The following is a 142,649-nucleotide window of genomic DNA, read 5'->3' on the forward strand; positions in this document are numbered from 1 at the left end:
ATTATTCGGTCAAAACAAATCAATTTCCAAGAGAATATATATACGCTTAAAGGCTAAAGTGATAGCAATCAAATCAAATCCACAATTGAATTGAGTTATTAAATATTTTTACAAACTTGCAAGAAAAGTGATGATTCTAGGTGGAGACATGTAATTGAGCATTCAAACCCTCACAGGATGTGTTTACACTCTAGTCGCTCAGTGTTTAGGGTTGATTCACTCAATTCCCCCCTAATCATGCTTTCCAAGATTTGTTTTTCATCTAACAATCAACAATTATTTCATGCATGCATACATATATCACGAGGTCTTTTCATAAGGTTGTAATGGGGCTAGGGTCAAGGTAGGATTGTATATGGTCAAGTGGACTTGAAATTTGAATCTTTGATCAACTTAAGCTTCCCACCTAACCTATGACAACCTATACAATTTAAGCACTAACCTAACTACTCATTCTTCACTTTTCGCATACTTATGCATTTTTTTTTTCACTTCACAATACATATGCATTGGTCTTTATTGAGCTTTACTTTGGTGCATTTTATTCCCTTTTTATTTCTTTCTTTTCTTTTTTTTTCTTTTCTTTCAATTATTTTTTTCTTTTTATTCATATATATATTTTTTTTCTTTTTCTTTATCATTTTTTTTCTTTTTCTTTTGTTTTTCACAATAAAGTGTATAAAAACGTATCAATGCATATGGTTTACATATAATTAATACGTGAGCTTGTACCCAATTCCCTGATTTCCCGATAGAGATACAAAACACCATTTTATCCCAACCAATGTCCCAAGTTCCCCACACTTGAATGATACTCACACTCACTAGCCTAAGCTAATCAAAGATCCAAATTAAGGACATTTATTATTTTTTGCTTTAAGTCTTGTAATGTGATAAATTAAAGAACAAAGTGGGTTAATCGTAGGCTCAAAGTTGGCTAACAAAGGTTGATAAAAGGTAAGGTTATTTGGGTAAGTGAGCTCAATAAAATGATGGTCTCAATCATATAAATGCATGAATACACAAAACAATGGACATAGAGAATCAAACAAATCAAAGATTACAATCATAGAAAGAGAATAATGCACACAAGAAGGAAAATAAGTGGTTATAAGATGTAACCACGCAATTGGGCTCAAATCTCACAAGCTTGTATTCTTAGCTCAAAACATGTTCCACAATGTATATATAATTCAAGCAAGTTCTATGAAAAGTTTTTACTTAAATCAATTGGGATGTCGATGCCTGATAAACCACTATTTTACAATTTATCTTGTGCTTAATTTAGTGGATTCTATCCACTAAACTCATAGTTATTCATAGAATTCGCATGTTTTACATTTTCCTTCACAAATTGATGCTATGATTGAAAACATGCTTCTTTGGCCTCAATTTCACTATTTTTAATCATCTCTTATTATCATTCGATGCCGTGATATGTTTACTGAGTGTTTTCAGGGTTTATAGGGCATGAATAACTTAGAGGATGGAAAGGAAGCATGAAAAAGTGGAAGGAATACAAGAAATTGAAGGAATTGCTGAGCTGTCAAGCCTGACCTCTCCGTACGAAATCGATCATAACTTAAGCTACAGACGTCCAAATGAGGCGGTTCCAGTTGCATTGGAAAGCTAACATCCGAGAATTCGAAATAATATACAATTTTCTATAGTTGCCTTGATGTTAGGTGATGCGTACACGTAGATAGAGTGGCAGACAAATGACACGTACGCGTGACGGGGCCACGTGCTGTACGTAAACACAGATTAGAGGCTGGAAGTGGAGCAGAATCAGTCGTACACTTCTCATTCATTCACTTTTCATAATTTTAGGTATTAGATGTAGTTCTAGAGAGAGAGGCTTTCTCCTCTCTCTAGGTTCTTAGGTTTTTAGGTTTGTTTCTTCTCAAATCCAGGTTCAATGTTCCTTTAATTTAGTTTTCTTCTACTTTTATTTATTCTATTACAAAGTTTATCTTCTTCTCTTGTTAATTTCCCTTTTCCACCATTTTTATGTTTATGATCTCTTGTTACGTTTAGTTTCATATTAATGCAATTTGTGCTTTCTATGGTTATTGTTGCTTTCTTCAATTCGTGTTATTGATGCTTGCAATTGGTTGTTTAGATTTAATATTCTCTTATTAATTTTCTATGCTTTTATTTTGTACCTACCAAGTGTTTGATAAAATACTTGGTTGGATTCTAGATTAGACTTTTTTCCTCTTAGCTTTGGTTGAGTAATTGGTGACACTTGAGTTATCAAACTCCTTTGTTGATTGATAATTGAAAGTTGCTAATTGATTTGAATTCCCCTAAAGTTAGTCTTTCCTTAGGAGTTAACTAGGACTTGAGGAATCAAATTGATTCATCCACTTGACTTTCCTCCATGGTTAGAGGTTAACTAAGTGGGAGCAATGAACAATTCTCATCACTATTGAGGACGATAATAAGGATAGGACTTCCAATTCTCATTCCTTGCCAAGAGCTTTTATTGTTGTTAGTTTGTTTCCTTTGCAATTTACTTTTCTTGTTTCTTAATCCAAAACCCCAAAAATATACAACTCATAACAAATAACAAGAACAATTTCCTACAATTCCTTTGAGAGAAGACCCAAGGTTTGAATACTTCGGTTATTATTTTTAGGGGTTTGTTTCTTGTGATAACCAAATTTTTGTATAAAAGGATTCTTTGTTGGTTTAGAAACTATACTTGCAACGAGAATTTATTGTGAAATTCTAGACCACATAAAAATTCGATCATAAATGCCCTATTAAGAATGTTTTTCTTGGAGGATTTCATTATTTTGACTAAGTTTATTATATATGTGTATGCAACAAAAAAAATCCTAAAAAGACCTAAAAATGAAATGTAAAAGTGTTGAGATTAGAAACTTGTCGCCCAAAAATGCCGACCGGTCATTGTTGGAATGAGGTAATGATCACTAGAATGAGGTGAGTGAATTAGTGTGACATTAACAAAAAATAGGTGTGTGGGTCCTAAATTGCACGTGGTAAAGAACACACGCACACTAGCATAAAGACCTTTATCACAATTTACACAAAAGAAGAATGCACTTCACTCATTCTAGTGTACTTGAAGTACTTTTAAACTCGTAGGTTAAAACAACAAACAAGTGATAAAGAGGCGTGAAAGCATTCAAGCCAAAATTCATATGGATGCATATGATCGAGAAACACAATGCATTAAGATAAACGCACAACATCCAATATCAAGAAATTGCCTAATCAAAGAAAAGGATTCAAATCACATAGTGGCCAAATCATGCAATTCAAACAGATTTAAAAAGCACGAGGGAAATTCCCATGCACTTGGTATTTACAAAATTAAGAATGAAGAGCTCAAAGCCAAGTAAAAATTTATAACCTCAATCAAAGAATCCAACAATGAAAATTAACAATAATGATGTTAAGATAACATCCTGTTAGTAATCAGCAGCAATACACAGTAAACAAGATTAATAATCCAACACCTATAAAGAGAAACAGAAAACAAAATGAAAATTTAACTAATTAAACAACTAACTAAAAGAAATGGTTATAGATGGTGTTTGGTAGTGTTGGATGATGATTGAAGGGCGGAAAGAAAGGAAGAGAAGAGAGAAGAAGGAAAGAAATAAAGAGAGGAGAAGAAAAGAAGGTGTATAGAATAGGGTGATCCACGCGTATGCGTCGATCGACGCGTAAGCGTGGATGGGTGAAATGACATCGACGCGTACGCGTATGTCGCGCGTACGCGTAGTGTGTTATTAAGAGGTGCGATGTGTACGCGTGAGTGTCGCGTACGCGTGGGTGGACTTGCGCGAAATGCACAGTGCCAACCCAAAACTCGCACAACTCTCGGGTAAAATGTATGGAGTGTGAAATCTTGTATCCACGCGTACGCGTGGGTGACGTGTGCGCTTGGATTGGCCGAAAAGCTTGGGGTACGTGTACGCGTGGGTTGGTGCTCTTTTTTTCAAAATTTTTCCATGTTTTTGCAGTAAACCAAGCATTCCAAACCTCTAAACAGCTTCCAAAACACCTTAAAAGCTTATTCAACATGCTACACTACCAAATAAACTCAACAAACTAAAGTAAACATGGAACCAAACTAAGTGTTACCAATATTTACAAAAGAGAAAAATGAAAAGATGTTACCAAGGTGGGGTGTCTCCCACCTAGCACTTTTATTAATTGTCCTTAAGTTGGACTTATAGGGAGCTCCTCTCAAGGTGGCTTATGCTTGAGACCATCCTTGAACATCCACCAATGCTTGAATCTCCAATAAGCTCCATTCTTCAAAATCAATATCATCAAGCGTTGATGGAATTCTTCACAAGTTAAGGGCTCCCAAAATTGATCCTCATGTATTCCTGAATCCCATATCTTGTTTCTACACCCATATTCAAATTGATTATCATTATTCCACTCGGGTGGTAGACAAGATAAATTCTCAATGAAGCGACCAAACATCACCCTAGACTCATGCAATCTAGTTCTACACCAACCCTTGCTATTAAGATTTGAACATGTCACCATAATGAACCTTGATTTACAATGCCAACCACTAACCATCTCCCTTTTGCTCTTAAAGCCACAAAGATGTCTAAGTTGACCATCCGTTTCAAGCAAACCATATTCAAGGGGAACAATAAAGTTTAAGTATAAGAAATTTACCCACTTGAATGAATGAATGGATGGTGACGGCTTGGGGAATGGTATTTCTACTCCCTTGTGTTCTTCCTTGACCACTGCCACCTCTTCAAAAACTTCTTCATTTTTAATCCTTTGTTCATCAATTTCATCTAACTCTTCTCCATCACTCAAGTCATAAATGGGAGGATGAGAGAAATCTACCTCCGCATTGCTCTCTATCTCATCGGGAGAAGGTTCTTCCAACTCAAAGGATTCGCCACCAAGGAGGTTTGATGCATGATCTTCATCTCCAACAGAACTCAATCCTTGCTTCATTCCTTCCAAGTCTTCATTCAAGAATTGTTGTGGAGGTTTTATACTCTCCTCTTCAACATCAAATTCAATCTTCTTGGAGGAACTTTTCATGATTTTATCTTTCCATGGAGGTTCCGCATCTCCTAGGTCTTCAATCACTTCTTCCTTTTCTTCAATGATCATAGGCTCTTCCAATTGTTCTAAAACAAAGCAACACCCTTCATTTTCCACAGAAGTTTCCAATCTCTTCTTCATGCTATGCACTTCAATTGAATCTCCACATGCGACCATGGGAGTGCTTTAAGTCTTCAAGCATTGGGAGGCTAGTCGGCTTACTACGTCGGTCAAGGTAGCCACAAATTATAGTGTCTCCCTTTGCATTTCCCTTTGCCCTTGAAGTAACAAAGTGAGAGAATCATCCATTGGGGCTTGGGGTGGATAGGAGGGTTCATTATTTTGGAGAGAGGGTTCATGGTAGGAAGGTAGTTCATTATGATAAGGATGTGGTAGTGTATATTGAGGTGGTTCTTGGGAGTATTGATATTGGAATGGTGGTTCCATATATACCTCATATGGTTCAAAAGGTGGTTGGTATGGTGGATATGGACTAGAGTCATATGGAGGTGTTTGGTGAAAAGAGGCTTGTGAGTATGGTAGATGGCTATGTTGAAGATATGGCTGGTAGGCATATGGTGGTGGTTCTTGAAAATCACAAGGAGATTTACCATAGCCATTGGATTGCTATGCATCATGGAATGGCTCGTGTTTATAGTCCATCGGTGGGGGTTGTTGCTAAGAGGATTGATCATATACATATGGCTCCTCCCACCTTTGAGTATCCTATCCTTGATACACATCCTCCTTGAAGCTTCCAATTCCAACAACATAGGTAGAACCAAACTCATAATCAAAGTGAGAATTCATGATGAAAAAGAGAAAATAAGAAACAAAAGCTAGCAAACAAAGACTAGCAAAACTAACAAGCAATCCAAAAATCAAGCTATTCACAATATTCACATATATACAATAACCAATAACATAACACCATTGTAATTCCCTGGCAACGGGGTCATTTTGATGAACGATTTATTGATGGTAAAGAATTTCACAAATAAGATCTCGTTCCAAGTATAGTTTCTAAACCAACAATAATCCTTTCATACAAAAATTTGATTGTCACAAGTACAAACCCCTAATAAAACTAATCACCGAAGTATTTAAACCTCGGGTCGTCTCTCAAAGGAATTTCAGGGAAGTGTTCTTGTTATTGGTTATGGACATGTATATTTTGGGGTTTTGAGTAAGAAACAAGAAAAGTAAATGGCAATGAAATTCAAATGATAAAAAGATTTTGGCAAGGTTTGGTGGTCAAGGATCTCTATCCTTATCACTAACCACAACATGATAATTGCAAGGATCAATCCCATTAAATCATCCTCTAACAAGTAAAGGAAAGTCAAATGATCTATATCAATCCAAGTCCATAAGTCCTAGCTATTCACTAATTGAATTAATGAGAGCTAGAGTCAATGACTACCAACTATCAATCACTTGGACATTAGTAACTCAAGAATTCCTAAGTTACCTTCCCAAGCCAAGAACATAACATTCTACTCTAACATCCTTCCAAGCATTTTGTCAAACATTTGGAAGGCATAAAAGGAAAGCATAGTAAATTGACAACAAGAATAAAATCTAACAACTACTAATTGCAAAGAATTAACAACAACAATCAAAGAAAGAACAATTAACATGAATTACCTCAAATTGTATTGAAAGAAAATAAAAGGAACAAGAGTGCATCTACAACAAGGTATGCAAATTAAAGGAGATCACAACAAGAGAATGAAAGAACAAGATGTAACAACAAGGAATTGAAAAGAAAAGTAGATGAATACAAGAATTAAAGCCTAGATCTAAGAAATTCTAATCTAACCCTAATCCTAATTCTAGAGAGAAGAGAAAGCTTCTTTCTCTAGAACACTCTTTTTACTTTGGATCACGACTTTAACTACTCAGTCTCAAACTTTTCACTTGACACCTTCACACCACAAGCACATGGTTAGGGACAGCTTGGTTGAGCCGCTTAGGCCAGGGTTTTGTTTCCTTTAGGCCCTCCTAACCATTGATGATCAAAGCCTTGGATCCTTTTACCCTTGACTTTTGGTTTAAAGTGTTATTGGCTTTTTATGCTTTGAATTTTTTTTTTCGCATGCATGTACATATATCTTTTTTTTTCTTTTGCAACATGCTTTTTCTTTTTCTTTTTGCTGCTTTTTCTTGCTTCAAGAATCAATTTTAGGATTTTTCATATTACCAATAATACTTCTCTTTTTTCATCATTCTTTCAAGAGCCACATTCATGATTCCAATTTCAAATATGCACTGTTCATTCATACATTCAGAAAACAAAAGTAGTGCCACCACATCAAAATAATTGACTATTCTTATTATAAAACTCGAAGTTCATGTATCTCTCAATTCTTTTCAAATAAAATTTTGTTTTAAGTTTGGTGAGATATATATGGATTATTTTATAACTTTAAGACATAAATGCAAATCATCATGCAATATGAACAAGAGAACAGACAGCAAAACATAATAGAAAAAAAAATAACATAAAGAGTGGATTAAGAAAATGAATCCACCTTAATGGTGGTGAATGGTACTCCTCCTTGAGGATCCAATGTAGTGTTTGATCTCTTCAATGTCACGCCCTTGTCTTTGTTGTTCTTCCCTCATAACTCTTTGTTCTTCCCTCATGGCTTTTTGATCTTCTCTTATTTGATGGAGGCTGGTGGAATGTTCCTGATGTTCCATCCTCAACTAATCCATGTTAGTGCTTAGTTCTCCAAAAGAAGTGTGCCATCGATCCCAATAGCTTTAAGGAGGAAAATACATCCCTTAAGGCATCTCTGGGATCTCATGTTGAGGCGGCTCCACATGCTTATATTATGGTTCATGTGCCGGCTCTCTAGTGTGCTCCATAGTAATGGGCTTGTCCTCCTTAATAGGAATGTCACCTTCTATGACAATTCCAACTGAATTGCATAGGTGACATATAAGATGAGGGAAAGCTAACGTTGCCTTGGTGGAGGGTTTGTCCGCCACTTTGTACAATTCTTGAGGTATCACCTCATGTAATTCCACCTCCTCTCTGAGCATGATGCAATGGATCATGATGGCTCGGTATATGGTCACTTTGGACTGGTTGCTAGTAAGGATGATAGAGCGTTGGATGAATTCAAACCATCCTCTAGCTATGGGCTTGAGGTCAGGCCTTCTCAGTTGAATAGGCTTGCCTTGAGAATCCCTTTTCCACTGTGCTCCTTCCACAAGATGTCTGAGAGCACTTAATCCAGTCTTTGATCAAAGCTGACCCTTCTAGTGTAAGGATGCGGGTCTCCTTACATCAAAGGCAAGTTGAACGCCAACCTCACACTTTCTGGACTGAAGTCCAAGATTCTTCCTCGGACCATGGTGCTCCAATTCTTAGGATTTGGGTTCACACTAATGTCATGGTTTTTCGTGACCCATGCATTAGCATAGAACTCTTACACTATTAAGATACCTACCTCTTGGATGGGATTGGTTAGGACTTCCCAACCTCTTCTCTGGATCTCTCTTCGGATTTCCAGGCACTCATTCTTCTTAAGCCTGAAAGGGACCTCAGGGATCACCTTCTTCTCTACCACTACTTCATAGAAGTGGTCTTGGTGGGCTTTAGTGATGAATCTCTCCATCTCCCAAGATTTGGAGGTGGTGGCTATGGCCTATCTTTTCCTCTTTCTAGAGGATTCTCCAATCTTGGGTGCCATAAGTGGTAATAAAAAGCAAAAAGCAACGCTTTTTCCACACCAAACTTAAAAGCTTTGATTGTCCTCGTGCAAAAATACAGAAAATAGAAGAATGGAGTAGAAGAAGAAGAAAAAATATGGTGATGGAGGGAGAGAGTGATTTTGGCCAAGGGGGATTTTATGTGTATGAAGGGTTAGAATGGGGAGAATTTATAGGGGTGGGCTAGGGTTTATAGGGAAGAGTGTATGGAAAAGAAGAGAGATTAAGTGGTTTAGGTAGAGTGTGGGACCCACTGGTCCTAAGAGACTAGGGAATTCAGATTCCTTGCCCTCTGCATTGGCGTTTGAATGCCCAAGGCCTGCTCTCTGGCTGGCGTTCAATGCTAGCAACACTCCATCCAGAGTGTTCTATGTTCACTGCTGAACATTTCTGTCTCTGTTCTGACTACTGTATATGATCATGAACCTAAAGAAATAACTTAAAGAAAAAGAAATTAAAAGAAATAAAAATAACTAATTAGGGTTGGGTTGCCTCCCAACAAGCACTTCTTTAACGTCATTAACTTGACGGTTAGCTCCACCGGAGTTTCCAATCTCTTCTTCATGCTTTACTCTTCAATTGAATCTCCACATGCGACCTTGGGAGTGCTTTAAGTCTTCAAGCATTAGGAGGCTAGTCGGCTTACTACGTCGGTCAAGGTAGCCACAAATTATAGTGTCTCCCTTTGCATTTTCCTTTGCCCTTGAAGTAACAAAGTGAGAGAATCATCCATTGGGGCTTAGGGTGGATAGGAGGGTTCATTATTTTGGAGAGAGGGTTCATGGTAGGAAGGTAGTTCATTATGATAAGGATGTGGTAGTGTATATTGAGGTGGTTCTTGGGAGTATTGATATTGGAATGGTGGTTCCATATATACCTCATATGGTTCAAAAGGTGGTTGGTATGGTGGATATGGACTAGAGTCATATGGAGGTGTTTGGTGAAAAGAGGCTTGTGAGTATGGTAGATGGCTATGTTGAAGATATGGCTGGTAGGCATATGGTGGTGGTTCTTGAAAATCACAAGGAGATTTACCATAGACATTGGATTGCTATGCATCATGGAATGGCTCTTATTTATAGTCCATCGGTGGGGGTTGTTGCTAAGAGGATAGATCATATACATATGGCTTCTCCCACCTTTGAGTATCCTATCCATGATACACATCCTCCTTGAAGCTTCCATTTCCTACAACATAGGTAGAACCAAACTCATAATCAAAGTGAGAATTCATGATGAAAAAGAGAAAATAAGAAACAAAAGCTAGCAAGCAAAGACTAGCAAAACTAACAAGCAATCCAAAAATCAAGCTATTCACAATATTCACATATATACAATAACCAATAACATAACACCATTGCAATTTCCTGGCAACGGGGTCATTTTGATGAACGATTTATTGATGGTAAATAATTTCACAAATAAGATCTCGTTCTAAGTATAGTTTCTAAACCAACAATAATGCTTTCATACAAAAATTTGATTGTCACAAGTACAAACCCCTAATAAAACTAATCACCGAAGTATTTAAACCTCAGGTCGTCTCTCAAAGGAATTTCAGGGAAGTGTTCTTGTTATTGGTTTTGGACATGTATATTTTGGGGTTTTGAGTAAGAAACAAGAAAAGTAAATGGCAATGAAATTCAAATGATAAAAAGATTTTGGCAAGGTTTGGTGGTCAAAGATCTCTATCCTTATCACTAACCACAACATGATAATTGCAAGGATCAATCCCATTAAATCATCCTCTAACAAGTAAAGGAAAGTTAAATGAGCTATATCAATCCAAGTCCATAAGTCCTAGCTATTCACTAATTGAATTAATGAGAGCTAGAGTCAATGGCTACCAACTATCAATCTCTTGGACATTAGTAACTCAAGAATTCCTAAGTTACCTTCCCAAGCCAAGAACATAACATTCTACTCTAACATCCTTCCAAGCATTTTGTCAAACACTTGGAAGGCATAAAAGGAAAGCATAGTAAATTGACAACAAGAATAAAATCTAACAACTACTAATTGCAAAGAATTAACAACAACAATCAAAGAAAGAACAATTAACATGAATTACCTCAAATTGTATTGAAAGAAAATAAAAGGAACAAGAGTGCATCTACAACAAGGTATGCAAATTAAAGGAGATCACAATAAGAGAATGAAAGAACAAGATGTAACAACAAGGAATTGAAAAGAAAAGTAGATGAATACAAGAATTATAGCCTAGATCTAAGAAATTCTAATCTAACCCTAATCCTAATTCTAGAGAGAAGAGAAAGCTTCTTTCTCTAGAACACTCTTTTTGCTTTGGATCACGACTTTAACTACTCAGTCTCAAGCTTTTCACTTGACACCTTCACACCACAAGCACATGGTTAGGGACAGCTTGGTTGAGCCGCTTAGGCCAGGGTTTTGTTTCCTTTAGGCCCTCCTAACCATTGATGCTCAAAGCCTTGGATCCTTTTACCCTTGACTTTTGGTTTAAAGTGTTATTGGCTTTTTATGCTTTGTATTTTTTTTTTGCATGCATGTACATATATCTTTTTTTTTTCTTTTGCAACATGCTTTTTCTTTTTCTTTTTGCTGCTTTTTCTTGCTTCAATAATCAATTTTAGGATTTTTCATATTACCAATAATACTTCTCTTTTTTCATCATTCTTTCAAGAGCCACATTCATAATTCCAATTTCAAATATGCACTATTCATTCATACATTCAGAAAACAAAAGTAGTGCCACCACATCAAAATAATTGACTTTTCTTATTATAAAACTCAAAATTCATGTATCTCTCAATTCTTTTCAAATAAAATTTTCTTTTAAGTTTGGTGAGATATATATGGATTATTTTATAACTTTAAGACATAAATGAAAATCATCATGCAATACGAATAAGAGAACAGACAGTAAAACATAATAGAAAACAAAAAAAATAACATAGAAAGGGGATTAAGAGAACGAATCCACCTTAATGGTGGCGACTGGTACTCCTCCTTGAGGATCCAATGTAGTGTTTGATCTCTTCAATGTCATGCCCTTGTCTTTGTTGTTCTTCCCTCATAACTCTTTGTTCTTCCCTCATGGCTTTTTGATCTTCTCTTATTTGATGGAGGCTAGTGGAATGTTCCTGATGTTCCATCCTCAACTAATCCATGTTAGTGCTTAGTTCTCCAAGAGAAGTGTGCCATCGATCCCAATAGCTTTAAGGAGGAAAATACATCCCTTAAGGCATCTCAGGGATCTCATGTTGAGGTGGCTCCACATGCTCATATTAAGGTTCATGTGTTGGCTCTCTAGTGTGCTCCATAGTAATGGGCTTGTCCTCCTTAATAGGAATGTCACCATCTATGACAATTCCAACTAAATTGCATAGGTGACATATAAGATGAGGGAAAGCTAACCTTGCCTTGGTGGAGGGTTTGTTCGCCACTTTTTACAATTCTTGAGGTATCACCTCATGTAATTCTACCTCCTCTCTGAGCATGATGCAATGGATCATGATGGCTCGGTATATGGTCACTTTGCACTGGTTGCTAGTGGGGATGATAAAGCGTTGGATGAATTCAAACCATCCTCTAGCTATGGGCTTCAGGTCAGGCCTTCTCAATTGAATAGGCTTGCCTTGAGAATCCCTTTTCCACTATGCTCCTTCCACACAGATGTCTGAGAGCACTTAATCCAGTCTTTGATCAAAGCTGACCCTTCTAGTGTAAGGATGCGGGTCTCCTTACATCAAAGGCAAGTTGAACGCCAACCTCACACTTTTTGGACTGAAGTCCAAGATTCTTCCTCGGACCATGGTGCTCCAATTCTTAGGATTTGGGTTCAGACTAATGTCATGGTTTTTTGTGACCCATGCATTAGCATAGAACTCTTGCACTATTAAGATCCTAACCTCTTGGATGGGATTGGTTAGGACTTTCCAACCTCTTCTCTGGATCTCTCTTCGGATTTCTAGACACTCATAGAAGTGGTCTTGGTGGGCTTTAGTGATAAATCTCTCCATCTCCCAAGATTTAGAGGTGGTGGCTATGGCCTATCCTTTCCTCTTTCTAGAGGATTCTCCAACCTTGGGTGCTACAAGTGGTAATGAAAAGCAAAAAGCAACGCTTTTCCCACACCAAACTTAAAAGCTTTGCTTGTCCTCGAGCAAAAATACAGAAAAGAGATGAATGGAGTAGAAGAAGAAGAAAAAATATGGTGATGGAGGGAGAGAGTGATTTCGGCCAAGGGGAATTTTATGTGTATGAATGGTGTATGTATGAAGGGTTAGAATGAGGGGAATTTATAGGGGTGCGCTAGGGTTTATAGGGAAGAGTGTATGGAAAAGAAGAGAGAATAAGTGGTTTAGGTAGAGTGTGGGACCTACTGGTCCTGAGAGACTAGGGAATTCAGATTCCTTGCCCTCTGCATTGGCGTTTGAATGCCCAAGGCTTGCTCCCTGGCTGGCGTTCAATGCTAGCAACACTCCATCCAGAGTGTTCTGTTTTTACTGCTGAACATTTCTGTCTCTGTTCTGACTGTTGTATATGATCATGAACCTAAAGAAATAACTCAAAGAAAAAGAAATTAAAAGAAATAAAAATAACTAATTAGGGTTGGGTTGCCTCCTAACAAGCGCTTCTTTAACGTCATTAACTTGACGGTTAGCTCCTTACGGAGGTGAGTATGAGCTCAGAATTTCGCCCTTTATAGTGAACTTTCTACCCGTCTTCTCATGAATGAGCTCCACATGCTTTAGAGACAGGACACGACTCACTTTTTGTGGTATGACTGGTTTCTTGGTGAAGACAACTCTCATGCCAGGTGGGAGGCCTTCAGTGGGGACTTTCTTGTCCCTCTTGCCTTTTGGTACTTTCTTTCCAGTACCTTTGTTCTCAATGCTTGTAAATGGCTGCCCAACACGAAACTTAGAATTGATATTTGGGGGCTTAATATAGCTCTGCACTGAAAGAGGTGGTTGGAACACTAAGTGTTACACAGTTATCTCTCTTTTTTCAGAGGGAGAGTTGAGATGAGGCATCTTGAATAAGATGTGATCTTCCCCTAGTAGTAGAGTCAGTTCTCCCTTAGCTACATCAATGATAGCATTGGCAATGGTTAGGAAAGGTCTTCCAAGGATGACAGAGTCATCCTCTTCTTCCCCAGTATCCAAGACTATTAAGTTTGCAGGGATGTAGTGGTCTTCAACCTTCACCAAGACATCCTTTACTAAGCCATATGGCTTCTTCATTGACTTGTCTCCCATCTCTAATGAGATGTTTGTAGCTCATAACTCAAAGATTCCCAGCTTATCCATTACAGAGAGTGGCATGAGGTTTATGCTTGACCCTAGGTTACACAGAGCCTTCTCAAAGGTCATGGTGCCTATGGTGCAAGCAATTAGGAATCGTCCGGGATCCGGAAGCTTCTGAGGCAGCTTTTGCAGAACCAAATTATTTAGCTCCTTGGTAATCAGCGGAGGTTCTTCCTCCAAAGGCTTTGTACCAAATAACTTGGCATTCAGCTTCATGAGAGCTCCTAGGACCGAGCAACTTGCTCTTCCCTAGTGTCCTCATCCACATCAGAGGATGAGTATTCATCAAAACTTATGCACTGTAAGAGTGCTTGCAAAGGAACCTCTATGGTGTCTACATGAGCCTTGGCTTCCTTTAGTTCTTGGATGTGGATAACTTCAGTAGGTAAGGAACAATTGGGAGGTGTGCCATTACTCGCATTCAACACCAGCTCTGGTGGCTCTTTGAGTGTTGAACGCCCATCATGTGTGCCTTTACTGGCGTTAAACGCCAGTTTCCTTACTTTTTTGGGCATTGAACGCCCAGTAGGGGTGTCATTGCTGGCGTTCAACGCCAGCTTACCTGTCTGTTTGGGCGTTCAATGCCTAGTGAAGGCTTCTTTACTGGCGTTCAGCGCTAGCTCTGGTCCCAGAATGGGCGTTGAACGCCCAATGAGGAAGGCGTTCAGCGGCAGGCTCTTAGCCATTTTGGGCATTGAATGCCCAGTGAGTTCTTCCTCACTGGTGTTCAATGCCTTCTCAGTCTCTTTAGATTTGGCCTCAGCCTCTGTGGTGATGGCCTTGCACTCTTCTCTTGGGTTCACTTCAATGTTACTAGGAAGAGTGTCAGGATAAGTCTTAGGGATCCTCTTGCTCAGCTAACCAACTTGTACCTCCAAATTTCTGATGGAGGCTCTTGTTTCAATAATGAAACTATGAGTGGTCTTAAAGAGGTTGGAGACTATAGTGACTAAGTCAGAAAAGCTCTACTTAGGAGTCTCCATATTCCCTTGAGAATATGGGAATAGTGGTTTGTTGTTGAACCTATTATGGTTCCTTCCACCTTAATTTTTGTTGAAGCATTGCTGAGGCTTCTGTTGATCCGTCCATGAAAGGTTAGGATGATTCCTCCATAAGGGATTGTAGGTGTCTCCATAGGGTTCTCCCGTGTAATTCACCTCTTCCACGTTGGGTTGGTCAGGATCATAAGCTTCTACTTTAGAAGAAGCTTCTTGAGTGCTACCAGCTGCAGCTTGCATTCCAGTCAAATGCTGAGAGATAATATTGACTTGCTGGGTCAAGATCTTGTTCTGAAGTACCCCATTACTTACAGGGTTTCTTTCAGAAGTGTATATAAATTGGTTGTTTGCAACCATGTCAATGAGTTCTCTTGCTTCTTCAGGCATTTTCTTCTAGTAGAATGATCCACCAGTAGAGTTCTCTAGTGACATCTTGGATATCTTAGAAAGGCCATCATAGAAGATGTCTAATGTGGTCCAGTCTGAGATCATGTTGGGAGGACATCTTCTGATAAGTTGCTTGTACCTCTCCTAAGCTTCATAGAGGGATTCACCTACTTTTTGTTTGAAGGTTTGAACTTCCACCCTAAGACTGCTCAACTTTTGAGGTGGTAAGAACTTGGTCAAGAATGCATTGACTACCTTCTCCCATGTGTCAAGACTCTCTTTAGGTTGAGAATCTAACCACAATCTAGCTCTGTCTCTTACAGCAAAAAGAAAGAGCGTAAGTTTATAGACCTCAGGACTCACTCCATTGGTCTTGACTGTATCACATATCTGCAAGAAGTTAGATAAGAATTTGTTTGGATCTTCCTGTGGAAGTCCATGGTACTGGCAGTTCTGTTGAACTAAGGTCACCAGTTGAGGTTTCAGCTCAAAGTTGTTAACTCCAATGGCATTTATAGAGATACTTCTGCCATAGAAGTCAAAGGTTGGCTTAGTGTAAGCACCAAGAACATTTCTTGCTTCTCCTTCATGATTAGGTTTGGCTACCATGTTGTCTGCTTCCTGTTCAAAATTTTCTGAGAGGTTTCTTCCGGAGTGTTGGGCTTTAACTTGTTGTAAGCTCCTCCTTAAAGTCCTCTCAGGTTCAGGATCAAGATTAAAGAGAGGCTCTTTATTCCTGTTCCTAGTCATAAACAAGAAACCACCGATACACCAAGAAAAGAAGCTTCTATGCCAGAGGGCAGAGAACTCCCAGTGAGATGTGAAGAAGGAGAGAAAGAAGAATGAAGATAGAAGAAGGAGAAGAAGAATTCGAATAAAAAGATGAGGAATTTCGAAAATCAAAAGTAAAAAGAGAAACAAGAGTTAAAATATTTTTTTATTTTATTTATTAATTAAATTAAAAAATTAAGGTCAATTAAAAAATGAATTGAAAATTAATTGATGAATTTTTGAAAAAGAAGAAAGAGAAATAAGTAACTAATTAAGAAAAGATTTTAAAACAAGATAAGATAGAAGATTAGAAAAGATTTGAATTTAAAATTTAAAATTAGAAAAGATAAGATAAGAAATTGAAAGATTTGAAAAAGATTTGATTTTAAAATTTGAAATTAGAAAAGATGATTTGAGAATTTGAAAAGATTTGAAAAAGATTTTGAAAAAGATAAGATTTGAAATTTAATTTTTGAAAAAGATTTGTTTCTGAAATTTGAAATAAGATAATATAAGATTTTGAAAATTTGAATTTTAAATTTTTAAATTTTAAATTTTGAATTTTGAAACAAGATAAGATAAATATTTGAAAAGATATGATTTTTGAAATTTAATTTTGAAAAGATTTGAATTTTAAAATTTAAAACTAAGATAAGATAAAATAATGATTTTGAAATTAAAATTTGAAAAATATGTTTGAATTTTTGAAAATAGTTTTTAAAATGAAGATAGAAAAGATATTTTTTTGAATTTAATGAAGAGGGAGAAAAACAACAAAAAGACACCAAACTTAAAATTTTTAGATCTAAGACACTAAATTTTTTAAAATTGCAAAGAAAAACACAAAGAGACACCAAACTAAAAAAATTTTAAGATCAAAACAAAAAGAAAAATAAGAAAACTTTGAAGATCAAGAAGAACACCAAGAACAAAACTCAAAGAATTCAATGAAAACAAGAACATGCAAAAGATACCAAATTTAAAAATTTTGAAAACCAAAGACACAATTTTCGAAGATTATAAAGAAAAGACTCAAGAAGACACCAAACTTAAAGATTGACACAAGACTCAAACAAAAGACACAAATTTTGAAAATTTTTAGAAAGACTCAAAGAAATTCAAAAATTCAACCAAGAACACAAATAAAAGACTCAAACCAAAAATAAAGATTAAATAAAGAAAAGAAAAGGTTTTTGAAATTTTTTTTTGAATTTTTTCCGAAAAAAAAAGAAGAGAATAAAAGACTCAACCAAAATTAAAAACAATACCTAATCTAACCAACAAGATAATCTGTCAGTTGTCCAAACTCGAACAATCCTCGGCAACGGCGCCAAAAGCTTAGTGCACGAATTCCCACACTTCGTATAACTGAACCAGCAATTGCACTGGGTCATCTAAGTAATACCTGAGCGAGTCAGGGTCGATCCCACGAGGATTGTAGTTTGAAGCAAGCTATGGTTATCTTGTAGATCTTAGTCAGGCGGATAGAAGAGTTGTTGGATTTGTTCAAATGCATAAAAGAGAATAAAGAGATCTAAACTAGGTTGACCTATTTGCAATGATAAGAAGGTGGTTAAGGCTTGGAGATGCTTTGTTCTTCTGGATTAATCCGGTCTTACTGTCTTCTTCAACCATGAAAGGTTTATTCTATGGCAGGCTGTTGATAAACCCCGTTTTTAGGGTTTATCATGCATAGAATCTAAGGGTTTTATCAATGATCTTCCACACTTATCCATATAAAATTGCATGATTTTGTGTCTCTTTCCCATTTTACCTCATAGATGAAAATATGATTCTTTTGCATCAAAATTGAGATATTGTAATCTTCCTCTATTACCATTAGATGTCTTGATCCGTTTGTTAAGTGATTTCAGAAGTTATAGGGCAAAAATGGCTAAGAGGAATGAAGGAAGCATGCATGAATGGAAGGAGCATGGAACAAATCAAAGAATTGGAGTTTGGACATGCACGCGCATGCGCACCATACGCGTACGCGTGGATGTGCTCATCCAGAGCCAGCGCAGTGGAGCCGAGCGAGGAGCCGGCGCACCTATATGGCTGGACCATACCCCTTATGACGCTCATGCGCACCTTACGCCTGCGCGCAGATCGCAGAAGACCCCAGGGACGCGTACGTGTGCAGTGCGCGTAAGCGTCGATGTACGCACATGATTTTTTTAAATGGAACACGTGCCCAGCGATTTCAAGGGGTTCCCAGGCCCTGTTTTGGAGCAGATTTTGGAGGGAAAAGCTTAAAAAGACCAAGGATTAGGAGTGTTGGGACAATTTAGTCATAATTCTAGATATTTTAGGAAGTTAGTTACATTTTGTTTTTAGAGAGAGAAACTCCAACTTCCCTCTAGGTTTTCACTTCCTCCATTGCAAGTTCCTTTGATTTCTTGGTGAGATCCATTGCTAATTCACTTTTGTTTTGGTACAAGTTGTAGATCTACTCTTCTTCTACTCTTAATTGATGCTCTTTTGATTCAATTTCTTAGATCTAGATTTGGTTGACTTTGTTACTTTGAATTTGGATTAATGAATTGAGGTTTCATTCAATTGTTTGATTGATTGATGATTGTTTAGATTAGATAGCTTTAATTCAATTCTCTTCTCTCAATTACATCATGTTTTCTATGATTACCTACCAATTGTTTGTGATAATGACAACCCTAGCTATGGAGTAGAATTCTCTTACTTGGCTTAGGGGTTGGGTTATTGGAGACACTTGAATAGCGGATATCAATTGTAGATTATGAATTAAGAAGTTGCTAATTGACTTGGAGTGCACTAAAGCTAGACTTCCCTAGGGTGAGGCTAGGACTTGTGACTCAAGTTAGTTACTCTCACTTTACTTTCCTCCATTGTTAGGGGGTTAACTAAGTGAAGTAATAATCAACTCTTATCATAATTGAGGAAAACTATAATGATGGAACTTCCAACGCTTACCCTTAGCCAAGGCTTTTATCTCAATTAATTGTTGTTTGCTTTGCTAGCTTGAATTCTTGCACCAACTCTCAAAACCATAAAAGTTTTCCTAATCAATGATGTACATTCTAAAGCAATTTCTAGGGAGAACGACCTGGGATTAATACTCTCGGTCGTAGATTTTAGGATTGTTTGATGCGGTATTCGCGTGTTGGTTAGACTATACTCACGATCGGATTCATTACTAGTCTCTAACCGGCATAAGAATATTTCCGTTCATCAAAATGGCGCCGTTGCGGGGGAATTGCTTATGTGTGCCATTCTATTGGTTAGTGTGAATATGTTAATATGTGAATATTTGCATTTCTCTCTTGATTGATTGTTTGTTTGATTGTTACATAGGATTAGACTTTGCTTAGATACCAATTGATGTCATGAGCTTTTTATCTCCTTCATTGTATGACGCGTTCACTACCAAATCCGAGCTTAGCACCACTTGATTCGGAAATTGAGAGAACTTTGCTTCATATTTGGCAAGCTCGGAGGCGGTTAGTCTTTGAGGAAGGTGAAAAAGTTTTTACTAATTCACCAAACATATCATCGTCATCCAACGAAGGTACTAATTACTCTTCCGTTGATACTACTAATAGTTCTTCTTTTGATCTAGGTTTTGACAACATGGCTGCTCCAAGGAGAGTTACTCTCAAGGAAAGGGGTGCACCAGATTTTGTTCTCCAACCTCTACATGTGTTTCATCCCAACTTGAATGCAAACTCTGAACTCAGGACCGCTCTCATCAATCTCTTACCAAAGTTCCATGGTCTTCCCGCACAAGATCCAATTAGACACCTCAAGGACTTTTGGTATGGCGAAATTGTGATCATCAATGGCGCCATCAACATGGTACGCTCAATTGTAATCTCAACTCTTTATCACACCTTCGCACAACTAACCAGCAAGTGCACTGGGTCGTCCAAGTAATAAACCTTACGTGAGTAAGGGTCGATCCCACGGAGATTGTTGGTATGAAGCAAGCTATGGTCATCTTGTAAATCTAAGTCAGGCGGATTCAAATGGTTATGGAGGATGAATGATTAAAAGATAAATAAAACATAAAATAAAGATAGAGATACTTATGTAATTCATTGGTGAGAATTTCAGATAAGCGTATGAAGATGCTTTGTCCCTTCCGTCTCTCTGCTTTCCTACTGTCTTCATCCAATCCTTCTTACTCCTTTCCATGGCAAGCTGTATGTTGGGCATCACCATTGTCAGTGGCTACAATCCCGTCCTCTCAGTGAAAATGTTCAACGTACCCTGTCACGGCACGGCTATTCATTTGTCGGTTCTCGATGATGTCAGAATAGAATCCAGTGATTCTTTTGCGTCTGTCACTAACGCCCCACAATCATGAGTTTGAAGCTCGTCACAGTCATTCAATCCTTGAATCCTACTCAGAATACCACAGACAAGGTTTAGACCTTCCGGATTCTCAAGAATGCCGCCATTAATTCTAGCTTATACCACGAAGATTCTGATTAAGGAATCCAAGAGATAAACACTCAATCGAAGGTAGAACGGAGGTGGTTGTCAGGCACACGTTCATAGGTGAGAATAATGATGAGTGTCACGGATCATCACATTCATCAAGTTGAAGAACAAGTGATATCTTAGAACAAGAACAAGCTGAATTGAATAGAAGAACAATAATAATTGCATTAATACTCGAGGTACAGCAGAGCTCCACACCTTAATCTATGGTGTGTAGAGACTCCACCGTTGAAAATACATAAGAACATGGTCTAGGCATGGCCATGAGGCCAGCCCCAAAACGTGAAAAGAACTATGAAAGTATATGAAAGGTGTTTGTGTGTGTGTAATAGCAAAAGGTCCTATTTATAGAGAACTAGTAGCTTAGGGTTTACAAAAAATGAGTAAATGACGTAAATATCCACTTTCAGGCCAACTTGGTGTGTGCTTGGGCTGAGCATTGAAGCATTTTCGTGTAGAGACTTTTCCTGGAGTTAAACGCCAGCTTTTGTGCCAGTTTGGGCATTTAACTCCCACTTTGGTGCCAGTTCCGGCGTTTAACGCTGGGAATTCTTGAGCTGACTTTGAAAGCCGGTTTGGGCCATCAAATCTCGGGCAAAGTATGGATTATTAGACATTTCTGAAAAGCCTAGGATGTCTACTTCCCAACGCAATTGAGAGCGCGCCAATTGGGCTTCTGTAGCTCCAGAAAATCCACTTCGAGTGCAGGGAGGTCAGAATCCAACAGCATCTGCAGTCCTTTTTCAGCCTCTGAATCAGATTTTTGCTCAGGTCCCTCAATTTCAGCCAGAAAATACCTGAAATCACAGAAAAACACACAAACTCATAGTAAAGTCCAGAAAAGTGAATTTTAAATAAAAACTAATAAAAATATAATAAAAACTAACTAAAACATGCTAAAAACATACTAAAAACAATGCCAAAAAGCGTATAAATTATCCGCTCATCACAACACCAAACTTAAATTGTTGCTTGTCCCCAAGCAACTGAAAATAACATAGGATAAAAAGAAGAGAAAATACAATGAATTCCAAAAACATCTATGAAGATCAGTATTAATTAGATGAGCGGGGCCTTTAGCTTTTTGCTTCTGAATAGTTTTGGCATCTCACTTTATCCTTTGAAGTTTAGAATGATTGGCATCTATAGGAACTCAGAATCCAGATAGTGTTACTGACTCTCCTAGTTAAGTATGTTGATTCTTGAACACAGCTACTTTATGAGTCTTAGCCGTGGCCCTAAGCACTTTGTTTTCCAGTATTACCATCGGATACATAAATGCCACAGACACATAACTGGGTGAACCTTTTCAGATTGTGACTCAGCTTTGCTAGAGTCCTCAATTAGAGGTGTCCAGGGTTCTTAAGCACACTTTTCTTTTTGCTTTTGACCTCGACTTTAATCGCTCAGTCTCAAGTTTTCACTTGACACCTTCACGCCACAAGCACATGGTTAGGGACAGCTTGGTTTAGCCGCTTAGGCCAGAATTTTATTCCTGTGGGCCCTCCTATCCACTGATGCTCAAAGCCTTGGATCCTTTTTATCACCCTTGCCTTTTGGTTTAAAGGGGTATTGGCTTTTTCTGCTTGCTTTTTTTTTCTGCAAGCTTTTCATTGCTTTTTCTTGCTTCAAGAATCAATTTTATGATTTTTCAGATCATCAGATAACATTTCTCCTTTTCCCATCATTCTTTCAAAAGCCAACAATTTTAACATTCATAAACAATCAAATTAAAAAATATGCACTGTTCAAGCATTCATTCAGAAAAACAATAGCATTGCCACCACATCAAAATAATTAAACTATTTTAAAATTCAAAATTCATGTACTTCTTTTTTCTTTTTCAATTAAAAACATTTTTCATTTAAGAAAGGTGATGTATTCATTTTCATAGCTTTAAGGCATAGACACTTAGACACTAATGATCGTGTAATAAAGACACAAACATAAATAGACATAAAGCACAATTTTCGAAAAACAAGAAAATAAAGAACAAGGAAGTTAAAGAACGGGTCCACCTTAGTGATAACGGCTTGTTCTTCCTCTTGAAGATCTTATGGAGTGCTTGAGCTCCTCAATGTCTCTTTCTTGCCTTTGTTGCTCCTCTTTCATGGTTCTTTGGTCTTCTCTTATTTCATGGAGGAGGATGGAATGCTCTTGGTGCTCCACCCTTAGTTGTCCTATGTTGGAACTCAATTCTCCTAGGGAGGTGTTGATTTGCTCCCAATAGTTTTGTGGAGGAAGATGTATCCCTTGAGGTATCTCAGGGATTTCATGATGAGGAATTTCCTCATGCTCTTGATGAGGTTCTCTTGTTTTCTCCATCCTTTTCTTAGTGATGGGCTTGAGGTCATGCCTTTTTAGTTGAACCGGCTTCCCTTTTGAAAGGGACCTCAGGGATCACTTTCTTCTTGGCCACAACTTCATAGAAGTGGTCTTGATGCACCCTTGAGAGGAATCTCTCCATCTCCCATGACTCGGAGGTGGAAGCTTTTGCCTTCCCTTTCCTCTTTCTAGAGGTTTCTCCGGCCTTAGGTGCCATAAATAGTTATGGAAAAACAAAAAGCAAATGATTTTACCACACCAAACTTAGAAGGTTTGCTCGTCCTCGAGCAAAAGAAGAAAGAAAAGAGCAGAAGAAGAAGAAAAATGGAGGAGATGGAGGAGGCTTTGTGGTTCGGCCAAGGGGGAGAAATGGTGTTGAGGTTGTGTGAAAATGAAGAAGTGAAGATGGATTTATATAGGAGTTGAGAGGGGTGTAGGGTTCGGCTAGTATGGATGGGTTTGGGAGGAAAAGTGGTTTGAATTTGGATGGTGAGGTAGGTGGGGTTTTATGAAGGATGGATGTGAGTGGTGAAGAGAATGGTGGGATTTGATAGGTGAGGGGTTTTTTTGGGGAAGATGTATTGAGGTGATTGGTGAATGGGTAAAGAAGAGAGAGAGTGGTGGGGTAGGTGGGGATCCTGTGGGGTCCACAGATCCTGAGGTGTCAAGGATAGCTCATCCTTGCACCGAGTGGCGTGCAAAAATGCCCTTTTTGCCAATTCTGGCGTTAAACGCCGGGCTGCTGCCCTTTTCTGGCATTTAACACCAGCTCCTTGCCCATTCCTGGCATTAAACGCCAGTCTGGTGCCCCTTTCTAGCGTTAAACGCCTAGAATGGTGCCATACTGGGCGTTAAACGCCCATTTGCTGCCCTTACTGGCATTTAAACGCCAGCAAGCTTTTCCTCCAGGGTGTGCTGTTTTTTTCTCTGTTTTTCATGCTGTTTTTGCTTTTTCAATTATTTTTGTGACTTCACATGATCATCAACCTACAGAAAACATAAAATAACAATGGAAAATAGATAGATATAACATTGGGTTGCCTCCCAACAAGTGCTTCTTTAATGTCAGTAGCTTGACAGTGGGCTCTCATGGAGCCTCACAGATGTTCAGAGCAATGTTGGAACCTCCCAACACCAAACTTAGAGTTTGAATGTGGGGGTTCAACACCAAACTTAGAGCTTGGTTGTGGCCTCCCAACACCAAACTTAGAGTTTGACTGTGGGGGCTCTGTTTGACTCTATTTTGAGAGAAGCTCTTCATGCTTCCTCTCCATGTTTACAGAGGGATATCCTTGAGCCTTAAACACAAGGGAGTCTTCATTCACTTGAATGATCAATTCTCCTCTGTCAACATCAATCACAGCCTTTGCTGTGGCTAGGAAGGTTCTGCCAAGGATGAGGGATTTATCCATGCACTTCCCAGTCTCTAGGACTATGAAATCAGCAGGGATGTAGTGGTTTCCAACCTTTACCAAAACATCCTCTACAAGTCCATAAGCTTGTTTTCTTGAATTGTCTGCCATCTCTAGTGAGATTCTTGCAGCTTGTACCTCAATAATCCCTAGCTTCTCCATTACAGAGAGAGGCATAAGGTTTATGCTTGACCCTAAGTCACATAGAGCCTTCTCAAAGGTCATGGTGCCTATGGTACAGGGTATTGAGAACTTCCCAGGATCCTGTCTCTTTTGAGGTAATTTCTGCCTAGTCAAGTCATCCAGTTCTTTGGTGAGCAAAGGGGGTTCATCCTTCCAAGTCTCATTACCAAATAACTTGTCATTTAGCTTCATGATTGCTCCAAGGTACTTAGCAACTTGCTCTTCAGTAACATCTTCATCCTTTTCAGAGGAAGAATACTCATCAGAGCTCATGAATGGCAGAAGTAAATCCAATGGAATCTATATGGTCTCATTATGAGCCTCAGATTCCCATGGTTCCTTATTAGGGAACTCATTGGAGGCCAGTGGACGTCCATTGAGGTCTTCCTCAGTGGCGATCACTGCCTCTTCCTCCTCTCCAAATTCGGCCATGTTGATTGTGTTTATGGCCTTGCACTCTCCTTTTGGGTTCTCTTCTGTATTGCTTGGAAGAGTACTAGGAGGGAGTTCAGTAACTTTCTTGCTCAGCTGACCCACTTGTGCCTCCAAATTTCTAATGGAGGACCTTGTTTCAGTCATGAAACTCTGAGTGGTTTTAATTAGATCAGAGACCATGGTTGCTAAGTCAGAGTGGCTCTGCTTAGAATTCTCTGTCTGCTGCTGAGAAGATGATGGAAAAGGTTTGCCATTGCTAAACCTGTTTCTTCCACCATTATTGTTATTGAAGCCTTGTTGAGGCCTCTGTTAATCCTTCCATGAGAGATTAGGATGATTTCTCCATGAAGGATTATAGGTGTTTCCATAGGGTTCACCCATGTAATTCACCTCTTCCATTGAAGGGTTCTCAGGATCATAAGCTTCTTCTTCAGATGAAGCGTCCTTAGTACTGCCCGGTGCAGCTTGTATTCCAGACAGACTTTGAGAAATCATATTGACTTGCTGAGTCAATATCTTGTTCTAAGGCAATATGGCATTCAGAGTATCAATCTCAAGAACTCCTTTCTTCTGATTGTCCCATTATTCACAGGATTCCTTTCAGAAGTGTACATGAATTGGTTATTTGCAACCATTTCAATGAGTTCTTGAGCTTCTGCAGGCATCTTCTTCAGATGAAGAAATCCTCCAGCAGAGCTGTCCAATGACATCTTGGACAGTTCAGACAGACCATCATAGAAGATACCTATGATGCTCCATTCAGAAAGCATGTCAGAAGGACACTTTTCTGATCAGTTGTTTGTATCTTTCCCAAGCTTCATAGAGGGATTCACTTTCCTTCTGTCTGAAGGTTTGGACTTCCACTCTAAGCTTACTCAATTTTTGAGGTGGAAAGAACTTTGCCAAGAAGGCATTGACTAGCTTTTCCCAAGAGTTCAGGATTTCTTTAGGTTGTGAGTCCAACCATGTCCTAGCTCTATCTCTCACAGCAAAAGGGAATAGCATAAGTCTATAGACTTCAAGGTCAACCCCATTGGTCTTGACAGTGTCACAGATTTGCAAGAATTCAGCTAAAAACTGATGAGGATCTTCTAATGGAAGTCCATGAAACTTGCAATTTTGTTGCATTAGAGAAACTAATTGAGGCTTAAGCTCAAAGTTGTTTGCTCCAATGGCAGGGATTGAGATGCTTCTCCCATAGAAATCAGGAGTAGGTGTAGTAAAGTCACCAAGCACCTTCCTTGCATTGTTGGCATTGTTGATTGTTTTCGGCTGCCATGTCTTCTTCTAGTTTGAAGATTTCTGTTAGGTCCTCTACAAAGAGTTGTGCCTTAGCTTCTCTTAGCTTTCGCTTTAAGGTCCTTTCAGGTTCAGGATCAGCCTCAACAAGAATGCCTTTGTCTTTGCTCCTGCTCATATGAAAGAAAATAGAGCAAGAAAATATGGAATCCTCTATGTCACAGTATAGAGATTCCTTGAGGTGTCAGAGGAAAAGAAGAATAGAAGGAGGAGGTAGAAGAATTCGAACTTATCAAGAGAGATAAAATTCGAATTATTGATAATGGAGGAGTGTTAGTCCTTAAATAGAAGGATGTGAGAAGAGGGGAAGAATTTTCGAAAATAAATTAAAAAGATTTTGAAATAATTAAAAGAAAATTTTGAAAACTTGATGAATGATTTTCAAAATTTGAAGTTGGGAAAGAAATAAAGTGATTTTTTTGAAAAATATTTTGAATTTATAATTCAAAAAGATATGATTGAAAATTAAATTTTGAAAAAGATGTGATTAAGAAGATATGATTGAAAAGTTATGGTTTTAAAAAGATATGATTGAAAAACAATTTTAAAAAGATTTGATTTTTAAAATTAATTACTTGGCTAACAAGAAAAGATATGATTCAAACATTAAACCTTTCTCAACAGAAAAGGCAACATACTTGAAATTCTTGAATCAAATCATTAATTGTTATCAATTATTTTTTTGAAAATGGAAAGAAATTGATTTTGAAAATATATGATTGAAAAGATATGATTTGAAAAAGATTTGATTTTGAAAAATTTTGAAGACCTAAAAAAATGTGCATTAAAAACAAAATCTTCCCTCTTGTGTCATCCTGGCGTTAAACGCCCAGAATGGTATCCATTCTGGCGTTTAACACCCAAAATGCTACCCTTTTGGGCGTTAAACGCCCAGCTAGGTACCCTGGCTGGCATTTAAACGCCAGTTTTCCTTCTTCACTAGGCGTTTTGAATGCCCAGCTTTTTCTGTTTGATTCCTCTGCTGACTGTTCTGAATCTTCAATTCTCTGTGTTATTGACTTGAAAAGACATAGTTTTAAGAATATTTTTGAATTTTTTTGATGATGAGAAACAATAAAAATGCAACTAAGATCAAATAAACAATGCATGCAGGACACCAAGCTTAAAAATTTTCATATAAGAGACACTAACAAATTGAGAATGCATATGAGAAACAACAAAACATACAAAACAAGAGAATTTGAAGATCAAAGCAATGAAGTCATCAAGAACAACTTGAAGATCAATGAAGAACATGCATGAATTTGAAAAATGCAAGAAGAACAGAAACATGCAATTGACACCAAACTTAAAAATTAATACTAGACTCAGAAATTATTTTTGGTTTTTTATGGTTTTATACATTTTTTTTGTGACTTTTGAAACATATATGAAAAAGAAAATAAAGAGAATCAAAACTTTTAATAAGAATTCCAGGAATCATGCAATGTTAGTCTAAAGCTTCAGTCTAAAAAGATTATACATGTTTGACCAAGCTTCAGCAGGACATTACATTCAATAGCTAAATTAATGAGAATCAATCAGCTTGTATGATGGTGGGAACATCACCTTGAAACTCTAGAATTCATTCTTAAAAATTCTGAAAAATACCTAATCTAAGCAACAAGATGAACCGTCAGTTGTCCAAACTCGAACAATCCCCGGCAACGGCGCCAAAAACTTGGTGCACGAAATTATGATCATCAATGACGCCATCAACATGGTACGCTCAATTGTAATCTCAACTCTTTATCACAACTTCGCTTAACTAACCAGCAAATGCACTGGGTCATCCAAGTAATAAACCTTACGTGAGTAATTGTCGATCCCACGGAGATTGTTGGTATGAAGCAAGCTATGGTCATCTTGTAAATCTCAGTCAGGCGGATTCAAATGGTTATGGAGGATGAATGATTAAAAGATAAATAAAACATAAAATAAAGATAGAGATACTTATGTAATTCATTGGTGAGAATTTCAGATAAGCGTATGAAGATGCTTTGTCCCTTCCGTCTCTCTGCTTTCCTACTGTCTTCATCCAATCCTTCTTACTCCTTTCCATGGCAAGCTGTATGTTGGGCATCACCGTTGTCAGTGGCTACAATCTCGTCCTCTCAGTGAAAATGTTCAACGCACCCTGTCACGGCACGGCTATTCATCTGTCGGTTCTCGATCATGTCAGAATAGAATCCAGTGATTCTTTTGCGTCTGTCACTAACGCCCTACAATCACGAGTTTGAAGCTCGTCACAGTCATTCAATCCTTGAATCCTACTCAGAATACCATAGACAAGGTTTAGACCTTCCGGATTCTCAAGAATGCCGCCATCAATTCTAGCTTATACCACGAAGATTCTGATTAAGGAATCCAAGAGATAAACACTCAATCGAAGGTAGAACGGAGGTGGTTGTCAGGCACACGTTCATAGGTGAGAATGATGATGAGTGTCACGGATCATCACATTCATCAAGTTGAAGAACAAGTGATATCTTAGAACAAGAACAAGCTGAATTGAATAGAAGAACAATAGTAATTGCATTAATACTCGAGGTACAGCAGAGCTCCACACCTTAATCTATGGTGTGTAGAGACTCCACCGTTGAAAATACATAAGAACATGGTCTAGGCATGGCCAGGAGGCTAGCCACAAAACGTGAAAAGAACTATGAAAGTATATGAAAGGTGTCTGTGTGTGTGTAATAGCAAGAGGTCCTATTTATAGAGAACTAGTAGCTTAGGGTTTACAAAAAATGAGTAAATGACGTAAATATCCACTTCTGGGCCCACTTGGTGTGTGCTTGGGCTGAGCATTGAAGCATTTTCGTGTAGAGACTTTTCCTGGAGTTAAACGCCAGCTTTTGTGCCAGTTTGGGCGTTTAACTCCCACTTTGGTGCCAGTTCCGGCGTTTAACGCTCGGAATTCTTGAGCTGACTTTGAACGCCGGTTTGGGCCATCAAATCTCAGACAAAGTATGGACTATTATACATTGCTGGAAAGCCCAGGATGTCGACTTTCCAACGCAATTGAGAGTGCACCAATTGGGCTTCTGTAGCTCCAGAAAATCCACTTCGAGTGCAGGGAGGTCAGAGTCCAACAGCATCTGCAGTCCTTTTTCAGCCTCTGAATCAGATTTTTGCTCAGGTCCCTCAATTTCAGCCAGAAAATACCTGAAATCACAGAAAAACACACAAAATCATAGTAAAGTCCAGAAAAGTGAATTTTAAATAAAAAATAATAAAAATATAATAAAAACTAACTAAAACATGCTAAAAACATACTAAAAACAATGCCAAAAAGCATATAAATTATCCGCTCATCAACTTTCATGGTGTATGGTCGACTACTAGGCGGGTAGGATCCGATGAAGTGGCTATATGGTTGTTTACTTTCCCTTTCTCTCTTGAGGGAAGAGCCAAGGAGTGGTTCTATACCTTACCTAGTGATGTTGTATCCGATTGGGACTTGCTTAGAAGAGAATTCCTTGATAAATTCATGCCCGTGAAAATGACGGACAAGCTAAGCAAGGAGATCTCATGTATTGTACAAGGCGAGATGGAAACCTTATATGAATATTGGGAACGGTTTCGTAAACTCCTTGATTCATGTCCCAACCACATGATTGACACTCAAGTCTTGCTTAGCTATGTGTGCCAAGGCATGATGGAGCAAGATAAAAATTTGTTGGATGCTTCAAGCAACAGTTCTTTGTCAAAGTATAGAATAGCGGAGGAGGCATGGCAACTCATTACCGACTTGGCCGAGTCCACTCAACATGCTAGACAGAGAGTCAACCGTCCAAAGGCCGTGAATGAAGTTTCTTCTAGTGGTGTGACCGCTACCCTTACTAAGACCTTGTGTGAGATAACAAGCCTTCTAAAGAAACTCCAAGTGAATCAACAACAACCTTCATCCCAACAACCACTACCTCCTCAAAACCAACAATGTCAACAATTGGTCCCCCAAAAAGTTTGTGGCATTTGCTCATGCTACTCCCACTACACGGACGAATGTCCAAGTCTCCAAGAAGATAACACTCTAGCGGCTACCCACAACGTTTTATGATCGCTCCTTGGTGCACGAAATCATGATCGTTCATTCCTTGGTAACGGCGCTAAAAACTTAATACGCACGTTCATAATCTTAGTTCTTTATCACAACTTCGCACAACTAACCAGCAAGTGCACTGGGTCGTCCAAGTAATAAACCTTACGTGAGTAAGGGTCGATCCCACAGAGATTGTCGGCTTGAAGCAAGCTATGGTCACCTTGTAAATCTCAGTCAGGCGGATTCAAATGGTCATAGAGTTTTAATAATTAAAAGATAAATAAAACATGAAATAAAGATAGAGATACTTATGTAATTCATTGGTGAGAATTTCAGATAAGCGTATAGAGATGCTTTGTTCTCTGATTCTCTACTTTCCTATCGCCTTCATTCAACCCTTCTTACTCCTTTCTATGGCAAGCTTTATGTAGGGCATCACCGTTGTCAATGGCTACTTCCTATCCTCTCGGTGAAAATGGTCCAAGATGCGCTGTCACCGCATGGCTAATCATCTGTCGGTTCTCGATCATACTGGAATAGGATTCAGTATTCCTTTTGCGTCTGTCACTACGCCCAGCACTCGCGAGTTTGAAGCTCGTCACAGCCATCCCTTCCCAGATCCTACTCGGAATACCACAGACAAGGTTTACACTTTCCAGATCTCAAGAATGGCCGCCAATAATTCTAGCCTATACCACGAAGACTCTGATCGTAGATCAGAAGGCTAAGAGATATGCATTCAAGCTTGTTTGCATGTAGAACAGAAGTGTTTGTTAGGCACGCGTTCATAAGTGAGAATGATGATGAGCATCACATAATCATCACATTCATCATGTTCTTGTGTGCGAATGAATATCTTAGAGAAGAAATAGGCTTGAATTGAATAGAAAAACAATAGTACTTTGCATTAATTCATGAGGAACAGCAGAGCTCCACACCTTAATCTATGGTGTGTAGAAACTCTACCGTTGAAAATACATAAGTGAAAATAGGGTAGACATGGCCGAGTGGCCAGCCTTCCATGGAGGTCTAGAGATCTCAAAATGATCCAAAGATAAAAGATCCTATTTAACATGATAGTAAAAAGTTCTATTTATACTAAACTAGTTACTAGGGTTACATAAATGAGTAAATGATGCAGAAATCCTGGTGTGTGCTTGGGCTGAGCATTGAAGCTTTCACATGTAGAGGTCTTCCTTGGAGTTAAACGCCAGTTTGTAACCTGTTTCTGGCGTTTAACTCTGCTTTGCAATCTGTTTCTGGCGTTTAACTCCAGAATAGGGCAGAGAGCTGGCGTTGAACGCCAGTTTGCGTCATCTAAACTCGAGCAAAGTATGGACTGTTATATATTTCTGGAAAGCCCTGGATGTCTACTTTCCAACGCAATTGAGAGCGCACCATTTGGACTCTGGTAGCTCCAAAAAATCCACTTTGAATGCAAGGAGGTCAGAATCCAACAGCATCTGCAGTCCTTCTTCAACCTCTGAATCTGATTTTTGCTCAAGTCCCTCAATTTCAGCCAGAAAGTACCTAAAATCACAAAAAAGTACACAAACTCATAGTAAATTCCAGAAATGTGATTTTTATTTAAAAACTAATAAAAATATACTAAAAACTAACTAAATCATACGAAAAAACTATGTAAAAACAATGGCAAGAAGCGTATAAATTATCCGCTCATCACAACACCAAAATTAATTTGTTGCTTGTCCCCAAGCAACTGAAAATCAAATAGGATAAAAAGAAGAGAATATACTATAAATTCCAAAATATCAATGAAGCTTAGCTCCAATCAGATGAGCGGGACTAGCAGCTTTTTGCCTCTTGAATAGTTTTGGCATCTCACTTTATCTATTGAAGTTCAGAATGATTGGCATCTTTAGGAACTTAGAATTTAGGTAGTGTTATTGATTCTCCTAGTTCAGTATGTTGATTCTTGAACACAGCTACTTTATGAGTCTTGGCCGTGGCCCTAAGCACTTTGTTTTCCAGTATTATCACCGGATACATAAATGCCATAGACACATAATTGGGTGAACCTTTTCAGATTGTGATTCAGCTTTGCTAAAGTCCCCAATTAGAGGTATCCAGGGTTCTTAAGCACACTCTTTTTTTTTTGTTTTGGACCTTGACTTTAACCGCTCAGTCTCAAGTTTTTACCTGACACCTTCATGCCACAAGCACATGGTTAGGGATAGCTTGGTTTAGCCGCTTAGACCAGGATTTTATTCCTTTAGGCCCTCCTATCCACTGATGCTCAAAGCCTTGGATCCTTTTTATTACCCTTGCCTTTTGGTTTTAAGGGCTATTGGCTTTTTGCTCTTGCCTTTTGGTTTAAAGAGGTTTTGGCTTTTTTGCTTGCTTTTTCTTTTTTTTTTTCTTTTTTTCGCCATTTTTCTTTTCTTTTTTTCTTTTTTTTTCATAAGCTTTTGTATTCACTGCTTTTTCTTGCTTCAAGAATCAATTTTATGATTTTTCAGATTATCAATAACATTTATCCTTTTTCATCATTCTTTCAAGAGCCAACATATTTAACATTCATAAACCACAATATCAAAAGACATATGCACTATTCAAGCATTCATTCAGAAAACAAAAAGTATTGTCACCACATCAAAATAATTAAACTAGTTTCAAGGATGAATTCGAAACCATGTGCTTCTTGTTCTTTTGTAATTAAAACATTTTTCATTTAAGAGAGGTGATGGATTCATAGGACATTCATAGCTTTAAGGCAGAAACATTTAAACACTAATGATCATATAGTAAAGATACAAACATAAATAAAACATAAGGCTCAAAAACCGAAAAACAGGAAAATAAGAACAAGGAGATTAAGGAACGGGTCCACCTTAGTGAGGGTGGCGTCTTCCTCTTCTTGAGGAACCAATGGTTCTCTTGAGCTCCTCTATGTCTCTTCCTTGTCTTTGTTGCTCCTCCCTCATAGCTCTTTGATCTTCTCTAATCTCATGGAGGATGATGAAGTGCTCTTGGTGCTCCATCCTTAGTTGTCCCATGTTGGAGCTTAATTCTCCTAGGGAAGTGTTGATTTGCTCCCAATAGTTCTATAGAGGAAAGTGCATCCCCTGAGGTATCTCAGGGATTTCATGGTGAGGAATTTCCTCATGCTCTTGTTGAGGTCCATGATCTCTTGTTTGCTCCATCCTTTTCTTAGTGATGGGCTTATCCTCATCAATGAGGATGTCTTCCTCTATGTCAATTCCAGCCGAATTGCAGAGGTGACAAATGAGGTGAGGAAAGGCTAACCTTGTCAAAGTGGAAGACTTGTTAGCCACCTTATAGAGTTCTTGAGGTATAATCTCATGAACTTCCACTTCCTCCCCAATCAAGATACTATGGATCATGATGGCCCGGTCTATAGTAACTTCAGACCGGTTGCTAGTAGGAATGATTGAGCGTTGAATAAACTCCAACCATCCTCTAGCTACAGGCTTAAGGTCCAGTCTTTTCAATTGAACCGGCTTGTCTCTTGAGTCAACTTTCCATTGAGCTCATTCCACACATATGTCCATGAGGACTTGGTCCAACCTTTGATCAAAGTTGACCTTTCTAGTGTAGGAGCGTGCGTTTTCTTGCATCATTGGCAAGTTGAACGCCAACCTTACATTTTCCGGACTGAAATCTAAGTAATTCCCCAGAACCATTGTAAGCCAATTCTTTGGATTCGGGTTAACACTTTGATCATGGTTCCTAGTGATCCATGAATTTGCATAGAACTCTTGAACCATTAAGATCCCGACTTGTTGAATAGGATTAGAGAGAATGAAAGAGCTGAAGATTGATGGTTTAGAGGTTATAGTAAACTCTCGTTGCAAGTATAGTTACTAAACCAAGCAATCAACCTTTCTTACAAACGTTTTGGTTGTCATAAGTAACAAACTCCTTTAAAATTGATAACCGAGTATTTAAACCTCGGGTCGTCTTCTCAAGGAATTGCAAGGAGGTATGTTCTTATTATTGGCTATGAGTTTTGTAAATTGGGGGTTTAAAGTAAGGAACAAGTAATTTAAATGACAAGTAAAATAAATAAATAACTGTAAAATAAACTCTTGGCAAGGTATAAGAACTGGAAGTCATATCCTAGTTATCCTTATCAATTGTGATGAGAATTGGATTTTTCTCCCACTTTGTTAACCTCTAACTATGAAGGTAAGTTAAGTGGATGAATTAATTCTGATTTCTCAAGTCCTAGTCTCTCCTTGGGAAAAGTCAGAGTTATTGGATCTCGAATTAATTCTTGAAGAATTCCAATTTTCAGTCAACAATGAGTTTGATAACTCAAGTGTCTCTAATAACTCAACCAAAGCCAAAAGGGAAAAATCTAAATTATTTATATAAATAAAAGAAAGCAATCATAATTCTGAAATACCTCAAATTATATCAAATAAAAAGAATCCTTAACATGGATGGTTCATAAGAAAATTAGGCAACATAACTAATACAAGCATTAAAGCATCTGAAAGTAAAAGAGAAATATAAAATAAAAGGAATATTGAACTTGTGACTGAAGATGAGTTGAACTAAACTAATAGAAATCCTAAAATCCTAATCCTAAGAGAGAGGAGAGAACCTCTCTCTCTAAAAACTACATCTAAATCCTAAAATTGTGAATTATGAGCTTGTTTTTATGAATGGATGTATTTTCCCACTTTATAGCCTCTAATCTGTGTGTTCTGGGCCGAGAACTGGGTCAGAAACAGCCCAGAATTTGCCGGAGAAGAAATCTGCCACGCTGGTTTTTCGTCACTGCGACGCATCCGCATGAAGCACGCGATCGCGTCACCTAGCGTCAAGGCAACTATGGCATATTATATATCAAATCAAAGCCCCGGACGTTAGCTTTCCAACGCAACTGGAACCGCATCGTTTGGATCTTTGTAGCTCAAGTTATGACTGTTTGAATGCGAAGAGGTCAGGCTGACAGCTTTGGAGTTCCTTCAACTTCTTGTATTCCTTCCGCCTTTGCATGCTTCCTTTCCATCCTCCAAGATATTCCTGCCCTATAATCTCTGAAAATACTTAACACATATATCAAGGTATCTAATGGTAATAAGAGAGGATTAATATTAGCAATTGTAAGATCAAAGAAGCATGTTTTCAATCATAGCACATAATTAGGAAGGCAAATGTAAAACCATGTAAATAATATGAATAAGTGGGTAAAGGCTTGATAAAAACCAACCAAATGAGCACAAGATAAACCATAAAATAGTGGTTTATCAACCTCCCCACACTTAAAGAATAGCATGTCCTCATGCTAAGCTCAAGAGAAGCTATAAAGGAATGAAGAGGAAAGTAAGAATGTATGAAATGCAACCTATCTATATGAATCTAACTACATGAAGAATGCTTTTTCCTACTTGGTTTAAAAGTAAATAAATTTTCCAAGAATAAATATGAACTGGATTTCACTAATTCAAATCATAAAAATAAAGTACAAATAGACTTGTAGAAGAAAATAGCTCATGAAAGCCGGGAACAAGGAATCGAGCATCGAACTCTCACTGGAAGTGTATGCACTCTAATCACTTAAGTGTTTAAGGTTCGATTCTCTCAATTCTCTACTAACCTTGATTTCTAAGGCTTGCTCTTCATCTAACAATCAACAAAAATTTAATGCACAGATACACATATCAAGAGGTCTTTTAAGGGTTATAATGGGGTTAGGTTCAAGGTAGGATTGTATTTGGCCAAGTGGACTAGAATCTGAATCCTTAATTAACTTAAACTTTCCACCTAACTTTAGACAATCGATGTAATCATAATACCACATCTAACTATCCATTAACCATGTTTTCCACATATTCATGCATTCTAATTTCAAGTACAGTACATATGCATTGCTTTCACCATTTACTTTGGGGCATTTTGTCCCCTTTTTTATTATTTGCTCCTTTTCTTTTCTTTTTCTCCTTTATTTTTTTCTTTTTCTTTTTCTCTTTTTTTTTATTTATTTTTCTCAATGCATATGATTAAATTATTGAATGCATGAACACGTCCTAAACATTTTTTTTTCACATTTTAATAAAGATATATAACACCTAATTCTTAAACCAAATGTTTCCAAACCCACTTTTCCCCACACTTAATTCATGAGCACTTTCACTAGTCTAAGCTAACCAAGGATTCAAATTAAGGACATTATTGTTTTCCGCTTAGAGTTAATGATGTGCTAAAGTAAAGAACAAAGGGGTAAAATAGGCTCAAATTGGTTTGCAAAGGATAATGAAAGGTAAGGCCATATGGGTATGTAAGCTCAGTGAAACAAATGCCTCAATCATGTAAGTGTATGCATACATCAAATAATGGAAATATAGAATTAAGCAAGACAAAGATCACAATTTTAGAGAGAAAAACACACTAAAACAGAATTTTGGTTGATAAAATGCAACCAATCAAATAGGCTCAAAAATCTCACCGGTTCTTGTATGTTCGAGCTCTAAACCATGTTCCAGTATAATATTTCTTCAAACAAGTTTAACATTAAATTTTATTCAAATTAGTGAAATGCTCTAAAAGGTTTCTTGAAAAAGAAAATATTACTTCAACCAAGTGATAAAATATGCACAAAATCAAATAATCATGCAATCAAACTTGCAAATACAACAATGAACTAATGAAGAAAATTTAAACATTGGTGTTGAGATAGGAAGGTACTAACCCACGGAGATCGGTATCGACCTCCCCACACTTAAAGATTGCACCATCCTCGGTGCATGCTGAGATGTGCAGGTGGACGGGTTGTTCCAACTGATGCTTTTCTTCAAGGATTGTGCAGATGGACTTGTTTGTTTTCCCTTTTAGAAGTTTCTCCCTTTTTGTGTCTTCGGTGGCCAGCCTGAAAGAAGAGAAAAAGAAGAACAGTAACCCAGAAATAAAGATAAGAAGACAAATAAAATATGGTTGGGTTAATACCAAGTAATGAGGGTCTCATTTACATGGAAGCTTCAACATGCACGTGAGAAAATAATAGAAGCACATGGCATACTAGTGGTGCAGAATTTGCAACAAAGGAGAGGGGAGTGTGGGTAATGGAAGTATCAATACAAGCTGATGTCAATGCAAATGGAGTGTAAGTATCATAAAATATTGGCATTGGCAGATAATGAACATCATCCCACAGTGTAAAACAAGTTACTAAGCACCGAAGTAAATTCAAGAAAAGATGCAACAGTTGAATAATAAAAAAATTTTTTTAACACCAATGGAAAAAAATAAAAAGAAAATAAAAATATGCACAAAATTAAGATGCATTGAATGAAAATAAGCAAATAAATTAAATAAAATAGAATGAAAGTGAAAAAGGATGAGAAGTTAAAAATATGAAGAAAAAGAAAGTAAGAAAGGAGAGAGAAAGAAGAGAAGATAGAAGAAATTAGGAGTAGAGAAGAAAAGATAGGATAATTGGCACTAATCTGGATGAGTTGTGCGACGCAGGCGACGCGGACGCGTGGGTGACACGGTCACGTGGTGCGCGATAAGGTCAGGTGACGCGGACGCGTAGGTCACGCGATCGCGTGGCCTGATCTGTACGATTGGCGCGAGTGCAGCCTCGCGTTCGCACAACTCTCTGTTCGAAACTCTTTTCGCCAAATTTTTGGGTGACGCGGTCGCGTGGTTGACGCAATTGCGCGGGTGGCCTTATTTCCAATATGACGCGGACGCGTGGGGCACTCCGCGTGGTAGGACTTGGGCTTCTAGCGCGAGTCCAGCCCTACTCCAGCACAACTTTCGGCCATGCACCATTTTCACGTCAATTATCAGGTCACGCGGCCGCGTGGGTGACGCGGTCGCGTGTGGGGCAAATTTTCCACCTGATGCGGACGCGTGGGTCACGCGGTCGCGTGGAGCGATTTGTGCCAAAGGCACGCCTCCAGCCATGCTTTCGCGTGACTCTCTATTCACTTTCCTTTTCTTCCAAACGCACATGTGACGCGGACGCGTCAGCGACGCTGCCGCATCGCGTGCGTGCTTTTTTTTTTTTAATAATGCAGTATGCAGAATGCAATGCTAATATGAATGTTATGCAAAATTCCTGGTTCAATACAATAAAATAAAATAAAACTTGAAAACAAATAAAACTAAATAAAAATAAAAAAGGGACGATCATATCATGGTGGGTTGTCTCCCACCTAGCACTTTTAGTTAAAGTCCTTAAGTTGGACATTTGATGAGCTTCCTGTTATGGTGGCTTGTGCTTGAACTCATCCAGGAATCTCCACCAATGTTTGTGATTCCAATGGCCTCTGGGGTCCCAAACTAGGCACATAAAGCCCTTGAGCAGTTTTAAACAGGTTCTCAAGCTTCCAGTATCCTGAATGTCAGAACAGACTCCAGGATCCCAAACTTTGCTTTTACCCCCGTCTTTGTGTTGATCATCATGATTCCATCCGGGTAGCAAGCAACCTGAATTCTCACTAAAGCGGCCAAACAACTTCCTAGACCCATTCAGTTGTGCTTTACACCAACCTTTGTATTTAAACTTTGAACACACAACCATGTTAAACCTTGCTTGACAACTCCAACCACTAACCATCTTCCTCTTACTCTTAATGCCACAAAGAGCTCTAAGTTGACCATCCGTCTCCAGTAGCCCATATTCAAGTGGAAATAGAAAGATAAGGGATATGAATTTTACCCACTTGAATATTGTGAAGGATGATGGCAACTTAGGGGGAGGGGTTTTCAATAACTTTGGCAAAGTGATTTCAAGCTCCACTCCCTTGTGCTCTTTGAAAACTTCCACCTCTTTGTAAACTTCTTTAATTTCAACCTCTTTATCTTGGTACCTTTCTTCCAATTCAATCTCTTCTTCATTACTTACCAAGGGCATGGGAGGTAGTGCTTTTTCTTCTTTAATTTCCATCTCTTGATCAACCTCTTCAAAGTCTTTAGCCATGATATGCCTTGGAGGTTGTACACCCTCCTCAACATCAATTTCAAACGTCTTTGAAGGAGGTTCTATGGCTAGACTTTCCCATGGAGGTTCTGCATCTCCTAAGTCTGCAACTACTTCTTCTTCTTTTTCAATAACTCCGGCTTCCTCCACTTGTTTCAGTACAAATTCATGCTCCTTACTGTCCACCGGAGTTTCTAATGTCTCCTTCATGCTATGTTCTTCATTAGATTGTGCACATGAAGCCACGGGGATTCCTTGAGTGTCCGAACATCGGGAAGCTAATTGATTTATTGCTTGATTCAATTGATGAAGTGTGGCATTAAATTTTTCAAATGTTTCCTTGAGTTGCTCCGTTGATTCTTGAGGTGATGGATATGGACATGAAGCATAGGGAGGTGGTGGTTCTTGGGAGTAATTGGGTTGGAATTGGGGTGGTTCTATATATGGTTCATATGGTTCATAAGGTGGTTAGTATGGTGGATAAGGGTTAGGATCATATGGAGGTGAATGGTAGTAGTTGGCTTGTGAGTGTGGTGGTTCAAAGTTGTGTTGAGGAGGTTCATAGGCATATGATGGGGCTTGCTGGTAACTACAAGGGGGTCCACCATATCTATTGTCTTGGTATGCATCGTGGAATGGTCTTTGTCTGTGGTACTGTGGAAGGTGTTGTTGCCGGAAGGGTTGATCAGATCCTCGTGACTCCTTCCATCTCTGATTGTTTTGACCTTGATGCATGTTCCTGTTATAATTTCCATTCCTTGCAACAACATTGGAACCAAACTCAAAGCGAGAGGGGTGAGAACTCATAATAGTAGAAAAAATGAAAATAAAAACAAATTTTAAATTAAAAGGTTATTTAAATTTTGAATTTGAAAATTAAATTTTGAAATTTGAATTTTAAATTTTGAAATTTGAAATTTGAAATTTGAAATTTAAATATTGAATTTTGAAATTTGATTTTTGAAATAAGATAAGATAAGATTTTGAAAAAAAAGATATGATGATTTTTTTTTTTTGAAAAAGATTTGAATTTTGAATTTTGAAATTTGAATTTGAAATTTTTAAATTTGAAATTTGAGTTTTAAATTTTGAATTTTTGAATTTAATGAGGAAAGAGAAAAACAATAAAATGATACCAAACTTAAAATTTTTAGATCAAAATGAAGAAAACAACTAAGAACAACTTGAAGGTCAAGATGAACACGAAGAACAACTTGAAGATCAAGATGAACACCAAGAACAAATTTTTTTGAAAAAATTTTTTAATAACTAAATAAAAAACCAATAACCTCTTAATTTATGAAAAATCAAAAATAAAAACAAAAATAAAAACAAATAAACAAGCAGAAGAAAATATTTACAATAATGAATAATAAGGCACACGTTTGCAATTCCCCGGCAACGGCGCCATTTTGAAAGAGCTGAATATTGATGGTTTAGAGGTTATAGTAAACTCTCGTTGCAAGTATAGTTACTAAACCAAGCAATCAACCTTCTTACAAACGTTTTGGTTGTCACAAGTAACAAACCCCTTTAAAATTGATAACCGAGTATTTAAACTTCGGGTCGTCTTCTCAAAGAACTGCAGGAAGGTATGTTCTTATTATTGGCTATGAGTTTTGTAAATTGGGGGTTTTGAAGTAAGGAACAAGTAATTTAAATGACAAGTAAAATAAATAAATAACTGTAAAATAAACTCTTGGCAAGGTATAAGAACTGGAAGTCCTATCCTAGTTATCCTTATTAATTGTGATGAGAATTGGATTTTTCTCCCACTTTGTTAACCTCTAACTATGAAGGTAAGTTAAGTGGATGAATTATTTCTGATTCCTCAAGTCCTAGTCTCTCCTTGGGAAAAGTCAGAGTTATTGGATCTCGAATTAATTCTTGAAGAATTCAAATTTTCAGTCAACAATGAGTTTGATAACTCAAGTGTCTCCAATGACTCAACCAAAGCCAAAAGGGAAAAATCTAAATTATTTATATAAATAAAAGAAAGCAATCATAATTCTGAAATACCTCAAATTATATCAAATAAAAAGAATCCTTAACGTGGATGGTTCATAAGCAAATTAGGCAACATAACTAATACAAGCATTCAAGCATCTGAAAGTAAAAGAGAAATATAAAATAAAAGGAATATTGAACCTGTGACTGAAGATGAGTTGAACTAAACTAATAAAAATTCTAAAATCTTAATCCTAAGAGAGAGGAGAGAACCTCTCTCACTAAAAACTACATCTAAATCCTAAAATTGTGAATTATGAGCTTGTTTTTATGAATGGATGTATTTTCCCACTTTATAGCCTCTAATCTGTGTGTTCTAAGCCGAGAACTGGGTCAGAAACAGCCCAGAATTCGCCGGAGAAGAAATCTGCCACGCTGGTTTTTCGTCACTGCGATGCATCCGCATGGAGCACGCGATCGCGTCACCTAGAGTCAAGGCAACTATGGCATATTATATACCAAATTGAAGCCCCGGACGTTAGCTTTCCAGCGCAACTGGAACCGCGTCGTTTGGACATCTGTAGCTCAAGTTATGACTGTTTGAATGCGAAGAGGTCAGGCTGACAGCTTTGCAGTTCCTTCAACTTCTTGTATTCCTTCCGCTTTTGCATGCTTCCTTTCCATCCTCCAAGCCATTCCTGCCCTATAATCACTAAAAACACTTAACACAGATATCAAGGTATCTAATGGTAATAAGAGAGGATTAATATTAGCAATTGTAAGATCAAAGAAGCATGTTTTCAATCATAGCACATAATTAGGAAGGCAAATGTAAAACCATGCAAATAGTATGAATAAGTGGGTAAAGACTTGATAAAAACCACTCAAATGAGCACAAGATAAACCCTAAAATAGTGGTTTATCAGAGAACTTCTCATCCTCTTCTTCTAATCTCTTGTCGGATCTCTGGATATTCGCTCTTTTTGAATTTGAAAGGAACCTCAGGGATCACTTTCTTCTTGGCCACAACTTTATAGAAGTGGTCTTGATGGACCTTTGAGATGAATCTCTCCATCTCCCATGACTTAGAGGTGGAAGCAATTGCCTTCCCTTTCCTCTTTGTTGAGGTTTCTCTGGCCTTAGGTGCCATTAATGGTTATGGAAAAACAAAAAGCAATGCTTTTACCACACCAAACTTAAAATGTTTTCTCGTCCCTGAGCAAAAGAAGAAAGAAGGAAGGAGAAGAAGAAGAAAAATGGAGGAGAGGGAGATAGGTGTGTATTCGTCCAAGGGGAAGAAGAAAAGGTTGTGTTGGGTGAAAAAGAAGAAGGAATGAGGGGTTTATATAGGAGTGGGCGAAGGTTTAGGGGTCGGCCATTAGGGTTGGGTTTGGGAGGAAAAAGAGTTTAAATTTTGGAGGTAGGTGGGGTTTTTGGGGAAGAGAAGATGGATATGAGTGGTGAAGAGGTGATGGGGAAGAGTGATTGAGGTGATTGGTGAAGGGTATTTGGGGAAGAGAGTTATGAAAAGGTATGAAGAGGAGAGAAGAAAAGATGGGGATCCTGTGGGGTCCATAGATCCAGTGGGGTCAAGGACTTAACATCCCTGCTCCAATTAGGTGTGTAAAACGCCCTTAGTATGCATGTCTGGCATTAAACGCCAGCTTGCTGCTTGTTTCTGGCATTTATCGCCACTTCCATGCTCTGTTCTGCCATTGAATGCCAGTTGGTGCTTGTTTCTGGCATTTAACGCCACTTCCATGCTCTGTTCTGGCATTAAACGCCAGTCTGGTGCTTGTTTCTGGCGTTTAACGCTAGCTTGATGCTTCTTTCTGGCGTTAAATGCCAGTTTGATGCTTCTTACTGGCGTTTAAACGCCAGTAAGTTCTTCCTCCAGGGTGAGCTATTTTTAATGCTGTTTTTCATTATGTTTTTGATTTTTCATTAGTTTTTTTGTGACTTCACATGATCATCAACCTAAAAAAACATAAAATAGAAATGGAAAATAATTAAATATAGTTAAATAACATTAGGTTGCCTCCCAACAAGCACTTCTTTAATGTCAATAGCTTGATAGTGAGTTCTCATGGAGCCTCATAGATGTTCAGAGCATTGTTGGGACCTCCCAACACCAAACTTAGAGTTTGAATGTGGGGGTTCAACACTAAACTTAGAGTTTGGCCGTGGCCTCCCAATACCAAACTTAGAGTTTGACTGTGGGGGCTTTGGTTGACTCTACAGTGAGAGAAGCTTTTCATGCTTCCTCTCCATGGTTACAGAAGGAGATCCTTGAGTTTTAAACACAAGGTTGTCCTTATTCAGTTGAAGGACTAACTCTCCTCTGTCCACATCAATCACAGCCTTTGCTGTGGCTAGGAAGGGTCATCCAAGGATGCTGGATTCATCTTCATCCTTTCCAATGTCTAAGACTATGAAATCAGCAGGGATGTAAAGGCCTTCAACCTTTACTAACACGTCCTCTACTAGTCCATAAGCTTGTTTCATGGATTTGTCTGCCATCTCTAATGAGAATTTACCAGCCTGTACCTCAAAGATTCCTAATTTCTCCATTACCGAGAGTGGCATTAAGTTTATTCCTGACCCCAGGTCACACAGAGCCTTCTCAAAGGTCATGGTGCCTATGTTACAGGGAATTAGGAATTTACCAGGATCCTGTTTCTTTTGAGGTAATTTATGCCTATCCAATGCATTCAGTTTATTGGTGAGCAAGGGAGGTTCATCTTCCCAAGTCTCATTACCAAATAATTTGGCATTCAGCTTCATGATTGCTCCAAGGTATTTAGCAACTTGCTCCTCAGTAATGTCTTCATCCTCTTCAGAGGATGAATACTCATCAGAGCTCATGAAGGGCAAAAGGAGGTTCAATGGAATCTCTATGGTCTCTAGATGAGCCTCAGATTCCTTTGGTTCCTCAAAGGGAAACTCCTTATTGGTCACTGAGCGTCCCAGGAGGTCTTCCTCACTAGGATTCACGTCCTCCTCCTCCTCTCTGGGTTCGGCCACACCAAGGAAGGTAATGGCCTTGCACTCTCTTTTTGGATTCTCTTCTATATTTCTTGGGAGAGTACTAGGAGGAGTTTCAGTGACCCTTTTACTCAGCTGGCCCACTTGTGCCTCCAAATTTCTGATGGAGGACCTTGTTTCATTCATGAAACTTAGAGTGGCCTTAGATAGATCAGAGACTATATTTGCTAAGCTAGATGGATTCTGCTCAGAATTCTCTGTCTGTTGCTGAGAGGATGATGGAAAAGGCTTGCTATTGCTAAACCTGTTTCTTCCACCATTATTAAAGCCTTGTTGAGGCTTTTGTTGATCCTTCCATGAGAAATTTGGATGATTTCTCCATGAGGGATTATAGGTGTTTCCATAGGGTTCATCCATGTAATTCACCTCTGCTATTGTAGGGTTCTCAGGATCATAAACTTCTTCTTCAGAAGATGCCTCTTGAGTACTGTTGGATGCAGCTTGCAATCCATTCAGACTCTGAGAAATCATATTGACTTACTGAGTTAATATTTTATTCTGAGCCAATATGGCATTCAGAGTATCAATTTCAAGAACTCCCTTCCTCTGAGGCTTCCCATTACTCACAGGATTCCTTTCAGAAGTGTACATGAACTAGTTATTTGCAACCATGTCAATGAGTTCCTGAGCTTCTGCAGGCGTTTTTTTTAGGTGAATAGATCCACCTGCAAAATGGTCCAATGACATCTTTGAGAACTCAGACAGACCATCATAGAATATATCTAGGATGGTCCATTCTGAAAGCATGTCAGAAGGACACTTTTTGGTCAGTTGCTTGTATCTCTCCCAAGCTTCATAGAGGGATTCACCTTCTTTTTGTTTGAAGGTTTGAACATCCACTCTAAGTTTGCTAAGCTTTTGAGGAGGAAAGAACTTGGCTAAGAAAGCTGTGACCAGCTTATCCCAAGAGTTCAGGCTATCTTTAGGTTGAGAGTCCAACCATATTCTAGCTCAGTCTCTTACAGCAAACGGGAAAAGCATAAGCCTGTAGACCTCGGAGTCAACCCTATTGGTCTTAACAGTATCATAGATCTGCAAGAATTCAGTTAAGAACTGAAAAGGATCTTCTGATGGAAGTCCATGAAACTTGCAGTTCTGTTGCATCAGAGAAACTAATTGAGGGTTTAGCTCAAAATTGTTTGCTCCAATGGCAGGGATTGAGATGCTTCTTCCATGTAAATTGGAATTGGGTGCAGTAAAGTCACCAAGCATCTTCCTTGCATTATTATTATTTTCGGCCATCTCTCCTTCTTTTTCAAAAATTTCTGTCAGATTTTCTCCAGAGAGTTGTGCTTTAGCTTCCCTTAGCTTCCTTTTCAGAGTCCTTTCAGGTTCAGGATCAGCTTCAACAAGAATGTTCTTATCCTTGTTCCTGCTCATATGAAAAAGAAGAAAACAGAAAAGAAGAGGAATCCTCTATGTCACAGTATAGAGATTCCTTTATGTGAGTAGAAGAAGAAAATAAATTTGAACACAGAAAGAGGGAGAGGGTTCGAATTTTTAAGATGAAGAGAAGTGTTAGTAGATAAATAAATAATTAGGAGGAGGTGAGAGAGAAGAATTTTTGAAAATAATTGAAAAGAAAAGAAAAATATTTTTGTTTTTAATTTAAAATTAAAATTAAAATTCAAAAATTTTAAAAAAAGAAAAATTAAATTAAATTAAAAGTTAAAACAATTAGTTAATTAAAAAGGAATTTTGAAAAAGAGGAAGGTAATTTTCAAAAATTAGAGAGAGAATTAGTTAGGTAGTTTTGAAAAAGATATGATTGAAATAGTAAACTTTTAAAATCAAACATAAAGTCAAGTAGTTAATTGAAAAAGATTTGAAAATCAATTTTTGAAAAGATAAGAAGTTAGAAAAGAAGTTAGAAAAGATTTTGAAATTGATTTTGAAAACGATGTGATTGAAACTTGTTTTGAAAGAGATTTGAAAAAGAAATTTAAAAAGATTTGATTTTGAAAATTAAAGTTGATTACTTGACTAACAAGAAACAAAAAGATATGATTTTAAAATTTAAAGATTGAACCTTTCTTAATAGGCAAGTAACAAACTTAAAAATTTTTTGAATCAATCACATTAATTGTTAGTGAGATTTTCTAAAATATGAAACAAAATAAGAAAAATGTTTTTGAAAATCAATTTGAAATTTTCGAAAATATGAAAGAAAAATTGAAAAAGATTTGATTTTTGAAAAAGATTTGAGAAAGATAGAATTTTTAAATTAAAAATTTGATTTGACTCATAAGAAACAACTAAATTTTGAAAAAGTCAACTCAAATATTCGAAATTTATGAGAAAGAGAAAAACAACAAAAATACTCAAAACATGAAAATTATGAATCAAAACACACAATGCATGCAAGAACACTTTAAATGTCAAGATGAACACCAAGAACACTTTGAATGTCAAGATGAACACCAAGAACTTCTTTTTGAAATTTTTTTTTTGAAAAGAAAAACATGCAAGACACCAAACTTAAAAATTTTTAATGTTTAGACACTAACAAATTGAAAATGCATATGAAAAATAAGAAAAGACACAAAAGAAGAAAATATGAAGATCAAACAAGAAGACTTGTCAAGAACAACTTGAAGATCATGAAGAACACGAAAGAGACTCAATGCATGTGTTCTTCGAAAATTTTAAGAAAAATAAAAAATATGCAATTGACACCAAACTTAAATATTGACACAAGACTCAAACAAGAAACACAATATTTTTGGTTTTCATGATTTTATTAAATTTTTTGGATTTTTCGAAAATTATTTGGAAAAAGAAAAATAGGGAATTCAAAATTTCTAATGAGAATTCCAGGAATCATGCAATGTTAGTCTAAAGCTCCAGTCCAGGAATTAGACATGGCTCACTAGTCAGCCAAGCTTTCAGTGAAAGCTCCGGTCCAAAACAATAGACATGGCCAATGGCCAGCCAAGCTTCAGCAGATACAAATCAGGCATATAACAGTTGATTGGATGAGAGTCAAAGGACTCTTGCCATGATAAGTGGAAGCCTCAGTCCAAAAATTTAGACATGGCTTGACAGCCAGCCAGGCTTCAACAGATCATGAAGAAACTCTAGAATTCATTCTTAAAAATTCTGAAGCCATAGAATAATTTATTTTTTTTTTTTTGAAAATTTTTCAAAAATAAAAATAAAAATGATAAAAATAAAAAGCTTAAAATTAAAATAAAATTACCTAATCTGAGGAACAAGATGAACCGTCAGTTGTCCAAACTCGAACAATCCCCGGCAACGGCGCCAAAAACTTGGTGCACAAAATCGTGATCGTTCATTCCATGGTAACAGCGCTAAAAACTTAATACGCACGTTCATAATCTTAGTTCTTTGTCACAACTTCGCACAACTAACCAGCAAGTGCACTGGGTCGTCCAAGTAATAAACCTTACGTGAGTAAGGTCGATCCCACGGAGATTGTCGGCTTGAAGCAAGCTATGGTCACCTTGTAAATCTCAGTCAGGCGGATTCAAATGGTTATAGAGTTTTAATAATTAAAAGATAAATAAAACGTGAAATAAAGATAGAGATACTTATGTAATTCATTGGTGAGAATTTCAGATAAGCGTATAGAGATGCTTTATTCCTTCTGATTCTCTGCTTTTCTATCGCCTTCATTCAACCCTTCTTACTCCTTTCTATGGCAAGCTTTATGTAGGGCATCACCATTGTCAATGGCTACTTCCTGTCCTCTCAGTGAAAATGGTCCAAGATGTGCTGTCACCGCACGGCTAATCATCTGTCGGTTCTCGATCATACTGGAATAGGATTCAGTAATCCTTTTGCGTCTGTCACTACGCCCAGCACTCGCGAGTTTGAAGCTCGTCATAGCCATCCCTTCCCAGATCCTACTCGGAATATCACAGACAAGGTTTAGACTTTCCGGATCTCAAGAATGGCCGCCAATAATTCTAGCCTATACCACAAAGACTCTGATCGTAGATCAGGAGGCTAAGAGATATGCATTCAAGCTTGTTTGCATGTAGAACGGAAGTGTTTGTCAGGCACGCGTTCATAAGTGAGAATGATGATGAGCGTCACATAATCATCACATTCATCATGTTCTTGTGTGCGAATGAATATCTTAGAGAAGAAATAGGCTTGAATTGAATAGAAAAATAATAGTACTTTGCATTAATTCATGAGGAACAGCAAAGCTCCACACCTTAATCTATGGTGTGTAGAAACTCTACCGTTGAAAATACATAAGTGAAAATAGGGTAGACATGGCCGAGTGGCCAGCCTCCCATGGAGGTCTAGAGATCTCAAAATGATCCAAAGATAAAAGATCCTATTTAACATGATAGTAAAAAGTTCTATTTATACTAAACTAGTTACTAGGGTTACAGAAATGAGTAAATGATGCAGAAATCCACTTCCGGGGCCACTTGGGGTGTGCTTGGGCTGAGCATTGAAGCTTTAATGTGTAGAGGTCTTCCTTGGAGTTAAACGCCAGTTTGTAACCTGTTTCTGGCATTTAACTCTGCTTTGCAACCTGTTTCTGGCATTTAACTCCATAATAGGGCAGAGAGCTGGCGTTGAATGCCAGTTTGCGTCATCTAAACTCAGGCAAAGTATGGACAATTATATATTGAGGGAAAGCCCTGGATGTCTAATTTCCAATGCAATTGAGAATGTGCCATTTGGACTCCTGTAGCTCCAGAAAATCCATTTTGAGTGCAGGGAGGTCAGAATCCAACAGCATCTGCAGTCCTTCTTCAACCTCTGAATCTGATTTTTGCTCAAGTCCCTCAATTTCAGCCAGAAAATACCTGAAATCACAGAAAAACACACAAACTCATAGTAAAGTCTAGAAATGTGATTTTTATTTAAAAAATAATAAAAATATACTAAAAACAATGCCAAAAAGCGTATAAATTATCCGCTCATCACTCCTACTATGAGCGTGCTAATCAAGGATACCATAACCAAGGGAGCAATTATAACCAAGGGTACCCCCAAAAAGGAGGCAACTATAACCAAGGGAGTAACAACTCTAATCAAGGATGGAGGGATAACTCCAACCAAAATTGGCGGGACAATTATCAACAAGGAGGAAGGGACAATGGAGGCAACCAAAGGTGGAACAACAACACTCCACAAAACCGCTATTCACAAAACCCTCCAAACCAACAACCAAATCAAGGAAGGAACTATCAAACCTACATACCACCTCATAGACAACCACTTCCACCCAACCAACCCCAAGCACCACAAATCACCTATCCTTCCACATCTCCAAATCAAGATGACACACTCCGGTCCATACTCCAAGGACAAAAAAAACTCCAAAACACACTCAACTCAAGTCTCAATGGTCTTACTTCCACCCTCCAAGCTCTCATTGCTCGCATGGACCCACCCTCTACTCCCATTTCTCAAGCCTCAACATCTAGTGACATACCTTCTCAACCTCTACCCAACCCCAAGGGTGGCATTAACGCCGTAACCTTGAGGTCTGGAACTCAATTGAAGGAGAGGAATTCAAAGGCACCTAGTCCAATGAAAGTCACTCAAGAGGAAGATGGAGTTGAGATAGAAGAAATTGAAGAAGAGGAGGAGTCACATGTAATAGTTGAAGATGAGGACCCTCTACCATGGAGTGAAGTCCCCAGAAAGGAACAAATCTTGGAGGAAGTGGCTCAACCAATTCCATTTCCTACATTGGCAAGAAAGGCTAAAAAGCGTGTGGAACTTGATATGCTATACATCAAGTGCCTAAATATGTGAAACTTTTTAAGGACTTGTGTATGACAAAGATAGAATTCATGAGTTGGAAACCATTCCATTGGGTAGTTCCATTTCGGCTTTGATGGGATCCATTCCAAAAAAGTGTGTTGATCCAGGTCCTTGTTTAGTTTCTTGTGTCATTGATGGAGTCCAATTCATTGATTGTATATGCGACCATGGTGCATGCGTTAGCATTATGCCTCTTTCCGTTTATCATCTATTGAAGCTCCCACCATTGAAGCGGTCGGCGGCTCGGTTTGTCTTGGCGGACAAGAGCATAATAACCGTGTCGGGTGTTGCGGAAGATGTGTTGGTCGACATAAAGGGTTTGATATTTCCAATTGATTTTCATATCATTGAGATGCCACCAAGTGAATCCGAGAGGGCATCATCTATCCTACTTGGAAGGCCGTTTTTGAGGACCTCTAGGTTCAAGTTGGATGCCCATTCGGAAACCTATTCGTTTGAAATAGATGGGAGAGTTGTAAGTTTTAGCTTAGAAGAAGCAATGAGGCACCCACCGGAGAACCATTCCATATTCCGGTGTGATCTAATTGACAACATTGTGGCCAAAGTGTATTGTGCAAGGCTAGAAGAGAAACATATAATTGAAGAAAATGGTGACAATCCAAGTAAAGAAGTTCAAATGACAAGCCAAGAGCAAAAGCTAGAATTGAAGCCATTGACACCCCACCTAAAGTACTCATACCTTGATGAAGCCCACAAGTTCCCGGTGATCATAGCAAGGGAACTAAATCCTCAACAAGAAGAAAAGTTACTATGTGTTTTGAGGAAGAACAAAAGGGCAATAGGGTGGAGTTTGGCAGATCTAGTGGGGATAAGTCCCCAAGTGTGTGAGCACCGGATCTTTTTGGAAGAAGAAGCTAGACCCGTGAGACAACCTCAAAGGCAATTAAATCCTACTATTTTGGAGGTTGTCAAGAAAGAGGTGACACGGTTACTCGAGGCAAACATCATCTACCCCATTTCGGATAGTGAATGGGTAAGTCTTGTTCAAGTTGTGCCTAAGAAGTCTGGGGTAACCACAATCAAGAATTAAAGCGGGGAGCTCATAGCAACACGGGTGCAAAACTCTTGGCGAGTATGCATAGACTATCGAAGGTTGAACTCGGCCACTAGAAAAGATCATTTTCCACTTCTGTTTATCGATCAAATGCTCGATGGATTATTCGGTAAATCCCATTATTGCTTTCTAGATGGCTATTCAGGGTACTTCCAAATACACATTGCTCTAGAGGACAAAGAAAAAACAACATTTACTTGCCCTTTTGGAACTTATGCCAACAAGTGTATGCCATTCGGCTTATGCAATGCACCGGCAACTTTCCAAAGGTGCATGATGAGCATCTTTGTGGATTTTCTAGAGCAATGCATGGAGGTATTCATGGATGACTTCACGGTATATGGTGATTCTTTTGATCATTGCTTGGATAATCTTGAAAAAATTTTGGAAAGATGTACTAAAACCAACCTTGTCTTAAATTTTGAGAAGTGTGATTTCATGGTTAGGCAAGGGATTGTTTTAGGACATATTATTTCCAAAGATGGTATTTCCGTAGATCCGGCCAAGATTAATGTCATATCTAGTTAGCCTTACCCCTCTTCCGAGAGGGAGGTCCGCTATTTCCTTGGACATGCAGGATTTTATCGGAGATTCATAAAGGATTTTAGCAAGATAGCATTGCCTCTCTCAAAGTTGTTACAAAAACATGTTGTGTTTGATTTAAGCAAGGAATGCATGGAGGCTTTTGACAAGCTCAAGGTAGCATTGACCCAAGCTCCCATTGTGCGAGGGCCGGATTGGAGTCGGCCATTTGAAATAAAGTGTGATGCTTTAAATTTTGCCGTGGGAGCCGCGTTAGCACAACGCGAGGGTAAGATTCCATATGTCATAGCCTATGCATCAAAAATACTAGATGGAGCCCAATCCAACTACAGTACTACCGAAAAAGAACTTTTGGCCATTGTTTTTGCCTTGGACAAGTTCCGAGCATATCTTCTCGGTTCAAAGGTGGTAGTGTATTCGGATCATGCGGCGTTAAAGTATTTGTTGGCTAAGAAGGAATCTAAACCAAGATTGATTAGATGGGTTTTGTTATTGCAAGAATTTGACTTGGAAATCAAGGATAGGAGTGGTACACAAAACCTAGTGGCAGACCATTTAAGTCGCCTTCAACACACAAAAGGTGATACTACTCTTATCAATGATTATTTTCCCTTTGAGGGCTTGCATACAATCTCGGAAACCATTCCTTAGTATGCACCAATCGCCAATTACTTAATATCTCGCTCCTTCCCTCCTAATCTCTCCAAACATCAAAGGGATAAGCTAAAAAGCGAATCCAAATACTATGTGTGGGATGACCCATACCTTTGGAGATGTGGGGCGGATCAAGTAATTCGAAGGTGCATTCCACAAACCAAATTCTACTCAATCTTGGAAGCTTGCCACTCCTCCGAAGGAGGAGGCCATTTTTGACCTCAAAGAATGGCACGGAAAATCCTAGATTGTGGCTTTTGGTGGCCAACTCTTTTCAAGGACTCTTCTCATTTTTGTAAATCTTGTTCTCAATACATTAGATTTGGTAACATCTCCAGAAAGGATGAAATCCCCCAAAAAACCATGCTATTTTGTGAGATTTTTGATGTGTGGGTGACGATCGGGTTTTTCTATCGGTAAAGAAATATAAAAATATGATCGCGTTGTCAGTATAGCTTCTAAACCAACAGAAAATCCTTTCGTACAAACGTTTTGGTAGTCACAAGTAACAAACCCCTTTAAAATTGATAACAGAAGTATTTAAACCTCGGGTCATCTTCTCAAGGAACTGCAGGGAGGTATGTTCTTATTATTGGTTATGAGTTTTGTAAATTGGGGGTTTTGAAAGTAAGGGACAAGTAATTTAAATGACAAGTAAAATAAATAAATAACTGTAAAATAAATTCTTGGAAAGGTATGAAAATTCGGAAGTCCTATCCTAGTTACTCCTATGAGAATGGAAGTTAATCCCACTTAGTTAACCCTTATGAAGGCAAGGGAAAGTCAAGTGAACTAATTAGTTAGATTTCCAAGTCCTAGCCAACTCATAAGAAAAGACTAGAGTTAGTGGAATACCAGTCAATTTAGCCGACATAACAACCAATCACGTATAGTTGATAACTCAAGAGCTTCCAGTTAATCAATTAAAGCCAATAATATAAAAAGCTAAATAAGAATCTTAGATATGAAATACCTCAATATCATTAATAAGAGAAAATCAATCTAAACATAAAGAGTTTATAAGCCAATCTGGCAACATAAGTAATTAAAGGATAGCATTAAAGTATCTGAAAGTAAAAGAGAAATATAAAGTAAAAGAAATATTGAACCTGATGAAGAGTTGAAATTCTAAATCCTTAAGAGGAATCCTAATCCTAAAATCTAAGAGAAAGGAGAGAACCTCTCTCTCTAAAAACTACATCTAAACCATGAAGAGTAAATAAATGAAGGCCTTTTTTGAATGGATGCATTCCCCCACTTTATAACCTCTAATCTGTGCTTTCTGAACTTGGATCATGGCCAAAAAGGGCTTCAGAAATCGCTGGGAGAATTTTCTGCAATTTCTGGTGCATGGCGTCTATCACGCGTCCGCGTGGGTCACGCGGTCGCGTCATCTGGGAGTTTTCCTTGTCACGCGTTCGCTTTGGTCATGCGTACGCGTCATCTGCGTCCTGCTTAAGGCACGCGTCCGCATCAGTCACGCGTTCGCGTCGCTGCCTTTTCGCGCTGGGCATGCGGCCGCATCATCCATGCGTTCGCGTCGCTGCCAGTTTCTTCAAAAACTCCATTTTGTGCTTTCCTTCCATTTTTGTATGTCTCCTTTCCATTCTTTAAGTCATTCTTTCCTTAGAAGATCTAAAACTACTCAACACACAAATCACGACATCAAATGGTAATAAAAGGTAATTAAAATAATTATTTTTTAAAGACTAGGAAACACGTTTTTCACATATATCACATAATAAGGAAGGGAAAGTAAAACCATGCAATTTACATGAATAAGTGGGTGAAGGGTTGAATAAATCACTTAAATTGAGCACAATATATATCATAAAATATGGGTTTATCAACCTCTCCACACTTAAACAATAGCATGTCCTCATGCTAAATCCAAGATAAAGAGTAAGGTAAGGTTAAAGTGGTGGAATCTCATGCAATGCAATCTATTCTAAATGCAACTACCTAAATGAATCATGCAATTCTAATTGTTATTTACTTGTATATAAAACTTACATGTAATTAAATTAATTCATATCCTCAAGGAATCATATATGCATAGCCAAACCCTAGATAATGTAAAAGGACTTTTACAATTGAGATGGGTAAAAAATATTTTACAAACTTGCAAGACAATTAACAATTTAAGCAGAGATATGTATGGTGATGAGCTATTGAACCCTCACTGGATTTTGTGTTTACTCTCTAGTCACTTAGTGTTTATTGGGTTAATCACTCTATTGTTCTTTTTATCCTTACTTTCTATAACTTTGTTTTTCACCTAACCAATCAACAATTATAGAATACAGACATACAAAAATCATGAGGTCTTATTCAAGGTTGTAATGGGGCCAAGGTAAGGGTAAGGATATATGTATAAGGCTAAGTGAGTTAATAAGTGAATCCTTGATTAGTCTAAGATCTCACCTAACATACATACTCTATAAATCAAAATTTCTTTAACCCATTTGCCCAAATTTTCCCTTTGTATTGCACACTCATGCATTAAATTTAACTTTGTCCCATGTGCATTGATTCTTTTTATTTTGCAATTGGTGAATTTTTGTATACTCTTTATTTAAATATAAATAAAAAATATTTTTTTAATGCACATGGTAATTCAATTGTTTTGATTTCACATGAGCATGCATCCCTTTTGTAACGTATTTCTGGCGTTCAACTCTGGCTTGTAACGTGTTTCTGGCGTTTAACTCCAGACTGCAGCATAAAACTGGCGTTCAACGCCCTTTTGCGTCATCTAAACTCGGCTAAAGTATGGACTATTATATATTGCTGGAAAGCCCTGGATGTCTACTTTCCATCGCAATTAAGAGCGCGCCATTTGGACTCTTGTAGCTCCAGAAAATCCATTTCGAATGCAGGGAGGTCAGAATCCAACAGCATCTGCAGTCCTTTTTAAGCCTGAATCAGATTTTTGCTCAGCTCCCTCAATTTCAGCCATAAAATACCTAAAATTATAGAAAAACACACAAACTCATAGTAAAGTCCAGAAATATGATTTTTATTTAAAAACTAATAAAAATATAATAAAAACTAACTAAATCATACTAAAAACATACTAAAAACAATGCCAAAAAGCGTATAAATTATCCGCTCATCACAACACCAAACTTAAATTGTTGCTTGTCCCCAAGCAACTGAAAAGCAAATAGGATAAAAAGAAGAGAATATACAATAAATTCCAAAACATCTGTGAAGATCAGTATTAATTAGATGAGCGGGGCTATTAGCTTTTTGCTTCTGAACAGTTTTGGCATCTCACTTCATCCTTTGAAGTTCAGAATGATTGGCATCTATAGGAACTTAGAATTCAGATAATGTTATTGACTTTCCTAGTTTATTATGTTGATTCTTGAACACAGGTACTTTATGAGTCTTGGCCGGGGCCCTAAGCACTTTGTTTTCCAGTATTACCACCGGATATATAAATGCCACAAACACATGACTGGGTGAACCTTTTCAGATTGTGACTTAGCTTTGCTAGAGTCCCCAATTAGAAGTGTCCAGGGTTCTTAAGCACACTCTTCTTTTTGCTTTGGATCTCGACTTTAACCGCTCAGTCTCAAGTTTTCACTTGACACCTTCACGCCACAAGCACATGGTTAGGGACAGCTTGGTTTAGCCGCTTAGGCCAGGATTTTATTCCTTTAGGCCCTCCTATCCACTGATGCTCAAAGCCTTGGATCCTTTTTATTACCCTTGCCTTTTGGTTTTAAGGGCTATTGGCTTTTTCTGCTTGCTTTTTCTCTTTTTTTTTTTCTTTCATTTTCGCTATTTTTTTTCTGCAAGCTTTTGTATTCACTGCTTTTTCTTGCTTCAAGAATTATTTTTATGATTTTTCAGATTATCAAATAATATTCTTCCTTTTTCATCATTTTTCAAGAGCCAACAATTTTAACATTCATGAATCAAAAATATCAAAAATATGCACTGTTCAAGCATTCATTCAGAAAGACAGAAGTATTGCCACCACATCAAAATAATTAAACTGTTTTAAAATTCGAAATTCATGCACTTTTTTTTCTTTTTCAATTAAAAACATTTTTCATTTAAGAAAGGTGATGGATTCATATTCATAACTTTAAGGCATAGACACTTAGACACTAATGATCATGTAACAAGATACAAACATAAACATAAAGCACAGTAAATGAAAAACAGAAAAATAAGAACAAGGAGATTAAGGAATGAGTCCACCTTAGTGAGGGTGGCGTCTTCCTCTTCTTGAAGAACCAATGGTGCTCTTGAGCTCCTCTATGTCTCTTCCTTGTCTTTGTTGCTCCTCCCTCATAGCTCTTTGATCTTCTCTAGTTTCATGGAGGATGATGGAGTGCTCTTGGTGCTCCACCCTTAGTTGTCCCATGTTGGAACTTAATTCTCCTAGGGAAGTGTTGATTTGCTCCCAATAATTTTGTGGAGGGAAGTGCATCCCTCGAGGCATTAGTGGTTATGGAAAAACAAAAAAAAGCACTGCTTTTTCCACACCAAACTTAAAATGTTTGCTCATCCTCGAGCAAAAGAAAGAAAGTAGTAGAAGAAAAAGAAAATAGATGAGATGGAGAGGTGTGAGTGGTTTGAATTTGAGTGGGTGGGTGTAGGTGGGTTGTATGATGGTTTTGGAGGAGTAATGGAGGTGATTGGTGGAGGTTAATTTGGGGAAGAGTGTTATGGAAAGGTGTAATAAGGAGAGAAGAAGAGGTGGGGATCATGTGGGGTCCACAGATCCAGTGGGGTTAAGGACTTAACATCCCTGCTCCAATTAGGCATGTAAAACGCCCTTGCTCTGCAATCCTGGCGTTTAACGCCAGACTGCTGCCTGTTTCTGGCATTAAACGCCCAAATGTAGCTTGTTTCTGGCATTTAACGCCAGGTAGATGCTTGCTTCTGGCGTTAAACGCCAGCTTGGTGCCTGTTTCTGGCGTTAAACGCCAGACAGATGCTTGTTTCTGGCGTTTAAACGCCAGACTATTCCTCCTCCAGGGTGTGCTGTTTTTAATGCTGTTTTTCATTCTGTTTTTGATTTTTCAGTTGTTTTTGTGACTTCACATGATCATCAACCTAAGGAAAACATAAAATAGCAATAGAAAATAAAGAGATATAGTTAAATAACATTGGGTTGCCTCCCAATAAGCGCTTCTTTATTTGTCTTTAGCTGGACCTTGCTGAGCTTTTAATCTAGCCTCAGCCTTGAGCACTCTTGCTCAACATTGCCTTCAAGATAATGCTTGATTCTCTGTCCATTAACAATGAACTTCTTATCAGAATCAATGTCTTGAAGCTCCACATAGCCATATGGTGACACACTTGTAATCACATATGGTCCCCTCCACCGAGATTTCAGTTTCCCGGGGAATAGCCTGAGCCTAGAGTTAAATAACAGAACTTTCTGTCCTGGTTCAAAGACTCTAGATGACAACTTTCTGTCATGCCATCTTTTTGCTTTCTCTTTGTAAAGCTTGGCATTTTCGAAAGCAGTGAATCTGAATTCCTCTAGCTCATTCAGCTGGAGCAATCTTTTTTCTCCAGCTAATTTGGCATCAAAGTTTAGGAATCTGGTTGCCCAGTAGGCCTTATATTCCAGTTGCACGGGCAGATGACAGGCCTTACCATACACAAGCTGGTATAGAGAGGTCCCTATAGGAGTCTTGAATGCTGTTCTGTAAGCCCACAGAGCATCATCCAAGCTTCTTGCCCAATCCTTTCTACGGGTACTTACAGTCCGTTCCAAGATTCTTTTTAGTTCTCTATTAGAGACTTCAGCTTGCCCATTTGTCTGTGGATGATATAGAGTCGCCACCTTGTGGCAAATCCCAAACCGGACCATGGTAGAGTAAAGCTGTTTGTTGTAGAAGTGAGTGCCCCTATCACTGATTAGTACTCTAGGGACACCAAACCTGCTGAAGATATGTTTTTGGAGGAACTTCAGCACTGTTTTAGTATCATTGGTGGGTGTGGCAACGGCCTCTACCCTTTTTGATACATAGTCGACTGCCACCAGAATATAAATGTTTGAGTATGATGGTGGGAAAGGTCCCATGAAGTCAATTCCCCATACATCAAACAACTCAATCTCCAAGATTCCCTGTTGAGGCATGGCGTAACCATGAGGCAGATTACCAGCTCTTTGGCAACTGTCATAGTTACGTACAAACTCTCGGGAATCCCTATAGAGTGTAGGCCAGTAGAAGCCACATTGGAGGACCTTGGTGGCTGTTCGCTCACCTCCGAAATGGCCTCCATATTGTGATCCATGGCAATGCCATAAGATCCTCTGTGCTTCTTCTCTAGGCACACACCTACGGATTATTCCGTCTGCACATCTCTTAAAGAGATAGGGTTCATCCCACAAGTAGTACTTTGCATCAGTAATTTATTTTTTCTTTTGTTGCCTGCTGTACTCCTTGGGTATGAACCTTGCAGCTTTATAGTTTTCAATGTCTGCAAACCATGGTGTTTCCTGAATGGCAAATAAATGCTCATCCGGAAAGGTCTCAGAGATCTCAATAGAGGGGGGAAACTCCCCTTCTACTGGTTCTATCCGGGATAGATGATCAGCCACTTGGTTCTCTGTCCCTTTTCTGTCTCTTATTTCTATATCAAACTCTTGCAGAAGCAACACCCATCTTATGAGCCTGGGTTTTGAATCCTGCTTTGTGAGTAGATATTTAAGAGCAGCATGGTCAGTGTACACAATCACTTTTGATCCTACTAAGTATGATCTAAACTTGTCAATGGCATAAACCACTGCAAGCAATTATTTTTCTGTGGTTGTGTAATTTTTCTGGGCATCATTTAAAACACGGCTAGCATAATAAATGACATGCAGAAGCTTGTTATGCCTCTGCCCCAATACTGCACCAATGGCATGATCACTGGCATCACACATTAATTCGAATGGTAATGTCCAGTCTGGTTCATAAATAACTAGTGCTGTGACCAGCTTAGCTTTTAGAGTTTCAAACGCCTGCAGACACTCTGTGTCAAACACAAATGGCGTGTCAGCAACTAGCAGATTGCTCAGAGATTTTGCAATTTTTGAAAAATCCTTTATAAACCTCCTATAGAATCCTACATGCCCCAGAAAGCTTCTGATTGCCTTAACATTGGCAGGTGGTGGTAATTTTTCAATTACCTCTACTTTAGCTTGATCCACCTCTATTCCTTTGTTCGAAATCTTATGCCCAAGGACAATCCCTTCAGTCACCATAAAGTGACATTTCTCCCAGTTTAAAACCAGGTTAGTCTCTTGGCATCTTTTCAGAACCAGTGTCAGGTGATCAAGACAGGAGCTGAATGAGTCTCCATATACTGAGAAGTCATCCATGAAAACTTCCAAAAATTTTTCCACCATATCAGAGAAAATAGAGAGCATGCATCTCTGAAAGGTTGCAGGCGCATTATACAGCCCAAATGGCATCCTTCTGTAAGCAAACACTCCAGATGGACATGTGAATACTGTTTTCTCTTGATCCTGGGGATCTACTGCAATTTGGTTGTAGCCTGAATAGCCATCCAAAAAGCAGTAATAATCATGACCTGCTAGTCTTTCTAGCATCTGGTCTATGAATAGTAAAGGAAAATGATCCTTTCTTGTGGCAGTATTGAGCCTTCTATAGTCAATACACATGCGCCACCCTGTAACTGTTCTTGTGGGAACCAGTTCATTTTTTTCATTATGAACCACTGTCATGCCTCCCTTCTTGGGAACAACTTGAACAGGGCTCACCCAGGGGCTATCAGAAATAGGATAAATAATCCCAGCCTCCAGTAATTTGGTGACCTCTTTCTGCACCACTTCCTTCATGGCTGGATTTAGCCGTCTCTGTGGTTGAACCACTGGCTTAGCATCATCCTCCAATAGGATTTTATGCATGCATCTAGCTGGGCTTATGCCCTTAAGGTCACTTATGGACCACCCAAGAGCTGTCTTGTGTGTCCTTAGCACTTGAATTAGTGCTTCCTCTTCCAGTGGATTTAAAGCAGAGCTTATGATCACTGGAAAAGTGTCACCTTCTCCCAGAAATGCATATTTCAGGGATGGTGGTAATGGCTTGAGCTCGGGTTTAGGAGGTTTCTCCTCTTCCTGAGGAAGTCTCAGAGGCTCTTTCAATTCCTCTGAACCCTCCAAATTAGGCTGAACATCTTTAAAGATGTCTTCCAGCTCTGATTCGAGACTCTCAGCCATGTTGACCTCCTCTACCAAAGAGTCAATGAGATCAACTTTCATGCAGTCTTTTGGTGTGTCTGGATGCTGCATGGCTTTGACAGCATTCAACTTAAACTCATCCTCATTGACTCTCAGGGTTACTTCCCCCTTTTGGACATCAATGAGAGTTTGTCCAGTTGCTAGGAAAGGTCTTCCTAGAATGAGAGTAGCACTTTTGTGTTCCTCCATTTCCAGCACTACAAAGTCAGTGGGAAAGGCGAATGGCCCAACCCTGACAATCATGTCCTCAATCACGCCTGATGGGTATTTAATGGAGCCATCAGCAAGTTGGAAACATATCCAGGTTGGTTTAACTTCTTCAGTTAAACCAAGCTTTCTGATAGTGGATGCAGGTATTAGGTTGATACTTGCCCCAAGATCACATAAAGCTGTCTTGGTTCAATTACCCTCTAGTATGCATGGTATTAGAAAGCTTCCGGGATCTTTAAGCTTTTCTGGAAAGCTTTTCAGAATCACTGCACTGCATTCTTCAATGAGGAGAACTCTTTCAGTTTCTCTCCAATCCTTCTTATGACTCAAGATCTCCTTCATGAACTTGGCATAAGAAGGTATTTACTCAAGTGCCGCTGCAAATGGAATCTTTATTTCAAGAGTCCTGAGATAATCTGCAAAGCGAGCAAATTGCTTATCCTGCTCCTCTTGGCGGAGTTTCTGAGGATAAGGTATCTTGGCTTTATATTCCTCAATCTTATTTGCTGCAGGTTTATTTCCTACAGAGGTGGTTGGAGAAGCCTTTTTAGAGGGGTTGTTATCACCACTTGTGTGTGTCTGATCCCTCATTGGCATTTGAATGCCAGGGTTAGAAGCTGGAGTGGCGTTGGACGCCAACTCCTTACTTGTTCCTGGCGTTTGAACGCCAGAACTGAGCTTCCATTGGGCGTTTGACGCCAACTCCTTACTTGTTTCTAGCATTTGAACGCTAGAGTTATTCCTCTCTGGGTTCTTACTATCCTTAGATGGATTTTGAATAACAGTTTGTTCATTTTTTGGCTTCCTGCTACCTTGAAGTGAGGTATTTAATGTTTTCCCACTTCTTAATTGAACTGCTTGGCACTCTTTTATTATTTGTTTTGATAACTGTTGTTCTGTTTGCTTCAACTGTACCTCCATATTTATATTAGCCATTCTTGTGTCTTGTAGTATCTCCTTGAATTCGGCCAACTGTTTTGTTAGAAAGTCTAATTGCTGATTGAATTCAGTAATTTGTTCTGCAGGACTGAGTTCAACAGTTACTGTTTTAGCCTCTTCTTTCATGGAAGATTCACTATTTAGGTACAGATGCTGATTTCTGGCAACTGTATCAATAAGCTCTTGAGCCTCTTCAATTGTCTTTCTCATGTGTATAGATCCACCAGCTGAGTGATCTAGAGAAATTTGAGCTCTCTCTGTAAGCCCATAATAGAAAATGTCTAACTGCACCCATTCTGAAAATATTTCAGAGGGGCATTTTCTTAGCATCTCTCTGTATCACTCCCAGGCATCATAAAGAGATTCATTATCTCCGTGTTTAAAGCCTTGGATGTCCAGCCTTAGCTGTGTCATCCGTTTTGGAGGGAAGTATTGATTCAGGAATTTTTCTGACAGTTGTTTCCATGTCCTTATGCTAGCCTTAGGTTGGTTATTTAACCACCTCTTAGCTTGGTCTTTTACAGCAAATGGAAACAGTAATAATCTGTAGACATCCTGATCTACTTCTTTCTCATGTACTGTGTTAGCAATTTGTAAAAATTGTGCCAGAAACTCTGCAGGTTCTTCCTGTGAAAGACCAGAATACTGGCAACTTTGCTGCACCATGATAATGAGCTGAGGATTCAACTCAAAGCTACTGACTCCAATGGAGGGTATACAGATACTACTCCCATATGAAGCAGTAGTGGGGTTAGCATAGGACCCCAGAGTCCTTCTGGACTGTTCATTTCCACTTAGGTCCATGATGGAGAAAGGGAGATGATGCGGATTGCAAATATATATTTTTTTTTTTGAAAACCGAAATTAAAATAAAATAAAATAAAATAAAATAACTAAAAAATTTACTATATTTTCGAAAATTAGAAGAAAAAGAAATAAAAGAAAATTGAAAACTAAATTAATTAAAAAGATTTGAAAAAAATGTGGGTGAGGATTTTCAAAAAAAAATGAAGAGAGAGAAATTAGTTAGGAAGTTTTGAAAAAGATATGTCTTAAAGTTAAAGATACTTGTAAGAAAATAAAATAAAATAAAAAAAAGAAAAGATATGAAAAAGATTTGATTTTAAGATTTGAGATTAGAAAAGATAAGATAAGCTAGGTAAGAGAAGATAAGGAATTTAAATTAAAAAGTGTTGAAATTTAAATTTTAAATTTGAAAATTAATTTTGAAATTTGAAATTTGAAATTTGAAATTTGAAATTTGAAATTTGAAATTTGAAATTTGATAATTGAAATTTGAAAATTGAAATTTGAAATTTGAAATAAGATAAGATAAGATTTTGAAAAAGATATGATTTTTTTTTGAAAAAGATTGGAATTTTGAAATTTTAAATCTAAGATAAGATAAAATAAAAAATTTTTAAAATAAAATCTGAATTTTTAAAAGAAAAATTCGAAAAATCAATTAAAATAAAGGAAAAAGATATTTTTGAATTCAATGAGGAAAGAGAAAAACAATAAAAAGACACAAAACTTAAAATTTTTAGATCTAATGCTCCTTATTTTCGAAAATTTTGGAGGGAAACACCAAGGAACACCAAACTTAAAAATTTTAAGATCAAAACACAAGGAAGACTCAAGAACACTTTGAAGACTCACAAGAACAACAAGAATATGAAGATAGAACACCAAACTTAAAATATTTGGAAAACCAAAATAAAACTTTCGAAAACTAAAGAAAAATAAACAAGAAAACACCAAACTTATAGTTTGGCACAAGATTTATTCAAAGAAAAATTATTTTTGAAAAAGTTTTTAAAAAGAGGATAACCAATTACCAAGAACATAAGCACCACGCTCTAGCCAATTGAGCTATAAATTTAAAGTGTTTTAACAAGGTATAAATAAATCCTTTTTTTAGATGCTAATAATTCGAAAATGCACAAGAAAAATAAGAAAAATCACAAAACAAGAAAAACTAAAGATCAAACAAGGAAAATAAACAAGAACAACTTGAAGATTAAGAAAGAACAATGAACACAATTTCGAAAATTTAAAAGAAAATAAAAACATGCAATTGACACCAAACTTAAAACATGAAACTAAACTCAAACAGAAAAGCTCAATTATCAGTTTATAAAATTTTCGAAAAATTTTAAAAAGAGAAAATAAGGATTAAAAAAAATTTCAACCAAAAACAATAATAAAAGACTCTAAACCAAAAAGAAAAATTTTTCCTAATCTAAGCAACAAAATGAACCGTCAGTTGTTCAAACTCGAACAATCCCCGGCAACGGCGCCAAAAACTTGGTGCACAAAAATGTGTATGTCAATGTCAATATTACTATTTCTCACAAATTTGCACAACTAACCAGCAAGTGCACTGGGTCGTCCAAGTAATACCTTACGTGAGTAAGGGTCGAATCCCACGGAGATTGTTGGCTTGAAGCAAGCTATGGTTATCTTATTATTCTTAGTCAGGATACCAACAACAGTGTTTTTTAAGTTCAATTGTGAAAAGTAAAAAGGCATAAAATAAATACTTATTGTGCAATAATGGAGAATAAGTTAGAGTTTTGGAGATGCTTTGTCATCTGAATTTCAGCTTTTCTCTTGTACTCCTCTTCATACACGCAAGGCTCTTTCCATGGCAAGCTGTATGTAGGGTGTCACCGTTGTCAATGGCTACTTCCCATCCTCTCAGTGAAAATGGTCCAAATGCTCTGTCACAGCATGGCTAATCATCTGTTGGTTCTCGATCATGTCGGAATAAGATCCATTGATCCTTTTGCGTCTGTCACTACGCTCAACAATCACGAGTTTGAAGCTCGTCACAGCCATTCAATCCTTGAATCCTACTCGGAATAGCACAGACAGGGTTTAGACTTTCCGGATTCTCATGAATGCCGCCATTAATCCTAGCTTATACCACGAAGATTCTGATTAAGAAATCTAAGAGATACCCATTCAATCTTCTTCATAGTGAAGCGCAAATGAACATCTTAGATAGGAACAAGCGTGTTTGAATGGAAAACAGAAATAATTGCATTAATTCATCGAGACGTTGCAGAGCTCCTCACCCCCAAAAATGGAGTTTAGAGACTCATGCCGTCAAAGAGTACAAAGTTCAGATCTAAAATGTCATGAGGTACAAAATAAATCTCTAAAAGTTGTTTAAATACTAAACTAGTAACCTAGGTTTACAGAAAATAAGTAAACTAAGATAGATAGTGCTGAAATCCACTTCTGGGGCCCACTTGGTGTGTGCTGGGGCTGAGACTTAAGCTTTACACATGCCTAGGCTGTTTCTGGAGTTAAACGCCAGGTTGTAACCTGTTTTGGGCGTTTAACTCCAACTTGTAACTTGTTTCTAGCGTTTAACGCCAGACTGCAACATGGAGCTGGCGTTGAATGCCAGTTTACGTCGTCTATCCTTGAGCAAAGTATGAACTATTATATATTTCTGAAAAGCCCTGGATGTCTACTTTCCAACGCAATTAAGAGCGCTCCATTTGAACTCCTGTAGCTCCAGAAAATCCATTTTGAGTGCAGGGAGGTCAGAATCCAACAGCATATGCAGTCCTTTTTCAGCCTGAATCAGATTTTTGCTCAGCTCCTTCAATTTCAGCCAGAAAATACCTGAAATTACAGAAAAACACACAAACTCATAGTAAAGTCCAGAAATATGATTTTTATTTAAAAACTAATAAAAATATAATAAAAACTAACTAAATCATACTAAAAACATACTAAAAACAATGCCAAAAAGCGTATAAATTATCCGCTCATTAGTCCCAAACTAGGCATGTAAAGCTTTTGAGCAGCTTCAGACAGGTTCTCAGGCTCCCAGGGTGACGAATGTCGGAATAGATTTCCGGACCCCAAACTTTGCCTTTAAATCCGCCTTTGTCTTGATCTATATTCTTCAATCCGGGCAGTTTAGAAATTGTATTCTCACCAAGATGACCAAACGTCTTCCAAGACCCATTCAATTGCACTCGGTACCAATCTGTGCACTGCGAATTGAAGTACGGAACCTTATTGAACCTTGTACACCAGCTCTGAGTACGAGCCATTTCCTTCTTACTCTTAAAGCCGCAGAGAGCTCTAAGCTGGCCATCTGTTTCGAACAAACCATATTCAAGTGGAAAAGTAAAGATAAAGGTTAAGGATTGTACCCACTTGAAGCTTGTATTAGGTGGTAATGGCCTTGGGATAGGTATTTCCAGTGGTTCTGTAAGCTCTACTCCCTTGTATTTTTCTGTGAATTCCTCCACTTCTTTGCAAAACTCTTCAACTACAACTGCGTCCTGATCAAAGTCTATGTCTTCCTCATCACTTAAGTCATACGTTGGAAGTTGAGAGAAAATCTACCTCGACGTCATCTTCGTATTCACTTGGATAAGGTTCTTCAGGTTCAAGGAGTTCAGTTGCGTATGTGAATTCATGACTAGGAGAGCTTGATTCATGATCATCACTGCCCATGGAATCAACTTCTTGGTCTGTTCCGTCCAATTTTTCACAAGGTATATGCATTGGAGGTTGTGCACTGTCCTCTTTGGCATCAATTTCGGACTTCTCAGCGGAATCTTTTACAGTTCTTGATTCCCATGGAGGTTCAGCATCTCCTAAATCTTCAACCACTTCTTCCTCTACAGCTTTCATGGCTTCCTCTACTTGTTCCAATACAAAGCCATGTTCCTCATTGTCCACTGGAGTTTCTAGTGTTTCCTTCATGCTACGCTCTTTTTTTGATTCTCCACATGCAGCCATGGGAGTACCTTGAGTTTTTAGATGTCGGGAAGCTATTATGTTCACTACCTCGGTTAAGGCAGTAGTGAGTTCCAGTACGCCCTTTTGTATCCTTGCTTGCCCTTGAAGAAGAACACGAAGTTTGTCATTCATTGGAGGTTGGGGTGGGTATGAGGGTTCATAATAATAATGTGGTGGTTCTTGGGAGTAATTGGATTGGGATTGTGGTGGATAAGGGTCATACGGTGATGAATAGTAAAAAGAAACTTGTGAGTGTGATGGTTCAAAACTACGTTGAGAGGATGGTCTATAAGCACAGGGTGGGGCTTGTCGGTAATTACAAGGGGGTCCACCATGTCTATTAGCTTGGTATGCATTGTATAGTGGTCCTCGTCCATGATATCTTGGAGGGTGATGTTGCTTGCCTAAAGGGTTGATCAGATCCTCTTGGCTCCATCCATCTTTGATTGCTCTGACCTTGATGCATGTTCCTGCTATAACTTTTGTTCCCTTCAACAATATTAGAACCAAACTCAAAGCGAGAGGGGTGAGAATACATAGTAGCTAATGAAAATAAAAGGAGAAAACAAAAACAGATAAACAAGTAAAAGAAAAAATATTTACAATAACCAATAATAAGGCACACGTTTGCAGTTCCCCGGCAATGGCGCCATTTTGACGATCGGGTTTTTCTATCGGTAAAGAAATATAAAAATATGATCGCGGTGTAAGTATAGCTTCTAAACCAACAGAAAATCCTTTCGTACAAACGTTTTGGTTGTCACAAGTAACAAACCCCTTTAAAATTGATAACCGAAGTATTTAAACCTCGGGTCGTCTTCTCAAGGAACTGCAGGGAGGTATGTTCTTATTATTGGTTATGAGTTTTGTAAATTGGGGGTTTTAAAAGTAAGGGACAAGTAATTTAAATGACAAGTAAAATAAATAAATAACTGTAAAATAAACTCTTGGCAAGGTATGAAAATTCGGAAGTCCTATCCTAGTTACTCCTATGAGAATGGAAGTTAATCCCACTTAGTTAACCCTTATGAAGGAAAGGGAAAGTCAATTGAACTAATTAGTTAGATTCCCAAGTCCTAGCCAACTTCTAAGGAAAAACTAGAGTTAGTGGAATACCATTCAATTTAGCCGACATAACAACCAATCACGGATAGTTGATAACTCAAGAGCTTCCAGTTAATCAATTAAAGCCAATAATATAAAAAGCTAAATAAGAATCTTAGATCTGAAATACCTCAATTGCATTAATAAGAGAAAATCAATCTAAACATAAAGAGTTCATAAGCCAATCTGGCAACATAAGTAATTAAAGGATAGCATTAAAGTATCCGAAAGTAAAAGAGAAATATAAAGTAAAAGAAATATTGAACCTGATGAAGAGTTGAAATTCTAAATCCTTAAGAGGAATCCTAATCCTAAAACCTAAGAAAGATGAGAGAACCTCTCTCTCTAAAAACTACATCTAAACTATGAAAAGTAAATAAATGAAGGCCTTTTTTGAATGGATGCATTCCCCCACTTTATAACCTCTAATATGCGCTTTCTGAACTTGGATCTGGGCTAAAATGGGCTTCAGAAATCGCTGGGAGCGTTTTCTGCAGTTTTTAGAGCGTGGCGTCTGTCACGCGTCCGCGTGGGACACGCGGTCGCGTCATCTGGGAGTTTTCCTTGTCACGCGTTCGCTTCGGTCACGCATACGCGTCATCTACATTCTACTTAAGGCGCGCGTCCGCGTCAGTCATGCGTTCGCGTCACTGCCTTTTCGCACTGGGCATGCGGCCGCGTCGTCCATGCGTTCGCATCGCTGCCAGTTTCTCAAAAACTCCATTTTGTGCTTTCCTTTCATTTTTGTATGTGTCCTTTCCATCCTTTAAGTCATTTCTGCCTTAGAAGATCTGAAACTACTCAACACACAAATCACGGCATTAAATGGTAATAAAAGGTAATTAAAATAATTATTTTTTAAAGCATAGGAAACATGTTTTTCACATATATCACATAATAAGGAAGGGAAAGTAAAACCATGCAATTTACATGAATAAGTGGATGAAGGGTTGAATAAATCACTTAAATTGAGCACAATATATATCATAAAATTTGGGTTTATCAGTGGGGAATTGACTTCATGGGGCCATTCCCAAACTCTAATGGTTTCCTCTACATTCTACTTGCCGTTGATTATGTGTCCAAATGGGTGGAAGCGATACCCACCTAGACGGATGATGCTAATGTGGTCCTTTCTTTTGTGAGAAATAATATCATTTATAGATTTGGGTCACCACGAGCAATTGTGAGCGACCAAGGTTCAAATTTTTACAACAAAAGAATGGAAGGACTCATGAAGAAATATAGCATCATACATAAAGTAGCCACGGCCTACAACACACAAACAAACGGCCAAGCCGAGGTTTCCAATCGGGAGATTAAACGCATCTTGGAAAGGATTGTGAAACCCAATAAGAAAGATTGGAGTGCCAAGCTCACCGATGCATTATGGGCCTACCGAACGGCATACAAAATGCCAATTGGCAAGAGCCCCTTTCGGTTGGTGTATGGCAAAGCTTGCCATTTACCAGTGGAGATAGAGCACAAGGCATATTGGGCATCAAAGAGTGTAATCCAAGTTTGGGTGGAGTCGGAATTGAGAGAAAGCTACAACTAGTGGAGTTAGAATGTTTGAGGCTTGAACCTTATGAGAACTCTAGACTTTACAAGGAGAAAATGAAAGCCGTGCATGATAGGAGCATAAGAGGCAAAAAATTTAAAGCCGGTGATCTAGTCCTTCTTTACAATTCTAGATTGAGATTGTTGCCCGATAAACTAAGGTCAAAATGGGAAGGCCCATATCAAGTAGTGAAAGCGGAATCCTATGGGGTTTATCATTTGTGCCATCCCTCAATTTTGGATATTTTATAGGTCAATGGGCACCGTGTCAAGTTGTATCACGGTGAGCAAATGAAGAGTAACAAAGAGATTGAGATATTCCTTTTGGAAGACGCACCTCTTGGCAAAGAGCAATGAACTAGTGGAAGTCCAACTTAAGGACATTAAACAAAAGTGCTAGGTGGGAGACACCCCACCATGGTGAGATCTATCCTTTTTACCCTTTTGTATATAGTCTTTAAACTCTTGATTGGGTTGCGATTGCTTCGCTATAGCCCTATTTGATTAGAGTTAATTGTAAATACCTAGGATATTTCACTCATGAAGCGTTGCATTCATTTTTCCATGAATGATTTGATTGTGTGTTAGAAGAACACCCCTCTTTAGGTCTTACATTGATTTTGGATGTTTTTGGTCTCTTTGGCTGAATTGGCCATTTAATTCATGACAATTAGGCATTTTTCATATTCATTCAAAAAAAAAGGGGGGGGGGGGCACGCGTGCGCGCACTGTAGTTGTACGCGTCCATAGGTCTTCGCAGCTCCTGGGCCATTCTTCCAAAGAGTTGTGCAAATTCTGGGCCAATTCTGGGCCCTAGGCATAACCAGCATTACGCGTGCGCACAATGCACGCGCACGCGTACATGGCCATTTGCGCAAAAACCACGCGTACGCGCACTAGCCGCGTACGCGTCACTACTGCAATTTGCGATCCTGGGCCAACCCTCCCGAGAGTTATGCCCTGATTGGGCCAATTTCATGCTACTGGCCCAGCTCAACTCACCCGCATGCGCACGAGGCGCGCACGCGTACTTCGACCATCATGACGATCGATGAGTCAGTGCACCGTGCGCGTCCGCGTCGATCTCCAAATTTCATTCTCTGTTACTTTTTTCCGAGAGTTGAGCTAGAGTTGTGCCCAACTTGTGCTGAGGGCACAACTCCTATGCACGCGCATGCGCACCTGGCGCTCGCGCGCACACCCACATTTCACAACTTCACGCACATGCGCACTGTGCGCATCCGCGCCTTTACTGATTTTCGCCCATGCACGCGTGCGCGTGCATGGCGCGCGCGCGTCGGTTCAGCGAACCAATTGAATTAAAGCGCGCCTTCCTCCTTCACTTTTCTTTCTTTCTTCTTACCTCTATTCTTCTTCACTTCTACCTTCCTCTACCATCTCTAACAGTCTTCTCCGCCACCACTAGCAGCAACCACCACCTCCGGCGATTCTACACCCCCCTTTTCCCTCTTCCTTCTCTCACTCTTCCCTACCTTTTCTCCCACCTCCATACCCCACTTTTCTTCCTCCTCCTTTCAAGGTACTTCTCTTTCTATTTTTGTTTAGTTTTCTTTGTTTCCTTTTCCCTTTCCTTAGTTACATTCCCTTACAATCCCTCTTCATAGTTGCATTCATATTTTCTTTGTTTGTTGCATCTTCTTTCCTTCTTTCTTTTCACTTTCTCATGGGTGTTCCAAGTGGAGTTTACTCTTGCCTTGATGAGCTTGTTTGATTTACTTGCTTTCTTTTGCAATTTGTGGTATGATATTATAATTGATAATGCTTTATGGGATGTTACATTGTCACTCTCCTCTCAATTTTTGTCATAGATGGGATGCACACCAAGTGTTTGTTGAAAGACCTACATGACTTCTTGGAGTTATTTTGACTAAGTGTTTTCTATTTTGGTGTTCTTTCTCTTTCACTTGCTTGTTCATATGTGCATTGAGCTTATTACATATCTTATCTCATTTCTACATGCTCACCCCCTAATTCTCACTTCTTGTTATTGATGTCAAGAGTGTGTGCTTCTCATGCGTCTTGTTTGTATGCCTATACCACTCATGCATCACATGCTAGTGATTAGCCAAGATTTTCATCATGGACTTAGTCTCATGTTGCAGCTGTCATGTGTCTAAGCTACTTATCTTTTACGCCCTATCACTAGTGTGCTTATTCTTTCTTGATGCCTCTTTAAGCTTAATTTCACCACTTCTCCTTCTTTTCTAGGATGGTGATCAAAAGAGACAATGGAAAGGCACCGAAGAAGGCACCCTCACAGTCCACTAGCAAAGCACAACAAGGACCTAAAGCCAAGCCCCTCTCCAATAAGACAAGGGGCGTTGCTAACATTGATGTTTCGGAAAAGGACAATCCGGCAAGGGATCCGAACAAGTTCCCCAATCGCTATTGCGAACTTGTCTACCCCTTGATCAAACCAAGGAACTATCATGCGGAGCCCCTACTATCCCCTCTGACTCATGTCATTCCGCTCATCATACCCCGCATCGAACGGCGGCAATGGGAGTTCCTATTGAGGAAGCCAAGGGAGGCAAACTTGTCTTGGGTGGTTGAATTTTACACCAACTACCACACCCCCTCCCTTACATCGATATTTGTGCGTCGAAGGCAAGTTCCCGTCACAGAGGAGGCCATCTAAAATGTGCTTAAGACCGGACCATTAACGGAAGGGATTGATGCTTATCAAGGGATTTTGTCGGCACGGTGCCAACGTGCGTTTGATTGGGATGCTATCCTCAAGGTCATTGCTATACCTGAATCATTCTGGATTCGAGGAAGGATGAGACCCCGGCCAAAGGGCATCACCGCCCATTTTCTCACTAGAGAGTCTCAGGCATGGGCCCAAATTCTAGCCCACTATGTGCTCCCAAGCACCCATGGCTCATCTATCACTGCCGAGTTAGCCTTGTTGGTCTGGTATGTCCTCACCGAGAGACCGGTGCATATTCCCCGTCTCATTCACCAATCCATGGATCGCATCCACGCTAAGAGGAATCTACCCTTTCCCGCTCTAGTGACCGACTTAGTCTCCTCAGCCGGTGTTCCCCGAGAGACCAAGGATAGAAGGGCCATGATCCCGGTGGATGGAGATATTGTTCCAAACGGGAGATACCTTTACCCTTCGGCGGACACCGAAGAGCCACACCTATCCGTCCCCATGAGCATCCCCTCTACCACATCCGCACCAGCAAAGTCATCCATGCAACGCATAGAGGAGCTCCACAAGAAGCTTGACCGTTATGAGCAGCGTAACCAACGCCGTTACGCTTTTGTCAAGAAGCTTCTAGGTTGCCTAGCCCCACCTAAGGAAGAACCGGAAATTTCCATGTCCACCGATACCAATAATGAGGAAAGCGATAATGACAAAGAGGATGGACACTCGGAAGTCGATCAACTACTGCGTCTCACTCAAGGCACGGAGGACCGTGCCAACTTCTAAGTGTGGGGAGGTCGGTCAGTCGACCGGTCTTCGTAGGTAACACCCGAATAAATTTTGAATCACCTTTGCTAATTAGGATAGATTGCATGTTAGGTTCTCATTTTTGGCATCCTTTGCATGTTAGTTATCTCTTAATAAATCCACTTGGTTAGAGTAATGACTTCTCTCCTAGAATACTAGAATTTTAGGGCGACCCTACCAATTTTGAAATTTAAAAATTTGAAAATATTTTGATTCTTAGCATGTTTGAAGGATGTATTTTGGAACATGAAATTAGAATTTGAGCCAAGAACACAAGCAAGCGAGTTTTGAGCCTAATGGTGTGGTTACATTTTATAACCACTTGTTTTTTCCTTCTTGTGTGCAATTGTTCTCTTCCTACGATTGTGATCTTTGATTTGTTTAATTCTATATGTCCGTTATTCCTTGTATTCATACGTTTATATGATTGAGGCCATCGTTTTATTTAGCTCACTTACCCAAATAGCCTTGCCTTTTATCTTCCATTGTTAGCCAATTGAGCCTATGCTTAACCCACTTTGTTCATAATTCTAGCACATTACAAGCCTTAAAGCGGAAAATAATAAAAGTCCTTAATTTGGATCTTTGATTAGCTTAGGCTAGTGTGTGTGTGTGTCATTTAAAGTGTGGGAAATCTTGGGACATTGGGTGAATAAAAGGGTAGTTTTGTATTTTTGTTGTAAATATTGGGAATCGGGTACATGCCCATGTGTAATGAATGTAAAACCTTATGCATTGATGATCTTGTATATAGAAAGAAGAATGAGAAAAATACAAGAAAAAGAAAAAGAAACAAAAAGAAGAGCACGGAAAAGAAAAGAAAAGAAAAAAATAGAAAAGAAAAAAAAGAAAAGAAAAAGAAAGAAATAAAAAGGGGACAAAGTGCCCCAAAGTAAAGTCAATAAGAATCAATGCACAAGTGTTGTGAAATGACAAGAAAATGCATGAGTATGTTGAAAAGTGAAAGAATGGATAGTTAGGTTAGCTTTAAAATTGTATAAGAGGTCATAGGTTAGGTGAGAAGTTTAAGCTCATCAAAGATTCAAATTTCAAGCTTACTTGACCAAATATGCATCCCTACCTTGACCCTAGCCCTATTACAACCTAAAGAAAAGACCTCAAGATACTTGTATGCATGCATGGAAAAGCATGAAGTAGGGGAGGATTGAGTGATCAACCCTATACACCGAGCGAATAGAGTGCAAATACTTCTGGTGAGGGGTTTGAAGCTCAACTCCTTGTTCCCGGCTCTCGCGAGCGTTCTTCATACAAATTGTGCATACTTCACTTTGATGACTAGAATTGGTAGAGTTCATACATTGCCCATCATCTTGCCCTATGTGCATATACATATGTGTATTCTAGGAAGATTGAACTGCTCTTGGCCAAGTAGATAGTAGCATACACCATAGTGCATTTATGTAGGTAGATTGCATCACAAGAACCCTATGCCCCTATAGTCCTTTGATCTTTTGCTTTCCCTTAGCATGATGACATGCTATACTTTAAGTGTGGGGAGGTTGATAAACCCCATTTTCAGGGTTTATCATGCATAAAATCTAAGGATTTTTGGTGCACGAAATTGTGATCTCAGGCAACGGCGCCACAAACTCTGTACGTACGTCTTAATAAATTGTTTTTCATTCACAACTTCGATACAACTAACCAGCAAGTGCACTGGGTCATCCAAGTAATAAAACCTTACGTGAGTAAGGGTCGATCCCACGGAGATTGTTGGTATGAAGCAAGCTATGGTCATCTTGTAGATCTCAGTCAGGCGGATAATAATTCATTATGGAGTTTTCGAAATTTATAATAAATAAACAGAGAATAAAGATAGAAATACTTATGTATATTATTGGTGAGAATTTTAGATAAAGGTATAGAGATGCTTTCGTCCCTCTGAACTTCTACTTTCCTGTTGTCTTCATCCAATCAATCCTACACCTTTCCATGGCTGGCTTTATGTAAGGATATCACCAATGTCAATGGCTACTTTTCATCTTCTCTGTGAAAATGGTCTGATGCACTGTCACTGCAGGGCTAATCATCTGGAGGCATCACCGTGGTCAATGGCTGCATCCTATCCTCTTGTGAAAATGGTCCAAATGCTCTGTCACAGCACAGCTAATCATCTGAGGTTCTCGATCATACTGGAATAGGATTCACCCTCCTTTTGTGTCTGTCACTACGCCCAGCACTCGCGAGTTTGAAGTTCGTCACAGTCATTCAATCCCAGAATCCTACTTGGAATACCACAGACAAGGTTTAGACTTTCCGGATTCTCATGAATGCCGCCATCAATCTAGCTTATACCACGAAATTGATGCATAAATCCACTTTCGGGCCCACTTGGTGTGTGCTTGGGCTGAGCTTGAATGTTACGCATGCAGAGGCTCTTTCTTGGAGTTGAACGCCAGTTTGTAACGTATTTCTAAACTCGGCCAAAGTATGGACTATTATATATTTCTGGAAAGCCCTGGATGTCTACTTTCCAACGTAATTGGAAGAGCGCCATTGTGAGTTCTGTAGCTCTAGAAAATCCACTTTGAGTGAAGGGAGGTCAGAATCCAACAGCATCAGCAGTCCTTCTTCTACCTCTGAATCTGATTTTTGCTCAAGTCCCTCAATTTCAGCCAGAAAATACCTGAAATCACAGAAAAACACACAAACTCATAGTAAAGTCTAGAAATGTGAATTTAGCATAAAAACTAATAAAAACATCCCTAAAAGTAACTAGATCCTACTAAAAACATACTAAAAATAATGCCAAAAAGCGTATAAATTATCTGCTCATCACAACACCAAACTTAAACTGTTGCTTGTCCCCAAGCAACTGAAAATCAAATAGGATAAAAAGAACAGAATATACTATAAATTCCAAACTATCAATGAAACATAGCTCCAATCAGATAAGCGGAAGTTGTAGCTTTTTGCCTCTTGAATAGTTTTGGCATCTCACTTTATCCATTGAGGTTCAGAATGATTGGCATCTATAGGAACTCAGAGTTCAGATAGTGTTATTGATTCTCCTAGTTCAGTATGTTGATTCTTGAACACAGCTACTTTATGAGTCTTGGCCGTGGCCCTAAGCACTTTGTTTTCCAGTATTACCACCAGATACATAAATGCCACAGACACATAATTGGGTGAACCTTTTCAGATTGTGACTCAGCTTTGCTAAAGTCCCCAATTAGAGGTGTCCAGGGTTCTTAAGCACACTCTTTTTTTTGCTTTGGACCTTGACTTTAACCGCTCAGTCTCAAGTTTTCACTTGACACCTTCACGCCACAAGCACATGGTTAGGGATAGCTTGGTTTAGCTGCTTAGACCAGGATTTTATTCCTTTAGGCCCTCCTATCCACTGATGCTCAAAGCCTTGGGATCCTTTTTATTTACCCTTACCTTTTGGTTTTAAGAGTTATTGGCTTTTTGCTTTTGCCTCTTGGTTTTAAGAGTTTTGGCTTTTTCTGCTTGCTTTTTTCTCTTTTTTTTTATTTTTTTTCTGCAAGCTCTGTTCTTTGCTGCTTTTTCTTGCTTCAAGAATCATTTTTATGATTTTTCAGATTATCAAATAACATGTCTCCTTGTCATAATTCTTTCAAGAGCCAACATATTTAACATTCATAAATAAAAACTTCAAAAGACATATGCACTGTTTAGGCATTCATTCAGAAAACAAGAAGCATTGTCACCACATCAATATAATTAAACTAAGTTCAAGGATGAATTCGAAACTCATGTACTTCTTGTCCTTTTGAATTAAAACATTTTTCATTTAAGAGAGGTGATGGATTCATATTCACTAACTTTAAGGCATAGACACTTAGACACTAATGATCATGTAGTAAGACACAAATATAAATAAACATAAAGCTCAAAAATCGAAAAACAGGAATAAATAGACAAGGAGATTAAGGAATGAGTCCACCTTAGTGAGGATGGCGTCTTTCTCTTCTTGAAGAACCAATGGTGCTTTTGAGCTCGTCTATGTCTCTTCCTTGTCTTTGTTGCTCCTCCTTAGTGATTTTTGGTATTTCTATCCTCAGTTGCTCCCAATCATTATGTGGGGAAAATGTATCCCCTGAGGTATCTCAGGGATCTCTTGATTTGCAGTCAGATGTTCTACCACTGAGCTATAGATCCTTTACATTAATCTCTCCATCTCCCATGACTTGGAGGTGGAAGCTTTTGTCTTCCCTTTTCTCTTCTCTCTTCTTTCTTTTTTTTTTTTTTTTGAGGTTTCTCTGGCTTTAGGTGCCATCAATGGTTATGGAAAAGCAAAATAAGCAATGCTTTTACCAAACCAAACTTAGAATGTTGCTCGCCCTCAAGCAAAAGAAGAAAGAATAGATGAAGAAGAAGATGTGGAAAAAAAACTAGGATTATTAGGAGGGAAGGTGGGGATCCTGTGGGGTCCACAGATCCTGAGATGATCCTGTGAGGTCCACAGATCTTGAGGTGTCAAGGATTTACATCCCTGCACCAATTAGGCATGTAAAATGCCTTTGCATGCAATTTTGGCGTTTAAACGCCGAACTGATGCTTGTTTTGGGTGTTCAACGCCCAGATGCAGCATATTTCTGGCGTTGAACGCCAGCCAGATGCTTGTTTCTGGCGTTCAGTGCCAGCTCTTCCTCAGTGTGCATGTCTGGTGTCTGAACGCCAGGATGCTGCTTGTTTCTGGCCTTCAACGCCAGAAACATGCTCTGTTCTGGCGTTGAACGCCAGACAGATGCTCCTTACTGGCGTTTAAATGCCAGTAAGATCCTCCTCCAGGGTGTGATTTTTCTTCTGCTATTTTTGATTCCGTTTTCAATTTTTATATTTATTTTGTGACTCCACATGATCATGAACCTAATAAAACATGAAATAACAATAAAAATAAATTAGAGAAATAAAAATTGGGTTGCCTCCCAACAAGCGCTTCTTTAATGTCAATAGCTTGACAGTGGGCTCTCATGGAGCCTCACAGATGTTCAGAGCATTGTTGAGACTCCCCAACACCAAACTTAGAGTTTGGATATGGGAGTTCAACACCAAACTTAGAGTTTGGTTGTGGCCTCCCAACACCAAACTTAGAGTTTGACTGTGGGGGCTCTGGTTGACTCTTTTTTAAGAGAAGCTTACTGTGCCTCTTTTCCATGTTTACAGAAGGATGTCCTTGAGTTTTAAACTCAAGGGAGTCCTCATTCAATTGAAGAACTAGTTCACCTCTGTTAACATCAATCACAGCTCTTGCTGTGGCTAGGAAGGGTCTTCCAAGGATGATGGATTCATCCTCATCCTTTCTAGTATCTAGGACTATGAAATCAGCAGGGATGTAAAGGCCTTTAACCTTTACTAATACGTCATCTACTTGTCCATAAGCCTGTTTTCTTGAATTATCTGCCATCTCTAATGAGATTTTAGCAGCTTGCACCCCAAAGATTCCCAGTTTCTCTATTACAGAGAGGGACATGAGGTTTATCCCTGAACCAAGGTCACACAGAGCCTTTTCAAAGATCATGGTGCCTATGGTACAAGGTATTAGGAACTTTCCAGGATCCTGTTTCTTCTGAGGCAATGTCAGTTGATCCAGATCACTCAGTTCATTGGTGAACAAGGGAGGTTCATCTTCCCACGTCTCAATACCAAATAATTTGGCATTCAGCTTCATGATTGCACCAAGGTACTTGGTAACTTGCTCATCAGTAACATCCTTATTCTCTTCAGAAGAGGAATACTCATCAGAGCTCATGAATGGCATAAGGAGGTTTAATGGAATCTCTATGGTCTCTAGTTGAGTCTCAGATTCCTTTGGTTCCTTAGAGGGAAACTCCTTATTGATCACTGGACGTCCCAGGAGGTCTTCCTCCTTGGAATTCACGTCCTCCCCTTCTTCCTTGGATTCGGCCATGATGGTTATATCAATGGCCTTGTACTCTCCTTTTGGATTTTCTTCTGTATTGCTTGGGAGAGTACTAGGAGGGGTTTTAGTGATCTTCTTACTCAGCTGGCCCACTTGTACTTCCAAATTTCTAATGGAGGACCTTGTTTCATTCATGAAATTCATAGTGGCCTTAGATAGATCAGAGACTAAGTTTGCTAAATTAGAGGTATTTTGTTCAGAGTTCTCTGTCTGTTGCTGAGTGGATGATGGAAAAGGCTTGCTATTGCTAAACCTGTTTCTTCCACCATTATTAAAGCCTTGTTGAGGCTTTTGTTGATCCTTCCATGAGAGATTTGGGTGATTTCTCCATGAGGGATTATAGGTGTTTCCATATGGTTCACCCATGTAATTCACCTCTGCTATTGCAGGGTTCTCAGGATCATAAGCTTCTTCTTCAGAAGGCGCCTCTTGAGTACTGTTGGATGCAGCTTGCATTCCATTCAGACTCTGAGAAATCATATTGACTTGCTGAGTCAATAGTTTGTTATGAGCCAATATGGCATTCAGAGTATCAATTTCAAGAACTCCCTTCTTCTGAGGCGTCCCATTACTCACAGGATTCCTCTCAGAAGTATACATGAACTGGTTATTAGCAACCATGTCAATGAGTTCTTGAGCTTCTGCAGGCATTTTCTTTAGGTGAATGGATCCACCTGCAGAAGTATCCAATGACATTTTAGCTAATTTAGACAGACCATCATAGAATATATCCAGGATGGTCCATTCTGAAAGCATGTTAGAATGACACTTTTTGGTCAGTTGCTTGTATCTCTCCTAAGCTTCATAGAGGGATTCACCTTCTTTCTGTCTGAAGGTTTGAACATCCACTCTAAGCTTGCTCAACTTTTGAGGAGGAAAGAACTTGGCTAAGAAAGCCGTGACCAGCTTATCCCAAGAGTTCAGGCTATCTTTGGGTTGAGAGTCTAACCACACTCTAGCTTTGTCTCTTACAGCAAAAGGGAAAAGCATGAGCCTATAGACTTCAGGATCTACTCCATTAGTCTTAACAGTATCACAGATCTGCAAAAATTCAGTTAAGAATTGAAAAGGATCTTCAGATGGAAGTCCATGAAACTTGCAGTTCTGCTGCATCAGAGAAACTAATTGAGGTTTAAGCTCAAAATTGTTTGCTCCAATGGTAGGGATGGAGATGCTTCTTCCATGTAAATTGGAATTAGGTGCAGTAAAGTCACCAAGCATCCTCCTTGCATTATTATTATTTTCGGCTGCCATCTCCTCTTCCTGTTCAAAAATTTCTGAAAGGTGCTTGCTGGATTGTTGTAATTTAGCTTCTCTTAGTTTTCTCTTCAGAGTCCTTTCAGGTTCTGGATCTGCTTCAACAAGAATATTCCTGCCCTTGCTCCTGCTCATATGAAAAAGGAGGAAACAGAAAAATAATAATAGGGATCCTTTTTGCCGAGGTATAGAGGTTCCCTTAGGTGAGTGGAAGAAAAGAAGAGTAGAAGAAAAGAAGAAGAAAAAATCTGAACTCAGAGAGAGAGAGAGGGGGTTCGGATTTTTTTTTTTGTGAGTGAGGAAGAGATGTTAGTAAATGAATAAATAAATAGAAGAAGATGAGAGGTGAGAGTATTTTCGAAAATAATTTTTGAAAAATTAGTTAGTGATTTTTGAAAATTAAAAGAAGAAATAAATTAAAATTGAATTTTGAAACAATTAGTTAATTAAAAATAATTTTTGAAAAAGAGGGAGATATTTTCGAAAATTAGAGAGAGAGAGTTAGTTAGGTAGTTTTGAAAAAGATAAGAAACAAACAAAAAGTTAATTAGTTAGTTGAAACAAATTTTGAAAATCAATTTTTTGAAAAGATAAGAAGATAAGAAGTTAGCAAAGATATTTTAAAATCAAATTTTTGAAAAAGATAGGATAAGAAGATATTTTTGAAAAGATATGATTGAAATTAGTTTTTTTTAAAAAAAATTTGATTTTTAAAATCACAATTAATGACTTGATTCACAAGATATGATTCTAGAACTTAAAGTTTGAATCTTTCTTAACAAGTAAGTAACAAACTTGAAATTTTTGAATCAAAATATTAATTGTTGATGATATTTTCGAAAATTATGAGATAGAATGAAGAAAAATATTTTTGAAAAATATTTTTTTAAAATTTTCAAAAATAAATAAGAAAAATGAAAAAGATTTGATTTTTGAAAAAGATTTTGAAAAAGATAAGATTTTTAAATTGAAAATTTGATTTGACTCGTAAGAAACAACTAAATTTTAAAATGTTTTGAAAAAGTCAACTCAAATTTTCGAATTTATGAGAAGAAAAAGGGAAAGATATTTTTTTGATTTTTTTTGAATTTTTATGATGAGAGAGAAAAACATGAAAATGATGCAATGCATGAAAATTTTTAGATCAAACAATGAATGCATGCAAGAATGCTATGAATGTCAAGATGAACACCAAGAACACTTTGAAGATCAAGATGAACACCAAGAACTTATTTTTGAAAAATTTTTTATGCAAAGAAAAAATGCAAGACACCAAACTTAGAAATCTTTGATGCTTAGACTCTATGGATGCGAAAATGCACATGAGAAACAAGAAAAGACACAAAACAAGAAAACATCAAGATCAAACAAGAAGATTTACCAAGAACAACTTGAAGATCATGAAGAACACTATGAATGCATGAATTTTTCGAAAAATGCAAGATGAACATGCAATTGACACCAAACTTAAAATCTGACTCAAGACTCAAACAAGAAACACAAAATATTTTTGATTTTTATGATTTTCTAATTTTTTTGGTATTTTTCGAAAATTAATGTGAAAAAGAAAAATAAGGATTCCAAAATTTTTCATATGAATTCCAGGAATCTTGCACTCTTAGTCTAAAGCTCCAATCTGAGGGTTAGACATGGCTTAATAGCCAGTCAGCTTTAGGATGTAAATCAGGTGGATCTGGAACAGCAGCAGGTGTATTAGCAACAACTAGCTTGCTCTTGATAATGTTGGGTTGGAAGCCCCAGTCCAAATGAATTTAGCCATGGCTTTACAGCCAGTCAGGCTTCAACATGCCTCATGAAACACTACAATTCATTCTTAAAAAATTTTAGAATAATTTTTGAAAACAGATGAGAAATTTTTTTTTTTGAAAGATTTTTTTGAAAAATTTTTGAAAACTTTTTGAAAACAAAATAAGAAGAAAATTACCCAATCTGAGCAACACGATGAACCGTCAGTTGTCCAAACTCGAACAATCCCCGGCAACGGCGCCAAAAACTTGGTGCACGAAATTGTGATCTCAGGCAACGGCGCCACAAACTCTGTACGCACGTCGTAATAAATCATTTTTCATTCACAACTTCGATACAACTAACCAGCAAGTGCACTGGGTCGTCCAAGTAATAAAACCTTACGTGAGTAAGGGTCGATCCCACGGAGATTGTTGGTATGAAGCAAGCTATGGTCATCTGGTAGATCTCAGTCAGGCGGATAATAATTGATTATGGAGTTTTCGAAATTTATAATAAATAAACAGAGAATAAAGATAGAAATACTTATGTATATTATTGGTGAGAATTTCAGATAAAGGTATAGAGATGCTTTCGTCCCTCTGAACTTCTGCTTTCCTGCTGTCTTCATCCAATCAATCCTACTCCTTTCCATGGCTGGCTTTATGTAAGGATATCACCAATGTCAATGGCTACTTTTCATCCTCTTTGTGAAAATAGTCTAATGCGTTGTCACTGCATGGCTAATCATCTGGAGGCATCACCGTGGTCAATGGTTGCATCCTATCCTCTTGTAAAAATGGTCCAAATGCTCCGTCACAGCACGGCTAATCATCTGAGGTTCTCGATCATACTGGAATAGGATTCACCCTCCTTTTGCGTCTGTCACTACGCCCAGCACTCGCGAGTTTGAAGTTCGTCACAGTCATTCAATCCCAGAATCCTACTCGGAATACCACAGACAAGGTTTAGACTTTCCGGATTCTCATGAATGCCGCCATCACTCTAGCTTATATCACGAAGATTCTGATTAAGAGATCCAAGAGATAATCATTCAATCGAAGGTAGAACGGAGGTGGTTGTCTGGCACGCGTTCATAGGGAATGATGATGATTGTCACGTTCATCACATTCATGTTGAAGTGCGAATGAATATCTTAGAAGCGAAATAAGTTGAATTGAATATAAAACAGTAGTACTTTGCATTAATTCATGAGGAACAGCAGAGCTCCACACCTTAATCTATGGAGTGCAGAAACTCTACCGTTTGAAAATACATAAGTGAAAGGTTCAGGCATGGCCGAGAGGCCAGCCCCCAAAACGTGATCACAGGATCAAAAATACAATCCAGGATATCAAATACAATAGTAAGAAGTCCTATTTATACTAAACTAGTTACTAGGGTTTATAGAAGTAAGTAATTGATGCATAAATCCACTTCCGGGGCCCACTTGGTGTGTGCTTGGGCTGAGCTTGAATGTTACACGTGCAGAGGCTCTTTCTTGGAGTTGAACGCCAGTTTGTAACGTATTTCTGGCGTTCAACTCTGGCTTGTAACATGTTTCTGGCGTTTAACTCCAGACTGCAGCGTAGAACTAGCGTTCAACGCCCTTTTGCGTCATCTAAACTCGGCCAAAGTATAGACTATTATATATTGATGGAAAGCCCTAGATGTCTACTTTCCAAAGCAATTGGAAGCGCGCCATTCTGAGTTTTGTAGCTCCAGAAAATCCACTTTGAGTACAGGGAGGTCAGAATCCAACAGCATCAGCAGTCCTTCTTCTACCTCTGAATCTGATTTTTGCTCAAGTCCCTCAATTTTAACCAGAAAATACCTGAAATCACAGAAAAATACACAAACTCATAGTAAAGTCCAGAAATGTGAATTTAGCACAAAAACTAAAATAAACATCCCTAAAAGTAACTAGATCCTACTAAAAGCATACTAAAAACAATGCCAAAAATGTATAAATTATCCGCTCATCAGTTTTATCAATGATCTTCCACACTTATCCATATAAAACTGCATGATTTTGTGTCTCTTTCCCATTTTACCTCATAGATGAAAATATTCTTCTTTTGCATCAAAATTGAGATATTGTAATCCTCCTCTATTACCATTAGATGCCTTGATCTGTTTGTTAAGTGATTTCAGAAGTTATAGGGCAAAAATGGCTAAGAGGAATGAAGGAAGCATGCATGAATGGAAGGATCATGGAACAAATCAAAGAATTGGAGTTTGGACATGCACGTGCACGCGCACCGTACGCGTACGCGCGGATGTGCTCATCCAGAGCCAGCACAGTGGAGCTATGGAGTAGAATTACATCATGTTTTCTATGGTTGCCTACCAATTGTTTATGATAATGACAACCCTAGCTATGGAGTAGAATTCTCTTACTTGGCTTAGGGGTTGAGTTATTGGAGACACTTGAATAGTGGATATCAATTGTAGATTATGAATTGAGAAGTTGCTAATTGACTTGGAGTGTACTAAAGCTAGACTTCCCTAGGGTGAGGCTAGGACTTGTGACTCAAGTTAGTTACTCTCACTTGACTTTCCTCCATTGTTAGGGGGTTAACTAAGTGAAGCAATAATTAACTCTTATCATAATTGAGGAAAACTATAATGATGGAACTTCCAATGCTTACCCTTAGCCAAGGCTTTTATCTCAATTAATTGTTGTTTACTTTGCTAGCTTGAATTCTTGCACCAACTCTCAAAACCATAAAAGTTTTCCTAATCAATGATGTACATTCTAAAGCAATTCCTAGGGAGAATGACCCGGGATCAATACTCTCGGTCATAGATTTTAGGATTGTTTGATCTGGTATTCGCGTGTTGGTTAGACTATACTCACGATCGGATTTATTACTAGTCTCTAACCGGCATAAGAATATTTCCGTTCATCAAAATGGCGCCGTTGCTGGGGAATTGCTTATGTATGCCTTTCTATTGGTTAGTGTGAATATGTTAATATGTGAATATTTGTATTTCTCTCTTGATTAATTGTTTGTTTGATTGTTACATAGGATTAGACTTTGCTTAGATACCAATTGATGTCATGAGCTTCTTATCTCCTTCATTGTATGACACGTTCACTACCAAATCCGAGCTTAGTACCATTTGATTCAGAAATTTAGAGAACTTTGCTTCATATTAGGCAAGCTCAGAGGCGGTTAGTATTTGAGGAAGGTGAAAAGGTTTTTACCAATTCACCAAACATATCATCGTCATCCAACGAAGGCATTAATTACTCTTCCGTTGATACTACTAATAGTTCTTCTTTTGATCTAGGTTTTGACAATATGGCCGCTCCAAGGAGAGTTACTCTTTAGGAAGCGGGTGCACTAGATTTTGTTCTCCAACCTCTACATGTGCTTCATCCCAACTTGAATACAAACTTTGAAATCAAGACCGCTCTCATCAATCTCTTACCAAAGTTCCATGGTCTACCCGCACAAGATCCAATTAGACACCTCAAGGACTTTCATGGTGTATGCTTGACTACTAGGCGGGAAGGATCCGATGAAGTGGCTATATGGTTGTTTGCTTTCCCTTTCTCTCTTGAGGGAAGAGCCAAGGAGTGGTTCTATTCCTTACCTAGTGATGTTGTGTCCGATTGGAACTTGCTTAGAAGAGAATTCCTTGATAAATTCATGCCTGTGAAAATGACGGACAAGCTAAGGAAGGAGATCTCATGTATTGTACAAGGCGAGATGGAAACTTTATATGAATATTGGGAACGGTTTTGTAAACTCCTTGACTCATGTCCCAACCACACGATTGACACTCAAGTCTTGTTTAGCTATGTGTGCCAAGGCATGAGGGAGCAAGATAAGAATTTGTTGGATGCTTCAAACAACAGTTCTTTGTCAAAGTATAGAACGGCGGAGGAGGCATGGCAACTCATTACCGACTTGGCCGATTCCACTCAACATGCTAGACCGAGAGTCAACCATCCAAAGGCCGTGAATGAAGTTTCTTCTAGTGGTGAGACCATTACCCTCACTAAGACCTTGTGTGAGATGACAAGTCTTCTAAAGCAACTCCAAGTGAATCAACAACAACCTCCATCCCAACAACCACTACCTCCTCAAAACCAACAATGTCAATAATTGGTCCCTCGAAAAGTTTGTGGCATTTTCTCATGCTACTCCCACTACATAGATGAATGTCCAAGTCTCCAAGAAGATAACACTCTAGCGGCTACCCACAAGTTTTATGATCGCTTCTACTATGAACGTGCTAATCAAGGATACCATAACTAAGGGAGCAATTATAACCAAGGGTACCCCCAATAAGGAGGCAACTATAACCAAGGGAGTAACAACTCTAATCAAGGATGGAGGGATAACTCCAACCAAAATTGGTGGGATAATTATCAACAAGGAAGAAGGGATAATGGAGGCAACCAAAGGTGGAACAACAACACACCACAAAACCGCTATTTAGAAAACCCTCCAAACCAACAACCAAATCAAGGAAGGAACTATCAAACCTACATACCACCTCATAGACAACCACTTCCACTCAACCAACCCCAAGCACCAAAAATCACCTATCCTTCCACATCTCCAAATCAATATGACACACTCTGGTCCATACTCCAAGGACAAAAAGAGCTCCAAAACACACTCAACTCAAGTCTTAATGGTCTTACTTCCACCCTCCAAGCTCTTATTGCTCGCATGGAGCCACCCTCTACTCCCATTCCTCAAGCCTCAACCTCTAGTGCCATACCTTCTCAACCTCTACCCAACCCCAAGGGTGGCATCAATGCCATAACCTTGAGGTCCGGAACTCAATTGAAGGAGACGGATTCAAAGCCACCTAGTCCAATGAAAGTCACTCAAGAGGAAGATGGAGTTGAGATAGAAGAAATTGAAGAAGAGGAGGAGTCACATGTAATAGTTGAAGATGAGGACCTTCTACCAAGGAGTGAAGTCCCTATAAAGGAACAAATCTTGGAGAAAGTGGCTCAACCAATTCCATTTCCTACATTGGCAAGAAAGGCTAAAAAGCGTGTGAAACTTGATCCAACAATAGTAAAGATGTTCAAGAAAGTGGAGGTAACTATCCCCCTCTTTGATGCTAAACATCAAGTGCCTAAATATGCGAAATTTCTTAAGGACTTGTGTATGAACAAAGATAGAATTCATGAGTTGAAAACCATTTCATTGGGTAGTTTCATTTCGGCTTTGATGGGATCCATTCCGGAAAACTGTGTTGATCCGGGTCCTTGTTTAGTTTCTTGTGTCATTGATGGAGTCCAATTCATTGATTGTATGTGCGACCTTGGTGTATGCGTTAGCATTATGCCTCTTTCCGTTTATCATCTGTTGAAGCTCCCACCATTGAAGTGGTCGGCGGCTCGATTTGTCTTGGCGAACAAGAGCATAATAATCGTATCGGGTATTGCAGAAGATGTGTTGGTCGACATAAAGGGTTTGATATTTCCAATTGATTTTCTTATCATTGAGATGCCACCAAGTGAATCCGAGAGGGCATCATCTATCCTACTTGGAAGGCCCTTTTTGAGGACCTTTAGGTTCAAGTTGGATGCCCATTCGGGAACCTATTCGTTTGAAATAGATGGGAGAGTTGTAAGTTTTAGCTTAGAAGAAGCAATGAGGCACCCACCGGAGAACCATTCCATATTCTGGTGGGATCTAATTGACAACATTGTGGCCGAAGTGCATTGTGCAAGGCTAGAAGAGAAACATATGATTGAAGAAAATGGTGACAATCCAAGTAAAGAAGTTCAAATGACAAGCCAAGAGCAAAAGCTAGAATTGAAGCCATTGCCACCCCACCTAAAGTACTCATACCTTGATGAAGCCCACAAGTTCCCGGTGATCATAGCAAGGGAACTAAATCCTCAACAAGAAGAAAAGTTACTATCTGTTTTGAGGAAGAACAAAAGGGCAATAAGGTAGAGTTTGGAAGATCTAGTGGGGATAAGTCCCCAAGTGTGTGAGCACCGGATCTTTTTGGAAGAAGAAGCTAGACCCGTGAGACAATCTCAAAGGCAATTAAATCCTACTATTTTGGAGGTTGTCAAGAAAGAGGTGACATGATTACTCGAGGTAGACATCATCTACCCCATTTCAGATAGTGAATGGGTAAGTCCGTTCAAGTTGTGCCTAAGAAGTCCGGGGTAACCACAATCAAGAATGAAAGCGGGGAGCTCATAGCAACACGGGTGCAAAACTCTTGGCGAGTATGCATAGACTACCGAAGGTTGAACTTGGCCACTAGAAAAGATCATTTTCCACTTCCGTTTATCGATCGAATGCTCGATCGATTATCCGGTAAATCCCATTATTGCTTTCTAGATGGCTATTCAGGGTACTTCCAAATACACATTGCTCTAGAGGACCAAGAAAAAACATCATTTACTTGCCCTTTTGGAACCTATGCCTACAAGCGTATGCCATTCGTCTTATGCAATGCACCGGCAACTTTCTAAAGGTGCATGATGAGCATCTTTGCGGATTTTCTAGAGCAATGCATGGAGGTATTCATGGATGACTTCACGGTATATGGTGATTCTTTTGATCATTACTTAGATAATCTTGAAAAAGTTTTGGAAAGATGTACTAAAACCAACCTTGTCTTAAATTTTGAGAAGTGTCATTTCATGGTTAGGCAAGGGATTATTTTAGGACATATTGTTTCCAAAGATGGTATTTTCGTAGATCCGGCCAAGATTAATGTCATATCTAGTTTGCCTTACCCCTCTTCTGAGAGGGAGGTCCGCTATTTCTTTGGACATGCAGGATTTTATCGGAGATTCATAAAGGATTTTAGCAAGATAGCATTGCCTCTCTCAAAGTTGTTACAAAAAGATGTTGAGTTTAATTTAAGCAAGGAATGCATGGAGGCTTTTGACAAGCTCAAGGTAGCATTGACCCAAGCTCCCATTGTGCGAGGGCCGGATTGGAGTCGGCCATTTGAAATAATGTGTGATGCTTCAAATTTTGCCGTGGGAGCCGTGTTAGCACAACACGAGGGTAAGATTCCATATGTCATAGCCTATGCATCAAAAACACAAGATGGAGCCCAATCCAACTACACTACTACTGAAAAAGAACTTTTGGCCATTGTTTTTGCCTTGGACAAGTTCCGAGCATATCTTCTTGGTTCAAAGGTGGTAGTGTATTCGGATCATGTGGCGTTAAAGTATTTGTTGGCTAAGAAGGAATCTAAATCGAGATTGATTATATGGGTTTTGTTATTGCAAGAATTTGACTTGGAAATCAAGGATAAGAGTGGTACGCAAAACCTAGTGGCGGACCATTTAAGTCGCCTTGAACACACAAAAGGCGATACTACTACTATCAATGATTCTTTTCCCTTTGAGGGCTTGCATGCAATCTCGGAAACCATTCCTTGGTATGCACCAATCGCCAATTACTTAGTATCTCGCTCCTTCCCTCCTAATCTCTCCAAACATCAAAGGGATAAGCTAAAAAGTGAATCCAAATACTATGTGTGGGATGACCCATTCCTTTGGAGATGTGGGGCGGATCAAATAATTCGAAGGTGCATTCCACAATCTGACTTCCACTCAATCTTGGAAGCTTGCCACTCCTCCGAAGGAGGAGGCCATTTTGGACCTCAAAGAACGGCAAGGAAAATCTTAGATTGTGGCTTTTGGTGGCCAACTCTTTTCAAAGACTCTTCTCATTTTTGTAAATCTTGTTCTCAATGCATTAGATTTGGTAACATCTCCAAGAAGGATGAAATCCCCCAACAAACCATGCTATTTTGTGAGATTTTTGATGTGTGGGGAATTGACTTCATGGGGCCATTCCTAAACTCTAATGGTTTCCTCTACATTCTACTTGCCGTTGATTATGTGTCCAAATGGGTGGAAGCGATACCCACCCAGATGGATGATGCTAACGTGGTCCTTTCTTTTGTGAGAAATAATATCATTTGTAGATTTGGGTCGCCACGAGCAATCGTGAGCGACCAAGGTTCACATTTTTACAACAAAAGAATGGAAGGACTCATGAAGAAATATAGCATCATACATAAAGTAGCCACGGCCTACCACCCACAAACAAACGGCCAAGCCGAGGTTTCCAATCGGGAGACTAAACGCATCTTGGAAAGGATTGTGAAACCCAATAGGAAAGATTGGAGTGCCAAGCTCACCGATGCATTATGGGCCTACCAAACGGCATACAAAATGCCAATTGGCATGAGCCCCTTTCGGTTGGTGTATGGCAAAGCTTGCCATTTACCAGTGGAGATAGAGCACAAGGCATATTGGGCCATCAAAGAGTGTAATCCAAGTTTGGGTGGAGCCGGAATTGAGAGAAAGCTACAACTAGCAGAATTGAAATGTTTGAGGCTTGAAGCTTATGAGAACTCTAGACTTTACAAGGAGAAAATGAAAGCCGTGCATGATATGAGCATAAGAGGCAAAGAATTTAAAGTTGGTGATCTAGTCCTTCTTTACAATTCTAGATTGAGATTGTTGCCCGGTAAACTAAGATCAAAATGGGAAGGCCCATATCAAGTAGTGAAAGCGGAACCCTATGGGGTTTATCATTTGTGCCATCCCTCAAGTTCGGATATCTTCAAGGTCAATGGGCATCGTCTCAAGTTGTATCACGGTGAGCAAATGAAGAGGAACAAAGAGATTGAGGTATTCCTTTTGGAAGATGCACCTCTCGGCAAAGAGCAATGAACTAGTGGAAGTCCAACTTAAGGACATTAAACAAAAGTGCTAGGTGGGAGACACCCCACCATGGTGAGATATATCCTTTTTACCCTTTTGTATATAGTCTTTAAACTCTTGATTGGGTTGCGATTGCTTTGCTATAGCCCTATTTGATTAGAGTTAATTGTAAATACCTAGGATATTTCACTCATGAAGCCTTGCATTGATTTTTCCATGAATGATTTGATTGTGTGGTAGAAGAACACCCCTTTTTAGGTCTTACATTGATTTTGGGTGTTTTTGGCCTCTTTGGATGGATTGGCCATTTAATTCATGACAATTAGGCATCTTTCATGTTCATTCAAAAAAAAAAGGGGGGGGGGGAGGCATGCGTGCGCGGACTGTACGCGTACGCGTCCATAGGTCTTCGCAGCTCCAGGGCCATTCTTCTAGAGAGTTGTGCAAATTCTGGGCCAATTCTGGGCCCTAGGCATAACCAGCATCACGCGTGTGCGCAATGCACGCGCACGCATTCATGGCCATTTGCGCAAAAACCACGCGTACGCGCACTAGCTGCGTACACGTCACTACTGCGATTTACGATCCTGGGCCATCCCTCCTGAGAGTTATGCCCTGGTTGGGCCAATTTCATGCTACTGGCCCAGCTCAACTCACGCGCAAGCGCACCAGGCACGCACGCATACTTCGACCATCATGACGATCGACGCGTCAGCGCACCGTGCGCGTCCGCGTCGATCACCAAAATTCATTCTCTGGTACTTTTTCCCGAGAGTTGAGCCAGAGTTGTGCCCAACTTGTGCTGAGGGCACAACTCCTATGCACGCGCATGCATACTTGGCGCTCGCGCGACACCCACTTTTCACCACTTTATGCACACACGCACTGTGCGCATCCGCGCCCTTACTGATTTTCGCACACGCGTGCATGGCGCGCACGCGTCGGTTCCGCGAACCAATTGACTTAAAGCGCACCTTCCTCCTTCACTTTTCTTTCTTTCTTCTTACCACCATTCTTCTTCACTTCTACCTTCCTCTACCATCTCTACCACTCTTCTCCGCCACCACCGGCGGCAACCACCACCTCCGGCGATTCCACACCCCCCTTTTCCCTCATCCTTCTCTCACTCTTCCCTTCCTTTTCGCCCACCTCCATACCCCACTTTTCTTCCTCCTCCTCTCAAGGTACTTCTCTTTCTATTTTTGTTTAGATATCTTTGTTTCCTTTTCCCTTTCCTTAGTTACGTTCCCTTACTCTCCCTCTTCGTAGTTGCATTCATGTTTTCTTTGTTTGTTGTATTTTCTTTCCTTCTTTCTTTTCACTTTCTCATGGGTGTTCCAAGTGGAGTTTACTCTTGCCTTGATGAGCTTGTTTGATTTACTTGCTTTCTTTTGCAATTTGTGGTATGATATGATGATTGATGATGCTTTATGGGATGTTATATTGTCACTCTCCTCTCAATTTTTGTCATAGAAGGAATGCACACCAAGTGTTTGTTGAAAGACCCACATGACTTCTTGGAGTTATTTTGACTAAGTGTTTTCCATTTTGGTGTACTTTCTCTTTCACTTGCTTGTTCATATATGCATTGAGCTTATTACATTTCTTGTTTCATTTCTACATGCTTACCCCCTAATTCTCACTTCTTGTTATTGATGTTAAGAGTGTGTGCTTCTCATTCGTCTTGTTTGCATGCCTATACCACTCATGCATCACATGCTAGTGATTAGCCAAAATTTTCATCATAGATTTAGTCTCATGTTGTAGCTGTCATGTGTATAAGCTACTTATCTTTTATGCGCTATCACTAGCGTGCTTATTCTTTCATGATGCCTCTTTAAGCTTAATTTCACCACTTCTCCTTCTTTTCTAGGATGGTGATCAAAAGAGACAATGGAAAGGCACCCAAGAAGGCACCCTCACGGTCCACTAGCAAAGCACAACAAGGACCTAAAGCCAAGCCCCTCTCCAATAAGACAAGGAGCATTGCTAACATTGATGTTTCGGAAAAGGACAATCCGGCAAGGGATCCGAACATGTTCCCCAACCGCTATTGTGAACTTGTGTACCCTTTGATCAAAACAATGAACTATCATGCGGAGCCCCTACTATCCCCTCCGGCTCATGTCATTCTGCTCATCATACCCCGCATCAAACGGCGGCAATGGAAGTTCCTATTGAGGAAGCCAAGGGAGGCAAACTTGTCTTGGGTGGTTGAATTTTACACCAACTCCCACACCCCCTCCTTTACATCAGTATTTGTGCGTCGAAGGCAAGTTCTAGTCACAGAGGAGGCCATCCAAAATGTGCTTAAGACCGAACCATTAATGGAAGGGATTGATGCTTATCAAGAGATTTTGTCGGCATGGTGCCAACGTGCGTTTGATTGGGATGCTATCCTCAAGGTCATTGCTATACCCGAATCATTCTGGATTCGAGGAAGGATGAGACCCCGGCCCAAGGGCATCACCGCCGAGTTAGCTTTGTTGGTCTGGTGTGTCCTCACCGAGAGACCGGTGCACATTCCCCGTCTCATTCGCCAATCCATGGGCCACATCCACGCTAAGGAGAATCTACCCTTTCCCGCTCTAGTGACCGACTTAGTCACCTCAGCCGGTGTTTTCCGAGAGACCAAGGATAGAAGGGCCATGATCCCGGCGGATGGAGATATTGTTCCAAACGGGAGATACCTTTACCCTTCGGCGGACACCGAAGAGCCACACCTATCCGCCCCCATGAGCATCCCCTCGACCTCATCCACACCACCAAAGTCATCCATGCAACGCATAGAGGAACTTCACAAGAAGCTTGACCGTTATGAGCGGCGTAACCAACGCCGTTACGCTTTTCTCAAGAAGCTTCTAGGTTGCCTATCCCCACCTATGGAATAACCGGAAATTTCCACATCCACAAATACCAATAATGAGGAAAGCGATAATGACGAAGAGGTTGGACACTCAAAGCCGATCAACCGCTGCGTCTCACTCAAGGCATGGAGGACCGTGCCAACTTCTAAGTGTGGGAAGGTCGGTCGGCCGACCGGTCTTTGTAGGTAACACCCGAAAAAATTTTGAATCACCTTTGCTAATTAGGATAGATTGCATGTTAGGTTCTCATTTTTGGTTAGAGCAATGACTTCTTTTCTAGAAAACTAAAATTTTAGGGCAACCCTACTAATTTTGAAATTTAAAAATTTGAAAATCTTTTGATGCTTAGCTTGTTTGAAGGATGTATTTTAGTACATGGAATTAGAATTTGAGCCAAAAACACAAGCAAGCGAGTTTTGAGCCTAATGGTGTGGTTATATTTTATAACCACTTGTTTTTGCTTTCTTGTGTGCAATTGTTCTCTTCCTACGATTGTGATCTTTGATTTGTTTAATTCTATATGTCCGTTATTCCTTGTATTCATACGTTTATATGATTGAGGCCATCGTTTCATTTAGCTCACTTACGCAAATAGCCTTGCCTTTTATCTTCCATTGTTAGCCAATTTGAGCCTATGCTTAACCCACTTTGTTCATAATTCTAGCACATTACAATCCTTAAAGCGGAAAACAATAAAAGTTCTTAATTTGTATCTTTGACTAGCTTAGGCTAGTGTGTGTGTGTGTCATTTAAAGTGTGGAAAATCTTGGGACATTGGGTGAATACAAGGGTAGTTTTGTATTTTTGTAGTAAATATTGGGAATCGGGTACATGCCCATGTGTAATGAATGTAAAACCTTATGCATTGATGATCTTGTATATAGAAAGAAGAATGAGAAAAACAAAAGAAAAAGAAAAAGAAACAAAAAGAAGAGCATGGAAAAGAAAAGAAAAGAAAAGAAAAATAGAAAAGCAAAAAAAAAAGAAAAAGAAAAAGAAAGAAATAAAAAGGGGACAAAATGCCCCAAAGTAAAGTCAATAAGAATCAATGCAAAAGTGTTGTGAAATGACAAGAAAATGCATGAGTATGTTGAAAAGTGAAAGAATGGGTAGTTAGGTTAGCTTTAAAATTATATAAGAGGTCATAGGTTAGGTGAGAAGTTTAAGCTCATCAAAGAAAATGCATGAGTGTGTGAAAAAGTGAAGAATGGGTAGTTAGGTTAGCTTTGAATTTGTATAGGTTGTCATAGGTTAGGTGGAAAGCTTAGGTTAATCAAAGATTCAAATTCTAGTCCACTTAACCATATGCAATCCTACCTTGACCCTAGCCCCATTACAACCTTATGAATAAGACCTCATAATATTTGTATGCATGCATGAAATAATTGTTGATTGTTAGATGAAAAACAAATCTTAGAAAGCATGATTAGGGGAGAATTGAGTGAATCAACCCGATATACTGAGCGACTAGAGCAGATACACATCTGGTGAGGGTTCGATTGCTTAATTACATGTTTTCACCTAGAATCATCACTTTTCTTGCAAGTTTGTAAAAATCTTTAATAACTCAATTCAATTGTGGGTTTGATTTGATTGCTATTGCTTTAGCCCTTATGCTCATACATGTTTTATTGGGAATTGATTTATTTTGACCAAGTAATTACATTCATTTAGATAGTGCATTCAGGTAGATTGCATTTAGGTAGTTATTACATTGAATAAATGTTGATACCCTTTGTTTCTCTCTTGATTTTAGCACGAGGACATGCTTGGTTTAAGTGTGGGGAGGTTGACCATTTTTAGTATTTATCTTGTGTTGATTTTAGGGTATTTTATCACCTTTTCTCACATTTATTCAATGAAATAGCATGGTTTCATGGTTTTCTCCTAATTTGTGCTAAGTGTCAAAACATGCTTTTTAGGCCTTTAATGTGTTAATTTTTATTCACCTTTGATTCCACTAGATGTCTTGATATGTTTGTTAGTGAATTCAGGTCAGGTTGAAAAGGCTAGGAATGGATTAAAGGATTGAAGAGAAAAGCATGCAAAGTGGAGAACACATAGAAAATCAAGGATTTGGAGCGCAATCATCGATGTGCACGCACACCAGACGCACACGCGAGGAATATGAAGTCGCAAGGGGACGCGTACGCGTGACCCATGCGTACTCATCGTTACTCGCACGTGACATCATTAAAGTGAAAATGCTGGGGGTGATTTCTAAGCTTCCCAGGCCCAGATCCAACTCATTTATGAGGCCTTTACATGCAGAATTCAAGCAAGAGCAAAGGGGGGAACACATAGTTTAGTTTTTATGATGCTTTAGTTAGTTTCTAGAGAGAGAAGCTCTCTTTTCTCTCTAGAATTAGGTTAGATGTAGATTAGAATTCCTTAGATCTAGATTTAATTCATGCTTTGATTTACTTTTCCTTTCTAATTTCTTGTTCCTTTACCTTTGCTTTCCTAGTCTAGCATTTTACTTTTTGTATTTGTTTACTTTGTAGTTGATGCACTCTTGTTTCCTTTACTTTCCTTTAATGCAATTTATGTTTGATTTGCTTTGTTGTTGTTAATTTTCTTGCTATTGGTAGTTGTAGATTTACTTTTCTTGCAATTTTATTTTGCTTTCCTTTTATGCCTTCCAAGTGTTTGATTAAATGCTTGGAAGGATGTTAGAGTAGATATTTCCTTCTCTTGGCTTGTGTTGAGTAATTAGTGACACTTGAGTTATCAAACTCTTTTGTTGATTGATAATTGAAAATTTCTAGTTGACTTGAATGTCACTAAAGCTAGCCTTTCGTTGTGATTTTGCTAGGACTTGTGATCCCAAGTTGATATCCACTTGACTTTCTTTCATAGCTAGAGGTTAACAACGTGGAGCAATGAACAATTCTCATCACAATTGATGATGATAACAAGGATAGGACTTCTAGTTCCCATACCTTTCCAAGAGCTTTCATAGTTGTTAGTTTATTTCTTTTGCAATTTACATTTCTTGTGTCTTATTCAAAACCCCAAAATTATACAACCCATAACCAATAACAAGAACACTTCATTGTAATTCCTTGAGAGACGACCCGAGGTTTGAATACTTCGGATTATTTTTATTGGGGTTTGTTATTTGTGACAACTAAATTTTTTATTGAAGGAATTGTTTGTTAGTTTAGAACTATACTTGCAACAAGATTCCATTTGTGAATTTCTAAACCACACGATCAATTTCCGTTAATCACACTTAAAGAGCGCCTTTGACACCACTAATGGGAGCAATGGCAGCGCTCACTTGGATGCTCTCCTGGGCTCTCACCCAAGAGCGTCTTCGATACTGGACCAAGGAAATTTAGGGGTCTGTGCATACGCACAACGTGGTATGCGCATGCACAAGAGGAATTTTTGCGAGGTGTCTGCACACGCAGGCTAGCGTGCGTACGCACAAGAAAAAAAGTGGCCAACGCTCTTAAGTCACGCTCGTAAGAAAGCGTAGTGTTCTCCTGGAGCACATCACTCTCGCCAGCACGCTCTAAATCAAGCGCCCAAGGAAGTGCCCAACAAACCAACGGACCCAGAAGCATGGTTTTTGGTTCAACTTCAAGCAAGCAAAGCCCACTAATTCCACACAATCAAGGCCACAAGAAGCATCTAGAATAGTTTAATTTCGTTTCATTGTAATTTGTTTTCAATTTCATTTAAGTTTGTAATTTAGGAGAAGCCTATATAAAGGCCATAGTTTCATAGAATTAGGCATTCTGGATTGAGGGGGGATCCGGAATCACACACATACCCCCTGGCACACACCACCCTAGGAGGGGTCTTCGGACTCTCCCTCCACACTCTTCTCTTCCACTTTCTTTCTTACTTTGTACATATTTTAGTTATGAATCTTTGTTTTTCATTTTGGTTATGAATCTTTAATTTTCATTTTTACTTTCATGCATTTTAACTTTCTTTTGAGTTTTCTTAAGGCAATGATCAACTAACCCGCACTCATTAGGGGGAGGAGCTCTATTGTAATTCCAATGAATTAATGCAATTCTTCTTCTTCTCAATCCGCTTGTTGTAGCTAAGGGAAACCTTTTGTGCTTCATAGATCCATTCACTACCAGAAGGGGGTTTGGATCTACTCGAATCTATATGTGAGCCTTGGACAAGGGATCATAGGATTCAGTTTGAAGCTTCTCCCTCATAACTCTTTTGATCAACACATTCTTAGTCGGTACGTGACATATAGCCTCTTTGAATTAAGATCCTAAGGGTTGTGTGGCTTATGGATTAGAAATTTGAACTTAACCTCTTCTCATGAACAATTAGATCAATGAATTGGCAATTGACTGTGTTAAGAGAAATTGGGTTGCCAAGAAATTGGAACTCAATTATTTACAATTGAGACCTATTGATTCAAAAGCAATCAACATCTCCAATCCCTTATGTTTTCTATCTTTACTTTCCGTCATTTACTTTCTTGCACTTTACTTTCTTGCACTTTACATTTCTTGTCATCTACTTTTCTTGCACTTTATTGCTTTCATTTAATTTCCAGTCATTTACATTTCTTGTTGCTCATCACTCAACTATGCTTATCTAACTAGAATAATCAACTAACTATTAATTGCTTAATCCTTTAAACCTCGTGGGATCAACCTCACTGTTTTGAGTTTTATTACTTGATACGACCCGATGCACTTGCCAGTAGTTATTACGGAGATTTAATTTTTTCATCATCAGCAGGCACGCATCATATGCATTTGTATGCTTTGTTTAAGTTTGAATTTGTTTTAGTTTGCCTAATTTTTTAACTGTTATTAACTGCTATTTGAGCAATTTGCTGTAACTGCTATCTATGCCTATGCTTTTATTGTCTATTTTAGCTGTGTTTGTTTTTGAGAGATCCCTCTGGCGGGTGGAGGAGGCATTGAATGTAAGAACCCGCGTGTTCACGTAAAACCGTTTTAATAAAATAATTTTAGTACTCGGAATAGGTTCAAAATTTAGATTTTTTAATTTGAAAATAAAAATGTGACATTTGATTTCAGTGAATTTTTCTGAGTTAGAAAATGTATATTTTTCTAAAAGTTTTTGTAAAAATGCGTACTGGTGCTTGAGCCAATAGTACTGGCTCTAGTCTGTCTAGTACTGCGTATTTTGGAAAATAATATTTAGAAAATTGATTTATTATTTTGAAAGGAGAAAAAATAATTTAGAATCGAAAATCGGACACTAATCTTAAAGGTTTTGAACCGAGGTGGGCCAAACGGACCAAAAATGCTAACGGGTTGGACCGGGCTCAGGGCCCAACATATATAAGTGAGTAAATGAGCCAAAGAAGCTCATTTCATCACAAAGAGAGAGAGAGAGAGAGTTCGGATAGAGTGAAGAGAGGAGAAGGGAGAAAGAGCACTATTCACCTCCACCTTTCGGGAGCCATAACTTGAGCTACGGACCTCCGATTGATGAGCCGTTTGTGGCCACGCGAAGCTCTTGTCGAGCTCTACATTTCTATCTAAGCAAACCTAGTAAGAACTCGAAGATCAACTCCCAGTTTGCTGCCATATTTTTCTGCGCGTTTTGGGTTTAGTTCTTGAGCAAGTTTTGTGGTTTTGCTTGTTTAGGTGATCTATAGTAGCGGGTAAATGTTGGATTTTACCTCTAATCACGTTGGGTAAGGTAAAGTTTCACTAAATCCTTGTGTTTAGTTGTTTTGTGTATCTTAGGTTTTGATTTTGATGATATATGTGTTGTTAGTGTGAGCCTTGGTGTTTGTTAAATTTGGTTGAGGCCTTTGATCAAGTTTGGGAGCTTCGTTTTGATGTTTGGTATGTTTGAGAATTGGCTAAGGTATGGTTTCGGTTTTCTTTATATAATATGTAATGTTCATGGATACTTAGGCTAGTTGACCCTAAGATAGGACTGAATATTGTTGGTGTATGAATATTTATATGTGAATGGATGATAATTGTGGGTTGTATTGGATTATTGTGGTTGATAATGATTATTGGGAATTGTTGGTGTTATTGAGTGTTGATGATTGGTGCTGTTAATGAGGATTGATAAATGAAGTGGTGGTGTTGTGTGAAACGAATTCAAATACTAGTAATATTGATTATATGATTTGATGAGGTTGTTGGTATTTAATGATTATGAAAGTTGATGAGAAATATGTGAATTTGATAATGATGGGTGGTATTGAGGGATTATGATGTTTGATGTTGGATATGTGATTTATTGTTGTTGATGTGGTTGGTAATTGACGGTGATTAGTGATGTTGTTGGTATAATGAATGTGAGTGTTAAGATTGTTGATACATGATGTGAATTATGATGAATTGATGATTTTGGAATATGTTGATGAATTTATGATGTTGAAATTGGTAAGGATGGTGTGAGAGATTGAAATTGGGATGAAATGGGGTTGATTTTGATATTGGATAATGATTGTATTAGGATTGAGGAAAGTGTTAGTGGAGGATTGACTTTGGTATCATATAGTTGAGGCTTGGCGGTTGGGAATGGTATAATATGCTATAAAGGGTAGGTGATGATAGAAATTAGGATTTTTAAGTGGTTTTGGTTGGTTTTGATTGGAAATGTTGGTAATGTTGAGGTTTTAAGATTCTTGGTAAAAATGGGTTTTTGGTTAACTTTATCTGATCATAACTTTTGCCTCGGTTTTCAAAATCTGATGAAACTAATCTAGAATTAAAGATCTTTGAAAATCCTTTTAATCAATATAAAGTTTGTAAAACTTGGAATTTTGTAGAGGAAGTTATGAACATTCAAAGTTGGTGTAGAAAATCTGAAATTTTGCTAAGTTGCAGAATTTCAAGATTTTCTGATATGTGCGCACGCACAGCCTTGTGCGCTCGCACAACCCTGTAAAAATGTTATTTTGCGCGGACACACAGACCTGTGCGTACGCACATGCACGGAAAAGGGCTCTGGTGGCAGCGCTAGCCTAGGTTGTGTGCGCGCATATCAATGAAGAATTACGACCTGTGCGGACGCACAGCCCTGTGTGCACGCACAAGTCGGGAAGGGTCATCTGTTGGGGGCGCACGCACAGCTTGTGCGAGTGAACAGGCTTGTGAATTTTCGTACCTGTGCGTACGCACACTTTCAAAATCTTCCTGGGCGTGCGCACACACACCCTGTGCGGACGCACACGCCCTGTTTCATAATTTTAAACTTTATTTTCAACTATTTCACCTTCCCAAGAAGGTTGTAAGCTTCTATAACACCATTTTAAGGCTTTTGGGTGTAATTTTGAGTATCGGAATATGAGAGATAAGGTAAGGGTTTTAGTTGGTGATTATTTTGAAAAGTTAGCAGACGGAGGTCTAGGTTTCTGGGGTATGGAGGATGAGTGTGGTTGAAAGAGAAGGAAGAGTAGTGAACTTGGCGAGTACTGACAATGAATTGAGAAATTGAGGAACTAATGAGTTCAGAATGGAATTAAGAACTAATGATGGGTATTATGAGCTTGATGTTTATTGAGGTAAAGTGTACCAGGCATTATATCCTTGGAATGCTGAAAATGGATAATTGAAGGAGATGTGAGATGAGGAATGGTAATGACTGGTGATGATTTGGGGTTGTTGATGGATTTGTTGAATGTGGAAAGTGTGCCAGACACTCTATCCTTGGGATGATGATCTTGTTGAATAATGAGAGTGTGCCAGGCACTATATCCTTGGGTTGAGTATGACAGTGTGTAGGGGATTATGTCCCTGAGATTGACTTATGATTGATAATCTTTTCTGCTGCAAGAGTGTGTCATGCACTATATCCTTGGGTTATGCATGCAAGTGTGCCCGGCACTATATCCGTGGGTGAATAGCATGTGCCTGACACTATATCTGTGGGTCAATAGAGTGTGCCCGACACTATATTCGTGGGTGCGGCAGAAAAGCGACATCCGAAAGGATGTGTCGGGTTGGCATTTATGGACTGACAAGTGATATCACGAGCCAATAGGATAGACATTCATCATATGCATTTTCTATCTATTTGTATGCTTTGCCGACTTATAATTCTATGCCTAAATGAATAACATGCCTATTTGCTTACTTGAACTACTTGTTCTATATGCTTCTACTTGTATTTTACTTGCTTGCATTTCTTTTGTGATTGTCTGGTGCTGAGGAGGTTAGGTAGGAGGTGGCGATGGGATCTCACGGAGGTAAGGTTGGCGAAGGCCGTGGGATACAGTGGTGTGATTAGTGTTAGTTAGAATCCCCCTAAGTTTAGATAACACAGTTATGGTTTAAGTTCTTTGAATATTTATTTATTTTGTTCTAAGCTTGAATATCAGTATGTGATGCGAAGTTCTAAAATTGCCTTCAGCGCCCCGGGGCCTTACATCTTACATTATTGGGCACTGGTACCATACTGAGAACCTTCGGTTCTCATTCCATACGTTGTTGTTGTTTTTCAGATGCAGGTCGCAACCCACCGCAGTGAGTTGGGTGATGGTAGCAGAGCGGAGGATCTTATTCTATTTTGTTGTCATCTTGGTCATTTTAACTTGTACTCTCACTTTTGTATTTTGTTTAGCCTAGAGGCATGTATTGAGAGAACAAAACTTGTATAAGCTGTTTTTACTATCTGGTTTCATATATGGTCTGTATATGGCTAGCTGGCTTAAACTCCGCGAGTCGTGGCTAGATTCTTATGATATTATACTATGATATTTTGTTATATTGTATCTATTTCTTGTGCTTTAAGTTAGTAGCCTTGCTAGTACGTTATGCGATTTTCAAATCCTGTTTTTGAGCAAAATCCTTCATCAGGCTTCTAGAATATATTATTTCCTTCTATATAAATATGTATGAGCCTTAGAATTGTCATAACCTTTGGTTAACCTTTTCCTTACGGCTAGAGGTAAGGTTTAGGTGAATTGGGGTGTTACATTTAGTGGTATCAGAGCGGTTCGTCCTTGTGAGCCTGATGGATGGACCAATTGTGCTTCATTGCCTACTCTGTGTGTCTTTTCTTTGATGCAATTAGGTTATCTATTTGATATTGTATAGCATGCTTGTTTGTGAGTTCCGGTTTGGGATTATGGAAGCACTAGGCTTTTGATATTGAGACTGATCACCTTGATATCGATTGTTTGGTGTAGATAGGAACCCTAATGGCTACTCGCGGACGAGGTCATACACGTTCACGAAGAGAGAGTAGAAACGAGCAACCGGTCGATAACCATGCCGAGTTCATTGCTGCAATGGCGAATCTTGCGAACACCATCGAGGCGAATGCTACTGCGACTTTACAAGCTGCGTAGAGGTTAGGCCAACTGGCGGGGAATGGAGGCGGAAATAGTGATGACTTGGGAGGTGCTCCGATGACCCTAGCTACGTTTCTAAAAGTTCACCCACCGACTTTCAGAGGATCGACCAATCCCACGGAAGCGGATAATTGGTTCCAAGCTATGGAGCGCGCACTGCAAGCACAACATGTTCTGAGCAACCAATACATGGAGTTTGCTGCTTATCAGCTTCGGGAAGAGGCCCAGCATTGGTGGCAAGCAGAGTACCGCTTGCTACAGTATCAGAATGCCGATGTTCCTTGGGATGTATTTCAAACGTCCTTCTACAAGAAGTACTTTCCTGTGTCTGCAAGGGATGCGAAGGAGATGGAACTTATGCAGCTGAAGCAAGGTTCTTTGCCTGTGGCAGACTACACCAACAGATTTGAGGAGCTCTGTAGGTTCTCTAGGGCGTGTCAGGGTGCCCCGGAGACCTATGAAAGTTGGAAGTGTATCACGTATCAAAGGAGTTTAAAGGACGACATCGTAACTGCTGTGGCTCCTATGGAGATTCGCATTTTCTCCGATCTGGTGAACAAGGTAAGAGTTGTTGAAGAATACACAAAGATGGTAGCCTCGTCAAAGGAGACTTCTGGAGTAAATACTAGTAGGGAGCGTGACGATCACCTTGGACCAAGGGGAGAGAACTTTTAAAGGAATGAACTCATTCCTCAACATCTGCGAGGTCAAGGGGATTTCAGAAAGAACAACAACGCTCAGTTCCACATGGCAAAAGGAGATGGTCGATGCTACACTTGTGGATTACCAGGGCACCTTGCTAAGGACTGTCATAGAGGAAGGAACTGAAGTGTTAGTAAGAGTCAGCAACTAGGCCATGTGTTTGCTTCGGAGGCACGTGAGGCGACAGGGTCGGATCCTCCGACGAGAGGTAAGCATATGCTTTGAGTCTTATATTGCCTGGACCTAAGATTAGTTTGGTTCTATCTTTTGTAAAGTCGTCGTTAGAATTTCAAGAGCTTAGAGTTTTGTTGGAAGTAAACCATGGGTAAAGGAGGATTCTAGCGGCGGTAGCCGAGGATTTTGGACTTGTGATGATGAACGATCTGAGTTGGCGTGTCGGAATGGTTACCAGGTATGAATAGAAGTCTTGGCAGTTCCCTGTGTGGGCGATGGGTGCAGTTCAGCATTAGTGGCAATGGAAATACCGACTAACGTCCTTGCGGATTTTAACTATGATTTTTCCGTTTTAAGATTTAGAGTGATTTTCAAATCTGGTTTGGAGCTTTGGTTTAACTGAATTGGTTTTGAAACTAGGATTTGAACTTTTGATCAAATGATACGATTTAAAAAGGAAGATGGGTTATGTGATTTTACTAACTTGTGATCTTGATTTGCAAATTTTATCTTATCAAAATAGGGATTCAAATTAAAAGGTTTTGATTTAAGAATAAATGGATTTTTGAGCCTTTTGAAAAAGCTTTCATAATGAACTGGTTTAGATTGAACTTGTTTTCACAGCTTTGTGAAATGTTACAAAAGCAGTCCTTTGTTTTGAAACTACGTCGGAAATTCTTGGTTTGGAAGATATTGTTTAAAAAGAAAAGTGAGTTCTCCGATTAAGTTCATTTGTGAATTTGGTTTCCAAATTATCTTAGCGAAAGGAATTCAAATTGAAAAGTTTTATTTAAGAAAACCATGATTTCAAGTAGTTGACTTTCGAGTAAACGATTTTTGGCCCTTTTGAAAAAGTTTTAACAACGAACTCATTTATATGGAACTTGATTTAAAGGTTTTAAAAAGTATTACAAAATCGGTAATTGTTTTAAGGAAAACTTTGGATGCGTAATGACGATAATCAGAGTGACGCAGCGGAAGCTTTAGAAATTATCGCAACCAGTTGGTGATGAGAGGCGCGAAGAATTCACTAAGGATGGTGAAAGATTATGGAGAGATAAGGGGAGAGTTTGCAATCAAGATGTCAGAAGTTTGAGACAAGACTTGTTGTCGAGGGGTCACTACAGTGGATTTTCCATTCATCTCGGAAGCACAAAGATGTACTATAACTTAAAGAAGATGTTCTGGTGGCCTGGGATGAAAGGTGATGTAGTTACAGTGGCTTCCAAGTGTTTGACGTGTCAGGAAGTGAAGATAGAGCATCAGGAGCCGTCAGGAATGATAGAGCCTCTTGAGATTCCTTAGTGGAAGTGAAAAGGAATCGCGATAGATCTTGTGACCGGTTTGCTGAGGACTAGGTTGGGATTTGATACGGTTTGGGGTGATCTTGGTTCGCTTAACCAAATCCACTCATTTTCTGCCTATCCGAGTGAACTATTCTATGGAGGAGTTGGCGAGAGAGAAAGCGACTCAGTAGGATGATAGTGAACGAAGTGCCTTGGCAACTTGTTGGATTAGCAACGTTGAAAGTATGATGCTTCGTGGGGAATATATGTATATATATATCCCATAGCGTGAATCAGATTTTCGAGGACGAAAATCTTTTTAAGCAGGGGAGAATGTAAGAACCCGCGTTTTCATGTAAAACTATTTTAATAAAATAATTTTAGTGCTCGGAATAGATTCAAAATTTTGAAGTTTTAATTTGAAAATAAAAATGTGACATTTGATTTCAGTGAATTTTTCTGAGTTAGAAAATGTATCTTTTTCTAAAAGTTTTTGTAAAAATGCGTACTAGCGCTTGAGCCAACAATACCATCTCTAATCTGTCCAGTATTGCGTATTTTGGAAAATAATATTTAGAAAATTGATTTATTATTTTGAAAGGAGAAAAAATAATTTAGAATCGAAAACCGGACACTAATCTTAAAGGTTTTGGCCCAAGGTAGGCCAAATGAACCAAAAATGCTAACGGATTGAACCGGACCCAAATCAAACCCAAGGCCCAACATATATAAGTGAGTAAATGAGCCAAAGAAGCTCATTTCATCACAGAGAGAGAGAGAGAGAGAGAGAGAGTTCGGATAGAGTGAAGAGAGGAGAAAGGAGAAAGAGCACTATTCACCTCCACCTTCCGAGAGCCATAACTTGAGCTACGGACCTCCGATTGACGAGCCGTTTGCGGCCACGCGAAGCTCTTGTCGAGCTCTACAATTATATCTAAGCAAACCTGGTAAGAACTCGAAGAACAACTCCCAGTTTTCTGCCATAGTTTTCTGCGCGTTTTGGGTTTAGTTCTTGAGCAAGTTTTGTGGTTTTGCTTATTTAGGTGATCTCTAGTAGCAAGTAAATATTGGATTTTACCCCTAATAACATTGGGTAAGGTAAAGTTTCACTAAATCCTTGTATTTAGTTGTTTTGTGTATCTTAGGTTTTGATTTTGATGATATATGTGTTGTTAGTGTGAGCCTTGGTGTTTGTTGAAGTTGGTTGAGGCCTTGGATCAAGCATGGGGGCTTCGTTTTGATGTTTGGTACGTTTGGAAATTGGCTAAGGTATGGTTTCGGTTTCCTTTATATAATATGTAATGTTCATGGACACTTAGACTAGTTGACCCTAAGATAGGACTGAATATTGTGGTGTATGAATATTTATATATGAATGGATGATAATTGTGGGTTGTATTGGATTATTGTGGTTGATGATGATTATTGGGAATTGTTGGTGTTATTGAGTGTTGATGATTGGTGCTGTTAATGAGGATTGATAAATGAAGTGGTGGTGTTGTGTGAAACGAATTCAAATACTAGTAATATTGATTATATGATTTGATGAGGTTGTTGGTATTTAATGATTATGAAAGTTGACGAGAAATATGTGAATTTGATAATGATGGGTGGTATTGAGGGATTATGATGTTTGCTGTTGGATATGTGATTTATTGTTGTTGATGTGGTTGGTAATTGATGGTGATTAGTGATGTTGTTGGTATAATGAAGGTGAGTGTTAAGATTGTTGATACATGATGTGAATTATGATGAGTTGATGATTTTGGAATATGTTGATGAATTTATGATGTTGAAATTGGTAAGGATGGTATGAGAGATTAAAATTGGGATGAAATGGGGTTGATTTTGATATTGGATAATGATTGAATTAGGATTGAGGAAAGTGTTGGTGGAGGATTGACTTTGGTATCATATAGTTGAGGCTTGGCGGTTGAGAATGGTATAATTTGCAATAAAGGGTAGGTGATGATAGAAATTAGGATTTTTAAGTGGTTTTGGTTGGTTTTGATTGGAAATTTTAGTAATTTTGAGGTTTTGAGATTCTTGGTAAAAGTGGGTTTTTGGTGAACTTTGTCTGATCATAACTTTTGCCTCGGTTTTCAAAATCTGATGAAACTAAGCTAGAATTAAAGATCTTTGAAAATCCTTTTAATCGATATCAAGTTTGTGAAATTTGGAATTTTATAGAGGAAGTTATGAACATTCAAAGTTGGTGTAGAAAATCTGAAATTTTGCTAAGTTGCAGAATTTCAAGATTTTCTGATATGTGCGCACGCACAGCCTTGTGCGGTCGCACAACCCTGTAAAAATGTTATTCTGTGCGGACGCACAGAACTGTATGTACGAACAGGCAGGGAAAAGGGCTCTGGTGGCAGCGCAAGCCTAGGTTGTGCACGGCACATCAATGAAGAATTACTACCTGTGCGGACGCACAGCACTGTGCGCACGCACAAGTCAGGAAGGGTCGTCTGTTGGGGGTGCACGCACAGCTTGTGCAAGTGAACATGCTTGTGAATTTTCGTACCTGTGCATACGCACACCTCTGTGCATATGCACACTTTCAAAATCTTCCTGGGCATGCGCACGCACACCCTTGTGCAGACACACACGCCCTGTTTCATAATTTTAAACTTTGTTTTCAACTATTTCACCTTCCCAACAAGGTTGTAAGCTTCTATAACACCATTTTAATGCTTTTGGGCATAATTTTGAGTATGGGAATATGAGAGATAAGCTAAGGGTTTTAGTTGGTGATTATTTTGAAAAGTTAGCAGACGGAGGTCTAGGTTTCTGGGGTTTGGAGGATGAGTGTGGTTGAGAGAGAAGGAAGAGTAGTGAACTTGGCGAGTACTGACAATGAATTGAGAAATTGAGGAACTAATGAGTTTGGAATGGAATTAAGAACTGATGATGGGTATTATGAGCTTGATGTTTATATCCTTGGAATGTTGAAAATGGATAATTGAAGGAGATGTGAGATGAGGAATGGTAATGACTGGTGATGATTTGGGGTTGTTGATGGGTTTGTTGAATGTGAAAAGTGTGCCAGGCACTATATCCTTGGGATGATAATATTGTTGAATAATGAGAGGGTGCCAGGCACTATATCCTTGGGTTGAGTATGACAGTGTGCAGGGGATTATTTTCCTGAGTTTGACTTATGATTGATAATCTCTTCTTCTACAAGAGTGTGCCAGGCACTATATCCTTGGATTATGCATGCAAGTGTGCCCGGCACTATATCCGTGGGTGAATAGCATGTGCCCGGCACTATATCCATGGGTCAATAGAGTGTGCCCGACACTATATTCGTGGGTGCGGCAGAAAAGCGACATCCGAAAGGATGTGTCGGGTTGGCATTTATGGACCGACAAGTGATATCACGAACCAATAGGATAGACATTCATCATATGTATTTTCTATCTGTTTGTATGCTTTGCCGACATGTAATTGTATGCCTAAATGAATAACATGCTAATTTGCTTAGTTTTACTTGTGTTTTACTTGCTTGCATTTCTTTTGTGATTGTCTGGTGCTTAGGAGGTTAGGTAGGAGGGGGCGATGGGATCGCACGGAGGTAAGGTTGGTGAAGGCTATGGGATACAGTGGTGTGATTAGTGTTAGTTAGAATTCTCCTAAGTTTAGATAACCCGGTTATGGTTTAAGTTCTTTGAATATTTATTTATTTTGTTCTAAGCTTGAATATCAGTATGTGATGCAAAGTTCTAGGATTGCCTTCGGCGTCCCGAGGCCTTACATCTTACATTATTGGGCACTGTTACCATACTGAAAACCTCCGGTTCTCATTCCATACGTTGTTGTTGTTTTTCAGATGCAGGTCGCAACCCACCGCAGTGAGTTGGGTGATGGTAGCAGAGCGGAGGATCTTATTCTATTTTGTTGTCATCTTGGTCATTTTAACTTGTACTCTCACTTTTGTATTTTGTTTAGCCTAGAGGCATGTATTGAGAGAACAAAACTTGTATAAGCTGTTTTTACTGTCTGGTTTCATATATGGTCTATATATGGCTAGCCGGCTTAAACTCCACGAGCCGTGGCTAGACTCTTATGATATTATACTATGATATTTTGTTATATTGTATCTATTTCTTGTGCTTTAAGTTAGTAGCCTCGCTAGTACATTATGCGCTTTTCAAATCCTGTTTTTGATCTAAATCCTTCATCAGGCTTCTAGAATATATTATTTCCTTCTATATAAATATGTATGAGCCTTAGAATTGTCGTAACATTTGGTTAACCTTTGCCTTATGGCTAGAGGTAAGGTTTAGGTGAATTGGGGTGTTACATTGAAGGTTGTTTCTGATGTGGTACTTTTGTCATTGTGTATTGTTGATGAGTTGATGGTAGTGTTGATTGATTATGTGATGAGCTAGAGACAGTGATTGGTTTCTGATTGAGGTTTAGTTAAGTATGAAAATTCAAGCTGGTTCAGCATAGACTTCATGAAGCTCTGCTTGCAACAGGTTGGTCATTCATATAGTCTAGGAAACTTTTAAGATTTTCTTATAAGAAAAGAAAGGTTTTGCATTTTTTGGATGTTAAACTGTTAGTTTTCAAAAGAATCAACAGACATGTGATGATGACTGTGCTCGAAAACAGTTTTCTTTTTATTAATATCTTATTATGAAAATTTTGAAAATCCGAGGTGAGGCCATTGGTAAGGTTCTCACTCCCCTACAACTTTATCTTATCAGGAATTGGATGAAGAAGCTTACGAAGAGTCTAATTGTATTTTTCTTACACGATATCAGTTATTTTTCCCTCGCCCTAATCAGTGGCCTGCGGGAAGGACTTTTTAGCCACTCTATATCCAAAAAACACCCAACATCTCTGAACGAGGTACAAGAACAGGCAGAAAAATACATTAATATGGAGGAGAACTCTCGGTTAGGGGAAGCCTCAAAGTCCGGATCCTCCTACCTATCTCGGGACAAGGATAAAGATTCCAGGAAAAAAGTGGACCAACTTACTGAGAAACCTAAAAAGTACCACAACTACACCCCCTCTTCGGGTGTCCCTTGTGGATGTCTATCGAGAGATTTGCAACACTGAGAAGATCCCACCGCCTCGCCCGATTAAACACAAAAGAGAAAGAAGTCGGATAGAGTATTGCGAATACCACCGAATCTACGGACATTCTACCAACGAGTGCTTCGACCTAAATAATGTCATAGAAAAATTGGCACGAGAAAGGCGACTAGATCGGTTCTTAGCTAATAAAGCAGATAAACCAAGAAAGAGAAGAAGGGATGAAGAGGTCGGACGTGTTGAACGTCCACCTCACACCCCTGAGAGACATGTTCACATGATAAATGGAGGATTCGCTGGAGGAGGGATCTCTAAATCATCCCGCAAAAGACACCTTAAAGAGGTATATCATGTCAGAGAAGGGGATAGGTCACCCGACCTCCCCAATATTACCTTTACCTAAGAAGACGCCACAGGCATCATCCTGGGGCATGATGATCCCGTGGTCATTATCATCATACTCGCTAACGCTAATCTCCACCGAACGTTGGTAGACTAAGGAAGCTCCGCAGATATCTTGTTCAAATCTGCCTTCGACAAGCTCGGCCTACAAGAGAAAGAGCTCAGAGCATATCTCAATAGCTTGTTCAGACTCGGAGACACCCCAATTCAACCACTAGGATACATCTTACTGCATACAACCTTTGGAAAAGAAACTCGGTCAAGGACACTAAGCATAGACTACATCGTAGTCAACATGAGCTTAGCTTATAACGCCCTAATAGATCGGACAACGCTGAACTAGCTCGTTGCAATAGTCTCCTCTCCACATCTCTGCATGAAGTTCCCAACTCCAGAAGGGATCGCCATGATAAAAGGAGACTAGAAGCTTGTCGCGCAAGCATGGCAGAAAAGACACCAAGTAATCAAACACTTGGAAGGCATAAAAGGAAAGCAAAATAAAATTGCAAGAAAAGTAAATCTACAACTACCAATAGCAAGGTAATTAACAACAACAAAGCAAATCAAATATAAATTGCATTAAAGGAAAATAAAGGAAACAATAGTGCATCAACTACAAAGTAAACAAATACAAAAAGTAAAATGCTAGACTAGGAAAGCAAAGGTAAAAGAACAAGAAAATTAGAAAGGAAAAGTAAATCAAAGCATGAAATAAATCTAGATCTAAGGAATTCTAATCTACATCTAACCTAATTCTAGAGAGAAGAGAGAGCTTCTCTCTCTAGAAACTAACTAAAGCATCATGAAAACTAAACTATGTGTTCCCTCCTTTGCTCTTGCTTGAATTCTGCATGTAAAGGCCGCAGAAATGAGTTGGATCTGGGCCTGGAAAGCTTAGAAATCGCCCCCAGCATTTTTACTTTAATGATGTCACGTGCGAGTAACGACGCGTACGCGTCGCTTGGCATTTTCTTATCCACGCATGCGCGTCTGGTGCGTGTGCGCATCGATGATTGCACTTCAAATCCTTGATTTTCCATGTGTTCTCTACTTTGCATGCTTTTCTCTTCAATCCTTTGATCCCTTCCTAGCCTTTTCAACCTGAATTCACTAACAAACATATCAAGGAATCTAGTGGAATCAAAGGTGAATTAAAATTAACACATTAAAGGCCTAAAAAGCATGTTTTCACACTTAAGCACAAATTAGGAGAAAACAATGAAACCATGCTATCTTATTGAATAAATGTGAGAAAAGGTGATAAAATCCCCTAAAATCAACACAAGATAAACCCTAAAAATGGGGTTTATCAGAGTGAGTGCCCAGGGGAGCGTGGGTGAAGGGATCATGGTGGGGTGTGTGTGTGTGAGAAAGTGGCGCTCTCCAGCAAGTTGGGGCGAGTGTGGGTCTGGACAAGGTTGATGCTTGTGACAAGGGTGAGGTGGTAGTGCTGAGATTTTAATGGTGTCAAGGTAGGTGTGTGGTGTGGTTTGATGACAAGGGGTGGTGCTTGACATGGTTATGGCGCTCTTGGGCAAGCCTGAGATGATGTGCCCATGGAGAATGTGGAATGAGTACTGGTGGATGCTTGCTTTGTCGCTTCATGCAGGGTGTTTTTGGGGCTTTAAAGATGCCAATTGTTTGTACGTCAATTTCATGCCCCCTATAGACTATTATACATCATTGGAAAGTTCTGAATGTCAGCTTTCCAACGCAATTGGAAGTACATCATTTGGACCCCAACAGCTCAGGTTATACTTTAGAAGATGGCAAGGTCATGCTGTCAGGATCGCTGGTGCTCTTGGAGGGAGCTTGCTCGAGAGCGCTAGTGAGAGCGCCAGGGCTGTTTCAGGTCCCATTTTAACACCCGTTTTTGAGGCTCTAAATGAATGGTCACCCCATACTATTATATATGGTTGGAAAGCTCTGAATGTCATATTTCCGACAAAACTGAAAGCACCTCATTTGGACACCAACAGCCCAAGTTATGCTCCTTGGAAGAGGGTAAGGTCATGCTGTTTGGATGCTGGCGCTGGCCAGTAAGCGTGGACAAGAGCGCCAGTAAGAGCGCTAGGCCTACTTCCAGGGTCCATTTTAACACTAGATTTGGAACCTCAAATTGGATGTCCACCCTATACTATTATATATCATTGAAAAGCTTTGGATGTCTACTTTTCAATGCAACAAGAAGCACATCAAGCAAATCTTTACAACTCAAGTTATAATCCGATGAAGAAGGCAGGGTCATGTTGACTTGGTGCTGGCGCTCTTGACACTAGAGCTTGGTGGAGAGCGTGGGTGAGAGCGCTCCATGCTACAGGAGAGTGCTTCATTCTCACAAGGGTGCCAACCAAGAGCGCTACTTCTTCATGGGTCATGGGCCACGCTTTTAAAAGCATGGCCTAAGGTTCCAAAGCGTATCCAAGTTTCAAAACGTATCCAAAAGTCCCTCTTTTCTTAGTTTGAGCTTGTTTTGTGCTTTTTGCTTTTTTTTTCTACCGTTTCCTACAAACTTAATCAAATCAAAGGGCTCAAAGCAATATATGACTTAAGAACAAAAAATGCTCAACTTTTGGACATTATGAACTAATTTTTTATGTGAAAAAGCATAGAAAAACACAACATGATGCGTAGTCATCATAACACCAAACTTAAACATTGCTTGTCCTCAAGCAAGAAAAGAATCATGCAATAAGGTTTGACAATCCAAGGTAAGAAGAATAGCAATGTAATGTTCATGGTTGGCTAGTTTCTTATGCATGCTATAATCACAAAGGAGATTTAGATGATTGATCTTTCCATCTAGCTCACTTTATTAAATCTTTTCTTTATATTCCTTCGCTGAAACATGCTTTTCATTTTTTTTTTGGCTTGTCTTTTTGGGTGCTTTGCACCATTTGTTGAAATCTACGACTCTAAATGCTTTGTTTTCAAGTATTACCACTTGATACATAAGTACCACAAGCATTTAATTAGAGGACTCTTTGAGCTCATTTGTTGCTTTTCCTTACTATCTAATTATTGATGCTCAGAGCCTTGAGCTTTGAGGAAATGCTTTGCACTTGAGCCTAGCCTTGACTCTAAGTGTTTTGTTTTCAAGCTTTTTGCTTGATACATAAACCCCACAAGTACTTGACACATGAATTGTCATTGGTACTCAGAGCCTTCAGCTTTCTCATTCTTTCCCTTTTCTTTTTCTTGCCTTAATTGCATTTGCTTCTTCAAGGTTTTCATGATTTAAAAAATTTCATAAAATATCCTAGATGAAAACTTCAATTAAACAAATTTCAATGCAATTGAGTAACAAATTAATCATGCTAGAATCCCAATACTATATGCTCATGCTAGCTTCTTTAATTACCTTGTTTATTTATGATCATGATGCTTAATTGCTTTGAACTCACGAAATTCAATATGGTAGTCATAATGTTACAGCAACATGTTACAATTCAAACATCAAACTATGCTTATTCAAGAGGAATGACACATATACATATACAAGAGATAGAAGACAATCATGCAATTGAGTATACTAGAAACAAATAAGAGAAAAAAGAACTTTACCATCTTGTAGTTCATTTTGATTGTTGTTGTTGTCATTTTCCTCCTATTCTTCCCCTTCCCACACCAACTTAGAATAATTGCTTGTCCTCAAGCAACAACAAATAAAACAGTGGTGATGGAGTTTATAATGGGTCATGAATGTCTTAAACAATGAAATGTGAGTAATGCATGTGCTTAAGCAAGCAAAATTAAGAATAACAATAAAGGCACTTAATAAGTGGCAATGTGATTGCATTAATAAGTGGTGTATGCATGGTACTTTGCATGAAAGGTAAGTGGCAACAACAAAATTAGTGTGACACTTTCATTTTAGAATGATGCAAGTACCCAATAAAGAGTGAAAATCAAATTGTGGCATGGTAACTTAGAATGCAATCATATGCCACATTATTTGAAAGTAAACTAAGCAAAGAAAGAAAATGTTACCTACGGTTGGGTTGCCTCCTAACAAGTGCTCTTTTAATGACGTTAGCTTGTCATGTTGTTCATGACTTCCTTCCTCTTCTTCCAGTTTGTTAAGAGGAATGACCTCAAGAGAAAAGAAGAGCAAGTTGATGTCCCTTGTTTTGGCCACTTCCCAGCAAGCTTTCTTTTGTTATTGACTTGATTGGACTTGCTTGTTGAAGAAAGGGTTGGATTGTTCTTTAACCTTCTCTTTTTCATGGATATGGTCCTTTGTTTCTTGGTCACAATCCTCCTTTTAGTGCTTTTGTTGGTTGCCTTCACTTCTTTGGTATCAAGAGTTAGGTGTTGTGTGACAGTTGGAGTGTCCTCTTCATCAAAAGCTTCTTGGATTGATGGTTCAATGAAACCATTCTTCATGTAACTCTCTGCTTCATAGAGATGTGGACTCCCTTGGTTGTCTTCATCCCTTTCTTTTGTGGGATCTTGTATTACTTCCTTTGGGAGTGAGTATGCATGTTGCTCTGTCATTGATAAACCTCGTTTGTAGGGTTTATCTTGTGTTGAATTTAGAGTATCTTGTCAACCTTTTCTCACATTTACTCAATGAAATAGCATGGTTTTGTGATTGTCCCCTAATTTGTGCTTGAGTGTGAAAACATGCTTTTAGACCCTTAATTTGATAATTTTAATCTTCTTTTGATTCCACTAGATGCCATGATGTGTTTGTTAGTGATTTTAGATTGAAAAGGGCTAGGAATGGATCAAAGGAGTGAAGAGAAAGCATGCAAAGTGGAGAAATCATGAAAAGCCAAAGATTTGGGATGCGCCCATGGACGTGCGCGTGCACCAGACGCATATGCGTGGATCGCGCAATACTCCAGGGACGCGTACGCGTGCTGTATGCGTACGCATCGATTCCCACACGTGACTCCTTTAATGAAATCGTGCCTGGCAAATTCGGAGGGGGTCTGGCCCAGTTATGAAGCTAATCTTTGGTGGTAAAAGGCTAAAGAGACCAATGATTAAAGGGGAAGGCATCAATCATTCAATCAGACAATCATTCACATAATTTTAGGTTTTAGATATAGTTTTAGAGAGAGAGGCTCTTTCCTCTCTCTAGGTTTTAGGTTCTTAGGTTTATTCTTCTCAATTTCAGAATTCTACCTTGCTTCAATCTAGGTTTCTTCTATTTTAATTGTTCTAGTACCTTGGTTTATTTATTTCACTTGTTAAGTTGTTTATTTCCCCAATTTGGTTTATGAATTCCCCATGTTAGATTCAATTTCCTTATTAATGCAAGTCGAGGTATTTTACGTTTAATGCTCTTTCCTTCATTTGTTTTCATTGATGTTGCAATTGGTTGTTTAGATTTAATATCCTCTTATTAATTTTCTATGTTTTTATTTTGTGCCTTCCAAGTGTTTGATGAAATGCTTGTGAGGATTTTAAATTAGACTTTTATGTTTCTTGCCATTGACTCTAGTTATCACTAATTGATTTAGTGGATAGCTAGGACTTATGGACTTGGATTGATATAGCTCATTTGACTTTCCTTTCCTAAGTTAGAGGATGATTTAATGGGGTTGATCCTTGCCAATTCTCATATTGTGGTTAGTGATAAGGATAGAGATCCTTGACCACCAAGCCTTGCCAAGACCATTTTATCATTTGAATTTCTCTGCAATTTACTTTCCTTGTTTCCTTATCCAAAAACCCGAAAATACATAACTCATAACCAATAACAAGAATACTTCCCTGCAATTCCTTTGACAGACGACCCAAAGTTTGAATACTTCAATTATTATTTTTAAGTGGTTTGTTACTTGTGACAACCAAATTTTTGTATTAAAGGATTATTGTTGGTTTAGGAACTATACTTTCAACAAGAATATATTTATGAATTCTAGACCGCACAAAAATCCGTTCATCAAAATGGTGCCATTGCCGGGGAATTGTAAACGTGTATCTTATTATTGGTTATTGTAAATATTTGTTTTTTGCTTGTTTGTTTGTTTTTGTTTTTAATTTTTATTAAATACTATGAATTCTCACCCATTTGGCTATGAGTTTGGTTACAATTATGTTGCAGGAAGAGGAGATTACAATGAGAACATGCATCAAGGTTGGGACAATCAAAGATGGGAGGCGCCATAAGGATTTGATCAACCCTCTTGGCAACAACCCCCTCCAATGTGTTACGAGCAACAACCACTCTATGGTGCATATCAAGACAATGGTTATGGTGGACCTTTTCGTGATAATCAACACCCACCACACTATATCTATGAGCCCCCTCCTCAACATAATTTTGAACCACCATACTCACAAGCTCCGTACTACCAAACACCCTCATATGATTCTAACCCTTATCCACCATACCAACCACCTTATGAGCCATATGAACCATATATGAAACCACCGCAATTCTAATCCAATTACTCCCAAGAACCACCATCTCCATATACACCTTCCCCATATCCATCAATCCACGAGCCATATGATCCTAATTATGTTACCCAAGAGGAACAAGCGTCAAGGGATCGTCTCGAGGAAATACTGGATCGATTTCATGCAACCCTTCATCAATTGGAGTGAGTAGTAGGTGATTGATGCCAGGGCATTTTGGCCAGTCTCACTGACCTTTTCTTTACTATTTTAGGATAGTTTCATGCATTTTCTTAGGAAATAAGCTAGTTTTGGGTAGATATTCACTTACACCTTGATTCAAGCATACATTGTGCATTTTACATGATTTCATGAGGATTTTGCATGAGTTTAGTGACAAATTGTATTCTGCATTACCCATGACTTGGACTAGAACTTTGATGCACTCTATTACCTGATTTCAGGACCAAAGGAAGCAAGGAATGGGAGGTAACTTGCAAAGTTAATGAGAAAAGTGACTGCCAATGACGCTCTCGAAGCCATCATTACCCACGTTAAGAGTCACGTTAACTAAGTTAACGTGAACTCTACTGTGAAGAAGGGAATTTGAGCCAACGTTAGTGACACTTAACATTATCACTAACGTTGGATAATGCTCACAAGTGGCCACGTTAGAGTCCACATTAACTTAGTTAACGTGGCCTCTAACGTTAAAAGGGGGAAAGGAAGCAAACGTTAGTGACATTCAACATTGTCACTAACGTTGGCCTAAGTGCATAATGCCACGTTAACTCCCACGTTAACTTGGTTAACGTGGAAGCTAACGTGAAGAGGCAAGAGTGGTCGACAACGTTAGTGACACCCAACATTGTCACTAACGTTGGAGGCAACCACATAACCCCAAGGAGCCACGTTAACTTCCACGTTAACTAAGTTAACATGGAGGCTAATGTGAGAGAAGATGGTGATGGCCAACGTTAGTGACACTCAACATTGTCACTAACGTTGGAAGGAGCCACACAAGCCACTATGAGCCACGTTAACTCCCACGTTAACTTAGTTAACGTGGAAGCTAACGTGGATAAGGAATGATGAGCCAACATTAGTGACACTCAACATTGTCACTAACGTTGGGGATGGCTAAGCATGGCCACGTTATACGCCACCTTAACCTAGTTAACGTGGATTCTAACGTGAGACATGGGGGCACATTGGAACATTAGTGACAATGTTGAATGTCACTAACGTTCTCGAAGGATGGCAAGCCCACGTTAAAGAGCCACGTTAACTAAGTTAATGTGGGCTCTAACGTAGGAGCAATGGGGGCTTTTCAACGTTAATGGGAAAGTTAAGTCCCAATAACGTGTGCGAAGGACCTAGAGGCAATGTTGGTGGCAACGTTTGTGCCACAAACGTTGAGGTTAACGTGGCTTTTATTTAGGAACGTTAGTGAGAAAGTTGATTGTCACTAACATTCTCGAACTCATATTTTCACTAAACGTTAACAACCCTAACGTCCTGAGCTAAAATCTCTGCCCACTTCACACTTTCTCTCTGCAAGTAAAGCCAAGCCCAAATGAAGAAGAGAACTGCTTCAAACTCAAGATCCAAAGGCCCAAGACTTGAAGAGCCAACTAGAAGATGAGAAGAGTAGTATATATAGGACTAGCTTTGAATTATTTTAGAGAGTTGCTGGGAGTTGGAAAATAGCATAGAACTACTTCCTGTATTTAACTTTCTTGGCTCTTCTAGTTTTCATCATGTATTCTCCATCTTTGTTTTCATTTTCCAGAGCTATGAACAACTAAACCCCTTTTATTGGGTTAGGGAGCTCTGTTGTAATTTGATGGATCAATACTAGTTTTCATTATTCTTCTTCTATCTTTTCTCTTGATTTTACTTGAAAGCTTTCGATCTTCATCCAATTGGGTAGTTATCTTGGAAAAGAAACTATTCATACTTGGATCTCTTCTGAACCTTGGAAGAGGAATGAAGAGATCAAGCTAGAAATGCTTTCTCATGCTGGACCAAATTGGGTTTGGATGGATATGTGACTATAATCCTCTCAATGCTTGATTTGGGAAATGCATGTGGTATAATCAATGACCATACTTCATCTCTTCTCATGAGCAATTGACCAAGGAATTGGCTATTGTTCAAGATTTGAGAGATTGAATTACAAGAAATTGTAATTCAATCACTTAAGATTGCCAAGGAGATCAATGAGTGCATTGATTGAGGAAGAGATGTAAATGAGATTGATCCGGAGAATGCAACATCTCCTAAGCCCAATGAACTCCCCATTTCTGATCTTACCCATTCTCTTTAATTTCTGTCATTTACATTTATGAGCAATTCCCCCATTCCCATTTAAGATTCTGCAATTTACTTTCTGCCATTTACTTTCCCGCATTTAACTTTTTGCAATTCTCAACTCAATTTCTGATTCGCTCAACTAGAACATTCCTCTAATTAAAGTTGCTTGATTAATCAATCCTTGTGGGATTCGACCTCACTCTATTGTGAGTTTTTACTTGACGACAAATTCGGTATACTTGCCGAAGGAAATTTGTTATGAGACAAGTTTTCCGTGCATCAAGTTTATGGCGCCGTTGTCGGGGATTGATTGTGCTTCAACAATGATTAGATTGGAGGATAACTAGATTGAGCATTTTATTTTTGTTTGATTTAAATTTGTGTTTGAGTTATTTACTTCCTATTTTAGTTAATTTCTTCCCTTCCCCCTATTTTTTTTTGTTATTTACATTTCATCTCACTAACCCACTAACTGTTTGATATATTGCATCACTCACACTAATAGTAATTCTGACAGATATACTTTCTGCACCTATTCTCTTTGCTTGTACTTGTTGGTTGTATGACAGGGAGAAGAAGCGGGGCTTCAACTTCCTTTGATTCTGAACCTGAGAGAACCTTCCTTAGACTAAGGAGGGAGGCAAGAGACAAACGTGTAGTTGGATTCCTTTGATTCTGAACCTGAGAGAACCTTCCTTAGACTAAGGAGGGAGACAAGAGACAAACGTGTAGTTGGAGCTGAAGAAGAGGAGAAACACTTTGAGGAATACTTTGAACCAAATATGGAAGAAAACATGGAAAACCATCATGAAGAAGAGGCTCACAACCATGGCGGAAGAGGTCGAGCAAATCATACTGGGGAGGATAGAAGAGTTTTAGGCTCTTATATCAATCCAAACCCAAGAAACTGTGGAAGTAGCATTCAAAAGCCAACCATCCATGCCAACAATTTTGAACTGAAGCCACAGCTCATCACCCTTGTGCAGAACAACTGTTCGTTCAGAAGAAGTGTCCAGGAGGACCCAAATCAACATTTAACCACCTTCCTGAGAATATGTGACACAGTGAAGTCTAATGGTGCTCATCCTGACACCTATAGACTGCTTTTATTTCCATTCTCACTCAGGGATAAGGCAGCCAAGTGGCTGGAATCTTTCCCAAGGGAAAGCTTGACAACTTGGGAAGACGTGGTGAACAAATTCTTAGCAAGATTTTACCCTCCTCAAAGAATCAATAGGCTGAGAGCTGAGGTCCAAACCTTCAGGCAACAAGATGGTGAGACTCTATATGAAGCATGGGAGAGGTTTAAAAACCTGACAAGGAGGTGTCCACCTGACATGTTCAACGAATGGGTGCAGCTGCACATTTTCTATGAAGGGCTCTCTTATGAGTCAAAGAAGGCCGTAGACCATTCATCCGGAGGATCTTTGAACAAGAAGAAAACTATTGAGGAGGCTATAGATGTCATTGAAATAGTAGCAGAGAACGACTACTTCTAAGCTTCCGAAAGAGGGAACACAAGAGGAATAATGGAGCTAAACAATGTAGATACTCTGTTGGCCCAAAACAAGCTCATTACCCAACAGCTGGCTGACCTCACCAACAAGATGGAGAGGAACCAAGTAGCAGCAATCTCCACTTCATCAACAACCCAAGAAGGAGTGAATGAAGAAGCAGAGGGTAGTCAGGAGCAAGCTAACTACATTGGGAATTCATCTAGGCAGAACCATGATCCTTACTCCAAGAATTACAACCCTGGATGGAGGAATCACCCAAACTTTGGGTGGGGAAATCAACAAGACCAAAGCCTTGATCAAAGACGCCCAAATCCAAACAATTTCACATCTAGACCATATCAACATCCCAATAACAACACCTCTCCACATTCATATCAAGGCCAGAACAACCCTCCTCAACCTGACCTATCATCATTTGATGAAAGAATCTCAAGGATTGAAAATCTACTTGAAGGCATATGCAAGGATATCCAAGACAACAAGGTGTTCAAGGAGGAAGTGTGAGCCAGTTTCAAGAACCAGGGAGACACAATCAAGAGGTTGGAATCTCAGGTAGGATATCTCTCTGAGCAAATTCCCAAACCCACAGATGGATTCCCAAGTGACACAGAGAAGAATCCGAGAGGTGAAACAAAGAAAGTAAGATGGGAAGATTGCAAGATGGTCACTATAAGTGATAAGGAGACTGAGGACAAGCCAAGCAAGCTGTCAGAACAACCTGAAGATACCTCAACAGAGAAGGAGGAAAAAGAATACCAAGAACCGAAAATATCAAAACAGGAGCTGCTGAGACTCTATGCACCTTTTCCCCAACTGCTCAATGGTGCTGTGGAGAAGAGAATATACTCAAGATTTCTTGACTTGTTTGCATCTTTGCATGTGAACATACCATTCATCAAGACTATCCAACAAATGCCTGCATATATCAAGTATATGAAGGAGCTGCTTCCTAGGAAAAGCTCACTCAAGGGAGGCCAGACTATAGTGATGAACAAGGGGTGCAGTGCCCTCATTCAACCACAGTTACCTACGAAAAGAAAAGATCCAGGGAGTTTTCATGTCCCCTGTGCCATAGGAGAAACAATGTTTGATAGAGCACTCTGTGATTTGGGAGTAAGCATCAACTTAATGCCCTTAGCCCTGGTGAAGAGACTGCAGATCAATGAGATATTGCCCACAGATGTGGTCATCAGGCTGGCTGACAAAACTCAAAAACAAGCAATAGGGGTGGTGGAAAATGTGTTGTTAAAGGTTGGGAAATACTACCTCCCAACAGACTTTGTCATCTTGGACATGGAAGAGAGTCACACTCACCCAATCATATTGGGAAGACCATTCCTAGCTACAGCCAGAGCACTCATAGATGTAGAGCGAGGGGAGCTAATATTGAGGATCCATGATGAACAACTCAGCTTCAATGTCTTCAAACTCTCCCAAGAAGCTGACCAAGAAAATAAAGAACCAAGCACAGATTGTAACGAGATGCTAACAGAGAAAGCAAACATTGAAGCACAACCAGCCTAACTGGGAAAGCCCTTGGTTGATGAAAAAGGAAATAAGCAGCTGTCACAGCTCAAGGAAAAGCTGGAGGAACCTAAACCACCAGAAACATGTGAAGACAACAACAAAATTTCCTTAGAAGAAGAAGCCACAAAGAGCAAGGCAACATCAAAAGGGACAAAGAAGAAAGTACCAAGGGGGTGGAGGAACAAGAAGATCCCTACGGAAGACTGCTCTCCAAGAGATAAAGTGATCTCAGCTTACTTCCCAGATATCCCCCTAATCTCCCGACTGTACCATCTCAGTTACCTAAGGTCTTCACTATTAACAGAGTCCTCTCCTTGGAACATGTGGAGATCATTGATACAGCCAATGGATATAAGTCCAAGGCAAGAGGGGAGGACTTGAAGCATTATCAACCTCCCTGATGAAGGAGAAACGTCAAGCTAGTGACGCTAAAGAAGCGCTTCATGGGAGGCAACCCATGTTTTATTAGCTTTTACTAGTAAATAAGTCAATATTCATAAATTCCAACCCAAACTTGGTGACGTTCTTATATTGCAGTATATATAGTGAAGAACAAGTTTGGTGTTCAAAGCGTACCAAGAAAGCATGAATGCAACAGAGAGCATGCTAGTCTTGGAGCTTTGAACAGAACTTTTCATCACAATGCTTCAAATTAAGTTTGGTGTCACCCCATGGTGCCACCAAAATGCATATAGGGATACACAGTTAGTTAGTTAGTTGGAGTTCATGAATAAACAATCTAATCTTTTCTTTTCTTTATTAATTATAGCTGATGACAAGTCATCTTAGCCTAGTTTCACTAGCCTTTTTCTTTGTTTTTATTATGTTTTATGCACTTTCTTGCATTCTAAGAAAGTAATTTGGATTAAAAATGCATGACTTCTTTGAATCAATCAACCACCATGTAATTGATGTTAAATCATGAGGTTTAAGCTAAATTTAATTGAATTTTAATGATTTATAAACCTTGTGAATTTAGTGATACTTTGATTGGTTGTTTTGATTGCTTGTAGGTGAAGAAAGAAGAAAATAAGAAAAGCGTGGCCTAAGGAATGTGCCCAAAGGAAGCAACAAGCGTGCCAAGAGAAGAAAAGCGTGGCAAAAAATCAAGGAAGAATGGAAGCTAAGTTGGAAAAGTAAACTGAGCTTCACAAGGAATGAAAGGGGAAGGCAAGGTACAAGGCTAAGTTCAAATAGTTAACTGAGCACTAAAGAAAGCAAGGATGAACCATGCACCTGAGGGATGACAAGAAGGCACTACTCCATGGAGGCAAAGGCGCTCAATTGCTTTACATGATGGAGCGCTACATTATATTGATAGGCATAAGGAAAATCATGAAAAATAAGCCAAAATGCTTCCTCTAGGATTCGAACTTGGAACCACACGCTACTCCTTGCAAGGAAAAATCAAGAAAAATAGCTAAAATTCTTCTCCCAGGATTCGAACTTGGGAATTCCTTGAAACATAAGGAAGGAGTGCCACCAAGCTTGCAAGGAAAATCAAGAAGAAATAGCTTAAATGCTTGAGCCAAGTTTCGAACTTGGGAATTCCTTGAAACATAAGGAGGGGTGCCCACTCATCCAAGGAAATTAGCTTCAAAGAATTCCTCCACTTGCTCCCACCAGGATTTGAACCTGGGACCTTGAGGCTGAAAGCAAGGCGCTACATGGAAAGCTCAGTTGGATTTTCCAACTGAGCACTACCTCCCCAACCTTCCCCACACTATGACACGGCCAAAGCACACCAAGGGGGCTGTGACAAGCATTTTGGCGCACCAAGGAGGAAGCCTTGCGCATCATGACACGGTCTAGAGCTAAGTTGGATTTTCCAACTTAGCTCTAATACAATTGACACCCAAACAAGGCTGGGCGCACCAATTTGACACGGATGGAGCATGCTTGAAAGCTAAGTTGGATTTTCCAACTGAGCTTACCCCTGGGAGGTGCATTTGGGCTAAAAGTTGAATTAAAAATCCAACTTAATTCATTTCTTCACCAAATCAAAAGCCCATCCAAATTCCAAAATACAAGAATAGAAAGTGTATAAATAGGAGTTAGTTTGATGTAATTAGCACCTTTTGACACTTTGAGATTTTACTTTGAATTTTCCTTTTAATTGTCATTTTCATTTTTGAGCTCTTTACTTTGAATTGGAATTTCTGAGAACTTGGAAGGAGAATTGATTTCTCTTCTTCTTGGTTCTTGCTTGAGCACTCTTTTATTTTCTTGCTTTGGATCTTGGGTGAAGAATTGAAGAACTTCTGTTTCAATCTCACCTTGAGATCTCTTGTTTACTTTCTCTGCATAATTGAATTTCACTTTCTGTTTACTGCTTCATCTTCTCTTCAATTCTGCAATTTACTCTTCTTCACTTATTTTGCAATTGTTCTTGTTGGATCAAGGAAGGATTTGAGATCTAGACTTGTTATCTAGTCTCTTCCACCCTGAGATCTTCAACCACTTTTACTTTGCTGCAAATTAAGCACTGCTTTCTCTGTTTTTAAATTCTCAAAACATTTTACTCTTCTGTTTAAGATCTACTTCACTGCAATTCAATTTTCTCTTTTATTGTTTGATGCAATTTACTTGTTATTGTTTAATTTCTGCAATCCCAACTCCCAATCCCTTTTACAATTCAAGCAATTTACGTTTCTTGCACTTTAAGCTTCAGCCATTTACATTACTTGCAATTTAAGTTTCTGCAATTTAATTTACTTGCACTTTAAGATTCAGCTTCTTTATTTTTCTGCTCTTTAATTTACTGCAATTTCCCCTTCCCCTTTTACATTTCATGCAATTTAGTTTCTGCAAAGCACAAACCACTCAACCAATACTTGATTCGCTTGACTAAATCAACCACTAAACTAAAATTGCTCAATCCTTCAATCCCTGTGGGATCGACCTCACTCATGTGAGTTATTATTACTTGATGCGACCCGGTACACTTGCCGGTGAGTTTTGTGTTGGATCGTTTTCCACACGATCAATAGCCGTAAAGGCTAAATTGTCTTTTTGATATTATGTCTTACTTTTCTTAGTTGATCTTTATAGGGAAAGGAAAGGAGCATTAAAGGAGATTGATTGGACAATTTAATGAGAAAGGTTCGGCCACTTCATGAAGAGGGCACTATACACGTGCCTCAAGGGGGAATGCATTGGGAATGGTTGCCATGCAACATTGGAGGAAGAACAAACTTGGAAGGCGAACCAACTACATCATAAAGTTGAGAATCCTCGTGCTTACTCCATACACAACCCCATCCGTTCATCACACACCAACCCCATCAATCCACACCTTTCATCTCTTCATCACTTCTATATATAAGTGAATCAAATTCACACCATCTCCACATTCAAAATTCATACCCCTTGCACTTCACTTTCTAGCAACCAATTCTTCAACCTCCCACTCTCTAAACCCCACATCTCTTTCCTTCACTACACCCGTTTTGCTTTAACTTCATTCATGGCATCATCAAGTTCCAAGAGGCAGAAGAGGAAGGAACCAACGGAGAACATTCCCTTCGAGGAGAAGAGATTCAAGACTGCCTTCCATGAACGATAATTTGAGCGGATAAAGCTCAAAAAGATACTGCCCGAGTTAACCTTCCAAATCAATGAAGACAAATGCCCACAGATTCGGGAGAAGATTGAAGAAAGAGGGTGGCAATTGCTCACCAATCCAGAGGGGAAGATCAATACAAACCTCATCAAAGAGTTCTACGCAAATGTGGTCAGAGAAGACAAAACTAGGACCCCAACCTTCAAAAGCTATGTAAGAGGAAAGGAGGTAGATTTCAGCCCAAATGCTATAATAAGAACTCTTCACCTGAAATCACCACATTTTGATGAGCCTAGCTATGATGCAAGGATAAGTAAAAGCCAAGACAATGATGAGCTCACTGAGATAGTGACTGACATCTGTGTTATAGCAGCGGACTGGGAGAGGTATGGAGATGGGAGACCCCGGTTCATCAAGAGGGGAGACCTCAGCCCAGAAGCCAAGGGGTGGTTTGAACTCGTAAGGAGGTCTATTCTCCCAGCTGCGAATAATTCAGAAGTAAATATTAATCGAGCAACTATGGTACATTGCCTAGTACAAGGTGGAGAAATCAACGTACATGAACTTATAGCTGAGGGAATTCAAGATTCAGCTGAGAAGCTTAAATCAGGTGCCAGGCTTTGGTACCCCAGCACCATTCTCCGATTGTGCACAAAGGCCAAAGTGGTTTTTGAGGATAGTAATCCAGACTGGGTTAACCCAGGGAGGCTAATGACAACCCAGCGTATGGCCTATACCACACTTGCTCAGCAACAAAGAAGGCCACAAATAGGGAAACTAAAAGCAAAGGAAGGAGCCCACCAAGAAGAGTCTCATGAGGAAGAATATCAACAGGGAGAGCATCCTTAGCCGATTTGAATATGAATCACCTTCTAAGAGCTATTGAAGATTTGGGAATGAGACATATGGAAGGACAAGAGCAAATATTGAACTGGATGAGCCAACAAGCAGAGTGGAAGAAACAACAAATGGAGCAGCAACAAGAACAATACTCCCAGCTAACTCAAGCCATCCACCAAGTTACTGAGAGGCAAGAACGTCAAGATAAGCATTGGAAGGAACTCAATCAGCGACAAATAGCCCAGATGAAAACATTCAATGAGTTCACTGTGCTTAATGAAGGACGGCAATTACATCGGGAGGAGTTCTACATCAACGCTCAAGCCAAGTTGAACTACATGTCCAGTAATCTGCATCATCTACACTATGCCATTCCTACATATGATGAGGTCCAAAAGGATTTTGTAGAACAAGAGGAAAAGAAGGTGAAACAGCAAAAGGAAACACTCAAGAAGAAGATGGAAGATGGTGGTTTCTGGAAGAAGCTGCTTGGAAAAGGCAAGGAAAGTGGGAGCACAAGCAATCAAGAAGGAGAGCATGGACATCCACAAGAGTAAAAGGTGGTGGAGTTCCTTCTTTGTTCCATCTTTCTCTATGTTTTAAATAAGGAAGATCTTGTATGAAATAGAACTTGCTTCCATGTTATGTTTAAACCTTTTTCAATTCTGTCTTTTAAGTTTTTGGTATTGAAGAAAGTCTCTGTGTGCTAGTCTTTATGTTACTACACCATCTCCTTACTTAATTGTATGTTTGTCCCTTTAAATCAAATGAAAAGAGAATGAGTTGTTTTTAAAAGACCAGAGTGGAGTTCATAATATGGAAGTGCATTCATGAGTTTTTGGTGTGATCATAAGTTAGCTAAGTTAGTTCAACCACAAGGTGGGAGGACAACTATCTATCATGAATACCATGCTTGAGACACACCCCATGAGACTAGCTAAATAAGAAGATCCTAATAAGAAAAAAGGAAAGAACAATCAAAGTTGAGGAATAAAAGAAAAAGACTAAGCAATAAGGCTAGGCACCAATGGTTTTAAATCTTGAAGCATGTGTCTGTGGTGTTCCTGTGTGAGGGATCTACTTGGATGAATAAGCTCTTAGGGGTGCCTTATCACTTGGTAACTTGGGTTAACTAACTTGGGATTATCAGCTGAAAGTCCACTATCAAGAGTAACCTTCACCACAGAACATTTAGTAACCCAAAGAGGTGCTGGACACCAAGGCCTCAAGAAAAGAAAAAGAATAAACTATATGCCTGTGGTGTGTATGTATGGGGGAGAGACTTGAGCAAGTAAGTCCTTAGGGGTGCTTCAACACCTAGCACCTTGAACCAACTGGTTCGAGAGTGTTGGCTGAAAGCTTATTTTAAAGAGTTGTCCGCTTACAGAGCACTTAGCCTAAGAACACAAATAAACCCTAAAATAACAACAAAAGGATCAATAAATAAAAGTTTCATGGGATGCAATCATAGTGAGTATTCTAGGATATGATAAAGGTCTGAAAGCCAGGAATGAGCCTAAGTTGCTATGCATGAAACCACCATAAAACCAGGGACATGACTTCCACAAGAATGACTCATTTCTCTTGGTATCCCATTCATCATTCTCTTGTTCCAGTACTTGCTTAGGGACAAGCAAGCTTTAAGTTTGGTGTTGTGATGCCAGGGCATTTTGGCCAGTTTCACTGACCTTTTCTTTACTATTTTTAGGATAGTTTCATGCATTTTCTTAGGAAATAAGCTAGTTTTGGGTAGATATTCACTTACACCTTGATTCAAGCATACATTGTACATTTTACATGATTTCATGAGGATTTTGCATGAGTTTAGTGACAAATTGTATTCTGCATTACCCATGACTTGGACTAGAACTTTGATGCACTCTATTGCCTGATTTCAGGACCAAAGGAAGCAAGGAGTGGGAGGTAACTTGTAAAGTTAATGAGAAAAGTGACTGCCAATGATGCTCTCGAAGCCATCATTACCCACGTTAAGAGTCACGTTAACTAAGTTAACGTGAACTCTAATGTGAAGAAGGGAATTTGAGCCAACGTTAGTGACACTTAACATTATCACTAACGTTGGCCAATGCTCACAAGTGGCCACGTTAGAGTCCACGTTAACTTAGTTAACGTGGCCTCTAACGTTAAAAGGGGGAAAGGAAGCAAACGTTAGTGACATTCAACATTGTCACTAACGTTGGCCTAAGTGCACAATACCACATTAACTCCCACGTTAACTTGGTTAATGTGGAAGCTAACGTGAAGAGGCAAGAGTGGTCGACAACGTTAGTGACACCCAACATTGTCACTAACGTTGGAAGCAACCACACAACCCCAAGGAGCCACGTTAACTTCCACGTTAACTTAGTTAACGTGGAGGCTAACGTGATAGAAGAAGGTGATGTCCAACGTTAGTGACACTCAACATTGTCACTAACGTTGGAAGGAGCCACACAAGCCACTATGAGCCACGTTAACTTCCACGTTAACTTAGTTAACGTGGAAGCTAACGTGGATGAGGAATGATGAGCCAATGTTAGTGACACTCAACATTGTCACTAACGTTGGGGATGGCTAAGCATGGCCTCGTTATAAGCCACGTTAACCTAGTTAACGTGGATTCTAATGTGAGACACGGGGGCACATTGGAACGTTTGTGACAATGTTGAATGTCACTAACGTTCTCGAAGGATGGCAAGCCCACGTTAAAGAGCCACGTTAACTAAGTTAACGTGGGCTCTAACGTAGGAGCAATGGGGTCTTTTCAACGTTATTGTGAAAGTTAAGTCCCAATAACGTGTGCGAAGGACCTAGAGGCAACGTTGGTGGCAACGTTTGTGCCACTAACGTTGAGGTTAATGTGGCTTTTACTTAGGAACGTTAGTGAGAAAGTTGATTGTCACTAACGTTCTCGAACTCATATTTTCACTAAACGTTAACAACTCTAACGTCCTGAGCTAAAATCTCTGCCCACTTCACATTTTCTCTCTGCAAGTAAAGCCAAGCCCAAATGAAGAAGAGAACTGCTTCAAACTCAAGATCCAAAGGCCCAAGACTTGAAGAGCCAACTAGAAGATGAGAAGAGTAGTATATATAGGAGTAGCTTTGAATTATTTTAGAGAGTTGCTGGGAGTTGGAAAATAGCATAGAACTACTTCCTATATTTTACTTTCTTAGCTCTTCTAGTTTTCATCATGTATTCTCCATCTTTGTTTTCATTTTCCAGAGCTATGAACAACTAAACCCCTTTCATTGGGTTAGGGAGCTCTGTTGTAATTTGATGGATCAATACTAGTTTTCATTATTCTTCTTCTATCTTTTCTCTTGATTTTACTTGAAAGCTTTCGATCTTCATCCAATTGGGTAGTTATCTTGGAAAAGAAACTATTCATACTTGGATTTCTTCTGAACCTTGGAAGAGGAATGAAGAGATCAAGCTAGAAATGCTTTCTCATGTTGGACCAAATTGGGTTTGGATGGATATGTGACTATAATCCTCTCAATGCTTGATTTGGGAAATGCATGTGGTATAATCAGTGACCATACTTCATCTCTTCTCATGAGCAATTGACCAAGGAATTGGCTATTGTTCAAGATTTGAGAGATTGAATTACAAGAAATTGTAATTCAATCACTTAAGATTGCCAAGGAGATCAATGAGTGCATTGATTGAGGAAGAGATGTAAATGAGATTGATCCGGAGAATGCAACATCTCCTAAGCCCAATGAACTCCCCATTTCTGATCTTACCCATTCTCTTTAATTTCTGTCATTTACATTTATGAGAAATTCCCCATTCCCATTTAAGATTCTGCAATTTACTTTCTGCCATTTACTTTCCCGCATTTAACTTTCTGCAATTCTCAACTCAATTTCTGATTCGCTCAACTAGAACATACCTCTAATTAAAGTTGCTTGATCAATCAATCCTTGTGGGATTCGACCTCACTCTATTGTGAGTTTTTACTTGGCGACAAATTCGGTACACTTGCCGAAGGAAATTTGTTATGAGACAAGTTTTCCGTGCATCAGTGATTTAGCCTCTCTGCGCTTTGACACTCAAGGTACTCCCATGGCTACATATGGAGAATCAATAAAAGAGTGTAGCATGAAGGAAACACTAGAAACTCCAGTGGACAATGAGGAACGTGACTTTGTATTGGAACAAGTGGAGGAAGCCGTAATAATTGAAGAGGAAGAAGTGGTTGAAGACTTAGGAGATGTTGAACCTCTATGGGAATCTAGAGTTGTAGAGTATCCCCCTAGGAAGATTGAAATTAATGTTGAGGAGGATAGTGCACAACCTCCAAGGCACATTCCTTATGAAGAATTGGAGGGAATAGATCAAGAAGCAAGTTCCCATGGTGAAGATGATCATGGAGCAAGTCTTCCTTGTGATGAATCCACACCCACAAATGAACTCATTGAATATGAAGTTCCTTCTTTGATTGAATCTGAGAATGATGTGGAAGTGGAAGTCCCTCGAAAAGGATGGACGGGAGTTGAACATGCGTTGTCAAGATCGTTGGCGACTTCTCCACCTAGGTTGCCATCTACTACATCATCTGAGTGGCTTTATGGCATTAAGCACAAGAGAAGGATGTTTAGTGGTTTAGTTGCAAATCAAGACTCATCAAGGTCGATATTTTAAGAGCTAGCACTACAAGAAAAAAGGCCTATGGCCACGCTTTTTTCTTGCCACGCTTCAAAAGCGTGGCCAAAAGTGGTCAATGGCCACGCTTTTATGAGGGTGGCGATAGATTAGAGATTTGGCCACTTTTTTTATTGCCACGCTTCAAAAGCGTGGCGAAAAATATCAACGGCCACGCTTTTGTATGGGTGGCAATTGGTTAGAGAAACGGCCACGCTTTTTTTTGCCACGCTTCAAAAGCGTGGCCATAGAGAGAAACAAGGACGTTTTGAAAGCGTGGCGACAGGGTTTCATTACGGCCACGCTTACAAAGCGTGGCCATATCCTAGTACTCTTTTGGCACGCTTTAAAAGCGTGGCCAAAAGGTTCTTTTCTGCCACGCTTCAAAAGCGTGGCCGTAGAGCAAAACAGTGACGTTTTAAAAGCGTGGCGAGAGGGGCTCCAACCCATTGACCCTAACCCGGCCCCTAACCCGGCTCCCAACCCGGTCCCCAACCCGGTCCCCAACCCAAATACACTAACCCTAATCACTCGAAACCCTAACCCTGGAAGAGCGCCTCCCATTACCCTCGCACTTCGCCCTGAACCCTTCGCCCTTCGCCCTTAGCCTTCGTCACTCGAAACCGCTCATCAAATCCGCTCATCGCACTGTTAATCTTCGTCACTCGCCCTTAGCCCTTCACCCTTCTTCATCTTGTTAATCTTCATCTTCCTCTTCCGCTCATTGCACTGTCTCCTACCTCGGTGACCTTATGGCCTCCTTCAGTTTAAAGATGTCCGTACTCTCTCTCTCTCTCTTTCATAAACTCTTCCTCACTTCAATTCTCTCTTTGATCGCCGTTTCATTTACTAGCTTTTGATAATTAGGTTTTTCTTTACTTTCCTTTGTTTTTGATTGTTATTTGAAAGATGATTTGGGTGTGCTTGTTGATCTGAGGAAGCTGTAGTTCCTGTTTGAGAATGACTTCTGCTTCACTCTCATCGTGCTCAATTCGCTTATCTCTCACTTGATTCCTTTTAACTTATTCTGTCGTATTCGTGAGACTCGGTAGATTACTGGATTTCAGTATCCTGCTAGGCTTCTTTAATTATAGCTAATTAAGTGGCAAACATAGTCTTTGTGAATAAAAGTTTTTACTTCAGAATTCATTAGCAACTGGAATGTAGGTACCGATCATAGTTTTTACATAAAGGTTGAACAGTTTGTGTGTGTGTGTGTGATCAAGTTAAAAGGATTGTGTAGAATAGTTAGGGTAAAATTTGCTATCGTAGATAGCAGTGAATCAAGTAATCGTGTTTTTAAGTTTCTCTAAATTGAAGAATAATGTGTTCTTTTGAATCTTTTCTTTCAGCTCAATGCAGAGAAGAGCCCTTTTCAGCGGACTTATGCGACTCAGGTGTGTTTGTTTGCTGCTTTCTTAAGCCAATGCTTCTTGAAAACGCTTTGTTTGTGGTGAATGTTGATGAAAAAAGAAAAAATAATAAAGGAGAAATTGTTAATCCCAATAGTTATTTAAAAAGATGTTGTTAATTATGGCCTATGGAACTGGCATTCTCTTCATTGCCATTTGGCTTCTCTACAAAACCCTTTGGACATGAATTAGCAATCACCTGACCCAAGCCAACCATTCATTAAGTACTGCTGTGACTTTATGTTGAAAGTTTGATCGTATTGTTTTGATTATCAAGCAAAGGATCGAAGTATTGATTATATGTTTTGGGATTTGTTGGGATAACTATTTGTGCTTAATTATTTGTTGCCGAGGTATGATCCACGTTTTCTCATAGGTTTCTTATGCCATTTCTTGAAGAATGTCACAAAATGACCACCCGGAGGCGCCGTCCCCGGCGACAGCGGCAAACGGCTCCGCGGCGGCGAAGGAGGAGAATCCAGCTGCGAGGGCGTTGGTTTCTTCGAGCAAGGCTGAGGCTGAATCCAAACAAGGAGCACAAAGCGGAGGAGTACGAAGACTTGTAATTGATGTACTGCCCAGCGGTTTTCACCGCGCTGGAGAGGTACCTTCCGCCGAACATGCTCAATGCGCGACGAACACAAGGTATATGCCCCGCGTAGCACAGACCAGAGTATGGTGCCTCTTTCTTTCTTTCTTTCTTTCTTTCTTTCTTTTAAGGTTTTTTATTTTTCAGTTAATTTTCAATTGAGGCTGGTAAATTGCAGAATAGTAAACCTTAGGATTCCTTACAATGAACAGATTTCTCCAACTGAAATTTGCGGTGCGCTTGGATCTAATCAACTTCTTCTGAGAATTGATATCGCTTTTATGTTGTTGGTCGGAATTCTTCTATTTATTTCTCTTTTCGTGAACGTGTCTTTAATCTGGTCGTGTTTGGAAGCCCCTTCTTTCACTGGTAATTTCTTTTTCTTTTTAGTCCGTACACACATACACACACTAACCAAAGAAGTAAAAACTATATGTTGCTCCGAGCTGAGTTAATTTCTGTCTTCGTCATAATCATTTTACTTTGTTTACTCATTTGTGCAAAGAGGTTATGTTTTATTGTTTTGCGCTTATCTTCCATTTGATGAGATTTATATGAATACTTTATTTGATAACCTTTTATCATAAAGTTTGGAGAGACACACTTGGATTATTGTTGCACAACAAATTTTATTATGTGAAAGATGTTCTTTTGAAATTGGAGTCGTGATCTGATCCTTTATTTTAGCAAATCTAGTTTTTCACCTTGCTGGGATGCACCCACCAGATACCATGACATCCAATCCAAGCATTGGTATAGGGGAAGATTAGTATGAGTCGTCATATATGAAAGTTAACTTTGACAGGCTTTTCAGTTGAGGCTGTTGTGGTCAAGATCAAGCAACACACAAAGATTGTGTTTGTTTGACAATAGATATTTGGTTGCTGAGATTTTGCATTTGATAGATACATATTTGGCTGCTATAAATTATTTTAACATTTCTGATCTTGTTTATATATTTTATATTGACTGCTTGGGTGATTCCTTACAATGAACAGATTTCTCCAACTGAAATTCGCGGTGCGCTTGGATCTGTTAATCAACTTTTTATATGTATTGGGATTCTTGCAGCATTAGTAGCCGGTTTGCCTCTTGCAGGAAATCCTATATGGTATTGATCTATTTATTTTTCTTCTAAATACAAATATCAAATAGAGATAGTAACATATATATGATTGTTAACCTTGAAATTTTGTTGGCAGACAATGTTTGGAATTTTGGTTATGCATGACTTAACAGCAGCAAGTCAAGGTTCTTCTGAACCGGAAGCAAAATGGTTTGATCTTTTTAGTAGCCGGTATCGGAAAGGTATTCAATAATTTATGATTAATCCCAAATTCCATTAACCAGGAGAAATAAAAATCTAGTGTAACTAAGCACAAGTTTGGTGCTCCCTTTTCAAAATATAAGATTGCTTTCAATATTTAGTTTACTCTGAAATTAATTGATGCTTTGTGAATTGGTGTTGCAGTTGTCAGTGTTGGAGCAGCACTTTTCTTGTTCCAGCAGTTTGCCACATCAATGGAAGATTTAGAACCCTTACGACTGTTCCAATACACCATATGGTTAGTCTTATGAGATCTCTTCTTACAAGCTTTTATAGTGTGCGATCAATTAGTCTTTTATAGATTGTTAAGAGATTTGGAACCCTTTCTTTTTATCTTTTCGTCAACCTTCCTTCCTTTTTTGTTGAATAAGAGGAGATAGATTGATGTAGCTTTTTTTGTTTAGCAGATATGAATACTTTTCAAATGGTTTTGAATATCTTAAGAGATGGTTAAGTTCGAGTTAGCTATAGATACTGTCATTTTAAATTTGCTTGATCTGGTAAATTTTGTGGTTGAATGTATATTAAAGAGAGATTTGAGATGACAATTCATATATCATATCACAGAAAAATGTTTCATTTTTATCAACTCATGATTAATTATTAAATGGGTCAACATCCTTAAGCTTGCTTTGTTATATGCTTATTAAAATGGAGTTCTGTAAAACCATTTAATTTCTTTATCTTTTTGGGGGATTAGGACTCGAGGTTATTAAAAATGAAGATTTTGTTCCATGATTTTTCTTTATTTATTACTGAAATGAAAGTTTCTTTCTTCTGGTGTTAAATGACCCAAAATGAATAAGTTCTTTTCAGCTGGAAGGCAAAATTCTAATAAGTTCTTTTCCTTCTCTTCTCTTTTGGCCTCAGATCTTTTCTTGTTTTTACCGAGACTTCCTCCTTGTCATGGTTTTGGAGATTGCAGGAGGAGTCATGGATGAACTTGCAAGCCCTATAAGTCCAGTTTTAGAAGAGAGATAAATTGAAATCCTTTAAAAATATTTGAGGTAAAATTAAAACTTGATATAGTTTTGCTCTCTCTTGATTAGTGACTACTGTAATACTATAGGGTAATTTCTGACTATCTAGATTGCATTTGCACCTCTATAGTGGAGACACTTCTCCCATTTGTATTACCATGTTGCAGTTATGAACATAACTTTTCTTGTTAATGATTTGGTTTGAAATCTATAGTTTTGTACAGAATTAGTCATTTTTTTGGTTCAGGGTTTCTTTAATAATTGAAAATTACGGATCAGATAGTTTTTGCATTATATTCTTGATTATTTAGAGTTCACGTATGACTTTCTCCAATCATATGATATCTAAATATTTCTTTGCTTTTGCATTGATGCATTTATTCTTATAGAGCTGCTCATGTTTATTCGGAAGCTAGGAGGGTGCATGCTTTCAATGACGTTATGTCATCAAATCTAAGGTGAGATAGAATCCTTGTTCTTTTATTAGTGTTTCATTTTCTGTGCTCTTCATTTTCTATTTGAGTGAACATTTTTATTTTACTGTATTAATAGTACATGAATAGTTGACTCAAGCTTCCTATACAATCTAAACCCCAAGCAGTATTATATATATATATATATATATATATATATATATATATATATATATATATACTTGATTTTCTATTTGATTTCTCAAGCTTTCTATTTCATATGCTGATTCCTTTCATGATTTGTAAATGTTGGACACTAGATTTCTCAACCAAGTAAATGTGCAATGCAGGTTTAGTCACACAAAATTCTAAATCAACTGGATATGGGTCGCGGGGTCAGTGTGGGTGGTGGTCAACTAGATATATTCTAAGATCTATATATGATCTTGCTTGCTTAGAGGATGAAGTTGATTTCCTCACAGCTCAATCAGAGCAAGACCGACTGAAAAGGAATAATGTCAAATTCTGGCATGTTTTTCGATCAAAGGAAATCAAATTGAACTCGAGATTTATTTTGTATTGGAGTATTAGTTTTTTAATGTATAAAACAATTATAGCAAAAATTATATATGTCACTAATTATTATTTGATTTGTCTTGTAATAAAAATTGCATATTATATTTATAAGCTTGATAATAAAAAAGAACTGAAAAATTTATATTTTGTATTGATGAAGGTAAAAATTAGAAAAAGGATTTTTTTTTTAAATTTTATAAGGCTATTGCCACGCTTTTAAAGCGTGGCCGTATCTCTGGTTATGGCCACGCTTTAAAAGCGTGGCCATATCTCGCTATCGCAACGCTTCAAAAGCGTGGCCATATCTCTCTGTCGCCACGCTTTGAAAGCGTGGCTATATCTCCTACATACGGTCACGCTTTAAAGGGTGGCCATTTGTAAAAAGTGTGGCAAAAGAAAAAGCGTGGCGATAGGTCACCAAAAGCGTGGCAATAGAGCAACCGCCACGCTTACATACGCCACTCTTTCAAAAGCGTGGCGGTAGCTCAAAAAGCGTGGCAAAAAGCTATCGCCACGCTTATTTCAGCTTTTCGCCACGCTTTAAAAGCGTGGCAACAGAGCTGTTTTCTTGTAGTGTAGATGCAAGGGTGGGACTAGTGACCAATTGGTTGGATCTAAGAGAAGAGTTTGGTGTTGCATTGAGAATTCAAACTGCTTACCACCCGGTAGGAACAATGATGATCCACTTCAAGATGGGTGTAGAAATCAGATTTAGTATCCCGGCATACAAGAGGATCGACTGTGGGAGCTCAAAGCTTGTGGAGAACTCCCTCAAGGCTTGGCAAGTCCACTTGAGAATGATGAAGTTTATTGGAAGTCCAAGAGATGGTGGAAGTTTCAGGATGAGTTCAAGCACAAGCCACCATGACAAGGAGCTCGCCAAATGTCCAACTTAAGGACAGTAAATAAAAGTTCTCGGTGGGAGACAACCCATCATGGTATCATCTTTCTTTTTATTGGTTTTAATTTATTTCTGTCAGTTTTAATTTCCAGTTCTGCATATCTACTTTTATTTTGCATTATATAAAAAAAGGGGCAACCCACGCGTGCGCGTGAGCGACGCGTGGGTGTCGATGAAAATTTTGCTTCCCCATCTAATGACCAGAGAGTTGTGATAGAATCATGTGGCTGGTGTGCTAGAGGCACAATTAGACCCATGCGTATGCGTCATTTGGAATTATTGGCATACCACACGTGGGAATGCTTGGCGCGCACGCGTCGCACGTAAATTTTACCCCCTTCAATCTGAACAGAGAGTTGCGCGAAAACGGCAATGGAAGCGTGCGTTTAGCACAAATTCACCTGACGCGTGTGCGTTCTTGAGGCGTACGTCTCACCTTCCTTCCCCTCCACCCACGCGCACGCATCAGTGACGCGTACGCATGGATTTGAAATCCATAACCTCCTAGGGACGCGAGAATCCTAACCTTCACGTCCCTCATACCCCTTCTCTCTAACGTTCCCTCTTCACCCCCTCAACTTCCATAGCTCAACCACCACCACCCTCCATAGCCACCCTCATCCGCCACCATCCGGTGACCTCACAACTGCCGTCGACTACCGCAACCCCTCCTTTCTCTCTTCCTCTCTTTCTCCATCTTACTGTTTCATCCCGCCTGCCTCCAACCACAGCTTCGCCGTGACCACCGGTCACCGCCAGTGAGCACTGCACCACCACTCAACCCCTCCTCTTCTATCTCTCCTTCTTTCTTCTATCTCTCCTCCCTCTAGCTCACGCCCTGCTCTCTGCTTTATTACTGCGCGCCTCATTTTGCGCTTTTGCCCGCACTGCCCTGCGCCACCGCGTGGTCCATTGCCGCCGCCACTACTGGGTGGCGCTGTTGGGCGGCATTGCAGTCCTTTACCTTCTCACATTTCCCAGTTCCCCTTCCAGTTCTGCTTCTGCATTCCAGGTTCCCCTGCCTTATCACTTCCTCTTTGTTTTACTGTCTTTTTCATTAATTGTGTTTGATTAATTTTAGTTAGATTAGTGATTGATTCTATTTGTTAGGATAGATAGAAATCCATGCTGTTAGGTAGCAAGGTTGTGGTTAGAGGATTCTAGGCCTGATAATTACTCTGTTCGTGTTTACTTCCTGAATGTAAATTGCTTGGTTGTTGATTGGTTATGTCTTGTGTGATTATGTTACTACTATGTTGTTCTTTACACCGCTGCCTTGCTGAACTTCCGTGATATGAAACTGAGTTTGATGCTGTCTGTGTATATGCAATCCATGCTTTCTCATGTTGTTGCAATTTTTGGATTCATATGACTGTTTTTGCTGCTGATTGCTATCCAGGAACGTCTAATTTACTGCCAGTATACTGCCCAAATTTCTAGAAATTGTTTTGGTTTTAAACTTGCTACCTAGAGCTGCCCAAACTTGCTACCTCGAATTGAACTTGACACTTTTTGTATTGAGTTTTACTTGACTTCCCCGAGTTCAATTCTTAGGTTACTTCGGTTGGCATTTCCGTGTTTATTTTGTTTCCCGTGATTTGCATTGAACCTTCATATGCTTTCATTTTCAAGTTAAATCAAATGCCTTTTGACTCCTCATATGCCTCCATTTTATCTCAACTTGCATTTGTTTGAATATGGTTCATTCTTTTGCCATAATTGACGCATTCCACTTGTGTAACCCTTTTAATTCAAATTGATTTTTAACTTGTTTTAGTTACACAACGTGCATATTTCACTCTTTCTATACCAATTATTGCACATTTGGTGACCATGATATTGTTGATGACTTGCTTTCAATTAATTGCTTTTTTGCAATTTCATCTTTCATCATCAGTCACTGCGTCTTCCTCATGATTGTGAGTGTGCTTGTTTTCCATACTTTTTGAACTTCTCTTGATTGAGCCAATAACTGTCATACCACTAATCTTTGCACTAGTTTCCTAACTTCTAACTTGCTTAACTCGCTAACTTCTCTTCTTGGTTTCACATTAACCCTTTTACCATTCTTTTGGGTATGACGCTTCTTGAGCTTAATACACAAGAATTTTGCATATTTTGCTTGAATTCTTGGTTTATGGCTTTCTTTTGCATTCTGATTCTTGTTGCTTGCATTCCAAGTTTTCATCCTTTTTAACTCACTTTATGATTACATATCAATCCTCTTATTTTTTGCATATGTCAATCCTTGCTTTCTATTCCTCTACTTGGCTTAATTGTTTATATCCTGTTATATCTGTTTTTCAAGATGGCTGACAGAGGGAAAGCCAAGGTTACCTCTAGAAAGAGGAAGACACCTCCAGCCTCCACTCTTTCTCCTTTCGCCAATTATGCTAAAAACCTTCTTTCAGAGAAGGATAAAGCGGATCAACAGCTGTCATCTACTAATACAGACAGGTTTCCTAACCTGTATTGTGAGCTCCACTTCCCGACCTATCAGAAGAAGAACCTTAACATAGAGAAGAAACTGGCCATTCCCGCCGACCTGAGGCAATCTATTGAGGCCCGTATTCAAGGGCTGGGTCTAGGTTTTGTTGATAGGGAGTTGGGTAGGGTGAACACGTCATAGGTCAAATAATTTTACTGTAATTTCTTCAGAGCGACCCTTGATTCGGTTTACCTGTGAGGCGGACAGATATTGGTTACAGAGGCTGCTATTGAGGATGCTCTCCACTATCTACCTAAGACCGGTGCCACAGATGCCTATGAGCAGGCGGAGGTAGCGATGCATTGTATGAATTTTGATTATGAGGTTTTGAGATGTGTTATTGCCACCCCGGATGCCCCTTGGGTGATGGATGCTGATAATAAGAAACCCAAGGGGATGCTGTTTGCTCATCTATCGAGAGAGGCTAGGACATGGAAGTAGATCTTTGCCACCTATGTCATGCCTACCACACATTTTACTGAGATTCCGGTGGACATGCTCGTCCTAATCGGCTGTGTTATGGAAGGGAAGGAGGTATACTTTCCCCGATTGATCAGGAGGTACATGTGGCGAGCACATGTCCGTGGCATGCTCCCATTCCCTACCTTGGTCACTCGGATGGCTAAGCTAGACGGTGCCCCTTGGAGAGCGGATGACGTGTCACCACTACCCCCAGACGACAGCAAGGAGTACTTTATTCCGTGGGGGACATGGGTGAATGAGAAGCCTCCATCCCGACGTCCCTCTAGAGCCCAAGCCAGAGCAGCTACAGTAGCTGGTCCTCTTTCTTTCTCAGCTGCAACAGGACACTCAGCACCAGCAGCGCCTTTACCACCACTAGCACCCCAGCCGATATATCTATTGGTACAGCATCTCTTCCGCTTCATGGAGCATAGTGAGCGCCGCATCATGCGACGCCTTGATAGAGTGGATCAGATGTTTGTGGCACTAGGCGTTGAGTTACCCCCTCTTCCCGACTCTTCCGCATCTGACAAGGAGGAGCCACCTCAGCCAGAGGCACCTCCACAAACACAGGCCACCCCGGCGGCGCAGTGGCCCCCTGAGGAGCCACAGCCTGAGACCCAGCAGCCAGATGCGACTGTTGACCCCCATTCCGAGCCTGAGTAATAGCATCGAGGACGATGCTTCATTCTATGTGTGGGGAGGTCACCGTCGTCACCGTTGGTGGATAGCTTTATTTTGGTGAACATTTTTGAATATTTATCTCTTAGTTTATGTTATTTTGCTTTATCTTGCACTTTTTGGATTATTGTATATACTAGTATTGTGGATACTTTTATTTTAGTTGTTGCATTTTGCACCTTAGATTAGATACATTTTATATTCTAGTTGGATTCTGCTTTATATAGCTAGTTTTAGCTTTTGGTTGTGATTAGAAAAATATTTTGGATTGTTGAAACCTAAGTTGACCCTTTTTGCATATGAAGTTTGTGTTGATTGAAAAAGGGGATAAAATAAGGAATTTTAGAATTTCTCAATCATAACGTTGCATTTAGAATAAGCTTAGTCAAATAATGGGATTTTTCAAGGGGTTTATCTATAGGGCATCACCCCAATTGATTGGAAACTTTTGATGAACTTGCTTGAATTTTATATTTTGTGAAGCATGTTTTGAGCTAAGAACACAAGCTTGTGAAATTTGAGCCTATTGATGTGGTTACATCTTATAACCACTTATTTTCCTTCTTGTGTGCAATTGTTCTCTTCCTTTGATTGTGATTCTTGATTTGTTTAATTCTAATATGTCCATTACTCCTTGTATCCTTGCACTTATATAATTGAGGCCATTTCTTCATTAGCTTACTTACCCAAATATCCTACCTTTTATCCTCCATTGTTAGCCAATTTTGAGCCTACACTTAACCCAATTGTTCTTTATTTTAGCACATTACAAGCCTAAAGCAGAAAACAATAAAAGTTCCTTGTTTGGATCTTTGATTAGCTTAGGCTAGTGAGAGTGTTTATTATTCAAGTTTGGGGAGGTTTGGGAACATTGGTTGGGATAAAAGGGTGTTTTGTATTTCTATATTTGGGAATTGGGTGCATACTCATGTATTGATTAAATATATAGACCTTATGCATTGATGCTCTTGTATGCAGCGTGAAAGAAAAGAAGAAAAAAAGAAAAAAATAGAAAAAGAAAGAAAAAGAAGAAAAAGAATAAAAAGGGGACAAAATGCCCCAAAGTAAGGTTCAATAAAATCAAGGCATAAGTGTTGTGAAATGAAAAGAAAATGCATGAGTATGTGAAAAAGTGAAGCATGGGTAGTTAGGTTAGCTTTGAATTTGTATAGGTCATTATATAGGTTAGGTGGAAAAGTCTAGGCTAATCAAAGATTCAAACTTCTAGTCCACTTAACCATATAGGATCCTACCTTGACCCTAGCCCCATTACAACCTTTAAAAAAGACCTCATGATATTTGTATGCATACATTGAGTAATTGATGATTTTTAGATGAAGAACAAATTTTGGGAAAGCATAATTAGGGGAGAATTGAGTGAACCAACCTCTAAACACTTGAGTGACTAAAGCGGATACACATCCGGTGAGGGTTCGATTGCTCAATCACATGTATTCACCACTATCTTCTATATTCTTGCAAGTTTGTAAATCCTTTTGGTAATTCAATACAATTGTGGGTTGGATTTAATTCCTATTGCTTTAGCCCTTATGCTTACATATGTTCTCTTGGAAGGTTGATTTGTTTTGGCCTACGCATTTACATTCATAATAAGTAGTTTCATTTAGATAGTTTGCATATAGTTTAGTTGCATTGAATAAATGTCATACCCCTTGTTTCCTTCTTGATTTAGCATGAGGACATGCTAAGGTTTAAGTGTGGGGAGGTTGATAAACCCCATTTGTAGGGTTTATCTTATGTTGAATTTAGAGTATCTTGTCAACCTTTTCTCACATTTACTCAATGAAATAGCATGGTTTTGTGATTGTCCCCTAATTTGTGCTTGAGTGTGAAAATATGCTTTTAGACCCTTAATTTGATAATTTTAATCTTCTTTTGATTCCACTAGATGGCTTGATATGTTTGTTAGTGATTTCAGATTGAAAAGGGCTAGGAACACTACAACAAATATGGGCTTTAGCAACGCCAAATTTTGCAACGCCTTAAAATCATTCTCTAAGATGGTTTTAGACAATGATT

The 142,649-nt window shown here is 39.0% G+C and overlaps 3 protein-coding genes and 2 non-coding genes across 5 annotated transcripts; all 5 read left to right on the top strand.

Annotated features, from left to right (window-relative positions):
* Positions 1-15,558: 15,558 nt before the first annotated feature.
* On the top strand, positions 15,559-15,667 carry LOC112745899 (small nucleolar RNA R71). The gene has a single exon (XR_003173805.1). It is a non-coding gene; the product is annotated as a small nucleolar RNA R71 (small nucleolar RNA).
* Positions 15,668-45,062: 29,395 nt separating this feature from the next.
* On the top strand, positions 45,063-45,170 carry LOC112745562 (small nucleolar RNA R71). Its single transcript, XR_003173482.1, has one exon. It is a non-coding gene; the product is annotated as a small nucleolar RNA R71 (small nucleolar RNA).
* Positions 45,171-49,691: 4,521 nt separating this feature from the next.
* Positions 49,692-68,711, top strand: LOC112742574 (uncharacterized). Its single transcript, XM_025791815.1, has 3 exons — positions 49,692-50,053; positions 50,103-50,802; positions 68,607-68,711. Exons 1-3 carry the CDS (start codon positions 49,692-49,694, stop codon positions 68,709-68,711), a joined length of 1,167 nt encoding a protein of 388 aa, XP_025647600.1.
* Positions 68,712-86,246: 17,535 nt separating this feature from the next.
* LOC112742576 (uncharacterized) lies at positions 86,247-87,494 on the top strand. The gene has a single exon (XM_025791816.1). It carries the CDS (start codon positions 86,247-86,249, stop codon positions 87,492-87,494), a length of 1,248 nt encoding a protein of 415 aa, XP_025647601.1.
* Positions 87,495-89,755: 2,261 nt separating this feature from the next.
* LOC112742577 (uncharacterized) lies at positions 89,756-90,259 on the top strand. Its single transcript, XM_025791817.1, has one exon. The coding sequence runs from the start codon at positions 89,756-89,758 to the stop codon at positions 90,257-90,259; it is 504 nt and encodes a 167-aa protein (XP_025647602.1).
* The last annotated feature ends 52,390 nt before the right edge of the window (positions 90,260-142,649 follow it).

This window comes from Arachis hypogaea, chromosome 14 (genome assembly GCF_003086295.3).
Source record: "Arachis hypogaea cultivar Tifrunner chromosome 14, arahy.Tifrunner.gnm2.J5K5, whole genome shotgun sequence".
In the NCBI taxonomy this organism is placed as follows: domain Eukaryota; kingdom Viridiplantae; phylum Streptophyta; class Magnoliopsida; order Fabales; family Fabaceae; genus Arachis; species Arachis hypogaea.

What these genes read in the sequence shown, in the direction of transcription:
- LOC112742576 (XM_025791816.1), top strand. Translation starts at nt 86,247, where the DNA reads ATGGAGCCACCCTCTACTCCCATTCCTCAAGCCTCAACCTCTAGTGCC.
- LOC112742577 (XM_025791817.1), top strand. Translation starts at nt 89,756, where the DNA reads ATGCCAATTGGCATGAGCCCCTTTCGGTTGGTGTATGGCAAAGCTTGC.
- LOC112742574 (XM_025791815.1), top strand. Translation starts at nt 49,692, where the DNA reads ATGGACCCACCCTCTACTCCCATTTCTCAAGCCTCAACATCTAGTGAC. An exon ending in CTTGATATGCTATACATCAA is followed by an intron (nt 50,054 to 50,102) that starts GTGCCTAAATAT and finishes TGACAAAGATAG; the next exon opens with AATTCATGAGTTGGAAACCA. An exon ending in ATGAAGCCCACAAGTTCCCG is followed by an intron (nt 50,803 to 68,606) that starts GTGATCATAGCA and finishes TGGGTTTATCAG; the next exon opens with TGGGGAATTGACTTCATGGG.